Below are 137,939 nucleotides of genomic sequence, written 5' to 3' on the forward strand. Positions count from 1 at the left end.
GAGGTGGAAACCACGCAGAGAAACCCTACAGATGTGATTTCTCATCCCTCTCCATACAGCCTGAGCCTGGAGCCACAGTGACAGGCAGCTCTGCCCAGCACTCCCAGCCACATGGAGGCTGAGGTTAGGGAAAGGCAGGAGCTGTGCCATCTCCCTCTGTCCTGACACAAGCACAGGACCCTGTTTCAAAGACAGCAAGAGCTTTGGGATCCTTCAGGTCACTCTGGAAGTGGCATTTGCTTCCAGCCCAACTGGTCCCTGCTGCCTCAGTGATGGAGCACTGCAAGGTTTGTAGGGCACTTTCCCCTTGACAACCCAGACCTTCCTGTTCAGCTTCTCATGTCTTTCTGGAAGCTGTTCTGCCTTCACCCAAGCTGAGTTATAAAGGCACCAACACCACGAAAAACCCCAGGTTCCTATAGCATTCTTAATGATGTTCCTGGTCTAACAGAGCAGATTTACTCCAGAGAAGGCTACAGAAAACATTGCTGTTCCATGTCTGTCTGTCTGCTCTCCCTCTTGCCCACTAGCTGTGAACAGCTTGCAAGGGAAAACACACCTGAAAGCTCAGGTGTGCTCCTGACTTGTGGCTGTCCCTGTAAATCAGGGCTTTGCACAGCAGATCCTTCTGGCCCTTCTTCTTCTCCTGCAACAGCAGCAGAGGCTTGGTTGTTGCCGCATTTCTCTTCACAGAGAAAAGCAAGGCACAATTCTTCCCAAGAATATTTCTGGGATTCACATTCTCTGAACCTCAGAGAAAGAAAAAACCAATTCTTATTTCATTTGCTGTGTCTGTGTTTGTGTCAAAGTAGAATGCAATGTGGAGATTGTTTACCCAAAGTGATGGTGTTTTGTTTCCTTGGCCTGTCAGGGCCAGGTGTGTGTGTGTGTGTGTTGGGACTGTTGGGGGACAGTCACGAGATTCTGGGCAGTGTGTGCAGGGTTGAGTGCTTGGCAGATCCAGTTTAGATGTAATGTAACATAGTGTAATATAATTTAGAATAATATAGTACAATAAAGTAATTAATTAGCCTTCTGATAAGATGGAGTCAGATGCATCATTCCTCCCTGCCATGGGGGTCTCTGCAAATCCTATACTTGGTGTGAAGGCAGCAGACAGGAAATCCACATGGCACTCCCTGTGTTGTGTGAAGATTCACGGCTGTGTTCTCTGAAGGTCAGCTTCATCTGCTGCAGGCAATTAGGGATAATCTATGGCTCCTGCTGCTGCTCCAGCCCTGGCCGTATGCTCCCTGTCAGCACCAGACCATTGGTCAAACAAAAGTCACAACTGGTCAGTGTCCTGGAGAGATGCTGTGCCAAGAGCAGGAGCAGGGAGCTCCTCAGGGATGGGCTCCCAGGGATCTTGCTTCTCTGAACAGCTGGGGAGTGGCAGAGAGGGACAGCCACAGCACCCCACAGCTTCTGTCCCAGTGCTGTCCCCACAGAGCTCACAGGGCACCCTGTCTTGGTTTGGAAAGCCAGGTGTCTGCTAAGGAAGGCAGGAGCCTCCCCTGAAATGGAGAATGTAAACCCTCCCCACCCCTCTGAATTGCTGTAAATTTTAAATTAAGGGGCTCTCAGGCAAAAATATGGGAGCAGGAATAACAGGTCTTTATTAGGGAAGAAAATCAAAGGATAAAATAAACAATGCAGGACACTAGAACAACACTGCCAGAGTCAGAACCCAGCCTGACACCCTGTGGGTCAGGGTGCTGGCAGCAGTGCCATTGGAATTGTGGCTCAGCCCTCCTGCAGTGTCAGGGGTGGCTCTGCTGGAGCAGGGATCCTGTAGAGAAGGATGGATTCTGCCTCTGAAGATCCAGGGGAAGGAGAGGCAGCTGCTGTTCCTCTGGGGAATCCAGTGCAGAAGCTGTGCTGGTGTTCCAGAATCTCCAGATTATATCCAGGTAGGAATGCTTGCCTCCTCCCCCTGGGCTCACATCTGCCAATGGGATGCTGTAGCTCTTATCAGCCGTGCAGGGACATTCAATGGCTGTTATCAGCAGATGTCCCCTCCCCAGGGAGGAGTGATTGAAGGAAAGCTGCCCACTGAACAGAAGTCAGCTGCCACTCAGATGGCAAATAGAACACAATTTGCTTGGCAATCCAGAACACACCCGCAGCCCTTTGCTCTCTCCATTGCTCTCTTATCTCTCTTATCTCCTTTATCCTTGAGATTGCATCACTTGCTCACCTTCCCTGCCCTATTTGGAGCCCTGATGTCTTCCTCAGGGTAAGGACTCCTCTTCCTGTCTCTCTGCATCTGCTTTTTGGGGTATTTCTCTGTTTGCAGGCAGAGATGGATGTAGACCACGTGCTGATGCCTAATGGTTTTTTCCCTTTTTGTTTTTTTCTTTTATATATTCTCTATATTTTTTACACATATATTTTCAGCTCTGTAGCCTATTGTTGTATCTCTGGCTAGTTTTCCCAGTACTTTTTCCTAAGCAGAAAGACAAAACACATTCCAGAGCCCCTGTTTTCACCTACAAAGTTTAGTCCCATCTGAGGGGAAGGATTTAAAAGGGGCTTGAACTGGAAGGGGTGGAATTGCATCACCACTTGTGCTCTTAATTGGTGATTTTTGTCAATTATGCTAATTTGCTAAACTTACAAAACTGTATTCACACTGTGAGGGGGTTGGGCATTTAGTGGACATTTTCCATATCTGCCCCTGGAGGCCTCCAGTAAAAACCAACTTTTATATTATCTCCTATACTAATATAATCCTGAAAGTGTGTTGTTTAATTTCTAGGTTCTTCAAGGCCTCAATGCAATTCCCTCCTTTGCCCACTGGACTTGGAGGACCTCAGGGTTTGGGGATGGCAGGAGGCAAGGAAGGGCTGCTCTGAAGGGGAGACATGGGCAGGGAGATGTCCCAGATGCCTGACAGACCCCAGGGCCACCCTGAGTATGCTGAAACCTGGATTTAGGAAATAACTTTGAAATCTGAGCCTGAAACCCTTGACTTAAAGTTATTTTCTCATGGTTGCTCACTTGGTGGCATCTCTAAGCATGATCTCTGCAGTCTGCAGAAGGGGCCTGGGGATCCCACATCATTTATACCACTGAAACCAGCACCAGAGACAAGGCTACAACCCTGACTGCTGACCCACAGCTGGGACCAGAGTCTGAGAGTGCCCTTCCAGGGGCTTTGGGTTCTGGGATTGCAAAAATTACCACAAAACAGCATATCCTGCAAATGAAGCTCACATTAGATTTACAAGAGCTCTCTTAAGAAAGCAGCCCCAGGTGGTGCAGGCAGCTTTTCACCAGGGACTGCAGTGAGGCCAGTGAGGGGCAGTGGTAATGAGGTCCCTGCTGGGGTCACTGGCAGCAGGGGGAATGTCACTGTCATCTTTTCTGAAAAATCCTCTTTGCCCAGGATTTTCTTCTGGGAGGCTGAGAAGCCTCAGCTTCTCCTGTGTTTGCTGCTCTGGAATGTGGTCTGGAGATTGTTTATCCAAACATGTGAATTGTTTTAACTTCATGACCTATCACCATCAGCTCTGTCAAGGCTCTGAGGAGTCAGTCAGGAGTTTTTATTATTCATTCTTGTTAAGCCTTCTGTCTGTATCCTTCTCTTTCTTTAGTATAGTTTTAGTATAGCATAAAATAGCATAACATAATATGATATATTATAATATGATATAATGTGATGTGATTAATATAATATAATATAATATAAGCCTTCTGAGAACATGGGAGTCAGACTCCTCATCTCTCACCTCGTCCTGGGGACCCTCACAAACCCAGGGGAAGGATGAAGGGGTGGCAGATATGGCGACCTGGGCCATGCCCTAGGAGCTGGTTCCTCCTGCCAGGCCCAGCAGGGAACAGGAGCTGGGGCATTTTCTCCCTCTAAATTGTCTCTATGGGAGGAGGAGGTGGCTGAGTTTGCAGCCTCCCTGGCCCTGTCTCTCCCTGTTTGTGTGCTTTGGTTCTGAGCAGCCCTCAAGGCTGTGTTTTGGAGAGAGGGTTTCATCAGGCAAAGGAAAGGTACAAAGATGAGTTAATGAGAACGATTATTCAGTGACAGCTGCTGCCACTCACCTCCTAACGAGTGCAAGGCACAGCCTTGCAGAAACAAGCCTTTCTCTGATGATTATGTTCAGGAGATTAATTTAGGAAACTCTGCTTAAGACCCGTGGTGATCTTATTTGAAATCTAGTCAATGAACAGGCAAGTGTAGGGGAAAAACATCCCTTGTTTGAGGTTCAGTTGCTGGGAGCAGACAGATGCTGGGACATCTTTCTCTCTTTCTCTCTTCTCTTCTCTTCTCTTCTCTTCTCTTCTCTTCTCTTCTCTTCTCTTCTCTTCTCTTCTCTTCTCTTCTCTTCTCTTCTCTTCTCTTCTCTTCTCTTCTCTTCTCTTCTCTTTTTTCTTCCATCCTTCCTTTTCTTTCTTTCTCTTTTCTCTCTCTCTTTCTGGACTGTGGCTCACACAGGGATGTGCAGTCCTTGCTCTGCTGTCCCTGGGCTCTCCCCAGCACCCTGGGGCTGTGTGGTTCAGGAGCTCAGCCTGGCTGCAGAATTTCATTCCCTGATTGCTGCAGTCCACAGATCCAATCCCCTGCCTCAAGCCCATGGCTGGGGAAGGGCTGGACCACGAGCTCCTGCAGGGATCAGTGGCCCTGCTTGTCCTGCAGGGAGACTCCTCTGTACAGCCACAGTCAGGTCTGCTGATGGCCATCCCTGTGTCTGTGCCTGGGAGCTGCTCATCACACAGGCAGGAGATGCCCAAGCTCAGCACATGCTGCCTGCTATTTAATGTCCCCATCAAGGCACAGAGAAACCAAATGGACTGGAAAACTGGCCCAGGATCAGTGCTTTCCTTCCAAACTGGCACCCACGGAAGGCAGGACTCCTCTCCTGGCACGCCCAGCAGCCCCTGCCCAGCTGGGCACAGCCAGGGACAGCAGCACTGCCAGGGGCACTCTGCCCAAGCTGCAGAGGGTGGCACAGGGTGTCCCTGCTGTGCCCCAGGGTGTCCCTGCTGTGTCCCAGGGTGTCCCTGTGGCCTGGCACAGCTGACTGGGGGGACTGTCCCTGCTGCCCAGTGCAGGCACAAGGCTCAGCTCCTTTGGGGCTGGCATCAGAGCCCTGCCACCAGCTCAGACAGATGGAGAGCCAGCCCAGCTCCATCTCCTGGGGCTCTTTGGCCACTACAGAGAGCTGAATTGGGCTGGCAGGTGTCCAGACCCCAAATGCAAACATTTGGGCAGGAGTGGCTGTGAGCCCAGGGGATGAGACTGTTTCCCATCAAAGCCAGGGAGGGAGGTCTGCCCCACAGCAGCTCCTGGGATTTCCTCACCTGGAGACACCAAATCTGATGCTCAAGAGCCTTCACAGGCTCCTCCTCAGCTGCATTTTGGGCATCCACACTTTCTGCCAGGGCTGGTCTCACTCCCAGGGCAGTATCCCAAAGTATTGGCAGTAGAAATCTGCATTTCCCTTCTGGTCTCCCTTTGAAATCATTCTCTTTGACCTGTGGTTGTTCCCCCTCAGCTCCTCCTGCAGTGACCCCTGAGCTCCAGGGCCCTGCTGAGGTCTGTAGGGAGCAGACAGTGCAGTCAGCCCCTGGTTCTTTTCATAAAGTTCTGGGTATTTTCTGGTGTTTTCTAAGTGATGTTTTTCAATTCTACCCCTTCAGTGCCTCCTTCACACCCTCTCCATGGATGGAGGAGCACATGGAGGCTCTTGGAAGGGCTGCAGGGGTTTCACTGCTGTCTTTAATTCCCAATGCCCAGGAACTGAAACCAGTCTTTCCCTACACAAATCTGTAATATTCCTTGCACACAGCCTGTGCCTGTGGCAGTAAAACTCCCATCACTAATCCATACTACTCCCTTCCTAGAGAAAAGAAAGAAGTGGGGTTACCATGCTCTCAAGGGATGATGAAACCATTGTGGTCTTCTCTATATACCCAAAAGAAACCTTTATCAGCCTGTGGTTTGGGCCAGAGGTCTGCAAAAAGCCACGCTCTTAAAAATGAAATTAGAAGCCTTGAAGAATTTTTATTTGCTATCTCTGCTCATAGAAAATTAGAGGTGCAGGACATGAGGTCTGGTTTTATGTGGAGGCCTTTTCTTTCTTTCTTTCTTTCTTTCTTTCTTTCTTTCTTTCTTTCTTTCTTTCTTTCTTTCTTTCTTTCTTTCTTTCTTTCTTTCTTTCTTTCTTTCTTTCTTTCTTTCTTTTCTCTCTTTCTCTCTCTCTCTCTCTTTCTTTCTTTCTGTCTCTCATTTTCTTTCTGCCTCTCTCTCTTTCAGTTTGTTTTAATTGCAGTACCTCCTGTACCACAGAAATGTGTCTTGCATGACAACTAAAGGCAGAAAGAACATTCACTCCATAAAAAGTCTGATCAATACTGCTGGACAGCCAGAGCCAAAAACATGTCAAAAGTGAGCTGGGAATTCAAAGAAAGTCACAGCTGTCATTCAGAACCCCAGGCTGTGACAAAGGGCTGAGTCCTGCCCTGCCTGGCTGAGCAGCCCTGGCAGGATGGGGGCTCTGGGGCCAGGGAATCCCTGAGCTTTGGGCATCAGATGGAAAGCTGGGGGAGCAATGGAAACCACAGGGGAACTGCCCAGCCAGCACTGGGAGTGACCCTGCTGCAGGAGGAGGGGATACCAAGGGCACAACAGTCAATGGCACTGCAGGTGGGGACAGCAGGGGTGTCAGGGACCAGGGGGCAAGGGCAGCAGGGGGACAGCACTGTTGGGGAAGATGAAACAGGAAAGCCTTATAAATGTGATTGCCTGGCAAAAGATTTTCACAATATGGAAACTATGAGTGAGATTGAAATGAAAGCAAGCTTTGAGATCCCTCAGTTACTGAACAACTGGAAAACAATGGTGTGGCTGCTGAAGGTGATCCCCTTTTGATGGAACAACACCCTCTGCTTGCAGACAGGCCCAAGGGTCAGAGCAGACCCTGCCAGCTTGGCAGAAGGGGCCCAAAGAGGAGTTTGTAGGGTTTAAAATGTAACACAGTATGGTAATGTAATGATTCTTATAAACTGTATGTAAATGCTATAGGATTTGTATCTTGTGTTAGATTGGTTAGTGAGAATTGGAATATTCAACACAGAAGAAGATTTATAGTGTTGTGATGGGAACCTTGCTCTCTCTCATCCTCTTTACCACACTCTTCCCTTCTCTCTCTTTCCCACTCTCTTTACTTCTCTGGGGCCTGCTCTGAGCTGTGGCTGCAGCTCCCAGCAGGGCCCTGCACCCAGGCCCTTTGCAATAAATGCAATAACCCACAAGTTCCAGACCTGGCAGCAGAGATCTCTGTCTCTGTCCATCCTGACTGTCCTAGCCCTGCCACTCCTACACATCACCCAGTGCTGAGCCCAGGGTGGCCCCTGCTGGGGCAGAGCACTGAAAGGGGAGAGCAGGAGGATTTATGGGCACAGCCATAATGAGAGCCAGTTACCCATGACCATCCTAAATCTTGTCAGGGAGGGGATGAAGGGACGTCTCCAGTGGACAGGCTGGGAGATTTAACACCCCCATTCCACAGTGTAATCACAAAATGAGCCCCCGTGCTGGCAGGATGGGGACTGACTCCTCCCAGGGCTGAGCCACACCTCAGACAGGAGGGAGGGAGAGTAAATAATGCCAGAGGCACTGCAGAGAGGCCCAGAATCCCACCCTGACCCCAGGAAGGATCAGGAGGCTGCCAGCATCCCTCCCAGTGCCCAGGGAGGGTCAGGAGGCTGCCAGCATCTCTCCCACAGCCCAGGGAGGGTCAGGATGCTGCCAGCATCTCTCCCACAGCCCAGGGAGGGTCAGGAGGCTGCCAGCATCTCTCCTAAAGCCCAGGGAGGGTCAGGAGGCTGCCAGCATCTCTCCCAGTGCCCAGGGAGGGTCAGGATGCTGCCAGCTTGCTGCAGGTGCAGCAGGGGCTCATGGTGGCCCTGCCCAGTGGCACACACCAGCAGAGCCACACACCCATCCCCCCACTGCTTTTATTAATGACATTAATAAAACATTAATACACATTAATAAACATGTATTTATTACCACATTTCCAGCCCAGCTGCTGCAGTGCCCCTTGTCCCAGGCACAGGAAAGAGGAGCCAGCCCCACAGCAGCAGCCCAGGTGCTGAGGAGGTGCTTTCCTTCCCAGCAGTGCCTTGGGAAGGCTGACCTAGAACAGAGATTGGACAGAGTTAAAGAATAAAGTGAGGATTTATTAAGAGGCTTCAACAGATCCACCTTGGGCAGCACAACTCAAAATGGTCACAAAAATGCACAACTGGTCACGGGGTCTCTCACTTTTATAAGTTCTGCTCCATTTGCATCTTGCAGTTCATTTTCCAGTTAGAGCTCCAGCCCATGCAGCCCCATCCTTCTTTTCTCTCTTCAGCCCACGGTGTTTGTGCTCTTGGGCCTGAATTTGGATCATTTGTCCTTGGTCCCCAGCTGGAGCAGGAATTGTTTTGTCTCCCTGCTCTGTGCACAGAGCTCACCATCCCCTGATATGAAGCCCAGACCCACACATCAAAGCAGCACAGAATATGAAAAATGGAAAAGTTAAACCCTGAGGCATCACCAGGTGTGCAGAACTCTCAGAGCTGCTCCTGTGTGTGGCTCCCATTGCTCAGAGCCCGTGCTGGGGCACTCACACTGCTCTGCCTGCCCTCCACACGTGCCCTGCTCTCAGCCCAGCCCTCAGCTCCTGGCACAGCTCTCAGACCAGCAGCAATGCCCAGTGGGCTGAGCTTTCAGCAAGGCCTTGGGGAATGTGAACTCAGCCAGCAGCAGAGGGGCTGTCCCCCTGATTTTTAAAGATTTTCTAAGCCTTCTGATGTTCACATTCTTGTAACAAACTTCCTCACACACTTTCTGTAAATAACTTATTGGTTTGCTTTCTTTTATGGAGGAGGAGAAATTTGATGAACTGTTGGTTTGTCCAGTGTCATTGGAGAGGTGGCACTGTCACCCTCCAATCCACTGTCACTTTTGGAAATCTATAAATGCTGGAGTCAGAAATTAAAAATTCTCTTTTACCTTGGAAAGAGCAGCGTGTGCACATATTTTGTGTCCTATAGTGACATGGGGGCTCTCCCCAGCCTGGGGACATGGGTCACTGCCACCTCCCAGGGGACATGGGGGCACAGAGGACATGGGGAGAGCAGTGACAGCCCCTGCAGCCCCCACACCCACAGAGGGAGGCCACGGGAGCTGCCTGCCTCCCCCTCTGCAGCCTCCTCATGTGTCCCCACGAGAGAGGGAAATCAGGTAAGCGATGTCTACGAGCCCATATGGACGGGCTGGGATGCTGCCCAAGCTTCAGCTCGAAAAAAAAGTGCACATTTGATGGTATAAATATTTTGGTTTGCCTCCTCCTCGGCAGCCCACGGGCTGCAGCACAGGAAGCACAGCAGCAGAGCAGCCTGGCAAGAGGCTGATCCCCACAGCTCCCAATGTGTGCTGCAACAAAAGCCCACACACACTGACCTGCCTGCCCACGAGCCTCCCAGGCATTGCCACCAAGCAGAGAGGCTTCTGCCAGAGTGAAGTGGGGCTTTCTGGCCCTGCAAGGTGCTGCTTCCCAAAGAATCTCAGTGGCTGCCACATTTAGGACCAAGGAGATGCCTCATGAGACCATCCCGTTCTCATGGAGCTGTTTGGTACCTTTTGTTGCTCCCATGACAGAAAAGAGCTGATTCCCTTCCTGTTAGCAGCCTGAAATCACAGAATGGTTGGGGTTGGAAGGGACCTTAAAGTTAATTTCATTTCAACCCCTGCTGGATTGCCCAGGGACACACTGGGAGCAGCTCCCCACTGCTGGTTTGCTCTCAGACCCCCAGAGCAGGACAAGGAACCTGCAGCACTCACTCAGACAGTGCCTCCCTGTGTGTGTGTGTGCTCCTCAGAGCCAAAGCTGAGCCTGGGATCTGCACTTACCTGGGCAAACATTTGTTTTGTGCTCTATCAGCAAGGTGAGTGCGCTATTCCCCTGTGTAAACAGCAGCTCCTCAGACATAAGCACTTCTGAGCTGTGCTGCACTCCCCTCTTGAAACAGCCACTTTGCACATGAAATCTGCTGCACTCTCCTGTGTCAGCAGAGTCAGAGCTCCAGGCTGTGCTGGACTCCCCTGAAATGCCTCTTGTCTTGCATGGTATCTTGGTTTGGAAAGACAGGAGTCTGATAAGGAAGGCAGGAGCCTCCCCTGAAATGGAGAATGTAAACTCTCCCCCCTCTCTGAATTGCTGTAAATTTTAAATTAAGGGGCTCTCAGGCAAAAATACGGGAGCAGGAATAACAGTTCTTTAATAGGGAAGGAAAAAACCAAAAGGATAAAATAAACAATGCAGGACACTAGAACAACACTGACAGAGTCAGAACCCAGCCTGACACCCTGTGGGTCAGGGTGCTGGCAGCAGTGCCATTGGAATTGTGGCTCAGCCCTCCTGCAGTGTCAGGGGTGGCTCTGCTGGAGCAGGGATCCTGTAGAGAAGGATGGATTCTGCCTCTGAAGATCCAGGGGAAGGAGAGGCAGCTGCTGTTCCTCTGGGGAATCCAGTGCAGAAGCTGTGCTGGTGTTCCAGAATCTCCAGATTATATCCAGGTAGGAATGCTTGGCTCCTCCCCCTGGGCTCACATCTCCCAATGGGATGCTGTAGCTCTTATCAGCCATGCAGGGACATTCCATGGCTGTTATCAGCAGGTGTCCCCTCCCGAGGGAGGAGTGATTGTGGTCACTCAGAGAGAGAGATAAGGCAAACTGCCCACTTGACAAAGATAATCTGCCATAGGGATGGCAATTGAAAACACCTTGCCTTGCAATCTTCAACACGTGGGAACAGGCCCAGGGTGTTTGTTTATCCATTTGTAGGTGCACTCTGTTCCTTGTGCCATCCCAGTGGATGGGTCTGCAAGGCAGGAACAGGAAGAAAGGAGGATCAGCAGCATGGACACAGGAGAAAAAGGGTTAAACACTGGGTTTGTCCTGTCAGGCTAACATGGGACCTGTCTGAAAGAGAAAGGCAAAGGGATAAAGCAGTTTCCCCTCTCTGGCCTTAGTGCTGGAGCTCCCTGGGAGATGGTGGCCAAAGCAGGAATGTGTGGGGAGTGGGAGGACCTAAAAGCTGCCAAAAGTGGGTCCTGGACAGGGAAGAATGAGGCTGGAGGGAAGGTGCCAGCAGAGCTCCCTGCAGGAGAGGTTTGTGGCCCTCTCAAGGTCTCATCTGTGACCTGGTGCTGGTTTGGGAGCTGCTGTGGGACCAGGAGGGGCAGAGGGAGCTGCACAGCCCAGCAGCCAGCCTGGGACAGCCTGGAGCCTGCTGGGAGGGGAATGAAGTGCACAACCTGCAGGGCTCAGGAGCTTGGGGTTGGGAGCAGCTTCTTCCACTGCCCAGCCAGGGCTCACCCATGGGAAGGGCCAAGGAAGAAAATTGTCACAGACATCTTTTATGAAAAATCCTTTCCTTAGGATTTCTCTTCCTGGGAAGCTGAGAGGCCTCAGAATAAAATGTAACCAATGGTTATCTGCTGCTGTGGAATGCAACAGGTGCATCTGTGATTGGTCTCATGTGGTTGTTTCTAATTAATGGCCAATCACAGTCAGCTGGCTCAGGCTCTCTGTCTGAGCACAAGCCTTTGTTATCATTATTTCCTATTCTATTCTTAGCCAGCCTTCTGATGAAATCCTTTCTTTTATTCTTTTAGTATAGTTTTAATATAACATATATCATAAAATAATAAATCAAGCTTTCTGAAACATGGAGTCAGATCCTCATCTCTTCCCCTCTTCCTTGGACCCCTATGAACACGGTCACAGAAAATTATCTGAGCCAATGAGCCCGGGAAAGCTTTGATAAACCCTGAGTGTGACAGAACACCTGAGGAGAAAATGTCTGTGGGGTCCAAATGTCTCCTGAGACACTCAGGAAACCCCTTCAGCCTCAGCAGATGGTGGCACCACACAAGCCCCCAGCTGCTGTTGTTTTCACTGGAAAACACTTTTGTCATGACTTCTCCCCCTGGTTTGAGGCTCCTGTCAGGCCATGTTTGGTGATGTGGGGGTGAGCTATCCCCACCCAGCCCACTCTGGATGCTCAGCTGGGTTGCTTAGCTATTCTGAGCTGCCTGCAGTGGTCTGGGGCTGGTGGTCCCATATCTCTGCTGTTTATATTTCTGTTGAGATGGAAAGGCACAGAATACTGAAATGAGCCCACATTGAGGAGCTGGGCTGGGGAAGGGAAATCTCCTGTACCTCCTATAGCACCTAACCCACCCCATGCCACAGGATGGGACACTGTCTTTTCTCTATAGGTAGGGAAGCCAAGGCAAGAAAAGCAAAATTATTTGCCCAGGATCACTCATCAGAAGGCTGTGCACATTCAGGAGGGTTCAAAAGGAGCAGAGAAGGGCACCTGAGCGAGCTGGTGAATGGAGGACACATGGTATAAAAGCTCTGTAGAAGAACAGAGCTTGCTCAGCCTTGATAAAGCAAACTGGCAGTGATGTGATTTTTTTTCTCTATAAATACACCTGGAGGCCAAACATCAGGGAGGGGGGAGAAGCTATTTAAGCTGAAGGACGATAGTGGCACATGAAAACATCCATATTTATGCCTGAGGAAGTGAAAGAACAAGTTTGGGAAGAGAGAAGGGAGAAATGAATGGCCTGAAGGGTAGGCAGAGGAGATGCAGGCAGGGGCCAAGCAGGAGCTGCCTCTCCCAGAGGAGGATTCCTGTGGGATCAATGGCCCTGCAGAGCTCAGGGTCCTCACCCTTCCTGCAGGACTGGACAAGGCAGCAGGTGGGAGAAGGGAGGGGAAGCAGGAGCAGGGCTGTGGAGGAGAGGAAGAGATGTCCAGCCCCGTGTGGTGTTCAGGGAGCCCTGGGTGTGTGTTCTGTCCCCATCTGTCAGAGCTGGGGCAGTTCTCTGCTGTTCTTGGGCAGTTTTTTCTTCATCTCTCCCCCAGCCACTCCTCCCTGCAGGAGATCTCTGCTGTCCATGGCCACTGAGTGTCCCTGCAGGGCTGATCCAATTCCAGCATCCCATGGGGAGAGGCTGTGCCCAGGGGAGGAGCCAAGCATTCCTACCTGGATCCAATCTGAGCTTTGGCACAGCACAGCAGCCTTTGCCCAGTGCATTGCCAGAGGAGCAGCTTCTGCTGCCCTGCATGGCCAGAGGGAGCCCAGGCCCATCTCCAGCAGCCCTGGAGCTGCAGAGGAAAACTCCCCCCTTGTGCAGGATCCCTGCTCCAGCAGAGCCACAGCTGGCACTGCAGGAGGGCTGAGCCCCCATGGGATGGGGCTGTGCCACCCCCTGACACACAGGGGACAGGGACTGCTCTCACTCTGGCAGTTTGGGGTTTTTTTGGTTTGGTTTTTTTGTGTGTGTTTTTGGTTGGTTGGTTGGTTGGTTTTGGGTTTTATGTTTGACTTTTTTTGTTTGTTTTTTTATTTTTGTTGTTTTTTGGGGTTTTTTGTACTATTGCATTTGTATTTTTTTATTTTTCCTAGTAAAGAACTGTTATTCCTATTCCCATTTCTTTGCCTGAGAGCCCCTTAATTTCAAAATGATAATAATTCAGAGGAGGGGGGTTTGCATTTTCCATTTCAAGGGAGGCTCCTGCCTTCCTTAGCAGACACCTGGCTTTTCAAACCAAGACACTGGGGAAGAAGGTGATTGCCAAACTGCTCCTCAAGGTGAGCAGCAGGAAAACAGCTGCCTGGGCTCACAGGAGGAGCTGGTGCTTCATCCTCTCATCCCCCAGGCTTTCCACACACACGTGGCAGGTGCTGGCAGGAGTCCCTACATCCCCCAGGCCAGCAAGGGGTACAGCCCCCCCCAAATGTCACCACACAGCAGCCCCAGCACAGCCCCGTGCTCTGCTGTCCCCCTGGCTCAGAAGCAGAGCCAGACATTGCTTCCTCACCCCTGCTTCTAGGAGCAGGCTGGGATTTCCATAACCATTAAAAACAAGCCTTTGTTATTAGCCCTGTGAATTATTTATCCTGTCATAATTAATGCAGGACTGTGAAGGGCCGTGGCAGAGCTCCCCTGGCAGCAAACACCAGCCCTGCTCACCACTGGGGCATTAAATATGCATTGGGGCTGAGTAGATGGCTCCAGCTTCTGATCCCTGCCAGGCTGGCATCCAGCAAAGTGCCCTGGGCATGGACACTTCCCTTGGGAAGGGCTGGATGAGCTGGGGGTGGCAGGGGAGGGAGGCAGCACCAGGGAGGCCAGCTCAGCCCCCCTGCAGCTCACCTGTGAGCAGAGACACCTTCCTGGGGTGGGATCTGGGCCATCCTCAGACACATCCCTGCCCTCAGGCTCTGCATTCGTCCTGGCCCCTCTGTTTTCAGGCCAGGTTTGGGGAGGATGAGCCCCTGCACCACTCCTTGCTGTTCAGAGATGTCAGCTGGGCTGCAGGGCTCCAGGGACACTGAGCCCAGAGGGAGATGCCCACCCTGCCTGGGCTCCCAGGGCCCTGCAGAGAAGGGGTGGGATCCTCTGCCTTGGTGGCTTCACAGGTTTTAATCAATTGCCTGCAAAGGAGGGAGATGGGGAATAGCCTGCCTGATTAATAAAATAAGAGGAAATCAACAGCTGCTATGAAGCTGCTGAAGTCTTTTGCTCATTGCTCAGACCAGCCCTTAAGAAGCAAAGCAATTCCAGAGTCTGAGGTTTCTCAAACTCAGCAGGCTTTTAGGCAGAGAGCTGTGCTGGGAGCCTGGGGAGCAGATCCCATAGGCACAGGCATTACAGGACACCACAGGCACTCTGTAACAAACTCACTGCTCAGCAGGGTGGCAAAAAACAAACCAAATCCAGGCCTGGTGCAACAAGTCAAGGGATCAACACGTGGATGCTGATATTCCTTACCCCACCAAAAACCTCTCCCCTTAACTTCCCTCTGTCAGGCTGGATCCTCCAGGACACTCTCAGCACCCCAATCCCGCTTGGTTTACACTTTCTTTCCCACTTTTCCCTTTTAGTTTAGAAAAAAGTTTACACCTTTTTTTCCTTTTTTCCCAAAACTGGATGACAGTGGCAGGGTCCAGAGAAAAGCTGGTCCCAAGTACAGCTAAATTGATTTAAATCCAATATATGATACAGAGCACACAGATTTGATCAAGATATATATATGTCTGTGCTCAGACATATATAACTGTAAGAGCAGCAGTTTTGCAGCCTGGCCCCATAAAATTGCTGCAAGCAGCCTTTCCCAGGTGCCTGAGAAAGGATTATTTGAAAATATTCAATTAACTGACTCTGCCACACAGGTCTGAACCCACTGGCATGACTGGAGCTGCTCCCATCCCACCACTTAGGAGGTTTAAACCTAGGAGAGGAAAAAAGAAGTATTAAAACTTATTGTGTGGGCTAATCCTGGCCCAGCACTGAAGTGCACTTAAAATGACCCTTCTCTCATTTGATGTTTCTCTTATTCGAGGATCTTTCTGGCTCCAACATCCATTTCTCTGTCAACAGCCCTCAGTGCATCTCTCCTGCTATCTTTAGGCTCAGTTTATTGATCCCTCATTCCTATCTATCCATCTCATTCTTTTGTGCTCATTCCTGCCTGTCACTCCATTTACTGCAGGACGCCTGTCCTGGTTTACAATGTGCAGCTCTTTTCAGCCCCTTTTTTCCACATTTCCCCTTTCCTGGTGAGGAGATCCATGAGGCAGGGACCTGCTGGGCAGCCTGCAGTGCCCACCCAGCTGGGAGATGAGCAGACAGAGCTGTTTGGTTTTGTTTATTGTTTTCTGGGGGGTTTTTGTACTATTGCATTTGTATTTTTTTTTTATTTTTCCTAGTAAAGAACTGTGCAGGAGCAACCCACTTTGGCAGGGCTGGAACACCCCCTCGACCTCTCCTGGGAGGGAGTTAAATATAAACCAAGCACCAGAGCTGTGGTGTCAGACCTTCTGGCCTGCAACTCCTGCTGTGACACTCCTTATCTGAGGAGATTAGTCAGAACTCTGTCCTAAAGCTGCCTCTGAATCCCAAACACCAGCCATAGCCTTGGAGATAAGGGCATCAGTGTCAGCAGCCTCAGTGCTGGATCACAGCAGAGCAAGGAGCAGGGAAAGGCAGGGGAATGGAGGGCAGAAAAAGGCTGAGAAAAGGGGGAGGATGAAGGTGTGCCCTCAGAGCTGCTCTGGTTTTGTTTTCACCTTTCATGTCTGGAAAGGTGAACTGGGGAAAAGAGAGGCCAAGAACAAAGCCCTGTCACTTAGCCTGGCTGGTTAACTCATTATCCCTAATGTGTGCCACGCTGTGGCAGGCAGGACAAGGTGAAGGAGAAGGGTTTTATGTCTCAGAGCAGGGAAATGAAGTCCCTCCCTGCTCAGCAGACAGCCTCCTTTCAGAGGGTTTGAGCTGAGGGATGTCCAGACTGTGCAGAGACCCCTCCCCAGGGCTTGGCAGGGCTGAGACCCTCACAGAAGAAACCCAGCTTCCCTAAGGATGGTTTGTAACTGAAAAACACCCTGCTCTGCAAGCAGGGACACACACAGAGGGTGTGAAAACCAGCTGGGAGCCCAGTGCCTCAGTCTGAATGAGACTGAGGCCTCAGAAAATGTCAGGGAATCCCCAAATCCTGAAGTCACCAAGAGCACAACGTGGAGCAGTGAGAAGGGCTGAGGAGGAACAGGCAGCTCCATGAAAATGTGGCCATGAAAATAATGGAATTGCCAAACCTGACCCCCCTCTCAGTGGGAACAGGGCAATCATTACTGTGGAGAAGGATGAAAGTTTGACAAGAAAGTCTCACAGATATGTATGACTGGCAGAAAGATTTTTGAATGTAGAGTCTGATGAAGGAATAGAGATGGAAGCAAGTTTTGATATAGAAGAAAAGAATTGCTGAGCCAGTCTCACTGGATAACCAAGGAGCAAAGGGTGTGTTAGTTAGAAGGGGTTTTTATGGCTTAGAGCAAAGGATAAACCCACCCCAAACAAGAAGATGTTTTTACCAAGCAGGAAGAGAGCACAGGCAAACAAGGCAGCAAAGCTGCAGGTAGAAAAAGGTCTCAGAATTTTCCACTGCAAGAAAACTGAAAAACAACTTCTAGCTTAAACTGTAATGTACTGACTTTGAGTGATTGGAGAACAGTAACATGAATATGGTAATTATAGTAGTTATGATAGGCTGTAGATAATAGTTAAGGTATAGATTGGTTCTCTGTATTAAGATGCTCAGCAAAGAAAAGTATAAAATGCATTGTAACCTAAACCAAAGGGTGTCCAGGCCTGCCTGCAGCTGGAGCTGGCAGCTGTGGGCACAGCTCTGTCACCCACAACCCTGGATGCTGTAACATCTCAGATACAATAAACTGCATTTTGGAGAGCCCCTGGAGCCCCACATCCCTCGTTCAGGCTCTTACACATGTCCATCAGAGCTCAGGGGTTTGTTTGCACTGAGGACTGCCCTGTGGGATGTTATCCACCAGGGCACAGCACTGCAGGTGATCCTGAGTCCCAAAAGCTTTGTGCTGTACAAATCTCAGGGCTGAACCTCAGGGCCCAAAGCAGCTGAGGGGCAGAAAAGCTGCTCCCTCCATTTCTCTGCCTGAACCACCACATTGCCCCCGTTTGGGCAAGCAACATGGAAAGACACTGATGCAAAAACCAGCTTCTGTCCTCCTGAAAAAGCCACAAAAGAGAGAGATGAGGGAACAGCCATCCATGGCAGACAGACACTGAAGAAGATTCATGCCCCCAGTAAAACCTCTTTCCACATTGTAGTCCCAGCAATTCAAATGGAAATTGTTTTTTACAGGAAAAGGACAATAACAGGGAGGCTGCAAGGGCACATCCTTATTTAAGAAGTCCTGTTGGGTTCTGGGGAAGAGAAGGAAAAAGGGATGGGATGCTCTGGGTAAAACTGCAGTCCAGAGCTTCACAACCAGGAGTTCAGATTGCTCCCATGCTCTTGGCAAGCTGGTGGCATTTGAAGGTGCATACTTGTACTTCCCAAGCAGGAGTATCCCCTCAGTGTTGAGTTTGTGAGGTCCCCAGGACGAGGTGAGAGATGAGGAACTGACTACATGTTCTCAGAAGGCTGATATATTATATTATATTATATTATATTATATTATATTATATTATATTATATTATATTATATTATATTATATTATATTATATTTATTACATTATTATTTATTACATTATTATTTATTACATTATTATTTATTACATTATATTTTATTACATTATATTATTAAGAACACTATACTAAAACTATACTAAAGAAAGAGAAAGGATGCAGACAAGGCTTAACAAGAATGAATAATAAAAACTCCTGACTGACTCCTCAGAGTCTGGCACAGCTGATGGTGATTGGTCATTCAGTAAAAACAATTCACATGAAACCAATCAAACATTCACCTGTTGGGAAAAGGACCTCCAGACCACATTCCAAAGCAGCAAACACAGGAGCAGCAATCAGATAATTATTGTTTTCATTTCTCTCTGAGGTTTCTCAGCTTCCCAGGAGAAGAAATCCTGGCAAAGGGATTTTTCAGAGAATGTGACAGTGGCACCCCAGCCCTGCTTGGTGCTCTCTGACTGGCTCCCAGCCCCGAGGAACTGAGGCAGGGGGGTGACGGTGCCTGGGCCCAGTCCCTGTCCTGCAGGGATGCTCCAGCAGCCTGCACAGCCCTGGGCACCCTCCAGACCCCTCTCCCAGTGTCTCCCTGTCCCACCACCAGCAGCAGCACAGGGGAGAGGAGCCAGGTCCTGTCACAGACACATTTTCTGAAAAATCCTTTGGCCAGGATCTTTTCTCCTGAGAAGCTGGGAAGCTTCAGCTTCTCCATGTTTTGCTGCTTTGGAATTGGAGAATTGTTTACCCAGCATGTGAAATTGTTTCTACTTGATGACCAATGACAGGTCCAGCTGTGTTGGAACTCTGGTCAGTCACAAGATTTTATTATCATTTCATTCCTTTCCTTTCTAGCCTTCTGATGAAATCCTTTCTCTTTCTCTAGTGTAGTTTTAATATAATATATATCATAAAATAATAAATCAGCCTTCTGAAGCATGGAGTCAAGATTCTCATCTCTTCCCTCATCCTGGGACCCCTGTGAGCACCACCAGAAGATCCTGCCTGACTCTGCAGGCTCTGCTCCCTCCCCAGCCAGCACACAGCTCATTATTGCATTTCCCATTCCAAGCCTCTTGGCGCCTCCAGTGCTGCCATGGAAGGATCCACAGCCCCAGGAGTCTCACTTTCCCAGACATATGGGGGTTTTTGAAGGAGTTTTGAATGAGTTAGAGACAGGACCTCTGAGGTTTTTTGATGATGTGATTTATTTTCTTATCCTCTACATAGCCAGGAAGGTTTTTGTTGTTGTTGTTGTTTGTACTATTGCATTTGTATTTTTTTTAATTTTTCCTAGTAAAGAACTGTTATTCCTATTCCCATATCTTTGCCTGAGAGACCCTTAATTTCAAAATTATAATAATTTGGAGGGAGGGGGTTTTCATTTTCCATTTCAAGGGAAGCTCCTTTCCTTGGCAGGAGTGAGTTTGGCTCACATTGTTACAGCATGGTTCAGAAGGCCACAAGACCCTCAGTTACAAGACCTTTTAAGGAGTTATTGACTAATAAAGCACTGCTAACAAGGATATTTATGTTTTTAACCTAATCCTTAAATATTTTGTTTTATGGAGCCATGCTACAAGTGTAAGCTTTCTTAGCCAATCATGTTCTGACACACAAACCTACAGAACTGCATTCTGAACTCCTCTGTCACTTTTATTTTTTCTATATCTTAAACTCTAAAACTCTAAACTTTCCTTTACTTATCTTAACATGTCTCTGTTTGGAACTGTAAATCCACACTCTCACTTCTAGCACCTAAGTTTGGAAGACTTTTCCAAGGCTTCAGATCAAATCCTGTGTTTAAGTCCAAGGTTTGGCTTAAAAGTTCTGAGAGTTCCTTGCATTTCAGATTCCCACACAGCCCCAAAGTTCTGAGAGTTCCTTGCACTTTGGATTCCAACACAGACAGCTGTTTTGTGACCACCAGGAGACATGGGGATAGTCCTGAGGGGAAGGGAAGGGAAGGGAAGGGAAGGGAAGGGAAGGGAAGGGAAGGGAAGGGAAGGGAAGGGAAGGGAAGGGAAGGGAAGGGAAGGGAAGGGAAGGGAAGGGAAGGGAAGGGAAGGGAAGGGGACTCAGCCTTAATTCATCTGGTAATTTCTCTGAATTTACAGAGAACATTAGCAGCATCAATACAACTCATTTGCTGCACAGCACAGTCATGGGCTGCCATGGCAGGAGGCAGTGCAGAGCATCCTGTGCTGGAGCCAGAGGGTGAGTCCAGTGGGTCAGTGCACAGAGCTCCACCAGCCCCTGGGGCACTCCCCAGTCCAGGTCAGAGCTGAGTTTGGAGCTGGCAGCTGAGAAATTTTCTGTGCTCAGGAGACAGCCCCACCTGTGCTGGTGAGCAGGGGGAGCACCTCAGCCTGAGGGCTGCCAGCAGCAGAGCCCCACCGTGCTCCTGTCCAAGCCTGAGGCTGGAGAAGGGAACAGGAACAGCCTCCATGCAAACAGGTCTGTCAGGCTGAGCACCAGCTCTCTGTGTCTGACAGAAAGCAATCAAGCCAAGGCCAGCTTACAAGCAACCTTTGCCACTGCTTTGCAGTAGAAAGATTTCCATAAACTGCTGGTTTGGTTGTTCTTTTCATGAGCCATTTTGTCTCAATTTGTCTTTCCCTAAAGGTCATTCTCACAGACAGCAGCCCACTGGCACCCATCAGTCAGAGGCTCTGACAAGCCAGAGGATCTGTCAGACCACAGTTTGCCTCCCAGCTACATTCAAGGTTTTACATTCAACATTTTTAATTCCCCTAATGGAGCTTTCCCTCCAAGGCTAGCACACTATCAGAAGGCAGGGAGGCAGGAGCTGGCACAGGAGAACTCTTGAAATGCACATTACTGCCAGGGAAATGCAGGCTGCCACAGCAGCAGAGCTCAAAGAAGACATTGGGTAAGAGGGCACAGAACAGCCCCAAATTTGGGAGCATCCAGGTAAAGGTGAGATGCACAGGGATCCCAGCAGCTTGAAGAGGAGTCAGACTCTCTGTGTCCCAGGTGAGCAGGTTGGGAAAGCATCAGGAGATGGCAAAGCCTTGTCTGGAGCAGGACCTGTCTCTGTGTCACCTGCAGAGCTGGCAGAGCCCCTGCCACAGGGTGTGGGCTCCTCCTCCTGCCCTGAGAATGGTGAAGGAACTCCACAAGAGACCTGTCCTGCTCCTGCCAGTCCTTCTGGAGGGCAGCACCCCAGCAGGGGCTGCAGCTGGATGGCCAAAAACCACACACATGGCAGCACCTGCTCCAAGAAGAGCTGTGTCAGCACACAGCATTAAATGTAATCATCATTTCCACTCCCTTTTGGTGAGGTGCTGTGTGGTATTTGCAGGGGTCCCCAGGACGAGGTGAGAGCTGAGTGAATCTGACTCCATGTTCTTAGAAGGCTGATTAACATAACATAAACATAACATAACATATAGATTACATTACATTATAATTAGATTATATATTATATATTATGTATTATATATTATATATTATATATTATATATTATATATTATATATTATATATTATATATTATATATTTTATTATATTATGAATACTATACTAAAACTATACTATAGAATACAAAAACTATACTCTAGAATACAGAAAGGATACATACAGAAGGCTTAACAAGAATGATAATGAAAAGCTTGTCTCTCTCCAGAGACTCGACACAGCTGCCTGTGATTGGTCATTCAGTAAAAACAATTCACATGAAACCAATCAAACAATGACCAGTTGGTAAACAACCTCCAGACCACATTCCAAAGCAGCAAAACACAGGAGAAGCAATCCGATAATTATTGTTTTCATTTCTCTCTGAGGTGTCTCAGCTTCCCAGGAGAAGAAATCCTGGCAAAGGGATTTTTCAGAAAATATGCCAGTGACAATGCTGGAGGCAGGTGTGAGCCATGCCAGGGCTCAGGCAGCCCAGATTTATTTCACTGAGGGTGGGAAGGTGGCTCTGGGTACCTCAGGACAGCGACTTGGACCTGGTGGGAGGGACAATGGTCCCACAGTGGAGTTCAGCACATGCAGCTCAAAATCATGATATAAATAAATTATTTAAAAGCTGGGGTAGGGGGAACCCCCTAAGCCCTAGAAAAAGCTGCAGAGGCAGCATTGTGAGCTGAGTCTTGAAGATGTGGGCAGAGATGGCGTGGGACCCCCACATCTCAGGGATGGCCGTGCACACTTCTGAGCTGAGCAGAATTCAGGGTAACAGGAGCATGGGGCAGGAACTGTCCCCTGGATGTGGAGGGAACAGGTTCAGTCCTGTGGCATCTGAACCTGCAGATCAGTGAAGAGTGAGATGAGCACAAATCCTGTTGAAAAATACATCAAACCTGTCCCAAGTGGATTCCAGGAGGAAGAGGAAGCCCCCATGGTGAGTGACACAGTGCTCCTGGCAAAGAGCTGAGGAGGGGGATGGCTTCTGGTCTCTTCTGCACCCCAGGGCACCTGGGGGAGCCCAGTGCCAGGGGCACAGGGGAAATCCTGGCTCTGACTGCAGCACTGCTGCTGGCATTTGTTAGGCATTGATTGCACAATCAATGGGCTGTCAGTGTTAGTAGCATTTTAACTGGAATTATAATAACAACAACTGTTTATTGCATTCTTGGTTATATTGTTAAAACTTTTAATTAGACTAACAATGAATTTTGGGCTTGGCATAAGACAGTGTGTTTGGGCTAACACATCTCTGTGCTGCCCTGCCTCAGGGGGATGAGCTCAGGGTCTCTGGCTGCAAGGAAAAGCTCAGCCCCACACCCACCTGATGCAGGGTCCATCCCTGTCTGCTTCACCCCCTGCAGCCTTCCCCAGGCTGCTCCTGGGGACAGATGTGCCAGGCACCATCCTGAAAATGGGCACGAGCCTGACAGCCCCAAATTCTGCCCCAGTGTGGGGCTGCCCAGCCCTGGCAAAGCCCCTCTGAGTGCCCATGACAGCTTCACCTTCTCAGTCCAGAGGGTTTCCCAGCATGGAGACACACAGGAGATTGGCCAACCAGCACAGAGCTGCTGAGCCCCAGGTCCCTCATCTCAAGGGGAGACTTCATCCAGCTTCCCCCAGCAACCCAGATAAGCCAGGCATGTCTCTGTCTCCCAGATAATGCAGATATTTCTCCATCTCCCAAATAAGCCAAGCATTTTCCCCATTTCCCAAATAAACCAGGCATTTCCCCATTTCCCAAATAAACCAGGCATTTTCCCCATTCTCCCAAATAAGCCAGGCATTTCTCCATTTCCCAGATAATCCAGGCATTTCTCCATCTCCCAAATAATCCAGGCATTTCTCCATCTCCCAAATAAGCCAAGCATTTTCCCCATTTCCCAAATAAACCAGGCATTTTCCCATTTCCCAAATAAGCCAGGCATTTCTCCATCTCCCAAATAATCCAGGCATTTCTCCATCTCCCAAATAATCCAGGCATTTCTCCATCTCCCAGATAAACCAGGCATCTCTCCATTCTCCCAAATAAGCCAGGCATTTCTCTATATCCCATATAAACCAGGCATTTCTCCATCTCCCCTGCATGCCCTCCCTTGCCACTCCTCTGGTGCCCTGTCCCAGTGACTGGCAGCATCTCAGGGCTCCCAGGGTAAGAAGCAGCCCGTGCTCACAGCCCACCCAAGGGAACAGCTCACCACAGCGTGCTCCCTTTTAATTTGCTTGCCCAAGCAATAAAGCAGAAATGAGGAATGGCAGCTAATTAAAAGTATCGATCCATGTGGCATTCAAAGCACCCGGACCAAGCCAGGGTGGGGCAGGGAAGGAGGGATGAGGAGCCTGGAACAGAACAGGGCACAGCAGGGCTGCAGTCAGGTCTATCCTTGCTCCCTGGGATTTCCTACATGGGAAAACTCTGCTCTAACAACCCTCTCCTACAGGGCTCCATCCCTGAGACACTGAGCCTTTTCCTTACCAGAGTGTAGGACTGTATCCCCTGTTGATGGAGTGACAAAATTATCCTTTGTCTCCTCAAAAAGGAAAAGAGCCCAGAGGTTTATCTCCTCAATTAGGTGAAAAGACACCTCATAGCACCTGGGGGACTTCACCTCAAACTTAAGGATAGCCAATTGGACAGGAGCCAAAAAAGTCCCACCTCAGCAATTCACTAGAAAAAGAAGAGAACAAAGGAACTGATTGCCATGAGGTGTTTTACCAGGAGCAAAGACCTTTTGCACCTGGCTCGGTTTTTCTCTGTAAAGAGTTTTGTTATTTTGCCTTTTATTAAAACTTTTTGTTTCCAACACTACCACAGAAGCCATCCTGCTGATTTTATGCCTTCTAAGGTAGCTGAGCTATCTTGGGTGTGAAACAGATCTCCAAGAGCTTGTGAGACCTGGCTGGAGGAGACCCCTATTTCCCCAGAGGAATCTCCAAGGTTCCCACTCCCTCAGCTCCCTGTGCATCCTCATTTGACTTGCACCGTGTATTTTTAAGGCTGGCTGACAGCAGACCCAGAAATGGAGGGGGGACACAGTCAGGATGTGTTTCTGCAGCGAGGCTCTCAAAGGTCACTGCCTGCAGAGCCCTTCACATCAGGAGAGAGCACACAGGAGATGTTTGTCTCTGTGGCTCAGATACAGGCAGGACTCACAGCGTGCCTGAGGCCAGAAAATCCAGACAACTTCCAGCCCACCTGCTCTGCTCTGCTCACCATTGCACAAGGTGGTTTTTAAAACCAGTGTCTGTCACTCACATGGGAATGGGAGTGGGAAGATGGGGCCAGCACCAGGGTCTCAGGTGTCTGCTGTGCCCAGGTGTCTCTTAGCAGAGAGCTGGTGGGAATGGATTCAAACTGAGAGCAGGTTTAGATTAGCTATTAGCAAGAAACTTTTTCTGTGAGGGTGGTGAGGAACTGGCACCAGTGAAATTGTGGCTGCCCCATCCCTGGAAGTGCTCAAGTCCAGGCTGGATGGAGCTCTGAGCAACCTGGTCTAAGGGAAGGTGTCCCTGCTGGGTTGGAACCAGATAATCTTTAAGGTCAACCAGGCCATTCTACAGTTCTGTGAAGAGGAAGCTGCTGATGACAAGACAGGAGCTGGAGTTGCCTAAGCCTGGCCAGCCTGGGTCTGTCTGGAGGGGAAGGTGGCAGCTGAATCCTCACTTCCCAAAGAGTAAAAACTTTGCATCTCAAGAGATGAGCCAAGTGAGGAGCATCCAGAGAGTGCTGTGCCAGAGACAGAGCTGGGAACAGGCTCAGGAGCATCCACAGCCACTCTTGAGGCAAGAAACTGTCACTCTCTTCTTGCTCTGCATCACCCATCCCATTGTCTCCCCATCCCTCTGTGTGGGACAGCTACCAACAGCTCTGCTCATGGGATCATCAAAGAGCCAGAAACTCTGCCTGAAAGCTTGCTCCCTGTCCCTCTGACCTCACACAGCAAGCAGATGCCACCATGGTGTGGAAGATTGCAATGCAAGTTGTGTTCTATAGCCATCTCTATGGCAGATTATCTTTGTCAAGTGGGCAGTTTGCCTTATCTCTCTTTGAGTGACCACAATCACTCCTCCCTCAGGAGGGGACACCTGCTGATAACAGCCATTGAATGTCCCTGCATGGCTGATAAGAGCCACAGCATCCCATTGGGAGATGTGAGCCCAGGGGGAGGAGCCAAGCATTCCTACCTGGATATAATCTGGAGATTCTGGAACACCAGCACAGCTTCTGCACTGGATTCCCCAGAGGAACAGCAGCTGCCTCTCCTTCCCCTGGATCTTCAGAGGCAGAATCCATCCTTCTCTACAGGATCCCTGCTCCAGCAGAGCCACCCCTGGCACTGCAGGAGGGCTGAGCCACAATTCCAATGGCACTGCTGCCAGCACCCTGACCCACAGGGTGTCAGGCTGGGTTCTGACTCTGTCAGTGTTGTTCTAGTGTGCTGCATTGTTTATTTTATCCTTTTGGTTTTTTCCTTCCCTAATAAAGAACTGTTATTCCTGCTCCCATATTTTTGCTTGAGAGCCTCTTAATTTAAAATTTACAGCAATTCAGAGAGGGGGGAGGGTTTACATTCTCCATTTCAGGGGAGGCTCCTGCCTTCCTTAGCAGACTCCTGTCTTTCCAAACCAAGACACATGGCCTGGAGTGTGAGGGGAGCAGAGTCCCCAAGTGCATCATCCCCATCCCAAGACTTAGAAGCAAAGAGGAACCTGCAGGAAAGGACTCCTGCTCTGAATATGCTCCAAAAGCTTCTCAGAGAAATGACAAAGTACCTTCTCATTTTCAAAACTGCCCTGGCAGCCTCCTCGGTGAGGTTTGCACCCAGATTGTGGGCAGGGACCCTGGGGGGGTCTCCATTCCCTGCCTGTGGTGCTTTCAGTGCTCCCTCTGAGCTCTGGGGACAGCAGGCACAGGTCAGGCTCCTGCTCTGCTTCCTCTCCTGCATTCCCCAGCCAGCAGCCTGCTCTACCAGGCCATGGCACACCCTCCTGCCTTGCCAAGCACCCAGGCAGCTCTTCCCAGAGCACAGCTGTCACCCTGATTTTTTAAGATTTTCTAAGCCTTCTGATGTTTACATTCTTGTAACAAACTTCCTCACACACTTTCTGTAAATAACTCATTGTTTTGCTTTCTTTTATGGAGGAGGAGAAATGTGATGGACTGTTGGTTGTCCAGTGTCATTGGAGAGGTGGCACTGTCACCCTCCAATCCACTGTCACTTTTGGAAATCTATAAATGCTGGAGTCAGAAAATAAACTTCCCTTTTCTTCACCTTGAGAGCAGCAGTGTGTGCACTTGTGTTGTTTTGTGTCCTACAGTGACAGCCAGACACAGAGAGGGCCAGTGGCCACTGCACAGCTGCCTGCCCCCATCCCACCCCACACCTGGGCATCACAGCACTGCAGGAGATCAAAGATCCTGCTGAGGAACCCACCCAGGCAAGCAGGAGAGGGATTCACTCTCTGTGACAGGCTTTATCTGGCTCCCAGAAGGATAAACCTAAATCCTCTCCTGTGTTTCCCCTCCACTCTCCAGCCCAGAAGATGAAATGTGACATGTGGCCAAGACCAAAAGGCAACATTTAGGACCAGGCAGGGCTGGGCTGAGGAGAGCACCAGGGAGAGCTCCATGATGGGACAAGGAAACCTTCACCCTCAGGAGCCCCAGACTGGTGGGTCAGGGGGAGATGGGCTCTTGGGAAGGCACCCCAGGATCTTCCATGCCATCCCTCCAAGGGAGGTGGTTGAGATGGCTTCACCTCCTGCTCACCCATCACCCTGAGCTGCTGTCATGGCAACACATGCTTGGATTCAGGAAGGAACAGGTACTTCAGCTTGTTTACCCAAGAAGGAGGCAGCATCCTGGTATTCAGAGCAGGAGAGAAGGAGGGGAGTGAGCCAGCAGGGAGCTCACAGAGCTGGACCTGCTTGGTGTGCAGGCTGCAGCCTCCTGCCTCCCACAGGAGGGGTGCAGCTCCATCCACTCTGCTCCTGCTGCTCATGGCTGGCAGATATGCTCATGGGGGTGGTGGCAGTGCCCACACCTCACTGGGACCCCGCATGAACAGGGGCTGATAGAGGGTTTAACTGCACAGGACAAAACTGGGACGTGCTGGGCACTCAGCACCAGCCTTGCCCTCCAGAGGACATCACACCTCAGAAAGGTCCTTTAGTGCTCAAAGAAAGCCAGATTGCAGCCCCCCCAGGGCTCTGCAGGGGCTCCTGCTTCTCCAGGCATTCATTTCCCAAGAGCAGCCCCAGCACATGGCACATCCAGCACCACCCAAGGACCTCGAGAACAAGCTGAGGGCAGAGCCTTTCCTTTGGAGCCTCCCTCTCCCTGCAGGAGAAGCAGGCAGTGCTTTGATCTCAGAGCTCCTGAGCCCAGAGGAGCCTGAGCAGGATATTTCCCTTGCAGGAACCAGCTGCACGGGGGGCTGGTGACCACCTCCATGTGCCAGCCCCTTGGGAAGGGGTGGAATCTCACTTGCAGCAGCCTCTGCATTCAGAGCCTCGCTCCTGGGAGAGCAGCTCCAGCACCAGCAGCAGTCCTGGCTCCCCTGGGTGCAGAGGAGGCAGGAGCTGCAGGAAGAAGAGCTGTCTAGGAAGCTCTAAAAGAAGCCCATGCTGAGTTGCCTCCAAACTTTCCTGATTTTCAAGAGATTTGGGTCCAACCAGCCCATAGGAAAGCCACAGCATGGTCAGGATGACAGAGCAAGATGGGAGCTTACCCCTGAGCTTCACACCATCCCCCTGGCACACAGATCTTCTCACCAGGCTGGGCCTGCTGTGCTTCAGGCTTCAGGCCAGACCCTCTCTGCAATCCCCAAATCCACTGCTCCAGCCTGGTTTGCAGCTTGCTGACCTCACGGAGCTCTGGAGAAGGGGCAAAGCCAGATGGCCTCCGGTGCTGCAGCCCTGCTGCCCACAGCCTAAGCAGAGGCTATTGTGGGGTTTGCTCACTGTCACCAAGGGGCCTCCTCATGAACACCTTAAGAAGAACAACAAGCAGGCAGCTGGGAGGCAGCAGTTATCACTGTGGTGTCCTGGCAGGCTCCCTCCTTTTCCCCAGCTGTGAAATGGGCACCTGCACGCCCAGAGGGCAGCGAGAGCTTTTTCTGGTATCATCCAGTGACATCCATTTAATTCCTGGAAGTGATGCTCACCCCAGTGTGGCACAATGCAGTTATGGGTGATTCACCTGAGCATCCCAGGCCTTTTCCTGCAGCTCTGGTGCAGGCAGGCCAGCCTGAAGATGCATCCTTTGATAGGAAACATCTGCTGCAGATGTCAGGGGGTGGATGGGTGTCTGCCTGGTGAAGTACATGTTTTCCCCTGGCATGACCTCTCCCAAAGCCAATATATTTGCTCCATATTTGATGTCTCCCATCCACAACACACAGCTGAGAAACACCCCTACAACAGAAGCTGTCTTTGGAGAGAGCCAAAAGGAGGAAATTATTAATAATATATGGACAAGGCAGCTCAGAGCTCTGTGTCTCTGCAGGGAGCTGAGCAGACCCTTCCAGTGGGCTTTTCCTCCTGGATGCCTTTGCCAGCTCTCTGCTCCCCATCTCCAGGAGAGCCTTAGGGAAACCACCTGTAAAATGGGCAGCAGCCAAAGCTGGATCTCAAAGCTGAGCCCCATGTCTGCTCTGCTGGGAATTGAGGCAGCCTGCAAGTGCAGCTGTGCCACTGTGTGCTTCCCTCCAACATCTGCCTGTCCTGCTCACTGAAAAAAACCATGGAGCTGCTGCTAATTTCATTAGCAGGCCCGTCAAGCGGTTCATCAATCCATGATTTCCTGGCTTGCCGCCCTGAGGAAACAAGCGGGATCTGCTCTGAATTCACAAAGCCATCCCCTGGGGTCATTTGTCTGAAGGCTTAAAATTTCCCGAGTGCATTATTATCTCGGATTAAAACTGGGGGAGGGAGGGGCCTTGATTGGTTTTTCTGCCCATCCCCGGGGGTAAAGCAGAGCTCCCTCAGCCTCCAGCAGCTCCCGAGCCGCGGCAGGAGCTGCTCTGCTCCATCCGTGCCCCTGCTCCTACCCGGGCAGGGGTAAAGATGGGGCAGAGCCCAGGGGCAGGGGCATGGACGGGACAGAGCCCAGGGGCAGGGGCATGGACGGGACAGAGCCACTGGCGCAGGGCAGTGGAGGGGACATCGAGAAACAGCCGTAGTGGCATTGCCAAAGGCTTCGCTCTCCGCCCCCTGGCTCTCTGCGAGCCCGCACCGAGGGTCCCGCAGGCAGGGTCCCGCACAGGGCGTCCCCTCGCCCGCATGGAGCGTCCCGCCCGCAAGGACGGTCCCGCCTGGATGGTCCTGCTGCCCGCAAGGAGAGTCCCGCACAGAGTCCCCCCTCCCGCCCGGGGATGTCGCACTGAGGATGCCCCATCCTGCACGGGGATGTCGCACTGATGAGGGTCCCTTGTGTCGCACTGAAGGTTCCCTGTGTCGCACTGAGCGTCCCCCCATCCCACCCTGAGGATGTCGCACTGAGGGTCCCCTCTCTCGCACGGGGATGTCGCACGGAGAGTCCCCTCTGCGGCACTAAGGGTCCCCTCTCCCGCACGGGGATGTCGCATTGAGGGTCGCTCCTGCACGGGGATGTAGCACTGAGGGTCCCCCCTATCCCTCCCTGAGGATGTCGTACTGAGGGTCCCCCCGCTCCCGCACGAGGCTGTCTCACTCAGGGTCCCCTCTGTTGCACTGAGGATCCCCCCTATCCCGCCCGGCGATGTCGCGCTCAGTGTCCCCTCTGTCTCACTCCGTGTCCCCATCCCGCACGGTCGGGGCCCGGAGGTTCCCGCGCGGGCGCGGCGGTTCCGCGGCCCACAGCGCCCTCTGCCGCCCGCCCGCGGCACCGCAGCGCCGGCTGGGGAACGGGGAACGGAGAGCGGGGAACGGGAAACGGGAAACGGAGAGCGGGGAAGAACGGGGAACGGGAAACGGGGAACGGGAAACGGGGAACGGGCGGTGCCGGAGAGAACGGGCGGTGCGGGAGGGAACAGGTGGAGAGGGAGGGAGAACGGGCGGTGCGGGGTAAAGGGCGGGCGCTGCAAAGTTCCAGCTGCAAATCCATGACCGATCCTCCCAGGAAAGGGGAATTTGGGAGCCGTGGCTCGTGGCATTATAAGGAGTAGGAACTGCAACTACGCCGATTTCAGCCAAGAGCATCTTGATCATAAAAGGAAAAAAAAAACCAACAACAAACCCAGAAATGCTACAAATGCTACCGTTTAATTCAGAGATGATGAAAAACATTTATTCTTACCCCAACTTCTAATTTTGGTAATGTAACCATTCCTAATGCCACAATCCCAAAAAGGAAAGCTGGTTTTTTTTTTTTTTTAATGGAAAACATTAATATGAAATTCAGAGAGGCAGCTTTATATTGGAGGGAAAGAAAGAACAAAGGAAACACCCTCAGTTTTCCACTATGAACCCTTCTGGGTTGATATTTCCCTGTGTGTCGTCCCATCATTTTAACCAAACTCTTGGCTCAATTTGACCCAGAACATGAATTCCCTTCTGCACCAAACATTTCCCTGCTTGGAAACCAGCCCAAGCCCACTCCATGGGTGCAGTGCGCTCACAGGTCCATAACCAAGAAATGAGGTGTCATCCTCCAGTCCCAGCACTGCCCCATGCCCTGAGGCAGGGGTGACACTGCTGCTTGCACTGGTGCTGCTGCTGCTTGCAGGGGTTTGGGGCTGTTCTTGCACCATCTCCCTCTCCATCAATCTGCTCACACCATGGAGCACCCATGGCTGCAGCACAGCCTGGCAGAGCTTTGCTGGCTCTCACAGTGGTGCCACATTTCCACCCTCACACATGTCCCTGTGGCTCTGCCACTCATCTCTCCTCCAGAAGGCAGGGGCCTCTGCAGCCTGCAAAGCCCCAAAACTCCTACTGAGTACAAGAAAACCCCCTGCCTAAGAAAATAAATGTGTTCTGTGCTCTCTCTGAGCTACCCACAGCCAAGCAAATATGGGCACAGTTGGCTCCCACCATGGCTTTGTTCCTTAAAAACATGTCCTTTCAGTCAGACCTGTCCTGGCTGTCATTAGACAGAGAAGAGAGACACTCTCAGTCTGAGCCCTGCTCTCTGTGTGACTCTAGCACTGCCAGCACTGCTCCTCTGCATTGCACTCGTCATGCAAGGCACCCACAGCCCCAGTGGGACCCACACTGCTTCCACAGCAGGAGGCTTGGGAACGCTGTCTGCAGGCAGGTGCAGTACTCAGGGCACCAAACCACCTGCACCAGTGCCCCCTGGCAGCACCAAACAACAGAAGAGAGAGGCAGCAGCTGCAGGCCCTGCCAGCTCCATGACCAGGGCAGTGACAGTGACCCAGATGAGCCTCTCTGTCTGCAGATGTCAGAGGCACAGTTTGGCCCGTCTCAGCTGAGTTTGGGAACCTTGTGGGTAAAGTTTCTAGGCAGTGTTTGCAGACACTCACTGAGGACTGATGACCTGGAGTGAGTTATAAAGGCTGAACCCAAAAGGCAATGAAAAAAGTGACAGGACAGAGGCGGAGCTGGGACAATCCCCTGATTTGGAGCCACCTCAGGGGCTGACATCAAGGCAGTGCCACAGCAGCAGTGCTAAGGACCCGAGAAAAGGCGCTGGCAAGGCAGCCACAGGGTCTGCCTTGTGAAACAGCAAACACTGCCTCAGCACCAGGTCAGACATCATCCAGCTGATTCTGTTCCCCCTCACTGCATCCCACCACCAGGTGAAGCTTTCTCCTCATCCTCAAACAGACTGTCTGAGCTGTCAGAGAAGAAATCCTCCAGTTCCTCCTGCCTCATCCTGGACTCCAGAGCAGTGATGCGCTGCTTGAGCTTCATCTGGGCATCGTTGTACTCGGTCAGGAGCCGGCCAAAGCGGGTGTGCAGCGTGTCCAGGTTTGAGGCCACCCTGTCCAGCCTCTCCTCCACGCTCTTCCCTTCTGTGCTTTCCTCTGCAGCTGACTCATCCAGCAGCCCTTCCTTCATTAGGATCTCCCTGCCACGCTCCTCCAAGATCCTTTTGGCATCAGGGTACTCTGTGACTGCTTCCATGAGATCTTCCTTAGACAGGCAGAAGAGATCAGAGTAGCCCAAGCTGATGATGTTGGCCGTGCGCCTGTTGCCCATCTTGCTGCCTTTGATGTTGAGGATGCTGATCTCACCAAAGCAGCCCCCTGCAGTGAGCAGAGCATACTGTGTCGTGCCATCATCCCCCACCACAGCCAGCTTGCCCTCCTTGATGATGTACATCTCCTTCCCAATGTCCCCCTTCCGGCACACGAAATCCCCCGGGCTGAACACCTGAGGGCGAAGCTTCAGCACCAGCTCCACCAGCAGCCCCGCCTCACAATTCTGGAAAATCCTCACCTTCTTCAGCGTCTCCAGGTGAACATTGATGGCAATCTCTGCCCTTAACTTATCAGGGAGGTTCTTGAGGACCTCCCGTTCGTCCACCGCCTTCTTGTTGGTCCACAGGTAGTCGAACCACTTGATGACTTTGGTTTCCAGCTCTTTGCTCACCTTGCGGAACTGCATGTAGTGTTTGACGGCATCGATCCTGGCCTGGAACTCCGCCCTGGTGGCGTTCATGTTGGAGATCATGGAGCCCACATTGCCCACGATGGTGGCGAAGATGAGGACGCCGACGAGGAAGTCGAAGATCACAAAGAGGTACTCTTCATCCCTCACAGGAGGAGGGGTCTCCCCAATGGTGGTCAGCGTCAGCGTGGACCAGTAGAGACAGTAGACGTACTCCCGGGTCAGAGAGCCGTACTCAGGCTCTGTGACGTTGGGGTACACCCAGCTGTCCTCCCCGAAGCCAATGGCCTTGGAGATGGCGTAGTAAATGCAGGCGTTCCAGTGGATGATGACCAGGATGTAGAGAACCAGGTTGCTGATGCGGAAGATGTTGGGGTGGCTGGTTCTGGTCTCGGTCCTGTCGAAAAACTCGAACATGCGGGAGAAGCGCAGCAGCCTGTTGAAACGCAGCTCAGGGCAGTGCAACCCCACCCAAAAATAGGCCAGGTCTGTGGGCAGGCTGGAGAGAACATCCAGCTTGAACTGCAGCGTGGGGATGTAGTTATCCCGTAACTTCTTCAGGTCCTTGACCAGGAGGCCCTGTTCCAAGAACCCTAAAGAGAAGCAAATCACAGGATTATCTCGGTTGAAGTTTAATTTTTCTGCAGGTTTTGTGAGCACCTGAGCAATAGTATGCCATGGATTTGTATGCATAAATTCACAGGGTCACCCAAACATTACCAGTTCCTGCTCTACTCAGTTTGTTATCACTCAAGACCTTCATCTGGCAAAAGCCATCCAAAGATATGACTCAGGGATTTAGTCTCTTGCCACGAAGAAAAAGGAGCACAAAGGTTTTCATCCTCCAGATCATGAATTATTGCAGTTCTGACAGAAAACGTAGAGCCAAGTGCTGCCTTCCGAGAACATTAAATTCTACCATTTTTCCATGCAGATAATTCATTAGCTGAGCTGATGCAAAATCAGAGATACAGACCTTCAACTATGCCCGAATACTAATAGTAATGCAGGTAATTTTGTACAATTATTCAAAGGTGAAGTTGAAAGCTGGGAAGATTAATCTTTCATATTGAAACTTGCTCCATTTCTCAGATCTTCTAATTAGATTCTTTCTCTGGAGTCTGTTTCATACTAGTGAACACTGAGGTAGGCAAAACCCTCCTTCTAATGGAAGTGTGGGTTGGTGGATTGGGCCTGTCCCTTGCAGCTCATCTGCACTTGTAAGGGATTAAAGGAAAGCTCCTGCTCACCTGTGTGCAGGCGGATCACTGTGTCCCCGAGGTAGAGAGCATCTGAGATGTAATCCAACACCAGCCACAGCACAAAATAGGTCTGTTGCAGGTCAGTGAAGCAAGCCCTGGTGGAGAAAGGTCATCAAACAGGGTGTGAGACCACAAATCCCCACATCTTCTCTATTACAGCTGAATGTTGGCTGATCCTGAAGTGCCCAACTCTGCAGCAGAGCTTGGCCACTGGACACCCCTCTTTTAGGAATTAAAACTCCCTGCTCTGAAAAATCTGCCCTCCCTTGATGGAGGTAAAGCAGCATGTTGAAACCACCTCCCAAATGACCCTGAAACCAAGGCCCTTTCCAGCTGGGCCAGAATTGACAATGATGGGAAGAGTCTCTTTCCTTTCAGTGCCCAGCAGTGTCAGGTTGGTCCTGGTTGAGCCACAACCAGCAGGTGATCAGGAGGGTAAGAGGAGGCAGGAACCCTACAACCTCCCAGCTCACCTGGCCACGAGCAGGCACCAGTTGTAGAGGACAGGAACTGCAATCACAGCCAGCCAGTGGTAATAGCAGTCCCCCGCAGGGTCCACCACAAAGAACAGCCATTTCCTCCTGGAAATGTGGAAAACAGGGTAGGAACAAACCATGTGAGCCACGTCCTTCATCCCCTGCACCACACTGCCTCCAGCAGAGCTGCAGCTTGGGGGCCAGCCTGTGAGCCAGGACCAGTCCCAGCAGTGCCAAATCCCAGCACTGCTCAGGTTCCTTTATTCCTAAAACTGAGCTGAGAATGCAGCAGAAGAGGAGCCTGTGGGATGGTGAGGCAAAGCAGGGGGCCCACATGCCACAGCACCCCCGTGGCAGAGCCGGGAACAGATGTGTGGAAGGGGGGGATCAGAAAAGTTCTCCTGTTGTACATGACATTGCTTCTCCCAGGTGAGGCAGGGACCCGTGCCAGGCACATCTGAAGAGAAGAGTAATTGGAACAGGGAGCAAAGTGTGCTGCAGATCAGTGGCAGCACCAGGAGGGGCTGCCCAAGCCCCAGAGCAGTGGCCCCGGGGGCAGCTGGCACGGCAGGGCTGCTCCTGTGCCTCCTGCAGGCTGCACAGCCCGGCCTGCAGCCTTTGAACTGCTCCCAAGTGTTTGATCCTGCTCGCCCTGGGACTCTGAGATAAGGAGCGTGCGCTCCACTTGCCAGATTCACTGGAGAAGCTGGGGAAGAGAAACTCTGTGGCTGGGTTGATAGGTTTGTAGCAGCCTGGTGGGGCAAAACAGCCTCTCCCTCCTTCCCTCTCTCCCAGCTTTTGAACACAAAACTCCCTCCAGTGATAGGAAAAAAACTCAACCCACTTGCCAACAGATTCCCCATGCCCACCCCATTACTCTGGCAGCTTCAAAGGCAGAACCCTTGCTTGGAAGTCTCTTTTTCCTGGAGTACAGGCAGTGCCCAGAGTGTGGGCCCTGGCACTCAGCTCAAAGCCAGCCCCAGTCCCTCATGTTCACCCTCTGTGCACCCACAAACAAGTGGTGATCCAGCCTCCCCATTGAGAGGGCTTATTTTTAACCAGAAAGTGCAGCTTGAACATTTGCTTTTTGAGAAAGGGGCTCTGCTCCCTAGGACAGACAGCAGTGCCACAGGGGAAGGACTCACCTGCAGCCAGCACCCACAGCCACCAAAACCTCAGTAATGCTGTTCATGGTGTTGGTAATTTCAGCTTTAAATCACCAGTGCTGCCATGACAGGGGGCCAGAATCACTGACTCTAGGCAGCAGAGCCAGGACTGGAAAAACAGAGTTAACCCAGGAAGATGGAATAATCATCTGCCTCTCCCCAAAGGCTTTGGAGCCATGGAGCTGCCACAGCCATGAGCAGCTCATGTGTGGCATTACCAGACTTGGGGCTCTTCTTACCTGTGGAAATGAGGGCCTAGAAAACCCCAGCAGCTCCCACGGGGTCCCCAGAACCCAGTGGCACTGAGCAGCCCTTTCCCAGCACACCTCAGCTCCTTCTAGGCATGAACAAGCTCCCTTCAGCCTCACAGGGCAGAACAGCCTTTTCTTCCATTACTGGTAAAGACCCATATACAAGGCTCAGGTTATTTTTCTCCTACAGAAAACAATTATTTCTTGGTCTTTTAATTACCATGTATAATGGTAGGGTCCAGGGTAGTCTGTGAGCTTTGCCCTCTAATTAGCCAGCAGAAGAAAAGCCAGGTTATTGCTTCTCACCAGGAGTGTGAGCTGAGATGAAAGGGCTGGATTTGAAAGAGATTTTTCACAAAGCTGCTCTTTGTGGGGACACAGGGAGCAAACACACTGCCTTCATGCTGCAGATGATGAATGAGACTGGTAAATCCCAGGTTTGTGGCTCCTGGGTGGGATGCAGTGGCTGCTGGGTGGAGCCCAGCCCCTCACATGCACAAGGTGCATCTTATTACAGACCCAGGGCTGGCTCCAAAAACAACCCTAGTGTGGGACTAGTATGAATTGGGGAGGTCTGATGTGTTTCCCACCAGGGCATGGATGAGGAGAGAGAAGATCCCATGGCTGAAGGACAGGCCAGGTCTGAAATTTTCACAGGGACAGTCTGCCAGCTCCTGTGTGTCAGCAAAACAGCCCAGCAGAGCCAGGCTGGCTGCCAAGACAGGGACTGGAGAGGGCAGGAGGGACCCTTCCCACCACCCCACCCCAGATCCTTCTTTCCCACCCCCATGGGAGCCCCCGAGCTCCACACACAACTGATCCCCAGCCAAGGATGGCAGGGACCACAGCAAAGGGACCCTACTTTTTGTTTAACTTCTCAGTCTCCTCATCCTCAAGCTCATCAGCAGCTCCTGCAGGCACTGTCAGGAGCTCAGGGCCTTGGAAACGCTCCAGGAAGGGGTCTGGCCTCTGCTGCTCCTCGTGCAGGCTCTTGTTGGCCCAGTCCCTGAGCACCAGCACCAGCCGGACTATCCTGCACAGGGAGACAGGCACACCAGGGGTTAACACACAGCAAGGACAGAGAAAAGCTTCAACAGAGGCATCAGGGGAGCTGCAGCTGGGGAGAAAATGCTCACAGCTCCCTCTCAAGTGTGGTGCTGCTCACAGGGGTCCCAGGAAGAGGGAAGAGATGAGAATCTTGACTCCATGTTCCAGAAGGCTGATTTATTATTTTATGATATATATTATATTAAAATAAAATGATATACTAAAACTATACTAAAATGATAGAAGAAAGAATTTCATCAGAAGGCTAGCAAGGAATAGAAAAGAATAACAATAAAATCTTGTGACTGACCAGACAGTCTGAGACAGCTGACTGTGATTGGCCATTAATTAAAAACAACCACATGAGACCAATCCCAGATGCACCTGTTGCATCCCACAGCAGCAGATAACCATTGGTTACATTTCATTCCTGAGGCCTCTCAGCTTCTCAGGAGACAAAATCCTAACAAAAGGATTTTTCATAAAAGATGCCTGTGACACTCAAGCACTAGAATTTGTGGTTTATCCCTTTTAGTGATGATGTGGGACCAAAAATATACAAGCAATAGAGGCCACCCTGACAGAGTCCCACGACTTCTACCCCAGTCCTGCTGTCACTCCCACAGGAATATGAGGGATCTGTGGGGCACTGAGGCAGAAGGAGGCTGCCTGCAGGGACAGGAGCCTCTGAGCCCTGTGGGGGTGAAGCCATCCCACACCAAAACCCTCTCCAGGAGCACAAAGAGCAGCATTCACAGATGCTCATCCATGAATTCCAGACAGCAGAAGAGGATCCTCACCCCACAGAACAAAGGGCTGTGAACAAAGGGCTCACCCACCCCAGGGGCACACGCCAGTACCTGGCCAAGGCTCCCTGGCCCTGGAAAGCATGGTCAGCCCTCTGCTCCCCCCCATGCAGGCTGGCTCCTCTCTGCAGCTCCGAGCTGGTGCCATCCTGGGTTGAGCAGGTCCTGCTGTGGGGGAAAAGGGGATTATTGTACTAGTGAACCCCAGAATAATGAGTATTGACTCCATGATTGTGGAAGGCTGGGTAAATGTTTCATTAAGTTATACTATATGAACACTATACTATACCATAGAGAGAAAAACCCGTGACCCTTACAGACAGTCACGACACAGTTTTGACCTAATTGGTTAATAAATTAAAACAATCTCACTAATTAAGAAATCCCTTTTTAAATAATCTCCATAACACATTCCACATGTGTCAAACGACAGATGCAGCAAGTGAAGATAAGAATTGTTTTTCTTCTGAGTTTTCCCACATCCTTCCCCAGGAAATCCTGGTCAAGTCTGTGTCTCTCTCTCTGTTATGTGATCCCACAGGGGATCACACCCACTCTGTGCCACCACACACAGAGGCTCACTGGAGGAAACCAGCAGCAGAGATTGGGCACCACAGCCCTGCCCTGTGCAGGTGTTCACAGGGGTCCTAGGAGGAGGGAAGAGATGAGGATCTTGACTCCATGTTTCAAAAGGATGATATATTACATTATATTATAATTATATTATATTATACTATATTATATTATATATCATATTATATTATATATCATATTATATTATATATCATATCATATATTAAAACTATACTAAACGAATAGAAGAAAGGATTTCATCAGAAGGCTGGCAAGGAATAGAAAAGAATGATAATAAAATCTTGTGACTGACCAGAGAGTCTGAGCCAGCTGACTGTGATTGGCCATTAATTAGAAACAACCACATGAGCCCAATCCCAGATGCACCTGTTGCATTCCACAGCAGCAGATAACCATTGGTTACATTTCATTCCTGAGGCCTCTCAGCTTCTCAGGAGAAAAAATCCTAACAATAGGATTTTTCAGAGAATGTGTCTGTGCCAGTGCCCATGCCAGGCCTTTCCCTCCCCTCCCCAAAGCAGGGAGCAGCTGACCTGGTGCTGAGCCCTGTCCCCTCCGTGCCACCCTCGGGCTGGTGGTTGGCTGGGGAGCTGTGCACACCATTGCTCCTGGCTGACATCCTCAGGGAGAGGGCACCAGGGGCACACACGCTGCCCTAGGGACCTGCAACAAGCACAGAACAGCAACAGGAAACACATGCAGGACACATCACAGGTTTGAACACAGGAATCCAGCACAGAGTGGGAAGAGAGGGTCCCACACCATGTTCCCCAAGAGTCCTCCAAGCGATCCCACAGCTGCCTGGAGCCATGAGAGATGCTCTCCTCATCGTTCAGGCTCCTCATTCATTGCCAGAGGAACACCTCTGTTTCCTTCTCTTCCTTGGTTCTGCCACCTCTCCTTTGCCTTTCCTGCTCTCCTTGCCCTCTGTTACCTGGCCTTGCCTGCCCCTCCCCTTCCCATTCCTTGCCTTGTGTACTTCTTTTCCCTGCCCTGCCTGCCCCTCCTTTGCCTCGCCTTTCCCACTCCAACCCCTCCTTTTACCCTGCTTGCTTTCCCCTCCCTTGCCTTGCCTTTACTTGCCTTGTCCTTCCTACCCCTCCCAACCCAACCCTTGCTTTGGGTTGCCTTGCCTGGCTTCTCTATGCTTTGCCTTGTCTTGTCTTTCCTTTGTTTGTCTTGTCTCCTTTCCTTTCCTTGTCTTGTCTTGCCTTTCCTCTCCTTTCTCCTTGTCTACTTTCCTTGTCTCCTTTCCTTTCCCTTCCCTAGGGCACCAGTGCCACCACCACCATCCACTTATGAGCCTGGTGTCCCCCGGAGCCTGGAGCTCTGCCTCAGGCGGGCTGGCAGGGCTGGCTGGGTCACATCCCTGCCCGAGGAGCTCCCTCGGGCTTTTCAGACACGAAGGCAGAGCAGGAGCAGGAGAGCTATGGGCACGGTGACAGGGGGACAGTGCCCACCCCGTGTGGCTGTCACCGCCCCGCAGCAGCCCCCGTGCCCTGAGCAGCAAGGCACACTCTGAGGAGCTGGCAGCCGTGTCTGGGGATGGAAGGGGAGGAGGGAAATGTGCTGCTCGGGGATGTTCCATTTCCCTATGCACGTGTTCCCCTCTCCCCCCAGCCATCACCTCCTGAGGGCTGGAGGGATCCCGACAACTCCAGGACAGTGCCCACTGGAGATCCAGCCATGCTGAGCTGCTCTGTGGGTCTGGAGATCCCAGCCATGCTGAGCTGCTCTGTGTCCCAGAGATCCCAGCCATGCTGAGCTGCTCTGTGGGTCTGGACATCCCAGCCATGCTGAGCTGCTCTGTGTCCTGGAGATCCCAGCTATGCTGAGCTGCTCTGTGTCCCAGAGATCCCAGCCATGCTGAGCTGCTCTGTGTCCTGGGTCTCAGTGCAGCCAGGGACAGGCACAGGCAGCAGCCCCAGCTGGGCTCAGGTGCTGCCACACCAGGGGATGCACCCAGATTGCTGCCCAGGGTTCTGCCCCCACTCCCCTCCCAGCCCCTGCCCTGGGGAAGAGCAAAATGCTGATTCTATCCCTGCTTCAGAGGTGTGCCACAGCTGCTGCTAGGATGGAAAACTGGGAAAAGCAGACATATTTAACACACTCACACCCACTTACCTCTTCGCCTGCTGGCAGAGCAGGGGACCAAAATGCTGCTCTGGAGTCCCAGCAAAGAGCTGCTGAGTTTGAAGGTGATCATGAACTGCACCTTTCACCAATTTCTGCCCTCTTACTTTGCTCAGGAAGTCATTCTAGTGCCCAGTTAGCAAAAAATCTGCATCCCCAAGGCAGTCAGGAAGAGGTCAGCTTTTCTCCTCTCTCTCAGGATGTAACCATTAGCAGTGGCTGAAGATCCATCCCTGACAGGCACACGGAGTCCTGCACCTTGTGCAGGGCTGATCTGAAAGCACCAGCACCTGGAGTCTCTTTTATCTTTGCTATCAAAGGTTTACCTTTTCCTTTCCCCTTCAAAGCCTTGAATTCCACTTGTTCTGATCTCCCTGAGCACCCACGCAGCAGGCAGTCCAAAGGAACAAACAGAATTTCCCAGCCTTGGCTGGGGCTCCTGGGCGAGCACCCAGCAGCACAGGATGTCACCCCGCTCTTGTCCCCACATCACAGGCTCCAGGTGACAGCCCACCAGGAGCACTGGCAGCAACGTGCCTCTATTCCAATTCTCTTTTTGCTCCCTGCCTGCAGCTGCCTCCAAAAGGAACCTGGGAGCTCCAGAGCTGCTCCCTCGAGCACCATCGTGCACAAAGCACTTTATTTGCTGTGCAGTTGTCGTGGCAGTGGCCCTTGGGGACAGCCAGCCCTGCCACGTGTGCTGCCTTGGGACAAAGCAGCCAGGAGGAGGAGGAAAGGAAGAGAAAAAAAGGAAATAAAAGCATCACTCTCCAACAGGGACAGCATTAACCAGAAGCTTTTCTACTCAAGACTCCCCCTCAGCCAGGGCAGCTGAGACACCCATGAGCAGGTGACAGTCCTGCTGCCAAGGGAATAAACCTTACCTGTTCCCACTGACTGGGACATCAGCACCAGACTCCACAGAAAATAAACATATCCGGAACACAAAGAGTTTATTAAAATATGCATTTTGGGGTCAGTGTTTCCAGAATTACACCAGCATTTATGCCTTACATAGAAGTCATATTTTCCCACAACCTGCCCATGAGAACACATCCAGTTTGGCCACCTCTCCTCCAAACACCTTCCAGCCACACTTTGAAGGTGGTGTGCCTTCCCAAAGTCATCCCTCCCCAGCCCAAAATAAACCCCAAACGCAAGCTTCCTCCACAACACATTAACACCTCTCAAAGGAGAGAAAACAGACAATTCACCCCATTTCCTGGCCCCACTCACACCCCCTTACACAGAACAGCTGTGCAAGGTCCTCCTGCCACAGGAGCCACCCACCCTGCACATCCCCCTGCCACAGCAGAGCACCCAGCACACCACCCTGGCTCTGGTGTGCAGTGAATGCCAGCACTGTCCTGTCCTCAGCTCAGCAATCAGCCCCAGGTTCAGAGCTGCCATTTCTTGGGGACAGATGTTCATCAGTCCCTGCCAGATTCACAGTCACGGCCGCTTGGTGCGGTGTCAAGCAGAAAACACCTGAGCACTGATGTCTGTAAATAAGCTATTGGGACATCTGGATGACATGGAGATCCAGCTATAATTAGGTACAGGTGACACAGAGAGGTCTTGTTAAGCCTTGCCAAAACCTGCCCCCAGGGCCTGCGTGCACAACTCCAGCAGATGTGCTGGATGAACCACCAAAAACATCTCAAAGTCACCTCAGAACCAAGTGTTAATAAACTCTGGAGAAGGAAACAAACAGGAAAGCTGTTAAACTGAGCTTCTTCACAGCTAAAGAGCATCTGGGGCAGGAATTTCCCTCACCATGTTCTTCCATCATGACTGAAGTTGCAGGTTGGCAGCAGGACCTGGGAGAGACACTCCTCCACTCCCCTCTGCCATGGAAGCCTAACAAATATCTATTTTCTCTGCCCTGTTTGGTGCTGCTATTGCTGTTTGCTCTGAGGTTTTATAATCCAGAGAGTCACCATGGGCAGGTTTCCCATGTAAATCTCTCTGGGAAAGAGCCAAGCCCCTGGATAAGCCCAGATGTCAGCAAGGCTCTCACATGTGAACATCTGCAAACCTGCAGTGGCTGCAGGGATGGGAGCTCCTGGCCCCTCCACTCCACCTCCACCAACCAGCAGTTGCACAAGGAAGAAAAGAAAACCCAGCAGAAGTTTAGAAACCCTCAGTCACTCCACAGAGGGTGAGGACTAGACCACAGCAGTTAGCTGAGAACTTTTATGGGGTCAGGGTTGAGATCCCCAAGGTGGGACATGGCCAGGCTGTGACTGTAACTGGACTCCACACCCACAAACACCCAGCTCCTCAGGTTTGCATCTCCTCTGGCAGCCTGAGGGCAACTGCACAGGGCAGACACCTCCTGTGCCAGCCACCAGCTCTTCAGAGACCTCAGCTCTTCACAGCAGCTTCTCACACCCTCACTGTCACCAAGGCCTGAAGGACACACATTCTTGAGGGCCCACAGTGCAGAAAGCAGTCCTAAGCAAGAAAAATGAGTTTCACTGCTGGCAAAGTACACGAGAAATGCTCCTCTGCCTGCCCTCACCCACCCTGCCAGGTGAGCAGGAGAGGTTGGGCATGGGCTGTCATCTTCTGAGCCAGAGCCAGGTGTTGATGAGGCAAGCAGAGATCATCACAGAGTACACCAGGGCCTCCTTCTGCCTCCAGGCGTGGCACTGCTCCTCCAGCACACGCAGCCTCCCCGAGATCCTGGCCAGCTGCAAGGGAAGCAGAGGGCACTGTCAGCACCCAGAGGGGCACTGTCACCTCCCGTGGCACAGCAAGGGAGGCACAGGTGGAGCTCTGCTCCTTCAGTGTAGGAGTGGCAGGGGTAGGACGGTCAGGATGGACAGAGACAGAGATCTCTGAAGCCAGGGCTTGGAATTTGGGGTTTATTGCAAAGGGCCTGGGGACAGGGCCCTGCTGGGAGCTGCCAGGCACAGCTGAGAGCAGATCCCAAAGAGGGAGAGAGGTAAAGAGAGTGGGAAAGAGAAAGAAGGCAGGAGCGTGGTAAAGAGGATGAGAGAGAGCAAAAGAGTAAAAGAGAGAGAAGTTCTCATTCCAAAACCATAAATCTTCTTCTGTGTTGAATATTCCAATTCTCACTAACCAATCTAGTACAATATACAAATCCTATAGCATTTCCATACAGCCTATAAGAATCATTACATTACCATACTGTGTTACATTTTAAACCCTACAAACTCCTCTTTGGGCCCCTTCTGCCAAGCTGGCAGGGTCTGCTCTGACCCTTGGAGCTGTCTGCAAGCAGAGGGTGTTGTTCCATCAAAAGGGGATCACCTTCAGCCAGCCACACCATTGTTTTTTCCAGGTGTTCAATAGCTGAGGTATCTCAAAGCTTGCTTTCATTTCAATCTCACTCATAGTTTCCATATTCTCAAAATCTTTTGCCAGGCAATCATATCTATAAGGCTTTCCTCTTTCATCTTCCCCAACACTTCAGGTCCTCCTTCTCTAAAGCAGAAGCTCCCTTTGTGTGGGAGGAGAGGCAGCAGCACCTCGGGTCTGCAGCAGATGCTTCAGGAGGATTCTTCCCCATCAGAGAGCATCTGAGCCCCTCTCAGTGCCACCAGATGGGTCTGGCTGGGTCCTGCAGCCCCTCGGGGTAGGAGCTCCATGGATAACACACATGTAAGCTTTCTCCTGAAGGCAGGACCAGTCTGACAGCAGCAGCCCACGAGGACTGAGCAGCTGCCCCAGCAGCCTCCTCACCCATCCCCTGTGGCTTTCCCAGCAAGCATTTGCAGCCCTTTCCCCCATCTCACCTGCCTTCTCATTGCTGCCACCTCTGTCACCCCCGCCTCCTCCGAGGTGCTCTCTGCAGCTGGGACAGGCTCCTGGGAGCTGGGAAGGAAAGCAGAGATGCAGGGGGGCCAGAACTGCTCGTGGGGTGCAGCTGACCCCCACAAATGCAGTGCTGCCACAGGAAGCTGAGCCATGCAGTGTCACTGTGATATTTTCTGAAAAATCCCTTTGCCAGGATTTCTTCTCCTGGGAAGCTGAGAGGCCTCAGAAAAGAATGAAAACAATAATTATCTGATTGCTTGGGAATGTGGTCTGGAGATCATTTCCCAGCAGGTGCATTTTCAATTAATTCCATGTGAATTGTTTTTAATTAAGACCAATCACAGCCAGCTGTGTCAGACTCTGAGGAGTCAGTCACGAGCTTTCATTACCATTCTTTTCTAACCTTCTGATGTATCTTTTTCTCTTTCTTTAGTATAGTTTTAGTATATAATTTCTAATACAATAAATAATATAATATAATATAATATAACATAATATAATGATATAATAAATTATATAGTATAAGAATATAATAAATAATATATTATAATATATGATATAATAATATAATATAATGAATAGTATAATAAATATATAATAATGAATATAATATCATATCATATATCAGCCTTCTGAGAACTTGGAGTCAAATTCTCATCTCTCACCTCACAACACCACAATGCAGGGAGTGTGTGCCCAGGCTGGGCTGCACCAGGGGAAGGCAAACAGCCCCTGCACAGCATGCACCCATCTCTCCTGAACCCCCCCATGCACATTGGTACCCCTCCAGCATGCACCCAAAGGGGCCAGACTGACAGACAGACAGACAGCACGTGCCAGGACAGGTAACAGGAAACACAGGTTTGTATTTCTTTAGAGGTGCAACAGAGAGAGAACATTTCTACTAAGCATCCATCCTCTGTAGTGCCAGGAGTTCACTGGGGGCTGGATAAAACATCCTTAGAGCCAGCCAGGTAAGGAGGTGTGACAGGACAGTGCTGAAATGGAGGGGTGATCCTGTCTGCATCAGCAGGTGAGGAAGCTGCCATCAGCTGGAGGGAACTACCACTTTTTGCTCTTGTAGCACATTTTACCTGCAAATTGAAATATAAACAAGCAACCCAAATGTTCAGCACTTTCTTCCCTCCCTGGAAACACAGGGGCCCCCACTGGAATGAGCTGCTGCACTGGCAGAGGCAGCACAGACCACTGATTTCCAGGGCAGCCCCTGGAGGCACAGCCTCACTCCAGGGTCCACACCACTGATCCATAAAATAAAGCAGATCCACAGTGAGAAAAATATAAATTCCTGTCATCCTAGGCTAGTCAAAATGACAGGAAGTCAGCTATTCTATCACCAAAACTCCCTTGTGCACACCAATAACTCACACAGGCACTCAGTGATCCCCTAGGGGTTACCAAGCCCCTAACCCCACTCCTTGGAGCCCTGGGGAGGGAAGGGTGTTTATCTCTGCAACATGATGCTGATCTCACTGAAGACAAGCCAGAAGAGCATGTGGAGATTCACTGAATCCCTGTCTGAAACTCCATTTGTGAGATAATACCTGCACAAAATGTAGCTGCAGTGTAAAATGACAGTCACAACAGAAAGAAAATGCAATTTTCCCCAGTAGAGAACCATGAAAAAAGGACACATCCTGCAGCTTTTCACTCAAAATCTCAGTTGATACAGGTAGACACCCTTTAAAGTAGAGACTAGAAATTGCCTTCTGGTGACTCATACCCTTCAAGAGGTCACTGTCAGCCAGATATTCCAGCTCTGTCTGAGACCAGACTTTGCTAAAATTTCAGGACAAACAAGTCAGCAGAGTCTTGTTGGTTTTTTTACTGGTGCACAGGGGTACAAAGCTGTCATACTGAAGGGATGTAAAGCACTAAGAAGAGGTGTTTGAGGGTGGCTGCTTTCAAAGGGAGATCAGTGCCCGGGGAGAAGCCCCAGAGTGACCCCACTGCATCACAGCAGCTCTGCAGGCCACCATGGCCTGCATGCCCTCCACTGCCACAGGGAGGAGGGAAAAGGTCTTTTGCAGCCACCAACCAGATCTCTTGGCCATTAAGAAATTAAAATGATGTTTGAAGACAACCTCAGCCTCCAGTTTTGAAGAGCAGACACATCACTTGGGATGCTCAGCAAGCAGCAGGGGAGGGAAGGCAGGATGTGGCCCCGATGATGGATGTGATGATGGATGCTGCTTCTCCTCCCTTTCTGCCTGGAGGCTTTGCTCAAGGAGAATGAGGAGTATTTAGATGTTCCTCCAGGTGCTCAGCAGCCTTAGAGCAGTGGGGACACCTTAAGGCTGCAAGGATGTCTTTGAGCAAAGAGAATTCACTGCAGCAGCACAGATGAGGGTGGTGGAGATGGTTCCTCCAGCACATCTGCAGGGACTGAGGCCACTGCACACCTGCTCCAGGGAGCACAGAGGGACACCACAGCCTAGCCAGGGCACTGGCTGGGGGATGAGTGCAGCCAGTTCAGGGAAAGGCTAATTAAGAGTGACCAAGACACAGCCAAAGGTGTGTCTTGTCTCAGGGACAGCACCTGGGTCAGGCCATCTGCTCTGGGTTTTCATTCCCTTCACACACCCCTCTCCAACAAGCCATAAAAGCACACAGAAAAATCAGTCCTTGCTTAGCAGCAACCCCCCAGCAATGCCAGAGCAGCACAGGGCACTCAGGGTGCCCAGGGACTGGTGTTAAGCTGAGCAGCAGAGTCAAGGCTGGGTTAGTGAGGCTCACCAAGGCCTGGCACCCAAGGCAGTCCAGGGCAGCCATGCAGGAGCATCCTGCAGCCCAGAGCTTACAGAGCTCGTGCCCCAGCAAGGCCCAGGCCAGTCCTTGCAGGGTGACACAGAGCTGGCTCAGGACACGTCACCTGCACGGCGCTGGGTCCCGCAGAGAGTCCTGGACACGCTGGAGGAGCACCTGGCCCAGCAGGTACATGGTCTGGAAGATGTTCTGCATGGAGTAGATCCTGCCTGCCTCTGTGAAGAGGGGCAGTGGGGCACTGGGAGCAGGCAGGGGACAGGAGCCTGGCCTGGGTGCACACAGAATCGTTGCTGTTACTCCCTGTCTCACACAGCAGGGCACAGCCTGGCACGAGGCACTGCCCCTCGTCCCTTCAGCAGCTCTGGGCCATGCCACTGGCACCCAGATGGCATCAGCTGGGAGAACCCTCTCCAGCAGCCCTCAGGCTCAGAGGGACACTGGATCCCTCCAAAGCCAAGCACAGCTGTGTGCCTGCCATGCTGCTCTCCTGCCACCCAGGGCAGCTCTGGGCTTCAAGGGGGACAGCAGTCCCTGCTCCAGCACTAGCTCAGAGACAAATTCCCCACTGCAGAGACGCATGAGCAGAGGCCTGGGGAGCAACACAGCTGCCTTCAAAGCTGCCCAGCACAAACATCTCTGGCAGCAAAGACCACATTCCTCTCATGGATGAGCAGCACCTGCCAGGCACTGCATTGCTCTGATTTGGATCCCCCCAGCCCCTCCCAGAACACCAAAACAGCTCCAAAACAGCCCAGTGAGAGGAGATGCTGCTCCCCACCCACCCTGGGTGCTCTGGGCCCGTGCTCACCCCTCGTGGTGCTGTCCTGGGCTGTGCAAGGCCAGCTGGGCACTGTCACTCGGGGTCCTGTCCCTCCGTGCCCTGCTGCTGTGGTGGCCCTGTGGGAATGGAACAGAACCACATCAGCACAGGGCTGAGCCCAGCCTGGAGCCCCCATCAGCACGGGGAGAGCACTCAGGGGGAGCTCTGCAGGAGCCCCAGCCTGGTGATGCCACTGCAGGTAGGGAGATGTGCCCAGAGCAGACAGAGGGTCCCCAGCAGGAGCCTGCTGAGCTGAACTCTAGCCAGATCCAAACCCCTGAACCTAACCCACCCAGGATCAGCTCTCCAGATTCAGGGAGGGTGAAGCACTTGAGGAGGCAGAACAGCAGCTCCAGCAGCCAAATAAATCAAGTCTTTGCCTGTCCATGCCTGGGACTTCTCTTTGAAAGGTTCTCACACAAGGTTAAAATCTGCTTTTGGCTCTGACCCCAGAACCCTTTACACTGCTGTAATGATCCAGCTCTGTCACATACTTCATCAAGGAGGAAAACAGGACTTAAAAAGCAGCAGCCAGTGGTGGGACTGCAGCTACCTTAGCCTGCCCCCGCCCACAAAATGCAGCAGGAGATGTGGCTGGATCAAGGCCCCAGCACACAGGTGTGCACTGGCTCTGGGTCAGAAAGAGACCACACCATCCCTACCCCCTCACTCCTAGGGCCTCCTGGAAGATGAATCCTGCCTTGGGGTGATAACAGCTATCTGGAGAACCCCGAATTTGGGATTGCTCCCCTTCCCCACCCCAGCAGCCCGGCCCTGCCCACACGGTACCGCTCGCTTGCGTCGCTGGGCGCTGGCTCTGCTGGCTGGGGGCAGGAAAGGGACGTCCCCAGAGGGCTCTGGGGACACGTGCACCACCACAGAGGGCACCTTCCTTGGCTGGGCCAGCAGCACTGGCCTCAAACCGGTGTCTGGTATCTCTGCAGGAAGGAGAGAGGGAAGAATTAAGCCAACGTGAATGGCCTCAGGAGAGGGAAGAGAGATGCACCCAGTGGAGAGTCAAGCCTGTGTTTAGTGCCAGATGAACACCATGCCCTGGGGTTTTTGGGCAGCCCAGAGAGGAAGAGCCACTGCTTCAGGACAGCGAGGTTTCAGAGCTGTTTGTCAAAGACAGGGCCAAACACCCTGCATCCCAAAGCAGGGACCCTACCAAAGGCCAAGAGAGAACTGCAAGGGACATGGAGGGAGATGCCTCCACATTTTGCTCCTCACCTACTGGAATTAAGGTGTAGGGGGATAGAATATAAGTAAATAAAGGTAGTAAAGAAAGTAATCTTACCCCCTAAAGAGTTGCAGCTGGGTTAATTACTAAAGATTAGGAGCAGGCCTGATTTTAATAGGCCACAGCTGTAGCCAATAGGAAGAGTGTTAAAAAAGAGTGGGTTGGTTGGCTGAGGGGAACTGGAGTCAGTTGGTTACTGTGAGGACAAGGAAGAGGCAGTGCCTAGAGGAGCTGCCTACAAGAAACATCAAGGAGGTGTAAAACTCCAATAATATGGAACCCTTGCAGTGTAATGACAATAGAACTCTTGCACTATAATGACAACATTAAGTCCCCTCCAGACTTCTGCTGGTGACCTTTTCCCACCTCTTCCCAAGCCATCCACCATCCTGCCCTGCATTCCTGAAGGGAACTGCCTGCATTATCTGCCCCCATCCTCTCCTTTAGCAAAGCACACGAAAAGGGGGGGTTATAAAAGGCTTCTACTCCCTAAGATGTTGTGCCCCACCCCAAAAGACAACCCAGGGCTTTACCTGCCAGAGAAATCCTCTCAGGGATGTGCATCCTAAAGGAGGCAGGGACATCCTCTGCCTCCTCTGCCACTGTCCCCCTGTCCCCAGGGCTGCAGCTCTCTGCCACCTTCAGCCTGCTGGGAACCTGCATCCTCTGGTTGATGGCCTCTGTGAAGAGCAGGTCACAGCGCGCCCGGTTCAGGTCCAGTCCCCAAAGTGGCCACATCTGGGGGTGAAGAGGGAGGGATTACAAGGGACTGCACCCCTGGAAAGTCACAGCTGGGCTAATTACCAAAGAACAGCCTTGCCCTGAATGGGTCACAGCTGTGACTAATGAAGATAAGGGTGATAAAAGGGGTGGGCTGGCTGGTCAGGGAGAGCCTGGAGCAAGAGGACCTTGAGGAAGAAGGAATAATCCAGAGAGATGCCAAGAAATAAAAAAAAGGAAGAGAGCTGCTGCTACAAAAGATCTGCTGTGAGGTCAGTCTGGGTTTCATAAAATTAGAGCTTGCAGTCACAGTCAAACCAGGTAAAAGCCTCTGGTCATACCAAGGAAACATTTGCAGTCATATTCCAGCAGGAACAGCCAGCAGAGTCTGTCAGAGAAGCCAGCAGCAGGAGTTTGCTGTAGTCACTCAGGATGGCTATGCTGTGAAGAATAATAAAAAAGGACCCTTTTCATGTTTTTAAATGAGAGTCTGTGCCTTGGCTCATTTCTACCCCTAAGGAGAGCTCTGCTCCATCACACATCTTTGGAGATGTCCTCAGGTGTCCTGGGGGGTTCACAGAGAGGCAAAGAAAGCTGCAAAGTGGCAACAGGAGCAGCACTTCCAAAAGTGACAACAGGGACAGCCCTACCTGCACAGGGACAACACAACATGCTGTAAGACAGCTAAAACACAGGCAGACACAAGCCAAAAGACAGACACAAGCCAAAAGACAGACCCTGCAGGAGTGGCCTGGGACAAGGGGATGTCCCACAGTGCCCAGCTGGCAGGACAAGGTGTCCTGGGAGCCATGGATGAGCTTAGCACCCACTGCCTCAACTGAGAGCAAGGAAAGGGCTCAGCACACAGTTCAGTGCTAGTGGAAAAAATTATTTTCCATCCAGAAGTAACGTTTTCTGGAGGGCTGGGGTCATATTTTTGTGTTCATACACACCTTTGAGGAAAAGTGAGGTTTTCTAAAAGCAAAACACACTTTTTTCATGATGGGCTTCCAGTTACCACAGGAAAGGCTTTGGTGCTCAGTTTTTCTCCACACACACGTTCACTGCAGTATCCCCAGGGCCATTCCCCCCAACCCAGCACTCCTTGGGTAACTCACATCCAGCAAGGATGGACTGTGCCCTGAGCAGAGCTGCCAGATGCTGAACCACCCTCCCAGAGGGGAAGGAAAACCACACATCCCCTTCCTCAGCATGGAGCAGAGCCCCCAAACTTGGCTTTCTTCCAGATGGGGAACAGCACCAAGGAGAGACACAGCCCCCAGATCTCCTGGGAGCAGCTGACAGCAGGACCAGGACATGGGATGTTGGATTATAATTTTTTTTTAATTAGAGATGGGGCAACTGAGAGGCATTAAAAAAAAACCCTTTTATTCTGTTTCTAGTCTCACGTGAAGGGTGAGACAATACAGATATTATAATTTATTCTATTATAATCAGAAGTTAACTATTTCTTAACTACAATACACTGTAAGTTTTTCTTGTATGATGGGTAAATCTTTTTTCTCTCTGTTTTCTCTTGATGGTTTTTTAACACTAGATGTTATCACAGTGAGCTTTAAGAATTTCCTATAAATCCACTTCCCACATTGGGACATGGACACCACCTGGGGCATTGCAGCTCTCTGTACACACAGTGGCCCCATGCCTCAGTTTCCCTTTTGCCAAGTCCCAGGGTTTTGAGAAGTGCTCTGGGGCCACAATGTCCCAACACTTTCACCAAACCACACAAGCAGAGGGCAATCAATGCACATTTTTGGGAGAGGATCCCCAGATTTCACCTTCCTGGCTCCCAGCATATGCACTCTTTATTCTTTCCCAAAAAGCTGCAGCTGAGGAGAAAACCCCAACAAGCAAAGGGGGCTGAGGCTGGAAGAGCCCAGCCTAAATCCCAGTGCTGCCCAGGCACTCCAAACATGCATGCACAGCATCCTGCACCCTCCTTGCTGGCACCTTTTGATCTCAGTGTGCCCAAAAAGGTCCTTTTTTGCTTCTAGAAAAAATTCTCCACTGTAAGAAGGGCCAGCAGCAGTCAGGGCAGCCCATCACACCCCTCACTGCTGCTCCTCAGGGCCCTTTGGACCCCCTGCAACCCTTTAGGAAATCCCTGGGGAAGGACCATGGGATGTGTCCCCTGCAGCTGCCAGGCTTTGAGCTCTGGGTACAGGAGGGTGGCAGAACCAGCTCTGCACTGCCACAACCAGCACTTCCAGTGATCACTCACCTCCTCCTCTGCCATTAAAAACCTTTTAATTACACAGGCATTTGCCCAGAACCAGCAGTGGTGATTCCCTGCTTGCAGACAGAATCCCTGTCCTGCACTGGGTCTGTCCTGGGGACACAGTGGGGGCACCACACCATCCCCACCACCCTGGCCAGCCCCAACCCATGGGTCTCATCACACACACACTCCCAAAACCCCAAAGAAACTGTTTTTTTCTTCTCCCAAAACCCCAAAGAAACTGGATTTTTGCAGGCACCCCCTAGTCAGAAACAGGAGAGTAATTCCTGGGATGGTCCCAGGATGTGTCAGCCCCACAGGAGAAACCTGCCTCAGACCCCAGGGCAGGGTACAGAGCCATGGAGAGCACCAGGATTCTCCTTCCCATCTGTGGTGCTGCAGAGGAGCCTGTGCTGCATTCCCAGCCTATTCTCTGGGAAACCAGCTTATATTAATAACAGTAAATCTGGAGAAGGCAGAGCTGTTCATTTTCTAATCACCTGTGAAACCACTGCAGCTCCCAATGAACAGAGGGATGGGAGGGGGTGAGAAGCAGGATCTGAGACTAAGCTATTAAGAAAGGAAAAAAAAAATCAGCTGTCTAAACTCATAAGAACAAAATGCTTAAGTGGCTGGATTTCCTCCTTTAACTTTCTTTAGGGCTTTTTCAAGCTCTTGCCAAGCACCCCCCACTCGCCTGGAGAGGCTCAGCCTCTGCTTTGGCACTTCTCCTTGGATTTGCAGCGACAGGGAATTTCCGGCTCACTAAACCAGAGTGGCTTTAAGTCCTGCGAGCCAGGAAAACCTGCCCTGAGGAGGGAAACCCCACAACCTCCCTCTCTCTGTCCCTCTCCAGCCCAGGACACCCCAAACCAGGCAGGCCTGGTGCAGCACACCCCGTTGGGGTGGGGAGCTGGAGGGGGCAGGGGGTTTGCTCCCAGCTCTGCCCTGCGGCTCGGGGGCACCCCTGTGTCCCAGACATCTTTTATGAAAAATCCTTCCCTTAGGATTTTTCCTCCTGAGAAGCTGAGAGGCCTCAGGAACAAAATGTAAACATTGATTATCTGCTGCTGTGGAATGCAACAGGTGCCTCTGGGATTGGCTCATGGGGTTGTTTCTAATTAATGGCCAAGCACAGTCAGCTGGCTTGGGCTCTCTGTCTGAGACACAAGCTTTTGTTATTCATTCTTTCTTTTTCTATTCTTAGCTAGCCTTCTGATGAGATCATTTCTTCTATTCTTTTAGTATAGTTTCAATATAATATATATCATAAAATAATAAATCAAGCTTTCTGAAACATGGAGTCAAATCCTCATCTCTTCCCTCATCCTAAAACCCCTGTGAACACGGACACACCCTTGTCCCAGCAGAGAGGGACACGGCAGGACAAATCAGCCGGCTCGGGTCTCACCCTGTCCCGGCAGAGAGGGACACGGGCACGGCAGGGCTCTCACCCGGCTCGGGGTGAGCCCTCTGCCCCGGCACGGCTCCGGGGACACACGGCACAGGGGACACACGGCACGGGGGGGGGGGGGTCCCTCGCCCTCCCGGCCCTGGGGACATCCCGGCCCTGGCCCGGGGTCGCTGCAGCGGCCCGCAGAGCTCCGTGCGAGCGGACAAGGGGACACTGCGGGCCGGGGAGGGACACGGGACACTTACTGTGTGTCGCAGACCGACGCAACTTGTCGGACCTGTAAACAGCCGGGACGGGCCGGGGCGGGGACGGCAGGGGCAGCCCGGCCCCCCCGGTAATGAGCCCAGGCTCCGGTATCCAACCCGGACCCTCTCGGTAATGAGCCCCGCCCCCGGTAATGAGCCCGGCCCCCCACTAATGAGCCCAGGCTCCGGTATCCAACCCGGCCCCTCCCGGTAATGAGCCCGGCCCCCCAGTAATGAGCCCAGGTTCCGGTATCCAACCCGGACCCTCTCGGTAATAAGCCCCGCCCCCGGTAATGAGCCCGGCCTCCCGTAATGAGCCCGGCCCCCCCGGTATCCAGCCCGGCCCCCGGTGTCCATCCCTGCCCCCGGTAATGAGCCCGGCCCCCGGTGTCCAGCCCTGTCCCCCCGGTCAGGCCGCTCCCTCCTCGCTTAAAGCCGCAGCCGGTGATTAACACGTTGCGACTCATTGTGGTGCCACGTCCCCCGGGAGCCCTGCTGTCCCCAGCCCTGCTCAGCCGCGTGGTAGAACACAGGCATTGCTGTCGCCAGGGGCAGAAGCAAACCCGGGACCTTCGCCGTGTCCCAGCCCCGCTCCCTGCAGCCCCCGGCCCAGCACAGCCCCGGGCCGCCCTGTGCCCGAGCTAATCTCTGCCCTCCGCAGCGCTCAATGATCCCCTCGGGATTAACGGCAGTTCTAAACACTTCTGAATGGGGACAGGGTCCAAGACCTGACCGTAAAATCTGGGTTTGAAAGGACTTAAAATAAATCCCCCGCTGCCCTAGTCTTGCTATTTAAAGGGGATTATCTAAGGGGTTTAGGAGCGCACAGAGGGCGACAGGACAACCTGTGCACCTCAATCCCTTCAAAGACCCTCAGAAAACCTTTCTGCACCTCACCTGCCGGCAGCTCGGGGCTCACAGGACAGACACCCTTCAGGTTTCTCAGAGGGTGGACCACATGGCCAGGTGAAGTTCAGGGCTCCAGTTGGATGTTTGGGGTTCACTCCTGAACACTCCCATCCTCACTGGGCACAGTCCAGCAACCGTGGCAGGGGTTATTGGTGTCACTGTCCCCCACAACACCCTTTGTGGGAAAAAGCCACCTTGTGCCACTCAGACAGTGAGGGTTTTTTAATAAATACCTTTTTTTTTTTTTTTTTTTTTTTTTTTTTTTTTTTTGCACAGAAATATACCAAGTTTTACAGAATACAAACTGCAGGGATAATGACCGAGCATCAAAGACAGAGGATGCAGAGCACCCTTGTGTCTCCCTCTGCTGTTCTCTAGCTCTGGCCCTGAGCTGTCAGCTCTCCCCATAACCCCACCCTGCTAAGGCTGGGGAGGGGACAGATGAGGTGCCAGCATGTCCTGCCCCAGGAGCAGCCAGGCTGGGCAAGCCCCAGCTCTGGGCTGAGGGCACCAGCTGGAGGGCATCACTGGGGCCAGGCAGGATGCAGGCCACTGATGGATGGACAATAGCCTTTTGGTGCTGGTGGAGAGGCTGCTGCTGGGTGAACAGTGGGTGGTGGCAGTGCTGGGAGCTTCTGGGCTGCTTCTGGGGGGTTGGAGCACAACCCTTGGATTAATCCATCAGACATGACTGGGGAAGGACAGCCCCGTTGCCTGGACCCTACAGGCAGCTGCCCAGGGAAAGGGGACACTGATCCCACAGCAAAGCACCCTGCTCTGCCCTGCCCTGGCAACACAACCACCTGAGCAGGGCTTGGCCCTGCTCCTGACTGTCAAGGCATGGTCTTGTGGCTCCTGCCCCTGTGAGCAGGACTTCCAGGCCACAGCCCTGGACACTCAGCCCACCTGAGAGGTCAGGAGGAGAGTGGGGTCCCTCATTCCACCGTACCTGCTCTGGAGGACAAAGAGCCCCAAAGAGAGGGGCCAGGCAGGGCAGAGAGGTTTGGGGCAGGGAGAGGAGGTTTGGCCTGTCTGCAGGCTCTCACCTCTGGGGCAGACACCAGACAGGCCACGCTCCAGGAGAGAGTTGAATCCCCATCACTAAAAGACATGAGACCACAGTTGGCTCGGGGTCAGAGAGGACCCCCTTGGCCAGCTCTGCAGCAGCCACACCTCCAGCTGCTCAGCACCCACAGGGGAGAGCAGAGAGCATCAGGAAAAGGCCCTGCTACTCCGAAGTCGCTTACCTCAAGTACAAGACCACCATGAGCCCTTTCTCCCTTTCCAAAGAGATCCAGGAGATCAGAGAGCACCTTCAAGCTGCTCCTCCCTGATCTCCACACAGCAAATATCCCTACAGGCACCACAGTGTGGCCCGGGCTCCCCACTCCCACTCGGCAACAAATCCACATGGGGGAATCACCATCTCCCCACAGAGCTGGCCCCACCAACTGCAGGGATGGACAAAAATTTGCCACACCAATCCTGCATCTCCATTACCTAATCAGAGCCCTGAGCAGAAGATCAGGGCCCAGAACATGGGGTGAGGCTGAGCAGCAGCCCAGGGAGGCAGCAAGGCTGCTCTAAACATGGGAAATGTTATGTCTGTTTGAGGGGGAAGTGAGGAAATCCAATGCACCATGGGGAGAGCCCCACATTGAGCCAGGAACAAGCTGCTGCTCTGCTCTGGCTGCTGCAGCACTTACGTGAGTGGGGAGTGAGGGGCAGGAGACGGCTCCAGAGCCATCCCACAGCCAGCCCTGCCTCACCCCACCTGGGGACAGCCATTTTTGGTTAGGAGGGTAAGGCTATTGTGTGATGGCACCAGATTGTACAAGTGAGATGGGGGCCTGACGAACACCTGAAGGGGGTGCCAGGCACGGCGAAGGGAGGGTGGCTGGGTGAGTGTGAGAGTGTGCAGAGGCAGCAGGGAGGCACACCCGCTATTTGCCCGCGGCGGGGGCCGTGGCCACGATCTCCTCGTACTTGGGCGGGGGCTCATTGTAGGAGACGCTGGTCTCCTCGCCGCTGCTGCTGCTCTCCGGGTGGCCCGTCACCTCCTCGTAGGAGGGCGGGGGTGTGGCGCTGGACAGTCTGGAGAGGACGGAGACGGAATGCTCGGGCGGGCACAGGGCGCCGTCAGCCTGGGCGGTGCCCCCGGCCCGGGCATCCCCAGCCCCGCGGCTGCTGGCTTCCCGCTGGTACTGGGTCTCCCCCTGGCTCTGCGAGCGCTCCCGGTACACCATGACCCTGGGCAGGCTGCGGCCCGTCCGGCTGGCCAGGTAGCGGTTCTGGGCGTAGGAGGGGCGGTGGCGGGTGGCCTTCTGCAGCTGGCACCTCCAGATGATGAAGAGGGCGATGACTATGAGGAGAGCCACTCCCAAGAGGGGCACCACCACGTACATAGCGTCAGAGCGCTCCGTGCTGTGCCCGGGGTCCTTGACAGAGTACACAGAGCTGGTGTAGCCTTTCCAGAACTCCATCTGTGACGGGAACAGAGAAACAACCATCACGTGCTGCAGGTGGGAGAAGGACCCCAGCCGCCACCAGCAATAACCACTGCTTTCCCCAGGCCCACAGAAGGGGCAGCATTTTGGATGTCCCCCACCCTTTCCACCTGAGGTGCTGTGGGACCAACACAGAAGGTCCTGGGAACATCCCTCAATATCCCACAGCAAGCAGGGAAAAATTTATTCCACTCCAAGCCCAGCCTAGAGAATCATGGACAACAGCAGAGATTTGCCACACGTGCCGTGGGAATACCAGCTCAACCTGCAGCTGTGGGCAGGGAGTCCTGGCAAAAGCAATGCCTGGGAAGGGAAAGTCATGCTGGGAAGTGAGGCCACAACATGCTGCCTGCAGCCAGAAGAGGACAAAAGGGACAGGAGAGGCTGTTCCCCTTGTGCTTTCCCTCTGTCTCCAGCCTGCTGAGTGTGAGCCCTCCCACATGCCCTGGGACACACATGCAGGACACACGCACCGTCTTCTCCTTGTTCTCAAACACCTCCTTGACCTCCTCATAGCTGCAGACCTCCTCGATGCACTCCCGCTCGATGGTGCCCTGCCGGATCTCCTCCAGGAAGCCATTGGCTCTGGGAAAGCGTTTCAGGAGCGAGTGGGCATTCCTGGCCCCCAAGAACACTGCAACACACAAGGCACAGACATTCTGAGCAGGGACAGGTACCCATACCCCATCGCTGGCCTCTGCCCAGCCAAGCTTTCCAACCCAGCTTCCTGACACCACACGCATCCCCAGCACCAAAAACCCAGGGCTACAATCAGGTAGGACAGCAGGTAGGAGAGCCAGAGGGCCACAGGACTCTTGGGGTCTGCCCAGAGACATGGCACCAGGACCCATCCTGTCAGGGCTGAGGTGCTAGAGACACGACAAGCAGCAGCTGCAGCCACACAGAGCAACTGAGGAAGAGACAAAAGGCTCCAAAAATATTTCTTTCCAACCTTCTGCCCCAATGGATTTCATCTTTCTGCCCCTTTGTTGCATGGCAAGGGAGATCCCACCAGGAGAGCAAGACCCCACAGGGCTGGGACACAGAGCTCTGCCAGGACATGGGGCCAGCACTGAGAGGGACTCAGAGGCCACAGTTCACCACGACAGCCTGCTGGGAGCTGGTGTCCCTGCTGCCAGCTGCTCAGGGTCGTGCAAGCTCAGGTGGCATCAAGGACTCTGTTCAGACCCCAGAGAAACCACTGTCTTCTCCCAGGCCCAGGACAACAAGTGCAATCATCCCCACAACACAGGGACAGCACAGGGGGATATGAGTCAGGGGCCTGAGCAGCCTCTCCTCACACAGCAGCACATTCTTATCCCCACTGTGTTTTGATGCAGAGGCCTCACAAACTTTCCTCTGCTCCCAAAACCTGGGAGACTCCTCAAGTCTTCTCACAGCACTCCTGGAGCCAGGAGCAGGAACAGCACCTTCCTGCCTGCAGGAGAGACATCAAAGCCTCTCTCCATATCCTGCAGGAGGGACACCTCCAGGGGGTGCAGGAGGCCAGCACCTGCAGCAGCACAGGAGGCAAAGCTGTTTGCTCAGAGAGCAGGAACTTCACACAGAACATGATCCTTCCAGGATCCAAACACGCATTTCATGACTGAGTGTTTCCACAAGGCAGTTCAACACACTCAGCTCTAGGCTGCTTCCAGCTCTTCCCACCAAGCCACAAAATCCTGCTGCTTCCCTTGGGAAGATGAATCAGTTCAGCTGGGTGATCCACAGGAACCTATTTACCTCCTTCACCATCAGGCTGTTTTCCACTGGATCAGCAAGGTGAACCCATTCACACAGCAGCAGGAGTATCAGAGGAGGCAGGGGGACACAATCTCCCATCTGACCAGCTTGGTGCTAACAAAATACTGGCTTCACAAGCAAAACAGTCAGTGAAAAGCCACCAACTTCTTTCCTTAGGAGCCTTTTGCCAGGGAGAAAGGCAAGATTCCTTCTGCTTTACCTTCTGTGTATCCTGCTGCTGAAACAATACAGCAAGGTATTTGTGGGAGTATTTGGAAATATCAACAGGGACAAGATCATGGTGTAAGAAACAACCACTACTGTGCTACACCAGCCTGGGCTTGGAGGCACTGAGCTGCTTTTGTGCTGTGTAGGTGCATTTCCCCCTCGTGATTTATTAATGCCTTGCTTCTGTGAGAGTTTGCAGAGGGCTGAACCACTGAGGTGTGAATGAAGAGCAGCATGAATGATGTGAGTCACAGATCTTCCCTCAGAATCGACTTTATTATGCAAACCATTTTTTTTTTTACAAGGACAACCGAAAAAGCATTTTCAAGAGGCACAGAAGGCATCTTGCAGAAGGGCAGGGATCAGCTTGCCTTGGCTTTCACAGTTGTGGAGGGCTATGCTGGCTGGAGAGGAACAGGCTGGCAGGCTGACCTTGTCTTGAGCCTTTCCAGAAGGAGATGAAATTTTACAAAGACAACATTCACTCTGCAAATGTCCTGTACTTTGCTGGAGAAGTCTGGCCTCACCTCCTTTGCCTCCCACCTTGATCAGGCCGTGGTATAAACTCTCCCCTCCTTGGCACTTGAGCCTGAGACTTGGATTTCAACTTCCTCAGCATATCTTAGAGCAACAGGCTTGGCTGCAGATCTCACTGTCAGGGTTTTCCATCCCTGCAGAAAGCAGTCACTGGACCCCTTCCCTGCTTTGCCATGCTGAGCTGGCCACTAAGGTAGGAAATAAAAACAGACAGACAGGCAGGCAGGTATCAAAAGCACTGTCCCAACTGCAAGCATACTGTGACAGAGGTGTGTGTTTTTCCCCACATTCAATTTCCCTCAGGGACATAGAAATGGTAGGAGAGCAGAAACTGAGTCACTGCTCCCTTCCCTTGAAAGTGCAAAGTGGCTCAGGACCAGAGCAGGAAAAGCAGTGGCCCTCAGGAAACGAGCCTGTCATCTCTACTGGATCCCCAGCTGACATGAAGAGCAGCCAGCCAGGCAGGTGCTGTCCCCAAACCAGGGGGCTGAGGGGACCTGACAATGCCCAGCAGGCTCAGTGCTGATCCCCTGTGCCTCTCCAAGCCTCCCCACACCAGCTGGAGAACCGGTGCTCAGGAAAGATCAGAGCTTTTAGGCAGGGGAAGCAGGAGCAAGGGCTGGGTTCACCTCAGCCCTGTTGGCTTTCCTGAGGTGCTGCTGGCCCCTGGTGGACACCACCCCATGTCTCAGCTGCCCTGCTCGGGGGGCTGCTTCTCTGGGGAAGGACTATGGCTGTGCCTGCAGGGCACATGCCTCCTTGCCTCCAGGGATGGCAGGGAGCTTGTGGTGGAGAACCTGCCCATCACCACATCCACCCCCTGGACATCAGGGTCACCGTGAAGGGGACACTGCCACCACAGGGGACACCTTCCACCACCAGGACATGCTGGTGAGCCAGCACCTGAGCTCTGGGAAGGAGAAAAGGCGGCAGTGGAGGAAGGCAGGGACCCAGCTGGGCACCCTCCTCATTAACTGAAGATTAAAGCAGCCTTTTAAAAACACTGCCTGCAGATCTCTGCTCCCTCCCGCACCAGCACAGCACAGATCATGAAAGAAGGCATACCTGTCATCCCTGGGGTCCTCCTCCCCAGCGTGGCTACTGCCTCCACCTTCACAGCTGGCTCTGGTGGCACTCCGAGCAAATCCTGAGATCCCAGTCAGATCTCTCCATCTCCCCTTCACCACTGCTGTCCTCCTTATGCTCCCATCACACCAGGGCACGCAGCCTTCGTGCAGGCTGCCCAGGAGAGCCAGAGGGAGGCTTGAGCCCAGCTCTGGACAGGCCACACGCCTCTCTGCAGCCTTGCCAGGCTCAGCCCATCTTTAGTGCTGGCCCAGCAGTGCTCTGGGTGTGGCACAGCGAGCTTGGGGTGGGGCTGAGCTCGGCAGCGTGCACAGAACGCAGAGCCCCGGTGCCACCAGGCACACAGGGCAGTGTGGCCCCCAGGGTGGGCATGGGCATGAGGAGCACTGCTGATGAGAGATGTCAGAGCAGACAGGCAGCCCAGAGAGCCCTGGGGAGGCCTGTCCTGCACAGCAAGCAGCACACAGAGACAGAAATGCTGCAGAGGTCAGACCTTCAGCACCTCCTCTCGACTCCCACCTTGCAGAGGGGAGAGAGAAGCACAAGTCAGGCCAGACCTCAGACCTCACCCAGGGCCAACAGCTGATGGCAGCTGCTCCCCAGAGAGGATAACACCCCCCAAAATGCACAGGCACCCCTTTGTTGAGAGGTGGCTGTCAAACATCCCCCTTCTCTCCAGCACCACCGGCACCTCTCCGCCTTGCCTGGGACCACTTACTTGCCATGCTGCCTCACTCGGCCAAGGGGGGCTCCTGCCTACCTGCAGGGAAGAAAACAGAGAGTCACTGACAGCTTAAATTTCCAACCCAGTTTCAAAGCCCAAGCCTCCATCACCCAGGTTCAGATTCATGCAGAAAGCATAGTGCTGAGTGGTGGACCCACCACAGATCCCAGCCCAGCAGTGCCCCTGCAGAGAGCCAAACACTCCAGCTGCCTCCCTGCTCCTCACCTGCCTGGGGTGGCTGGAGGGGCTCAGGGCACCCTCAGCTCCTAGGGAGAAGCAGGGCCCTTGCAGACTGGATGAAGGAAAAACTGGATGAGGGATAGGCTCCATTTCTCACCAGCAGATGAGATGACCTGCATGTCACAGACTGCTGGGAGCAGCCTGGTGCTCTTCCCTTCCACAAGAGATTGATGGATACAGGTGAAGCAATCATCTTATTTTAGAGCAACTTCACAGACGTGCCAGTTCTCACTTCTGCAACTCCTACCCACAATCTGGTTGTTGGGCCAAGCTAAGGGCAGCAGCAAGAGTGACAGAGCTGCCTGCACACCCAGGACAACAGCTCTCCAGCTGGACAAGCAATTTTTGTGCTTCAAAAGCAAGACTGAACTAAACAAAATCCCACAGAAGTTACATGAAGCCCTGCAGAAGCAGAGGATACCTGCTTGTTTTCCATGCTTTGTCTTCTCCCTGTGCTCAATGCCCCACAGATCAGAGTGCCCTGGCTGACTATTGCTGTGACACTTGCTGTGGCAAAGCCACAACTCTGTCAGGAGTCAGAGCGGACAGGACTGCCCAGCTCCTGCAGGGATTTATTGCAGGTGAAGGAGAGGCATGGTTAGAAACAGCAGGAACTAAACCACATGCTGGTCTCAGGCCCAGGACTTCAGATATCCAGTTATCCCCAAAGCACTTGGATCTGCTCTGCTGGAGTGAGGTGAGGGACAGCACAGAGCTGTTCTCAGGGTCAGCAGGGCTGGATACACACTTCTCCTTTCACGTGAAAGGCAGGCACCCAGAAGGGCTGATGCTGCACGCCAGCACACCTCACAACAGCCACCTTCCAGTAAATGCAGCACCTGTCCCTGCCAGCATCAGGTTTGCTGTGCTTTCCAAGGCTCCTACACCTCCAAGTGCCAAGAGGGCATGCAAGCCTGGAGCTGTGTCCAGAGAGAGAAAGCAGCTTCTTCCCAACACTTTGGGAAGCTCAGATTGCAAACCTCAATGTGGAGTGGAAGCAGGAGTGAGGGAAAGCAGCAGAGTACCAGAAGGGAGGGATCTGCTGCCTCCAGTGCCCCACAGCCCAACCCCACTTCTCTGAGCCCTTCTGGGGGATGTGAGAGGCCTCTGGATCCTTGAATTCCCCCACAGGCTCTGAGCAGGGACCACCTGACCCACTTCTGCTGTCATCAGTTTTTACAAAAAGACCCAAAGCCCCAGGATAAAAGAAGGCACAGCACAGAGCACATGCCACAGTTTCCACACAAACCCTCCTTGTTACAGGCATCCTCCCCCTCTGATGGACAGGAGAACAAAGACACAGAAAGAAGGATATTCTCACGTCACACATCAGACAACAAATTTAATGCCATTTCATTTAATTTACACTCTTTTACTTTCTTCCACGTATCTGTGTCAATGCACCCAATGCCACAATCAGGGAGCTGCACACAAACCTCCAAGCACAAACAATGCCGGTAAGAAGGGCAGACGTCCCAGCCGCTTATTTTTATTTCCACATGCAAATTCCTGGCCACCTCCCCTGGCTCCAGCGAGCAGGAAAAGCTGGAGCAGCGCACACACTGACGCCAAGGGGAGCAGCATCCCTCCTGCCCCCACGCAAGCCGAGAGAAGCCTGAAGCTGGAGGCTGACCTAGCAGACGCCCACCCATTCCCGATGCCCCCCCTCCGGCTTCCCATCCTCTATAAATACCCCATCGATAGGAGGTTGCTAAGGCAACCGTGAGGAGGCGCGAGGGATGCAGCCATGGGAGTGAGGATGCTGCAGTCGCACATTTGTGTCTCCCCCAGGCTCCCCCCATCTCCGCCCCCGCTCCCGTCACTGCTGCCAAAGGAGGAAATCGTGCCGGGAAAACACGGAGCGTGCCTGGAGCCGGCTCCCCGCGGACCCCGAGGGGACACGGGGGTCCACACTGGGAGGTGGCACCTCCTCGACAGCCTGGGGGTGGCCCAGTCCCCCCGAGCCCCCCGTGCCGCGCCACGGCGCGCAGGGAGGGTGCTGACTGTGGCAGCATCACGTAGCCGCGGTGCCAGCTGGATGCCAGCAATATTGGGGCTGTTCCGTGCCAAGATCCACGGCGAGGAGAAGAGGCTACGCTTGACAGGGCAGGAAGCCTCGCCCTCCCAAAACAGCCGTCACACCCCACCCTGCTCCCTGGCTGCTGTCACGCTGCCCTGGCAGTGCCACTCCGGCCCCTCTGTGCCCAAACCCAGCTCCCAATGATCCCCACTGCGCTCGGCTCCCAGAGCCACCCCACGGCCGAGACCCCCAGCTCACCTGTCACCCTGCAGTAGGGACCCCCAGCCCACCTGTCCAGGTGTGCAGGGGCTTTCCAGTCCCCCCTCAGCCTTCGGTGCCACCCCACAGCAGAGCCCTCAAGCCTAAGTGTCACCCCACAGCTGAGATCCCCAGCTGACCTGTGACCCCACAACAGGGACCCTCAGTTTACCTGCCACCCCATGGCAGAGCCCCTCTGCCTACCTGTCACACCACAGCGGGGTCCCCCTCCTTCCTCACCTGTCACCCCATAGCGGGGCTCCCTAGCTCACCTGCCACCCCATAGCAGGGTCCCCTTCCTCACCTGTCAGCCTGTAGCAGGGCTCCCTAGCTCACCTGCCACCCCATAGCGGGGTCCCATAGCTCACCTGTCACCCCATAGCGGGGTCCCCTAGCTCACCTGCCATCCCATGGTGGGGCTCCCTAGTTCAGCCGGCACCCCATAGTGGGGTCCCCTTCCTCACCTGCCACCCTATAGCGGGGTCCCCTAGCTCACCTGTCACCCTACAACAGGGACCCCCATGTCCCCTGTCACCCCACAGCGGGGTCCTCCAGCCCCACCCTCCGCCCCACCGACACGTCCTCCTCGTCTCCGCCGCTCTCTGTTCGCCGCGCGCCCAGACACGCCGCGCCAGTCCCAGCGCTCCCGGCTCCCCTCTCCGCGGCACCAGCCCCTTCATCCCCGCTCCAGCCCCGCAGCCGCGGTCCCAGGGCTCAGCTGTCCTCCCCCCAGCCCCGCGGCCGCACCCCGCGCCCCGCCGGTACCTCATGGCGGCCCCGCGCCCGCCGCAGCCGCTCCCTCCCGCCGACGGGCAGGGGAGGGGAGGCCCCGCCCCCGACACGCCCCCTCCCGCCCCTCGGCCAATCGCGTCCTTCCGCGGCCCGCGCGCGCCGCCTTCCTCTTGCAATGGGGATGCGGGGCGGAGGGTGGGCGGGGCCACGCGCTCCTCCCTCTGCTCGGGACGGATCGGCAGCCAATCAGAGCGGGCTTCAGCTGCCGGGCGGTGCCGCGATGGTCGCTGGGAGCTGTAGTCCTGAGCCCCGCCGTGGTTCCGCGGAGAGCGGGCGCGGCCCGGGGGCGGCCCCGGGGGTTGGCCGGGGCTCCGGGCGGGTATGGCCCCGCTGCCGCACGCAGCGCTGTCTGCCTTCCCCTGCCTGTTGCCTCACGCCGGCCTGCTGGGGTCGGGGCTGCCAGCATTCCGCGGGTGCCCCGCGGTCATATCCCCTGCCGCCTCCTCCTCTTCATCATCCCTCTCTTCTTCTTCCTCCTCCTCCTCATCCTCCTCCTCGCTGCCCGAGTCCTCATAAAAGAAGAGGGTGGCCTGCACCGGGAAGTTCTCCAGCAGCTTCTCCCCCACGCTGTACAGGTGGTCAAAGGCCTTGGACTTGGGCCAGAGGAGCCTGTGTGGGGAGAGCCGGAGTGAGCCCCCGCCCGCCGCGCCCCCGCGCCCGCCCGCGGCCCCGGGGCCAGGGCACGTACCTGACCGGGTGCTGGAAGAACGCCAGCGCTTTGCTGGGACCGCCGTGCCCCTCCGCTGCCCGAGCCTGGGGAGACACAGCCGGGTGGTACCGGGCTCCCGCTGCCCGGGCTGGCACCGGGGTGCCACACACACAGCGACTCCCCCCTCCCCTGCCCCCGAGCTGAGGCGCTCGCAGCACCGCAGGGAAGCTGGCATCTACCCCCACACCCTCCTGACGGGCTTTTTGCCAGTGTAATCTCTGCCCCGTGCTCCAGAGCGGGTGCCCAGGCATGCCGCTAACGCCCTGAGGAATGCCCGCCCGGCTGGGAACAGGCGGCCCCCTCAGGGCTGCTGTGGCCGTGTCCCCTCAGAGGCTCCGCCTGGCCCGGCCGGTGCTCCAGGGGAGCTGGGCACGGCACGGCCCTGGGACAAAGGACTCCGCGGGACAAAGTGACTGAGAGGGTGGTTGTGTGCCAGCAGGGACCCCACGGGCATGGGGACAGTGCCAAACTCACAGCGTCCATCTCTTCCCGCCGTGGCGCGGGTCCCTCCTGGGCTCGGGGCAGCCACGGTCTCCAGAGAGGAAGGGCTCTAGGGGAGAGACAGAGAAAGCAGCTTCAGTGCCACAGCCACCCACCCTGGCCCGCTCCCTTTGCCTTGCTCGGGGGAGGCAGCCCCACAGCATCACCCGCCCAGCCAGCCCTGCCCGGGTGCCAGCACCTCTGTGCCACCCACGGCCACTGGCATCAGAGTGTCCCCAGCACCCTCTGTGCCACCCACAGCCGCTGGCATCAGAGTGTCCCCAGCTCCGCAGCCTTCACCCAAACCCAGCTGGAGCTTTCCCATCCCACTTTCCTCACCCTCCTGCCCGCCCCATTCCCCCCAGTACCTTGCCCCTTGCTCCAGCCCCGGGGGTGGGCAGGCACTGGGCACCGGCACCCGGAGCCCATGGGCAGTCAGGCAACAGGCAGCAGCTTGCATGGTAGCAGGAGATGCTGTTCCTTGTGACACTGCAGACCCTCGGTGGGGACACATTTATAGCTCTGCCTCGGCCGGTGACTCACAAATTCTTTGGGGCTGTGGGGACAGCGGTGTGAAATTCGTCCCAGTTGTGTAAACAGAGGGCCGAGGGGAGGCTGGGGGCGGAGGGGCTGCGATCTCTGGTGGAAAAGCAAAACACAAAAGGGAAAATTTGGACACCATTTGTGAGAAAATCCCCGGGGGGGAACAGGGGAGGGTAGAGACAATTAACAAGGATGATTAAGTGCTCTTTGTAGCCATTTGCATAAGGGAGGCAAGGGAGATGGGAAAGGGATGGGAAATGGTGGGGCAGATGGGTATGGGATTGGGACAGTGCAGTGGGCATGGGATGGGACTGTGTGTTGGGCATACCATGAGCACAGTGTGCTGGGCTTGTGTTGGGGACAGCACAAAGGGCATCACGACAGTGGTGGGCTACTGTGGTGGCAAGCACAGAGACACCAGGAGGCAGCTGATGGCTTGAGAGAGGCTCAAGAGCAGACAGGGAGGGAGGACACATGGCAGGGATGGACCCCAGGCACTATCAGGGCAATGGTCTTGCTCAGGCACCCATGGCCCATCACCTCAGGGAGCTGCCAGATCCCATTTCCACAGATGGGAGAGCAAGCACTTGCCAGTGTTCCCTGCCCTCTCCTTTGAGTTTTTGAGATGTGGGCCACAGCAGGAGGGACAGAAAAGCTCCTCAATGTGAGGGTGCAAGGCTGATGCAGCCCCTGGCCCCAGCAGGGCCACTCATCCTGTCCCTGCCCACTGCTCCTGCCCAAGCACTTAAAGTGCCACTGGCAGCTCCTAGGAGAGTTTCAGTTTGGGACAAGGAAAGAAAATAGCAAATGGTCCCGGCTGTAGCTCTGCTATCAGCATCCAAACACCGCTGTCCAAACGCCGGCCGGACCCTGCTCAGCTCTGAGCACAATTTGTCACCAGAGGCCCTGCCTGCCCCTCTCCATCTGTGGCAGCCGGTGAGCAGGAGGGGGCACGGGGCCAGCACAGCTCTCATTACCTTCTCCATTTGCTCCTCATTTGGGCCAGCAGTCTTACAACAACAAACCCCGTGGAGGACAAGCAGGGCCAGGAAGAGTAAACCAAAAGTTCAGGCTGGCTCTGAGGTGTGGGGAGCTCAACCTGCTGGTGTTTCACTGCCCCTCGAACCCCAATACAGGCAGCACAGCCCAGAGTGGACACAGGGATGGTGGCACAGTCACCTGCCAGCCACTAAGGCTGTCCAGAAGGATGACAGCAAGCCTCAAACCTGAACCCATTAGGTGAACCTACCCCAATAATTCATAGACAACCAGCAAAGCATTGGGCATCCCAGCTCCCCAGTCCTTCCCGACACCCAAAGGGTTTAATTCTGATCTGCAATAAGCCTCTGATCCAGGAGATTTGCAGGTGGATTGTGCAAAGCTGTAGCTGAACAACTGCAGCCCCTGATCCCCTGGGCTGGGGCCCTGGCTGCTCACCCTGCCCCGAGCCGCCGCCTCCAGTCCTGGGTGACCCCCGGCTGCAGCCACCCTGGGTCCCACCCTGCACCTCCAGCCACCTGTGTAAGTACCTCAGAACCCCCTCCCTCACCTTCTGCCAGCACCCTGAGCACCCAGGTTTTTCTTCTCTAGGTGTGGGAGGTCTTGGTGAGAGCACAGGAGAGCAGACAGAAAGCTGGCAAACTTTGGTGCCGAGCATTTGAGGTGGCAGCGGGGGGGACAGGAGCAGGGGCAGGCCCCAGGTGGTGGCAGCACGCTCAGCCAGGAGCGCTCCCAGGGGGAGCGAGGCCACTGGCCGAGGTGCCGGGCTCAGCCCGGTTTCGCAAGGCACCACAGAAGGAGGAATTTTTAAACAAAGCAGAGGGAAAACAAACCAACCCTCTGCACCACCTCTGCCAACCTCCCCCGGCCTGTGTACAGGGCTGTGGGCGGGAGGTGGCACTGACTCAAAATCCCAGAGGAGCTGCACCCCGAACTGCTCACCCCTCCACAGGACAGGTCACCCCTCCACAGGACAGGTCACTCTGCTTGGCTGGCATGCTTCCACAAAGCATCCCAAAGGAGATGCCAGCCCTGATGTAATTCTGCCCTCTGCGGGCCTCCAGGCTCTCCTGGGGATGCAGGTGTCACTGTCACATTCATCCCTCTCCATCCTTGTCCCCAGCAGCACAGAAAGGCTGATATCCACAGTTCAATCTCAGATGGCCGTGTCCCTTTGTGCCAAAGGAGCCTCAGCTGCTCTGGGTGGGTCGTGGGTGGCTGCAGATGCCTCGGGTGAGCCCCATGCAGATGGGGACAAGATGCCATCCCCTTTTTTTCAGCTGGGGGAGCTTTGGCTTCACCACCTGCAGTCACCTCCATCAGGTCCCAAATAGCATGGTGCAGCCGTAGCTTTTTGGCTTCCTCAGCTCGAGGCGTCACAGAAGACAAGGGACCTGGAGGAAGGCAGTGGGCTCTTTCCCCACAGCAGCAGCTGGCTCTCCATCCCTGCCCGCGGCGTCAGTGCAGGGGAGGGCTTTGGCGTCCGTCCTGGGCAGCGCTGCTCTGCCTCTGGAGCCTGCCTGGGGAGATAGCGGGGGTGAAAGGGCGCCTGGCGCTCCTCCACGGGCTCGGGTCAATCGTTAATCGGGAGGGATTGCTTTCCGCTCCCGCAGGTAACTCCCCGCGGCTCCCACCCCGCACAAAACCGGCACCCCCGGCAGCGGGGTGGAGCTGCAGAGCTGCGAGCGGAGCCTCTCGCCGGGCCATGGGAACGTGAGCAAACGGGAGGGACCTGGGCGACAAGCTGCGAGCCTCGGCCAGCGACAGAGGTGACAAGCAGCCCCCACCATGGTGTCCATGGGGCTCCAGCTGCTGGGCTACACCGTGGCCTTCCTGGGCTACATCGGCACGCTGACGACCACGCTGCTGCCCAGCTGGAAAACCAGCTCCTACATCGGCTCCAGCATCGTGACAGCCATCAGCTTCACCAAGGGGCTGTGGATGGAGTGCGCCACGTACAGCACGGGCATCACCCAGTGCGACATCTACAGCTCCCTGCTCAACCTGCCCGCCGACATCCAGGCGGCCCAGGCGCTCATGGTGAGCTCCTGCGCCGTGTCCTCGCTGGCCTGCCTGCTCTCCGTCTTCGGCATGAGGTGCACCGTGTTCAGCCAGGGCTCGCCGGGCAAGGACCGCTTGGCGGTGGTGGGCGGCGTGGTCTTCGTCCTCGGGGGGCTGCTGTGCTTCATCCCGCTGGTGTGGAACATCCACGTGGTGCTGCGGGATTTCCACAACCCCGTCATCCCCGACAGCATGAAGTTCGAGCTCGGGGAGGCTCTTTACCTCGGCATCATCTCCTCCCTCCTCTCCCTCGTCGGCGGCTTCATCCTCTGCACCTCCTGCCCTGCCCGGGGCACCACCACCGCCTACTCCAGCGCCTACCAGCCCCAGCTGCTGGCGAGCAAGAGCCCCCAGTCCTCTGCCAGCCAGGTGCAGAAGACCAAGAGTGAAGTCAATTCCTACAACCTGACAGGATACGTGTAGTGGCTGCAGGGGGAACCAGGCTGGCACCTCTCCCGGCTCCCAGGGCGTCCGGGCTGGCACCGAGGGGGCGCGGTAAGAGCAGAGGGCACGGGCATGGCCGTGTGCTTGGGGGGGCTGACCCCGCTCTCTCCTCGGCATTCTGAGAGCCTTGTGACTGCTCGGACATCCCAGCTGGTGGCTTACACTGCTGAAGAACCCTGAATCCGGCTCCTGTTCTTTACTCCGTGCAGCTCCTGGCGCGGCGGGAGCCCAGCCCGCAGCCCCAATGAACCTGCCTGCAAAGGGGAGAGGGCTTGTGGCCGCAGGGAGCGGCCCGCTGGCCATGGAGGCATCGCAGCAGGGTCAAGGGCATGTGCGTGGGTCTGGAGGTGCTGCTGGGGGTGGGGGGGTGAGTGCTGGTTGCAAACCGATGTCGCAATAAATACGTCTTTCTAGCCACACTGTATCCGAGCTTTTCTCCGGCACCGAGGGGCTGCGAAGGGGGCCAAGATGTGAAAGGTGCCCCTGGCCCTTGCTCTGGCCTGCCTCCCCCAGCCCACAGCTGATGGCTCTGTCACCCGGGAGCCCCGGCATGTGGGAGCCCTGCTGAGGGGGAGGAGGGCCACTCCCTGGCACAGTTTGTCCCTGGGCACCACGCTGGGGCGTTGCCATGCACCACTACTGCCAAGGTGCCAGCAGCGACATGCAGAGCTCCCTGTGGGATAATAGCAGGCAGCACCTTCCCTCTGTCCCCCCAGCCCTTCTTGCCCCTGGGAGTGCAGGTGTGATAAGGCTGGGGTGCCCACAGGGGGATTCATTGCCCCTGTGTGTGGCACACCCCAGTCCACAGGAGGTGGGCAGCCCTGGCATTCCCACATCCCCATCCCAGTGAGCACTGGCACCCTGGGCAAACACGGTCCCAAGGACCAGGGGCAGCTCCTGGCTATGGTGGAGTCTGAGCAGCCCAGCTCAGCTACAGAGAGGCCTCACAGGCAGGTCCTGAGCCCCAAGGTCCTTGGAGGGTCTGTTTTGGGAGAAAATGCCACCAGTGAGACACTGGAAAGCTGCAAGGGATGGGCAGGCAGGAGCTAAGGGTGTGGAGGGACAGGCTGTGTGCTGCAGGCCTGCACAGGAACATCCACACAGGCTGCTGGTGGCACCGGGGGTGCTGGCACATGCCAGGCCATGGCAGGAGAGGAGGGGCAGGCAGCCCAACCCCACCAGGGAGCAAGAGCATTTGAATCCATCTGCTGTACCACTGCCCCAGGTGAGAGAACCCCTGCTCTGCTGTGCCACTGCACAGGGCCACCCAGAGACCACCCCAGGGAGCAGCAGGCCTTGGTCTACCTGCTGACCCCTCATAAAGCAATTTAGATTAGGCCATGGAGAGGAGGGGACCATGTTCTGCACTCGAACGTCACCACCGTCACCCTTGCACCAGTGAAATTGTGTTTGCTGTGGGGTTAGCACGCTCCTGATAACGTTGGGTCACGCTTTCTCCCCTCCTCAGAGGGCAAGGAGCTACACAGGGACCCATCCCAGGGTGACACTCACTGAAGGGACCAAGGTGGATCTCCAGGCAAAGGCCAGTGACCCCGTTTCCATGGCCAAGGGACAAAGCACAAAGCACAGCATCAGCCCTGGAGCAGCTGAGTTATTTATTCCTGCCCTGGGGAAAAGAGTGCCCTGGGGCATGCAAGAGGCTTAACCTGCTGCTGCAGCCCCCCAGGAGATGCTGCAAGTTCTGAGGGTCCTTTGGCCATAAATGGTTTTTTTCTGGGCAGCTGGTGGAGAGAGTGGGAGAGAAAATAGTTGGCATAAAATGTCACACCTTAAAGAGGAGGAATTCCTGGGCACTGGGTCCTTGCCCCTCGCCTCCCACCCCTGTCTGCAGGCAGAGGCTGTGCTAATTAAACAAAGGGGCATTTGAAACACTCAGAGCTTGATTGGTGCTGGGCTTATTAATGCTTTAATTCAAGGAGCAGAAGGGAAGCTTCCCCCAGAAGGAGAAAGGCAGCTGGCACAGGCAGAGTTCAGAGCTGGGGTACAGAAACACCATCACACTGCAACAGGGACCAGTTCCCCAGGCCCCTGGGCCACCACCCTGCCACAGGGGAGCCCCTGCATTAAGCACTGGGTGGGTTCAGGGAAGGGAACGTTTTTCCCCTCCAGCTTTCCTGGCCTTCAATGTGAATGAACCCAAAGATGTGAAACCTGGCTACAGGGCAAGGCAGGGTGACACAGATTTTCCACCTGGGAAGGAGGATAGGGAAGGGGAGGGGAGGACACTGGGTGCACAGCTGTGGTGGCAATGGTTATCTCTGCATCATGCAATAGCCATGTTCTCATTATTGATAAAGCAGGTTCTTGAGGGCAGTCTGGATGTGGCCCAGCCTAGGGACAGGGAGAACAGGAGCCCAGACTGCCCCAGGGGCAGCTCTGCTGATGGACAGTGTGAGGGAAGGGATGGAGCCCAGCCAGCCAGCACAGAACCAGCCCCTCAGAAGGCTCCTGCCCCTCACCAGCTCCGTGGCAAAAGCTGAGGGTGCTCCAGAATTCCTGCAGGAAAGGCCCAGGGGAGCACAGCCAAGTTCAGGACAAGATGGGGGAAGCAGGGCTGGGCAGAGGGCTGGGTGGGGAAGGGCTCTCTCCATCTCAAGCCCACACCTCACAGGCTGGTGTGGTGGAGTGGGGAGCCTTGCAGCCCTCTCTGGAGGGCCAGGCTGCAGTGACTAATCCCCTGCCATAAGGAAATTAGTCCTTTCCCTCTTTTCCATCTGGATGATGCCTCGATGGAAGGAATGGGGCAATAAAATAATGTGCCCTTATCTTCAAAAGTGATAGAGGCACTATAAACACCCAGGATCAGGGACTGCAACCTCATCAGCTGGTCATGACAAATGTGCAGAAAGTCACAACTTCTTCCAAAGAGGGAGCAACCCAGCCCATCTGCAAGGGCCCTGCATCCAGCCCTTGCCCACCAAGCACTGCCCCAGGGGCAAGCAGAGCCTCTTCTCATGCAGAGCACTGGGCAGGGATGCCCAGGTGAAAAAGGGCACAGGTTTGCCCTAGAGCCACCAGGATCACACACCTCCTGCCTCCCTGGAGCCCTCCAGGCAGGCAGAGCTCCTTCTGGCGTTCTCAACCTGCTGCTCATCTCTGCCTGGCACAGCTGACCTGGAGCAGCAGCAAATAATCCACACAAGCTCTCTGGGGAATATCAGGCCACGTGCTGGGAGGGCCCATCTCTGCCCACAGCCCCCAGGAATTGCTCAGATAGGAGGGAAGGGAGGGGGAAGGAGGTTCAGGCCAGGTTCCTGATGGGCTGAGGCACTTGGAAAGGACCAGCACATTCCTCCACCCTCTGCCCAGCCACAGCACACTCCCAGCTGCCTCCCACACCGTGTCAGAGCCCTCCTGGCCCCTCAGCAAGCCAGGGTTGGTGTGGAACATTGCCCATGGCTCTGCAGCAGCCTCTCAGGAGCAGCAGAGGATACACAGCTGAAAGGGGCTGCCCTGGACACCCCAAATCCTGACTGCCAGGCTGGGCTCAAGTCACACACTGGCAGGAGTGGGAGAGGCATTCCCTGCCCCAGCCATGCTCCTGAGCCCAGGAAAGAGCCTCATGGGTTCACCTCTGCTATCTGTGGTGCTCAGCTGGCAACTGCACTCACATTTCACCTCCTGGGGCCGTGGGGATGGCCCTGTCTGGAGTCAGGGCACACAGCACGGGCTGTTGGTGCCCAGCTCTTCTGTCCTGCTTGCACTGGAGGTGAGGAACAAGCCCCTCTTTGGAAAACACCTCCTATCAGGGGAAAAACTGCTGCACAAATTCATGGCTGTCCACAGCCTCCTAGGTGAGACCTGTTTAAAGGCACCTTAAAGGATCTTTTGGTCTTGAAGGAAAGATATGAGGGCAGAATGAACTCCATGACACTGCAGGGGACAGAGGCCTTTGGAGATTGCTAGAAAGCACCTTCCTGTTTGAACAACAGCTCAGAAATCTATCAAGAGGGTTATAAAAGGTGTTTATCTCAGAAAAGCTGATACCCATGGAGAGGACACGGATGTTTGATCTTCCAGGCGTTACATTAACATCACAATCAGATTGTTCCATAATAATTGGAGTCCAATCTCTACTGGAGGAGCTTCAATTAGTGATCTCAGCAAGCCTCATGTACCTGCAATCTGTAGCAGCAAAAAAAAAAGGCTTTGTAGTAGAACCCAAACCAATTCAGTGAGCAAGGCATACTTTTATAGTGGTAAAACGTAAGGTCTTCCACAGATTTTAAAGTATTGGGAAAAACATACTCCATCTCCAAAATCTGCCAAAATCTGATTTGGAGAACTGGTTTAGAGAATTGCAGATAAATTGTGACGGACAGAGAGAGGAAGACCAGAGGATCCCAAACGCCTTTGCATGAACAAACAGAGCTGCAACCACCTTAGCAAGTCTAGAGAGTCACCCCAAGCAATCCCTGCCATCCTGGCACCTCCAAGCCTGAGGGCACCAACATTTTGGCAGCTGCTAACAAAGGTTCATGCCTAGAAGATGCTCAAACCCCAGGCACAGCTGAGCCCCTCCAGGCTCCCTGCTAAGCACCACGAGTCTGGAAGGAACAGATCTTCCCATAAGCAGAGAAACCGGTCAGCTTTGGGGCTGCCTTCTATCTCCACTCAGGATATCAGGGTGTGCTTTGAATGAAGTTTTTCCCTCACTGGCAAGCTAATCTTTCCCCAAGTCAGGTGTCTTTTTTCACAGAACTTACAACACCCACTATTTCTGGGACGTCCAGCCTGCTAAAAAGGGCTGAGAGCAGAACAAGACTCACGTCAGAAGCAGCATGATTGCCTTGAACTTGCTTTCCCAGAAAAGCTGTCTCTCTAGGTTTCTCAGGTCACTGGAGCAAAGTCCCACAGCACCAGCTCTACCTGGCAGGTGCTCCCAAGATTTCTCCAACAGATGCATTTTCATTACCCAAATTTTTAGCCTTTTCCTTTTGAGGTTGTGGGCACAATTTCAGCCTTCAGTATTTTTCAGGGCATAGAAAAGCCCAGAGACTCTGCAGACATTCCAGAGCTACAGGCTGACCTCAGCTATCCCTGGATGCACCACTGTGATGCTGACATGCCCTCTGAACAATTCCAGCCCACTTTTACAGGAATGAGGGCGCTGCTCTTTGTCTCTGGTTCTTCCCCACTGCCACAGGAGCCAGGCACACATCTTACCAACCACTGGAGCCTCTGATCCTCCCATGACTGAGCACCTCCTCCTCAGCCTTCTGCCCTTCCCAAACACCCTTTATTTTAATGTTTCCAGGTGGTGAGCTGGCAGGATGTCTCATGCCAGGCCTGGCTGCTGGCTGGGGCAAGGCTCACTCCACCTCCATGCTGCTGGGGAGGTGGCAGGGGAGAGATATCACAGAGAAAAACAATTAGCTCCTTGTTTCAAGGCAAGGAGAGCAGGCTTTGGGTCCAGGGATATCCTTGGCAAGGGAAAGGACCCCCCTGTTGCAAGGCAAAGCCCCTGGAAGTGGCTCCCAGAGCAAAGTCCCCATAGGCCAGCCAGGGAGCTGCCAGGATCCTGCTAGCACACAATAAATTTCCACCTACCTCGGCAGCCCTGTGCCTGTAGCTGACACCCCAGGGCCTGCTCACAAACAAGGGTCTTGCTGGGGGTTATGGCCTCCTTCCCAAAGCTCAGGGAGCCCCATCTCCCTGCTGTGCTGGGTGACCAGAGTGCCAAGGGCTTATTCCTGCCTTGGGGTTCTGCAGCTCAAAACTGTTTTACCTCACAGTCACAGGTGCAGCTAATCCACCCAACTTCAGTACTGAGTAAAATCCTCATGGGGAATAAGCAGTGCAAAACACAGTGTAAAGGCAGCCCAGTCCTATGTGAGGAGACAAGTTTACCCTCAGCTGTCCCTGAGTGCAGCTGCCCTTTCCCATGGAAGATCTTTGCAAAGCAGAGGGAGGCTGCCCAAGAAATGCAGGACTAAAGCTCCCAGCTCAGTGAGGGGATAAAGAGAGCCACAGTGCCTTCAGCAGAGTGAGTTGAGGAGAAACACACCACTGCTCTTCCCTGGCTCCTTGCACCCCTGCCTGCTCTTGCACACCCCCATGCAATGCTGGGACCAAGGGCAGGACAGGCTGGGTCCCTCCAAGCCCTGCCAGGGCTGCTGGGTGCAGCCACAGGAATTCATGGGGCACAGCACGGTGCTGGCACAGTGGGCACTGGGAGGAGAAGGCTTTACGAATCATCCTTATCTCTGAAGATGCCTTTCTGACCTCCTCACCTCCAATATGTGTTTATCTCCACTACATAACTTAATCCCCCAAACTACTCTGGCAGCAACTCCTGGCACAGGCATCCTCAAGAGAGTTTTGAAAGACGCAGAAGAGAAGTGCCAAGTTTCAAACCCAGCTACTCTGATACCAGCTTATCCAAGGAAAATTAATAGCTGCAGCTTGCCAAGCTACATCCATTTAGGAAACGCTCTATCACAGAACTACTTTGTGTGTTATTTCCTCACACTGGGGAAAACAAATCAGCTCAAGAAATGCCAAAAGACCCATGTATTGCTGTAAGGAGCATATATTTTTATCTTGCTGCTGATGTCAGACACAGAGAGGTGAGAATATGAAGCCTGCTAGCTGTTCACAGGCTGCTGAACGCTTCCGTAGGCTCACGGCTCTCTGCCGATGGATGCTTGCATCAAAGCTGCCCTTTGCTCACCACCTCCTCAGTCAGTACAGCCCATTCCTCTCACTAACTCCTCAGTGTCTGTTTTCTGCACATCACCGTGCTGGGCTTGGCTGGTCACACTGAATTTCCTTCACAGCAGCTGCTGTGGGGCTGGGTTTGGCTTTGTGCTGATAACCCAGGGGTGTTTGAGCTCTCCCTGAGCAGGGATTGCACACAGCCAGGGCCTGTCCTGCTCCTCACCCTCAGCAGTGAGGAGCTGGGGGGCACAGCCAGGGACACCCCAGACCTTATGGCATCACCCTCAGCACACAAAGCTGGGGGAGAAGGAGGAAGGGGGGACATTCTGGGTTTGTCTTCCCAAGTAATCGATGGAGCCCTGCCTTCCTGGAGCACCTGCCTGCCATGGGAGGCAGTGCATGAATTCCTTGTTTTGCTTTGCTTGCATACACGACTTTTGCTTTAGTTATTAAACTGTCTTTATCTCAACCCACAGGTTTTCTCACTTTTACTTTCCCAATTCTCTCCCTCATCCCACCGGCGGGGAGGGAGTGAGTGGCTGTGTGGGGCTGAGTTGCCAGCTGGGGTTAAACCATGACAATCACTCAGCCATGTTCTCCTTTCCCTGGGTGGCAGGAATAAACCAGGAGACAAGTTTTAGCCCAAGGGCTTGACACACGCCATGAAAAACTCTGGGGATGTCTGTGAATAATCTGCTGAAAAATAAGGTCAAGTATGTTAGGGATAAAGTTCAGATCACAGAGCTACTTAAATGGGAGGGAATAAAAAAAGATGCAAAGAGGAGGAGCAGCAGCAGCTAAGATTACGCATATGTGCCGTGAAGAACATTGAGATCAAGTCTGAAGGAGGTGTGGACATTTCCTGCTTTAGAAGCAGCTCTGGAGAAGAAAATAAAGGTCTGTCTTTTCACCCACCCAGGGTAGATGCCTCAAAGCATGATTGGCTTTGGGGATAAAACTTCCCAGAATGGTCAGAAGCATGGATGCTCCCAAGATCATTGGCTATTTTGTACTTCAGAAAATATATTTCATGCAACCATAAAAACTGGTGGAAGCATCCCAAACACTGCTAAAGTAAAACTTCAGCTCATTGCAATATCCTAGTACAGATTCAATCTTCTCAACAGCTCTACTGAAAATTGAATATGATTGAAGTGTGGGCCTGTGGTTTGAGGACTGGCTGGAGAGATGTCAGAAGCAAAACACCAAACAATGAATGAAGGTAAGAAATGCTGCTTTCAAACCATGAACAGAGGGAGAAAAGGGGCACACCTTCAATCCCAAGTGTTCCCACCTGCAGCACTGACCTGGAAACACAGTAAACAACACAATCTGAAAAAGTCAAGAGAGGTCACAGAAACAGCTCTGAAATCTCAAAAGATGACCTGGAAACTAAACAGGATTCAACCAAGCAGGAGATCAGGAATGGTAGAGACAGACACAGGTCCTACAGACTGCAAAAAACCCCACAGCTTTATAGACATGTCCTTTCTGCCTGCAATAGCAACAGAGAAAGTCCCTTCTGGTGAGTTGTAAGAAGTTATAAATGCAGCCCTTTCCAGGAGGAAATGATGTGGCACAACCCTCACCATGCAGGATGGGGATCTCTGTCCACAGCACTGTGTTGCTCAACTCTGACTCTCAGGCAATGCACACAGCACACGTTTGGTGATATCACCTGAGCACTGCTTTCTGTCACATGGCCTCATGCCTTCCCAGGTAAAATGAAGAGTTTCAGTCAAAGGAGGGATGCTGGGCTGGCCACCCACGCACCCTCTCCCCCACACCCACGGCCTGGGTGAGAGAATGCACTTCAGGAGGGACAGGGAATGTGTGACTGCAAGGGTGGGCTCTCCTCAGCTCCTTGGAGCCAGTCATTTTAAGGTGTGAAGGAGGAAATCAGGTTTCAAGATGCTTCTGCACTAGAAACCACCTCAGGCTTGAACAGTATTGAACTATTTGCACTTGCCCTTGTTTTCTTCCCATAAACCATATACTGCAGGCAGCACAGGGACATGCAGCATCTTTTGAGTGCAGCCTCTCCCCTTTGTCACATCTGGCTGCTCCCAAACCCCTCATCTTCCTCAAACAACCCATCATCCTCGACATTTCCAAGTTTAAAGTACAGCCATGTGTCACCATGATATTTTATGAAAAATCCCTTTGCCAGGATTTTGTCTCCTGGCAAGATGAGGAGCCTCAGCTTCTCCATGTTTTGCACCTCTGGAATGTGATTTGGAGAATTGTTTACCCCATGAGTTTACCCATGTGAATTGTTTTTAATTAATGGCCAATCACAGCCAGCCGTGTCAGACTCCCTGGGTCTGTTATGGGTTTTTATTATTCATTCTTGTCAAGCTTTGTGATGTATCCTTCTCTTTCTTTAGTATAGTTTTAGTATATAATTTTCTTTGATATACTAAATGTGATTTGGTATACTGCTCCTCTGGAATGTGATTTGGAGAATTGTTTACCCAGCATGTGAATTGTTTTTAATTAATGGCCAATCACAGCCAGTTGTGTAAGACTCTCTGAGTCTGTCACAAGTTTTTATTATTCATTCTTGTCTAGCCTTCTGATGTCTCCTTTCTCTTTCTGTAGTATAGTTTTAGTATAATTTTAATTCTGTAGTATAGTTTTAGTATAATTTTAATATAATATAGTATGATATAATATAATATAATATAATATAATATAATATAATATAATATAATATAATATAATATAATATAATATAATATAATATAATATAATATAAATATATCAGCCTTCTGAGAACTTGAGTCAATTCTCATCTCTCACCTCGTCCTGGGGACCCTCACAACACCACAACAATTGGTGACCACAGCCATGCTGCTGGCTGAAGACGAGTAAGAAGAGTTTAAGAAGACAAGGCTAAACAAGGGAAGCTGCCAGGCAGGACAGCATCAGCTGGAGATGGAGGGAGCAGGGCTCAGGCAGGCTCCCCCAGAGCTTCCTTGCAGCAGATCTGAGGCAAGCCCGGCTCAGCACCCGCCGGCTGTTCCCATGGCTACCCGGGAAGATAAATTGAGTTCAAGGAACCTCGTGTCGCTACATTATTTAACAAACAGACTGTCACGCTCGGAGGAAAACACAGGCGGGACCCAGTTTAGCAGCTGCGTGGGCTGGTCAGACCGATGGATGCCCTGACGGCGTGGAAAGGCCAAAATCCAGCTCAGGCCGAGCCTGGCAGGGTGTCAGCCACAAGGAGAGTCCAGTGTGGCCACAGCAGAGCCATGCTGGTCCTGCAGGCCACAGCTGTTTGTCCAGAAACACAGCCAGACCCTGCACCTGACACAGCCCTGGATGCCTGAGCCGTTTATGAAAGAATCCAAAGCCTGACTTCAGGAAAGGAAAGGCCTCCCCACCTCCAGTCTGTGCTCTGGCCCAGCAGAGCTGCTCAAAGGCAGCCCTGGGCAAAGAGCAAAGGGATGTGGGCACAAAGGAAAGCACAGGAGGAAAAAAGGTCATGGAGGAGTATTGCAATGCTGTGATGGCCCCAAGGAGGGGAGAGAATGATGCATCTGACTCCATGGATATCAGAAGGCTAATTAATTACTTTATTATACTATATTATTCTATACATCTAAAACTGGATCTGCCAAGCACTCAACCCTGCACACACTGCCCAGAAACTCGTGACTGTCACTCAACAGTCCTGACACACACATACAGACACACCTGGGCCTGACAGGCCAAGGAAACAAAACACCATCACTGTGGGTAAACAATCTCCACATTGCATTCTACTTTGGCACAAACACAGGCACAGCAAATGATAAGAATTGTGTTTTCTTTCTCTGAGGTTCAGAGAATGTGAATCCCAGAAATATTCTTGGGAAGAATCGTGCCTTGCTTTTCTCTGGGAAGAAAAATGTGGAGCTACAGAGGAGTTATAGGGGTGCTGGGAGAGATGAGCAGGCTTTGAGGGAAAAGGTATTGATGGAGCTGGTGTTGGAAAAGTGGCCCAGCATGGCAGCAGCGAGGAGAAACAAGAGGGGTCTGGGGGGGAGCTGAGGCAGGGAAAACAGGAGCAACAGGAGGGGTTTGACCCCATGAGTGTCCCGAGGCAGCGAGGGATGAGCAGGATGAGCAGCACTGTTCTCACCACACCATGTGTTCAGTGCTGGCGTAACCCAGCCTTTCCCCTTCCCCAAAATCCGGCAGGGAGGAGCAGAAGGTGACCCAGATCTCTCTGTGATTCACCAGCCAGCTGCACAGGGCCACGATGCTGGCGTTCTGTGAGATGCCAGGGTCCACCGGGCCATTCTGAGGACCCTTCGTGGGCAGGCAGGGGACACGTGCGGGACAGAGGCAGGCCAGCAGTGCCACCGTGTGGGAGCGGGTCACCTCCCTCTGCAGGACACGGGCAGCGAGCTCTGCAGCGTGAGAGAGAGCAGTGGGAAACACACACACACACACGCCTATAAATAAACTCAGCTCTCACCCTCCCCCCGTCCCGAAACTTGAAAAGAATGAGAGGCTTATCCAGAGAAATTTTCTCAGCCAGAAGCCTGCTCCTTGCTGGAAGCCAAAAGACTGTGTTGTCTCTCAAGTGATTTTCAATAATGCCCAGAAAAATAACTCTTTCACCAGGCACTGGAGTGAGACTGACAGGACTGTAAATACCAGGGTCTTCCTTCTTGCTCATCTGGAAAACTAGGACTTTGGCCAGCTTCCAGTGTGCAGGGACCTCTCCAGGCTCCCAAGACTTGAAGAATAAGGGAGAGAGATGCTGTGATGACAGCCCAAGCATTTTCATTTCACCCTGGGATGAACCCCATCGTGCCCCATAGACTTGTGTGCATCCAGCTAGAGCAGCAAGCCTCAAACACGTTCAATTTTGGCTGGGAGTTTATCCTGCCCCTAATCACAGCTCCAGGGGTCTCAGGGCCCATCTGATGTTAATGACAGACGTGAAGAAGGCATTAAACATCTCTGCTTTGTCCATGTCCCTGTTTGCGAGGTGTCTGACCTCATCAGTGCAGACTGATGTGATCTCTGAGCCTCCTTTTGCTGTTAGCATGTTTTAACAAGTCCTTTTTACTGTCTTTCACAGCACTGGCAAACTTGAACACTAATCAAGCTCTGGCCACATGAACTGTTGAACAGCATCTCCCTCATTTTCCTGTGTAACCTGTCCTTCCTTCCAATGTCCATACACTGGGCCTTCTGTTCCCCCAGAAATGAGTGCTTATGACAATAAACTGTCTTTTTTCTCTCCACAGGAGTGATTCTGATATGGAATGCAGGTCAACTTGACCTTGTTGGTGCTTCCAACCTCAATGGAGCATAGTCCTCAGCACTGGTTCCACTTGCAGAGCCTGGTATCTCTGACCCAAGGGCACCTGAGAAGGTGGGGTAATCTCAGAGGAGCACACAGAGAAATGCAGTTTAACCCCTGTGTGCAGCACAGAGCACTGGGAACAGCTGATTCCAGGGGAAGGCACCAGCACAGTCAGGAGTGACAAGGAAACAGTGTTAGGAGAAGTTCTCTCTAGGCACCACTGTCCATTTGTGTTGGTGTCTGGAAGCACAAGGCGAAAATCTGGCATGTAGGGGTTTAGAATAGAAATGTAATTATCATTTTTCTGGCAGCCACAAGTTGAACTGCACAGGTGTTTTCACTGAACTTTCCAACACATTCATAGGTCTCCATCCTCAGAGAGCTGCTGACATTGCTTCCTTCTGTTGAAAAGCTCCTTTATTATCTGGTTTCTGAATTATAAAAATTTACTTCTTGGGCTCCGGAGCCAAGAATAATTTCTACTTAATGATAAAGGCTATCTTATCTGGCTTTATGGAATGCTGAACTTCAACAGCTAACAGCCATTGAGCCATATGAACTGGTTGCACCCTGGAATTTGTTGATCAGAGAAAATAATTTTCCTTCAGTAACATCCAGATACTTGTCCAAACTCTAGCAGTTCTTCCCACTTAGCATTAAGCTGAAATTTTTGGTAAGGAAGCAAAACTTCTTGTTCTGCAACAGGTCAGGAGTTCTCCACAGGAAATTAATTTTTCTATTGATGTTTTGCCATTGGAATGTGACTCAATCAGCACATTGAACTAAAACCCACCCAATTCTCTAGAAATGATCTCATTGAAATGGATGGATTCCTCTGGAATGAAAGGCTGTTATTTTAAACAGGAAAAAAGAGGTCAGGCAGTGATCAAAGAAAGCAGGCACTGAAAAAAGTTCCTGATTTAATGTCGCCTGTGCGAATGAGAGGCAGATACTGGCACGTACGTGTTCCTATCCCGCAATTCCAGCCTGGTGTCCCCTGTCGCTCACCCCGACCCAGTGTCCCGTGTCCCTCACTCCGGTCCTGCTGTCCCCTACTCCCGCACTCCTGACCCGCACCCCGGTCCATTTTTCCCCAGTCCCTCGCTCCGCTCCCGCAGCCGCGTCCCTCATCCCCACAGCAACGCCGACACGCCCCGCCCCTCACGCCCCGACAGCCAATCGGAAACGACATCCCGCGAGTGGCGGCCGCGCTGACCAATGGCCGCGTAGAGCGGGAAGGCGCGGGGGCGGGCCGGGCGGGGCGCGGTGACGCCATCGCCCCGCGCGCGGGCCCCGTGCCGGGGGTGCTGCCGGAGCTCGGCTCGTGTTGTTGCCGCCGCCGCCAGGCCATGAGCCAGTTCAGCTTCGGAGCGCCTGCGCCCGGCGGTGCCTTCGGCCTGGGCGCGCCCCGAGCCGCCGCCGCCACCACGGCCAGCAGCGGCTTCTCCTTCTCCGCGCCGGCGCCCGCCTCCACCGGCTTCAGCTTCGGCAGCGCGGCGCCGGCGGCGGGCGGCAGCCAGCCCGCCGGGCTCTTCTCCTTCAGCAGGCCGGGCACGGCCGCGCAGCCCTCCGGCTTCAGCTTCGGCTCGGCCAGCGCGGCCCCCGCCGCCCCGGCAGCCGCCGCCTTCCCGCTGGGGTGAGACCCGGGGCCGGGCGGGGACGGACACAGGGACAGAGGGACGGACACAGGGACAGAGGGACGGAGGGAGCGGGGTCCTGTGGGTGCTGGGCGAGGGCTCTGCGGGGAAAGCTGCTCGGAGCGAGCCCTGGCCCTTGTGCCGGCTCTTCCCAGCGCCCCGCAGGGCTCGGCGAGCCCCGGCCCCGGTCGCGGTCCGTTCGCACGGGAGCCCCCGCAGCGTGGGGAAGGAGATGTTCCGCGATCCCGGCTGGAAGCGGGCTGGAGACGCGAGCACGCAGAAATGCTGAGGCTCTGCTGCCCGATATCAAACGTCTCGTTCTCTCTGACCCGGATCCGGAGTGCTCGGAATGTTTTCCCGGCACTTTGGGAGGGATTTGCCGATCAGGAAAGGCGGCGAGTTCTGGAGCGGTTCTGCAGAGCTGCTGCTGGCAAAGCTTGCCAGATGGGAGCTGTGGGAAGGGAGCTCAAATGGGGACGAGCAGGAAAAAACGAGCCTTGTGTAAAGGGAAATGGAAATGGTGAGTTGAGAGAAGGAGCAGCTTCACGTGTGCTGCCATAAAATGCTCAGTGGTACCTGGGTGGGTGGAGGTAATGAAGGGACAGGCAGTGGAATGAGCCCTGAGGGGGGATGGCAGGTGACAGCAGCTTGATGGAGGCTGTTATCAGAACTGAGACACAGCCTGGCCAGCTGTGCATCTCTTTGAAAGGTGGTTTCTGCTGTCAGCAAATGGTCAGGGAGAAAGCCAGCTGTGCACTTGGGTGGATGTGTGTCTCAAGCAGAATGGCTTCCTTTCTTTTCTTTTCTTGCCTAGGGCAAACACCCCAAAAGTGACCTTTGGAGCCAGCACTGCCACTCCAGCTCCTGCAGTCACGGGGGGCTTTTCCTTTGGTGCCCCTGCAGCAACCAGCACCCCCTCGAGTCAGGCAGCAGCCCCGTCTGGCTTTGCCTTTGGCTCTGCTGCCAACAGCAGCAGCAGCAGCAGCACAGCTCCCTCTGGGACACCAGGAGGCTTCACCTTCTCCAGTGGCACCACGAGCCAGGCGGGCACGGCCGGGTTCAGCATCGGCACCGTGGCTGCGCCGGCCACGTCGGCAGGGCTGAGCTTTGGCACGGCCCCTGCGGCTGCTGCCAGCACCAGCACGGCCACCCTGGCAGCTGCCACCCCAACAGCAGCGCCCTTCAGCCTCGGGGGGCAGCCCACAGGTGGGTGAGCAGCCTGGGGCTCGTGGAGAGACACACTGGGACGGGGGAACACAGTTTGGGGTCACTGGGATGGGCTGTGCTGTGTGCACATAGTTTGGGGTCACTGGGATGGGGTGTGCTGTGTGCACACAGTTTAGGGTCACTGGGATGGGGCTGTGCTGTGTGCACACAGTTTGGGGTCACTGGGATGGGGCTGTGCTGCAAGCACAGTTTGGGGTCACTGGGATGGGGCTGTGCTGTAGGCACAGTTTGGGGTCACTGGGATGGGGCTGTGCTGTGGGCACAGTTTGGGGTCACTGGGATGGGGCTGTGCTGTGGGCACAGTTTGGGGTCACTGGGATGGGGCTGTGCTGTGTGCACACAGTTTGGGGTCACTGGGATGGGGCTGTACTGCAGGCACAGTTTGGGGTCACTGGGATGGGGCTGTGCTGTGTGCACACAGTTTGGGGTCACTGGGATGGGGCTGTGCTGTAGGCACAGTTTGGGGTCACTGGGATGGGCTGGCCCAGCCTCATCCCCAGTGGGCACAGCTGTGAGCAGCAGGTGAGCAGCACTGGCAGCAATGAGCCATGGAGTGCCCAGGTGTGCTGAGCAACCACCAAAGGGAGCACAGGGCACACAGGGGCAGTGCATCAACATGAGGGGGGTAAAGGGTTGGGCTAAAGAACAAGAAGGGCAGATGCTTGCAGCCTTCTGCAGTGGTTTGGTGTTTCTCCGTGTGGGTTGAAGCTTTCTGTGTTTGTATGATGGTTCTGTGTGTGTCCTGGCTGTCTCAGCTGTGCCCTGTGCTATGACACAGCCTCGGGGGCAGCTGCAGCCTGGGAGCCTTTGCCATGGGGGTGTCTGAGGGTGCAGTGGGGGTTTGGCTCTGCAGCCTCTGGCTTGTGCTGGGGCAGAGAGCAGCGAGGGGCTGGGGCCAGAGGTGTTTCTGACAGGCCTGTCCAGGGGCTGCAGTGCTGGGGAGCAGTTGCTCTTTAGCCTGGAAGAAGGAATTCCATGTTTTCCTTTTGCTCCTGCTTCCAGGTCTGACCTTTGGGGTTCAGCCTTCCACAGCATCCACCAGTACAAGCACAGCAACACTGACCACAAGCACCAGCCAGGCCCCCACCCTGAGCTTTGGAACCAAGCTGGGAGGTAGGAAGCTGTTCTAGAAAACAATTCCCCAAGGCTTTGGGGACTCTTCTCTCCTCCTGGCTATAGTTGCCTGTTGGAAGCAGACAAATCTCTTATACTGGAGTGTGGGGAGGGGCCACAAGTGTTTGTTCCTGTGGGTTTGCCCTGGCAGTGGGGATCTGTGACAGCTCCCAGAGCCATTGCACAGTGTGTACTGTGGTTCTGATTGTGTCCCAAATGCCAGATTCTGTTCTGTGCTTGTTTGGGAAGCACAGGGGAAGGTAGGCACAATCTTAAATGGGCAGATTGTGAAAGACAGGGAGTGGAGGGAGAATAAGAGGGAAAGGAAGTTAAAATGCTGACATGGCCAAGAACGAGGTGTGGCTGGGCAGTTGGTGTCACCCTCCCAGCAGGGTTGTTGGGCAGGGGGTGGGAGCTCAGTGTGCTCTGCTTGTACAGCTGGAGCTGTTTGTCCCTGCAGTCACATCCACAGCTGCCAGCACGGCCTCCACCACCAGCACCACCTCAATGCTGGGCTCCACGGGGCCCTCCTTGTTTGCATCTGTGGCAACTTCTTCAGGCCCAGCCTCCTCCAGCACCACGGGCCTCTCACGTGAGTCTCTGCAGGCAGCTTTGTCCCTGGGGCAATGAAGGGGCAGCCAGGCTGCTGCTGCTCCCTTGGGGCTGCGGCTGCTGCTGCTCCCTTGGGGCTGCTGCTGCTGCTGCTGCTGCTCCCCTGGGGCTGCTGCTGCTGCTGCTCCCCTGGGGCTGCTGCTGCTGCTGCAGGGGGAGTGGAGCAGCCTGGGCACAGCTTCTCCAAGGGCCCTGCATTCCCTGGCTCATGCAGCCTGCTAATGGTGTCTTCTCTTCACAGTGGGTGCCACCTCCACTGGTTCCACTGGGACAGGCAGTCTGGGAACACTTGGCTTTGGATTAAAGGTTCCTGGAACCACAGCTGCCACCACAAGCACTGCCACTGGTAGGAACAGCATGCTGGAAGGCACTGAAGAGAAGGGAGACTGAATTCAGTGCTATGTACAGGTGTAAAGGGCCATGTTAGAGTAGGAGCAGAGAAGCTGTGATTTGTAAAGCCCTCAAGTGAGTGAAAACAGCACGGTCTGTCTTTCTCTGATCCTTTTCCATCTCTTTGTGAAAACACAGATGTTCCCTCATCCACTGCCGAGGTGCAGGGGAGGAGCTGGGTGTGCTGGCAGTTCTTGGTTCTAGCAGTAAAACATGGGGCTATTGACAAGGGGCTGGGCTGGGGATGTTATCATTCCCTCCTTGACAGATGTGGGATTTGCTGTTGTTCCCTTCAGAGGGATCTGCTGCAGCTCCTCCAGCCATGGGCACCCTGCAGCTGCTCTGTGTTTGAGAGGTGCCAGCTGTGTCCCCTTCTGCTGCCTGACTTGAGTCTCTTCCTGCAGGGACAACCTCTGCTTCTGGCTTTCCCTTGAACCTGAAGCCATTGACTACCACTGGTGCCATTGGAGCTGTGACCTCCACAGCTGCCACAACCACCACAGCCAGGTGGGAGTTTGCTGCCATTGACCCTTTGCTGCCTGGTCAGGAGCAGCTGCAGGGCTCAGGCTGGGCTCTGCAGGAGGAAGGGGAGATCAGTGAGAGTTGTGGTGTTTGTCTGCCCTGACCTCGTGTCCTGTGCTGCCCTGACTCCTCTCAGTGCCCCCCCAGTGATGACTTATGCCCAGCTGGAGAGTTTGATCAACAAGTGGAGCCTGGAGCTGGAGGACCAAGAGAAGCACTTCCTGCATCAGGCCACACAAGTCAATGCCTGGGACCGCATGCTGATCGAGAATGGGGAGAAGGTGAGGAGGCCTCCAGAGCAACCTCATTCTGCTTGCTTGGCTCCTGCAAGGGCTCTGTCACAGGTGCAACAGGCATCTAGAACATGGTACAAATAGCTGTGAGCTCCCCCTGGGTGCTTCTCACAGTCTCTGGGTGTCTGCTCTGGCCTTTAGGCCTTGGAGTCTTTTCTGTGCCTTTGCTCTGTGATACCAGGTTCTCCTAGGGGGGATCATTCCAAGTTTATTCCATCATTGGGGTGGAACAGGGAGGAGGAATAAGGGAGGATCATGCCTCCCTTATTCCATCTTGGGTCTGTAGATCTTTATGTGGCCATCTCTTGTTTCCAGCAGAACTTGAACAGTACTGCTCTCTCCCTCCCACCTCTTTTCTTTGCAGCGCTGACTTCTTGGTTTTCAAGGTGTAATGAAATGTCTTCTGTTTCCAGATTACTTCACTACACAGAGAAGTAGAGAAGGTGAAGGTTGACCAGAAGAGGTAGGAGACCATGAGCACTTGAAATGATTTTATTTCTTCTCTGCATGGTCCTGCCTGGCTGTGGGACAGCTCTGCAATGTCTGCAACATGAAAGGGAAGCAGTTGGCATTTCTCTTTGCAGACTGGATCAGGAACTGGACTTCATTCTGTCCCAGCAGAAGGAGCTGGAGGACTTGCTGACCCCTCTGGAGGAGTCTGTGAAGGAGCAGAGCGGGACCATCTACCTGCAGCACGCGGATGAGGAACGGGAGAGGACGTGAGGCACCGACTGCTGGGGATGGGGATGGGCACTGTGCTGGGCTCACAGCAGCCAGCAGCACATGGGGCTGGGATGGGGGACAGGATTGAACAAGCAGTGCTTGCTGTCACATATTTAATCCTGTTCTATGCATGGCAACTTAGATTTTACTCTTTAGAAACTAGAATAGTAAGTGGAAGCCCTTGAATCAGCATGAAAAGCTCTTTGGGTGTTGGTGTAATCAGCTGTCTGGGAAGAGGTTACTAATTTTGGCATAATTTCCGATAGTTAATGGTTCCTCAGTGCCAGCAGTGGTGAGAGCAGTGAACTATGTGTGGCACAGGCTCCCTCGTAAGGCTTTAGTGATGCATCATGGCTGGGTAATTAAAGGCAGTGTTTGTCTGGTTCAAGTGATAAGGAATCCTGAATCCAGGCTTGCTCCTTTCCTCAGTCCACACAAAGCCTTGCAGGACATCCTCCACTCTCCTGCTTGTCTGTAGATCAAGGGAGACAGGGGTTGGGAGTCCCTTCATGTGGGTTTGGAGCCTCTCTGGCTGCTGTTCCAGGTCTCTGCTGCTCTTTGCTGCAGATGTGGGAGCTCATTCTGATTGCCCACAGTTGCTGCGACTGCAAGCAGCTCTTCAGAGTTTTCTTTAACCATTCTGATCTTGTTTCCTGCGTGCTCTGCAGCTACAAACTGGCTGAAAACATCGATGCTCAGCTGAAGCGCATGGCACAGGATCTGAAGGACATCACTGAGCACCTGAACACATCAAGGGGCCCAGCAGACACAAGTGACCCTGTAAGTGCAAGCTTCTTTTTTTATTATTTACATTAAATTGATCTTAATACTTCTTATGGCTGTACTCAGCAGCTTTTTATTTCAGTAAATGTTTTGCTTCAGTATTGCAGACTGAGTTTTTCCACATTCATTTTGTATTTTGCCACCTCAAGCCTGAGGTGAGGAATGTTCTGCTGGTTCCTAGGTCTAAATGAAAATAAGCCAAAGCCACAGACATGTCCTCTAAACTGTGCAGTTTTCTTGCTGGTATGGAGGAGCAAAGGAGCAGCATTGCTGCACACACTTCCCTGGCCAAGTGGCTGCTGCCTTAGGGAACCTGGGAAAGAAGAAACTTGCTTTTGACTCCTCTTGCTGTTTATGCACTCTCACAACTGACTTGCACCTTCTCTCTCTGCTCAGCTTCAGCAGATCTGTAAAATTTTGAATGCACACATGGATTCCTTGCAGTGGATTGACCAGAATTCAGGTGAGCTTTGTCCTGCAGCCTTTTGGGACTGTGAACGGGAAGCAGGAGCCTGTGTGTGAGTGTTTGTTCATCCTTGAATTCCTGAGGATGCCTGAGGAGTGTTCCTCCTCACCTTCAGTGGCACTCTCCCTTCTGGCCTTGAATTCTCCTGCTGTGCCTGATTAGAGACCTCTGCTCAGAAGTTACTCCTGACAACTGCTGCTGTTTTACCAAAAAAGCCTTCCTAAAATGTTTTTCTTTGTCCTGCAAGCAAAACTGTGCAGGGTTGTGTTCCGGGGTGACTGTGACATTAATCCCTTGTTTCTGCCACAGCTGTGCTGCAGAGGAAGGTGGAAGAGGTGACCAAGGTTTGTGAGAGTCGCCGCAAGGAGCAGGAGCGCAGCTTTAGGATCACCTTTGATTGAAACACTCCCCTGTTCAAATGATGGACATAAACACCTCTCTTTTCTGTGCAGGTTTTGAAATCCAAAATGATGACCTGGCTTTTGTTTCCTTTTCTTGCAATAAAATGTGTTGTTTGTTCCCAAAGGTGATCTTTCTTGTGTTGGACAGGAGTAGCTACCTGAAGTTTGTGGGGGAAGTTTGGTCTCTGTGCTTTAACTGTGCCTGCAGACTGCTGAGATACACAAATGCTGCTTTGGAGGGCTTGGGGCAGTCTCTGGCCCCATGGGATCCAGCAGAGCTGGGAGGCTCCCAGGAGTGAGGTGTGTACACAGCCCTGCAGCAGCAGCAGAGTGCAGCACACTTGGCCCTAGAAGACTTTGGACTATAAACATCAAGAAGCACACACTAAGGAAATACCATAATCAGTGCATTTATTTACCTGGCCTCTTCCCTCCCTCCTTGCCACAATGTGTGTGGGCACTGCCCAGCTCTCAAGCAGAGCCCAGGCCCCAGCTCTCCTTTCCCCATACTGAGACTGCTGGTCCTGCACTGTCCCTGGTTCAGCCACAGCTTTCCCACAACTCACTGAACTCCACAAGGCTGCTGGTTCTCCATCCCTCACGTGGCAGGAAGGTTCTCTGCAGCAGAGGAGCTGGGGGTGGCAGAGTCAGCCTCTGGCAAGTGCTTCCTGCTTTTCCCAAAGGCGATGACCAGGGGCTTCCCCTGCAGCTTGTACCCGTTCAGCAGCTGCAGGGCTCTCTGGGCTGACTCTGTGTCTGCAAAGAGAGGGGGACACAGGGTCATCCTATGGGTGTTCCCATCTGCTGGCCACTCAGCCTGCTCTGACATGCTGAATGAACACTGCACATGACAGACTGCATCGCTTCTGCCCTGGTAAATCCCTTCCAACCCAGGGAAAGGACCATGGCACTGTTTCTCCTTGGAAAGCAGGCTTGGCAGCAGCACTGTGCCCTGCAGGAGGACGTGACACCTTTGGGAGTCAGGGAAGAACAGAGACACAAGGCAGCAACTCACCAGGGAAGGTGATGAAGGCCTGATCCCTCATGCGGCCGCTCAAGAGGCGGAACTGGATCAGGGGGCTGTCCTCCCTCTGGAACCGGGCAAACAGGGACACCAGGTCCCTCACTGTCACTCGGGGGCCCAGGTTCTTCAAATACAGCACCTGGAACAGGGACACACTGGGTCAGCCAGCCTTTGCCATGCAAACATACCTTCCAGCCTGTACAGCTCAAGGTGTGAATTAGCTCAGCCCTCACACCCACGTGCTAATGATGGCATTTAGAGCACAGGTGGGTGTACAGAGAAAGGCAGCTCTGAACTCAAGGCACCACCCTGCTTGCCTGCATCAAGAGCTGACAGCTTCAGTTTATTATAAAACAGTTCAGTTTATCTAGTTCAGTTTATTTATAAAACAGTTTATTCAGTTCATTCTGTTTATTTATAAAATGCAATTATCTCCAGCTACTAGACAGGAACAGTCTGAATAAAGTGACAGCAGGACTCAGCCAGGCCCAAACAGAGCACATCTTGACAGGTGACCTGCTGGAGCCAGGGAGGGCTGGGCTCACAGGTACAGCTCTTTGCCAGACTGGTGCCTCCCCACCAGAGCCCAAGGTCCCTTTTCCCTTTTCCCCCCACAGTGGAGGCTCCTCTCCCCCCTGGCCTGCAGGATCACCCCAGCAACTTCAAGGGAACAGCAAAGAGGAGCCTTTGCCTACTGACACAGCTTCAGGGCATCCTGCTGAGCAGGGGTAAATCCTGGTTCATGTCAGCTTACCCTGCTGGGCTCCCCTGGATGGTAGGATGAGAACCTGGGGATTTTCCGGAGTTCTTCCTCTGAGAGGCGGTTCCTGAGGATCTCCTCTTCTGGGACAAACTCAACTGGCTCTTTGATAACCACAGGCCTTGGAGGGGACTGCTGGGGCTCTGCTGCAGACACACTGGGACTTGCTGCCTGCTCTGCTTGCTCCTCCTGGTCTGGAAGTGATGACTCCTCAGTCCTAGACCCCTCTGGGGTGGGGGACGAGCAGGGGTCACTTGCAGCAGACTGGACTTTTTCAGGGCACTTCTTGCTCAGCAGCTCTTGGTAAACACTCTCCAGATGAACCATGGGGTCCTTTTCATCTGTTCCCCTCTTCTGAGTGTCATCTAATTCATAACAGAGATACGTGGTAACTATCACCAATAGCCTGGAAAACACACAGACTGCAAGAAGAGACACAGAAAGGAGAAACCCTGTTTCACCCCAGCCTCTGTGCCCAGGCCCTGCAGGTTGTTTAAAACAAGAAGTCCCAGCAAGTGCTGGTTCCTCAACTCAGGATGAACCTGCAGAGAGCAGCAGCTCCACCTGTGCTACATCAGAGCTCTTTCCAGAGATGCCCTCACTTGCCTATCTGCAGCCACATTTCAGCACTTTCTAGTGACTCCTTCAACACACCTTCCTCCTCTGCATGTGCAGCAAGGAAGGGCCATGCTGCCTTCTTGTACCGCTACCTGGAATAGGAACATTTGGCTTTCAAGGACATCAGATAAGGCTCCTGGGTTTAAAAAGGTCCATGACATGATGACATGGACTCATCAATGATCTCTTTCAATTCTCTTTAATGGAAATGAGGACAAATGTGAGAGCAGCATCTCCCAGCCTTCAACTGGACCCAATTCCCCTTCAGGGATGAGGCTTTAACAAGTCATTCCTCCTCTTACCTGCTCTGTGCCTTTGCTTCCTTCACCCCCTGCAGATAAGGAACAATCTCCAGTCCCACCCAGGCACTTTGCTTAACTCAGACCTCCAGGCTCCACCAAAGCATCACCCCAGCTCCTCTCCCACACCCCGAGCTGCTCTGCACTACATGCAACACCTCAAGGAGACCCAGAAATGCACTTTTGTGACGGTGGTCACAGGGGTCTTATGTTGAAGGAAGAGATAAGGATTTGACTCCATATTTCAGAAGGCTTGATTTATTATTTTATGATATATATTACATTAAAACTATACTAAAAGAATAGAAGGAAAGGTTCTCAGAAGGCTAGCTAAGCTAAGAATAGAAAGGAATGAATTAACAAAGGTCTGTGGCTCAGACAGAGAGCTGAGCTAGCTGGGTTGCGATTGGCCATTAATTATAAACATTTACTGGGCCAATCACAGATGCACCTGTTGCATTCCACAGCAGCAGATAACTATTGTTTACATTTTGTTCCTGAAGCTTCTTAGCTTCTCAGCAGGAAAAAATCTTAATGAAAGGATTTTCATGAAAAGATGTCTGTGACACACTTTAAAAGCAGGCACTTTGCTTAACTCAGGCACTTTGCTTAACTCAGACCTCCAGGCTCCACCAAAGCATCACCCCAGCTCCCCTCTCACACCCCAAGCTGCTCTGCACTACATGCAACACCTCAAGGAGACCCAGAAATGCACTCTAAAAACCTCTAAGTTCTCATAAAAGAGAACCAACTCTGCCTGCTCCCGTAAGAGAGGAAAATATCCCCTCCCACACAGCGCCAAGGCAGAACCACATCCTCGGGGACAGAAGGCCAGACAGAAACGTGTGGGGCTGGCTGTGTGTGCAGGAGGAGCCCTGGGTGGAGGCAGCACCTTGGTGGTAGAGGGCCCTGAGGAAGGAGTGGCGGTCGGTGCCCTGGAACAGGGCCTGCTCGATCTCCATCTCCCGCCGGCTCAGCTGCTTGCTGCCCGCGAAGCGCTGCGGCAGCGCCAGGATGCGGCGCCGCTCCTCCAGCTTCTCCCGGATGGCATCCAGCCGCCTCTGCGTGGCCTCGGGGGCTGCCCCCAGCCCCGAGCCCTGCAAAACAGCACAGCTGGGATCAGCAACAGCACGGGCTCCTCCCCAGAGCCAGCCAAAGGGCACAGCCCCAACCCTGCAAAACAACACAGCTGCGATCAGCAACTCCGCTATTTTCTGAGACCCCCGTCGTTGGAAGGAATGAATGAATCTGAGTCCATGTTCTTAGAAGACTAATTTATTATTTTATGACTTGTTATAGGGTGTTTTTAGGCTTTATAATTATTGGAACCTGTGACCGTGTTCACAGGGGTCCCAGGATGAGGGAAGAGATGAGGATCCCTGGGCAAACAAACCTGACTGCAGGGGCCATTTCGTGCTGCCAAAGCACACCCCAGCTGCTGGAAGGGCATTTCTGCTCCATCAGAACACGCTTCCATGGGGCTGGGGCTGCCTTTTCTGTTCTCAAACTCACTTTGAGAATTACTGTGGCAGATCCTTCTGCCTCGGGCAACAAACCAGGCTTTCTCCCTGCACTGAGCACAGCCTAACAGAGCTTCCCATGGTACCTCTGCCCCACATCTGCACAGCTTCTGCCATTCACCGTTTCACAGCTTCCCCCAGGCACAAAAGGCTGTTTATACGGAAAAGCAATTCCTGGAAATAATTTGTTGTACTTTGTTTTCAAAAAAGCTGCCACTTAGCAGCTGAAAATAACAGAAATCTGCACTCACTACTTTGCCAGGAGCTCCCCAGGCAATCTGAAGTTCTGTCTCAGCTGACATTATTCATCACTCATGGTGGAATCTTTCCTCCACCTCCAAAGCTGCACATCACTACCTGACTTAGGCTTTCTCCATAAATATTCTCCTCTCAGAACCTGTAGAAGACATAGCCTGATGTCACCTTTTTTTTTTTTTCTGTCAGAGGAGTGTTTTCCATACAAATAATTTTTTCTGAACGTCCCAGAATACATTTCATACTAAATATAACAGCTGGTACTGACGACATTGATTTTCATTCTTAAATTAACACCACTCCTCTCTGCACCAAGCTTTAATCAGGCCACACCAGGGCTGGATTTGCATTTAAACACCAAAGCAAGTAATGACTTCAGCTGAAAAGAGGCAAGCCCTTGATTACCACAGACAACTCTCTCCTGCACACAGCTATCACTCAGGAAGAGGATGCAAAGGGAAGCCAAGGATCAGCCCAAGTCCTGGTTTGCATTTTCTAGTTTGGCAAATTAAGAGCAGGATGCTCCAGTGCACCTGACATAGGACAACCACAAAAGCCTCGTCTCTGGAACGTGAAAAAATAAGGGTGAGGGTGGGGGAAGGGGAAAAACCTGCTGGAAGAAACCCAAGGAGGAGCCAAGGCAGTGCCACCACACTCGGTCTGAGAGCTCTGCACTATTTCATGTGGCTGTCCCAGGGCCCCTGAAGGACCTGCAAGCCCCTAAGGAGAGCACTCCCTACAAACAGCCATCCCAAATCAGCAATGGGATCCAGGGATCTATCAGGATACTCAAAGCAGGATGTTGAGGTGCTTTGAAGTATTTTCTCCTTCTCTTCTAGCATTTAAATCCTTAACACACAGGTATAAACAGGTGAAATGATTTGTTTGAGATCAAGGCAGAAGCAGAAATATCCTCACATCCTACTGTGTTCCAAAGACCCACTCCTGTCTCCACCACACCTTTTAACACTGATCATTCCACCAAAGAAAAGAGGCCAGAAAAAATGTGGGATAGTGCTGGGTTACAGGAGTGGCCATTCTTTACCAATGGCTTACAAAGGACTGGAATTTTCTACCAGAGTGCCACAGGGCCAGAGGAAGCTGACCACCCCCAGGTGAGAGCAGAGCATGCCCACTTCTCACTGTCACATTCTCTGAAAAATCCTTTCACCAGGATTTCTTCTCCTGGGAAGCTGAGAAGCCTCAGAGAGAAATGAAAACAATAATTATCTGATTGCTTCTCATGTGTTTGCTGCTTTGGAATGTGGTCTGGAGATTGTTTACCCACTGGTCATTGTTTGATTCGTTTCATGTGAATTGTTTTTACTGAATGACCAATCACCATCAGCTGTGCCAGACTCTGAGGAGTCAGTCAGGAGTTTTTCATTATGATTTTGGTTAAGCCTTCTGTCTGTATCCTTTCTCTTTCTTTAGTATAGTTTTAGTATAGCATTATTATATTATATTATATTATATTATATTATATTATATTATATTATATTATATTATATTATATTATATTATATTATATTATATTTAGTGACCATGTTCACAGGGGTCCAAGGATGAGGGAAGAGAGGAGGATCTGACTCCATGTTTCAGAAGGCTTGATTTATTATTTTATTATATATATTATATTAAAACTATACTAAAAGAATAGAAGAAAGGATTTCATCAGAAGGCTGGCTAAGAATAGAAAAAAAAAAAAACAAAGCTTGTGGCTTGGACAAAGAGTCTGAGCCAGCTGACTGTGATTGGCCATTATTTAAAAACAATCTATGAAACCAATCACAGATCCACTTGTTACATTCCACAGCAGCAGATAACTATTGTTTACATTTTGTTCTTGAAGCCTCTCAGCTTCTCAATAAGAAAAAATCTAAAGAAAAAAAATTTTCATAAAAGATGTCTGAAAAAATATAATATAATATAATATAATATAATATAATATAATATAATATAATATAATATAATATAATATAATATAATTAATATATAATAGCCTTCTGAGAACATGGAGTCAGATTCTCAATTCCTCCTTTCTGGGGACCCCAGCAAACACCAGACCCACCTTCCTTGCTGAATCCTGGTTCTTCCAGAGCAGGATCTCCGAGTCAGAGAGCCCCAGCTCCCGGAGAGAGGAAGTTTCCTTGTCACTCTCCTGCAGGGCCTGGAACTGTGACAGGCTCAAAGCCCCCGCAGCCTCTTCCCCAAAGGGTTTGTAAAAAGCTGCAGGGGCAAAGCATCTCCGCTTGGACTTGCACCTGTGAGCCAAAGGAACACAGTAGCACAAACAGCTCAGCACTGAGGAACGGAGGCAGAACGGGGCTGCTCCCTCCCAAAGCACACCAGATCAGGACTTACTGCTCGATGGAGACACTGGTGTCCAGCTGGTGGTGGAGGAGGCTCTTCAGCTGCCTCTCCCCTTCTGTCTCCAGGTCCTCCAGGAGGAGCTCATCGCTGGACAGGCTGCTGTTCACCCTGGGGCACACAAACACAGCACAGCCATGGGCAATGGGGGAAACACTGCTCAAAACGCATCCCTGCCACAGCTCCTCCACCTCTTGGGCTGATTTTACGGCATTTAAAAAAACAAGGAACCAAAACTACTTGACTAAAACTCCCTTTAACATTACTAGAAAAGTCAACAGATTTGGGATTCCTTTGAGAACATTAAAGTACCCCAATTAGTCTTCGGGTGTTTTTGTATTGGTGGAGAGGTTGTTTGTTCACTTTAAAATCGCATGCCATCATTTTTATTGACCAAAATCATCTAGCACATAGGTGCAAGATGATGCATAACTTCCATCCAAACACAGGATCTGGCATCTAGCGCTGTCTGGCTAGTTTCAAATGAGTCAGGCAAGAAAGAAGCGAAACCGCGACGCCGAAGCGAAACCGAGAATTTCAGCAGCGCTTTTCCCTTTCCGGGGTCACCCGCTCCGGAGCAGAGAGTCCCGAAACCCACCCCAGAGCCAGACCCAGCCCAGCCCAGCCCGGACCGTGCCGTGCTCCCGCTCCCGTTCCCCCCGCTCCGGGCCCGGCGCCGCTCCGGCCGGAGCACCGGGGCTGGCACCGTGCCCCGCAGCCCGTGGGGGCTCTCTGGGCACCCGGGAGCCGTGGCTGCCCCGCTCACCGGCGCATGGCCCCGCCGCTCCGCACCGCCAGCGCCTGAGGGGAGCACCGGGAGCCGCCCCGGAAGGAGCGGCCGGACCGGGGCAGCGGCACCGAGCGGGGCCGGGCACGGAGCGGAGCCCCGGGGCTGCTGCAGCGAGCGGTGCCCGCCGTGGGGTGAGCGGGGACAGGGGACAGGCACACCCCAGAAACACCCGCACCCCTCTGCAGCTGAGCGGAGGAGGGAACGTGGAAGGCAGGGCTGAGAGAAGCACCGGAAGAGATCGCTCTCGTCAGATGTCGTCACGGGCGAAACGGGCCGAACGAGATGGGGGAAACGCCAAGCGCTTGGTTTTGAAATTTTAAAAGTTTAATGGTAATAAAGCGGTTATAAAAATAGCGATATAATTGGAGTAATAGTAATTTTGGACAATTTGAATTAGGACAATGGGAAACAGTAGAAACAAAGAGTTACGGACAGTCCGGGTACCTCTTTCTAGGCAAAATAAGCCCGAAAAAGAACACACGTTAACAGAGAATTAACCCTTAAAAGCAATAGCCTGCTGCATATTCATACATCTCATACATGATGCATAAATTCCATTCAAACACAGGATTCTGTCTGGTCAGTGTCAAGTTCTTCCTCTGAATCCTGACAGCATCGTTAAACCACAGCGAGGCAGGAAGAAGTTCGTTTCTCCTGATAAGGGAGCAATAAATTCTTTTTCTCGGAAAGATTGAGGTGTTCTCTGGCTGGCATCTCGGTGTGAGTCCTTTCTTTAAAAAAAAGTATCTCCCACAGCATAGTTTCTATTTTAACACTTTGTTATAACCTAAAACTATATTTAACACACTACTCAAGGAAATTAATACAGCACAACTTTCTGACATAACGCATATAATATTCATTTTAATATTTGCAAAAAGCCAATCATAAAATACGCATTTTTCACAGTAGAGATATTAAATATAAGTTTATTGCTAACCAAAGCAGAGAAGGATAAGGGAAAGACAAATCAGCCCTTAGAAACACCTTCCCCCCACCTGTCCCTCCTGCCCCAGCAGTGCAGGGAGATGGGGATGGGGTTATGGTCAGTTCACAGGGAGATGGGAATGGGGGTCATGGTCAGTTCAGCACCCCAGGTTTGGGGTCCCTCCCACAGGAGACTTCTGTGAACATCTCTGATGTGAGTCCATCTCACGGGCAACAGCCCCCCTCAGACTGCTGCAGTGTGGGTCCCTCTGCCATGGAGTCCTTCCAGGACAGGCTGCTGCAGCCTGGGAGCAGAGCACCTCAGCCACAGGCTCACAGTGTCTTCTCAGGCATGCCCCTGCTCTGCCCTGAGGCCCCTCCATGGGCTGCAGGTGGATCTCTGCATCCCCATGGGCTGCAGGGGCACAGCTGCTTCACCATGGTCCTCACCCCAGGCTGCAGAGCAATCTCAGCCCTGGTGCCTGGAACATCTCTTCCCCTCCTTCCATTGGTGGCTGCAGAGTTGTTCCCCTCACAGGTTTTCACCCCACTCTTCTCTGGCCACAATTACAACTGAGCCACAAATTAGTTTTTCTTTCTTCTTAAATCTGTTTCACAGAGGCATTACCACCCTATCTAACTGGCCCAGTCCTGGCCAGCAACTCATCCAGGGACTGGCTCTGCTGGACATGGTGGAACCTTCTGGCAGCTTCTCACAGAAGCCACCCCTGCAGCCTCCTCCCAAAACCAGGCCGTGGAAAACCACACAGAGCCCTCCAAGGCAGCATTTCTGTTATCTCACCAATCTGCAGGCAGAGCTAAAGCACAAAGAGCACACACTTCATCCAGTTTCTGATGGGAGCAGGTGAAATCCTGTCCAACACCACAGACTGGCTTTGAACAAACAACATATTTTATTGTAAAAAAGGAAACAAAAGCCAGGTCATCGTTTCAGTCCTTAGCTCCCAAACACCTGTGTTTTCTGTGGAAGTTTTATGTCCATCCTTTGAACTTGGGAATGTTTCAATCAAAAGTGATCCTAAAGCTGCGCTCCTGCTCCTTGCGGCGACTCTCACAAACCTTGGTCACCTCTTCCACCTTCCTCTGCAGCACAGCTGTGGCAGAAACAAGGGATTAATGTCACAGTCACCCCGGAACAAAACCCTGCACAGTTTTGCCTGCAGAATGAAAAATATTTTCTTGTTGACAGCCACTCAGATTTGACAGTGGACAAAGCAGGAGGAAAGCACAACCCAAAGCACTGCCAATAAGAAAACTTCTTCATTACTGACTGGCAGAGGAAAAAATGGGTCTCCTTTCTAGGAAAATTTAAAGGAAACAGATAGCTATTTTCACACACATTCTGTAAAGCATTCAGGTGGCACAGGAGCTATACCAGATTTCCTAAAAAAGGCATGTTTGGAATGTGGAGCTTAGCAGAAGTGTTTTGAAAGAAAACACCTAATAAGACGCTGACCTAAGCCAATAATTCTGTGTGAACACGGAGAACAGCAGGCCTGCTTTCACACAGGCAGTTACCCCAGGTGTGAGCATTTCTCAGCACTGCAGCCAGGCAGTGCACTCGGGCTGCTGAGAGGAGAGCTGCTTTATTCTGCCGTGCCCCCGTGTGGCTGCTAGCAGTTAAAATCCAAACGGCACAGAATTCCAGAATCCCTCACCAGGAGGCACTCTCCCAGGGAGAAAAACTCCTTTTTTCTGTCTTTAGTAAGACTCCACTGTCAAATGTTCACCACTGAGTGCATCTCTCTGTGCACTGGATCTCAGACTATTGAGGCTGTGAAATTCCCACATTATTCCTCCAGTTACCCCACCTGCAGATCAAGGCAGGCTGCTCCATCTTACCTGGATGTGGCTTCCCATTTTCAGATTCAAGGGATGATAGCACTCAACACACACACTTCCCCTCACCAATTTTCCTTCATCACAGGCAAACCACACACTCTTTTAGATGTTGAACTATTTAACATTAGTTTGACAGAATGAATAAGGTTTTTAAGTTCTCTGCTTTGCAGTGACACATTTCAAGGAAAGCTTTTGGGGTAAAAAACAACAGTTCCCAGGAGTAACTTCTGAGCAGAGGCCCAGAAGGGACAGTGCCACTGAAGGTGAGGAGGAACACTCCTCAGGCATCCTCAGGAATTCAAGGATGAACAAACACTCACACACAGGCTCCTGCTTCCCATTCACATTCCCAAAGGGCTGCAGGACAAAGCTCACCTGAATTCTGGTCAATCCACTGCAGGGAATCCATGTGTGCATTCAAAATTTTACAGATCTGCTGAAGCTGAGCAGAGAGAGAAGGTGCAAGTCAGTTGTGAGAGTGCATAAACAGCAAGAGGAGTCAAAAGCAAGTTTCTCCTTGCCCAGCTTCCCCTAAGGCAGCAGCCACTTGGCCAGGGAAGTGTGTGCAGCAATGCTGCTCCTTTGCTCCTCCATACCAGCAAGAAAACTGCACAGTTTAGAGGACATGTCTGTGGCTTTGGCTTATTTTCATTTAGACCTAGGAACCAGCAGAACATTCCTCACCTCAGGCTTGAGGTGGCAAAATTCAAAATGAATGTGGAAAAACTCAGTCTGCAATACTGAAAGGAAATTTTGACTGAGAGCCTTTTTTTAATAAAGCTATAAGGAGCATCAAAATCAATTTAGAGGTATCAGAAGGAGCTGGTTATTCAGATCTTGTTTTATGAGGATATTAAAAACAGCATAAAGTAAGAGTGGAGTATCCACAGGGGGACAAATGAAGAGTTAGAGCTATTTCAATATTCATTGCCTCTTCAGCAGTATAAAATAAAAGCTTGCACTTACAGGGTCACTCGTGTCTGCTGGGCCTCCTGATGTGTTCAAGTGATCAATGATGTCCTTCAGATCCTGTGCCATGCGCTTCAGCTGAGCATCGATGTTTTCAGCCAGTTTGTAGCTGCAGAGCACACAGGAAACAAGATCAGAATGGTTAAAGAAAACTCTGAAGAGCTGCTTGCAGTCACAGCAACTGTGGGCAATCAGAATGAGCTCCCACATCTGCAGCAAAGAGCAGCAGAGACCTGGAACAGCAGCCAGAGAGGCTCCAAACCCACATGAAGGGACTCCCAGCCCGTCTCCCTTGATCTACACATGGGGACAGACAAGCAAGGGAGTGGAGGACTATGAGCAAAATCTAAGTTGCCATGCATAGAACAGGATTAAATATGTGACAGCAGGCACTGCTTGTTCAATCCTGTCCCCCATCCCAGCCCCATGTGCTGCTGGCTGCTGTGAGCCCAGCACAGTGCCCATCCCCATCCCCAGCAGTCGGTGCCTCACGTCCTCTCCCGTTCCTCATCCGCGTGCTGCAGGTAGATGGTCCCGCTCTGCTCCTTCACAGACTCCTCCAGAGGGGTCAGCAAGTCCTCCAGCTCCTTCTGCTGGGACAGAATGAAGTCCAGTTCCTGATCCAGTCTGCAAAGAGAAATGCCAACTGCTTCCCTTTCATGTGGCAGACATTGCAGAGCTGTCCCACAGCCAGGCAGGACCATGCAGAGAAGAAATAAAATCATTTCAAGTGCTCATGGTCTCCTACCTCTTCTGGTCAACCTTCACCTTCTCTACTTCTCTGTGTAGTGAAGTAATCTGGAAACAGAAGACATTTCATTACACCTTGAAAACCAAGGCAGCACAATCCAAGTTCTGGTAGAAACAAGAGATGGTCACAAAGATCTACAGACCCAAGATGGAGTAAGGGAGGCATGATCCTCCCTTATTCCTCCTCCCTGTTCCACCCCAATGATGGAATAAACTTGGAATGATCCCCCCTAGGAGAACCTGGTATCACAGAGCAAAGGCACAGAACAGACTCCAAGGCCTAAAGGCCAGAGCAGACACCCAGAGACTGTGAGAAGCACCCAGGGGGAGCTCACAGCTATTTGTACCGTGTTCTAGATGCCTGTTGCACCTGTGACAGAGCCCTTGCAGGAGCCAAGCAAGCAGAATGAGGTTGCTCTGGAGGCCTCCTCACCTTCTCCCCATTCTCGATCAGCATGCGGTCCCAGGCATTGACTTGTGTGGCCTGATGCAGGAAGTGCTTCTCTTGGTCCTCCAGCTCCAGGCTCCACTTGTTGATCAAACTCTCCAGCTGGGCATAAGTCATCACTGGGGGGGCACTGAGAGGAGTCAGGGCAGCACAGGACACAAGGTCAGGGCAGACAAACACCACAACTCTCACTGATCTCCCCTTCCTCCTGCAGAGCCCAGCCTGAGCCCTGCAGCTGCTCCTGACCAGGCAGCAAAGGGTCAATGGCAGCAAACTCCCACCTGGCTGTGGTGGTTGTGGTTGTGGCAGCTGTGGAGGTCACAGCTCCAATGGCACCAGTGGTAGTCAATGGCTTCAGGTTCAAGGGAAAGCCAGAAGCAGAGGTTGTCCCTGCAGGAAGAGACTCAAGTCAGGCAGCAGAAGGGGACACAGCTGGCACCTCTCAAACACAGAGCAGCTCCAGGGTGCCCATGGCTGGAGGAGCTGCAGCAGATCCCTCTGAAGGGAACAACAGCAAATCCCACATCTGTCAAGGAGGGAATGAAAACATCCCCAGCCCAGCCCCTTGTCAATAGCCCCATGCTTTACTGCTAGAACCAAGAACTGCCAGCACACCCAGCTCCTCCCCTGCACCTCGGCAGTGGATGAGGGAACATCTGTGTTTTCACAAAGAGATGGAAAAGGGTCAGAGAAAGACAGACCGTGCTGTTTTCAGTCACTTGAGGGCTTTACAAATCACAGCTGCTCTGCTCCTACTCTAACATGGCCCTTTACACCTGTACATAGCACTGAATTCAGTCTCCCTTCTCTTCAGTGCCTTCCAGCATGCTGTTCCTACCAGTGGCAGTGCTTGTGGTGGCAGCTGTGGTTCCAGGAACCTTTAATCCAAAGCCAAGTGTTCCCAGACTGCCTGTCCCAGTGGAACCAGTGGAGGTGGCACCCACTGTGAAGAGAAGACACCATTAGCAGGCTGCATGAGCCAGGGAATGCAGGGCCCTTGGAGAAGCTGTGCCCAGGCTGCTCCACTCCCCCTGCAGCAGCAGCAGCAGCCCCAGGGGAGCAGCAGCAGCAGCAGCCCCAGGGGAGCAGCAGCAGCAGCAGCCCCAGGGGAGCAGCAGCAGCAGCAGCCCCAGGGGAGCAGCAGCAGCCTGGCTGCTCCTTCATTGCCCCAGGGACAAAGCTGCCTGCAGAGACTCACGTGAGAGGCCCGTGGTGCTGGAGGAGGCTGGGGCTGAAGAAGTTGCCACAGATGCAAACAAGGAGGGCCCCGTGGAGCCCAGCATTGAGGTGGTGCTGGTGGTGGAGGCCGTGCTGGCAGCTGTGGATGTGACTGCAGGGACAAACAGCTCCAGCTGTACAAGCAGAGCACACTGAGCTCCCACCCCCTGCCCAACAACCCTGCTGGGAGGGTGACACCAACTGCCCAGCCACACCTCGTTCTTGGCCATGTCAGCATTTTAACTTCCTTTCCCTCTTATTCTCCCTCCACTCCCTGTCTTTCACAATCTGCCCATTTAAGATTGTGCCTCCCTTCCCCTGTGCTCCCCAAACAAGCACAGAACAGAATCTGGCATTTGGGACACAATCAGAACCACAGTACACACTGTGCAATGGCTCTGGGAGCTGTCACAGATCCCCACTGCCAGGGCAAACCCACAGGAACAAACACTTGTGGCCCCTCCCCACACTCCAGTATAAGAGATTTGTCTGCTTCCAACAGGCAACTATAGCCAGGAGGAGAGAAGAGTCCCCAAAGCCTTGGGGAATTGTTTTCTAGAACAGCTTCTTACCTCCCAGCTTGGTTCCAAAGCTCAGGGTGGGTGCCTGGCTGGTGCTTGTGGTCAGTGTTGCTGTGCTTGTACTGGTGGCTGCTGTTGAAGGCTGAGCCCCAAAGGTCAGACCTGGAAGCAGGAGCAAAAGGAAAACATGGAATTCCTTCTTCCAGGCTAAAGAGCAACTGCTCCCCAGCACTGCAGCCCCTGGACAGGCCTGTCAGAAACACCTCTGGCCCCAGCCCCTCGCTGCTCTCTGCCCCAGCACAAGCCAGAGGCTGCAGAGCCAAACCCCCACTGCACCCTCAGACACCCCCATGGCAAAGGCTCCCAGGCTGCAGCTGCCCCCGAGGCTGTGTCACAGCACAGGGCACAGCTGAGACAGCCAGGACACACACAGAACCATCATACAAACACAGAAAGCTTCAACCCACACGGAGAAACACCAAACCACTGCAGAAGGCTGCAAGCATCTGCCCTTCTTGTTCTTTAGCCCAACCCTTTACCCCCCTCATGTTGATGCACTGCCCCTGTGTGCCCTCTGCTCCCTTTGGTGGTTGCTCAGCACACCTGGGCACTCCATGGCTCATTGCTGCCAGTGCTGCTCACCTGCTGCTCCCAGCTGTGCCCACTGGGGATGAGGCTGGGCCAGCCCATCCCAGTGACCCCAAACTGTGCCTACAGCACAGCCCCATCCCAGTGACCCCAAACTGTGTGCCCACAGCACAGCCCCATCCCAGTGACCCCAAACTGTGCACACAGCACAGCCCCATCCCAGTGACCCCAAACTGTGTGCACACAGCACAGCCCCATCTCAGTGACCCCAAACTGTGTGCACACAGCACAGCCCCATCCCAGTGACCCCAAACTGTGCCGGCAGCTCAGCCCCATCCCAGTGACCCCAAACTGTGTTCCCCCATCCCAGTGTGTCTCTCCACAAGCCCCAGGCTGCTCACCCACCTGTGGGCTGCCCCCCGAGGCTGAAGGGCGCTGCTGTTGGGGTGGCAGCTGCCAGGGTGGCCGTGCTGGTGCTGGCAGCAGCCACCGGGGCCGTGCCAAAGCTCAGCCCTGCCGACGTGGCCGGCGCGGCCGCGGTGCCGATGCTGAACCCGGCCGTGCCCGCCTGGCTCGTGGTGCCACTGGAGAAGGTGAAGCCTCCTGGTGTCCCAGAGGGAGCTGTGCTGCTGCTGCTGCTGTTGGCAGCAGAGCCAAAGGCAAAGCCAGACGGGGCTGCTGCCTGACTCGAGGGGGTGCTGGTTGCCGCAGGGGCACCAAAGGAAAAGCCCCCCGTGACTGCAGGAGCTGGAGTGGCAGTGCTGGCTCCAAAGGTCACTTTTGGGGTGTTTGCCCTAGGCAAGAAAAGAAAAGAAAGGAAGCCATTCTGCTTGAGACACACATCCACCCAAGTGCACAGCTGGCTTTCTCCCTGACCATTTGCTGACAGCAGAAACCGCCTTTCAAAGAGATGCACAGCTGGCCAGGCTGTGTCTCAGTTCTGATAACAGCCTCCATCAAGCTGCTGTCACCTGCCATCCCCCCTCAGGGCTCATTCCACTGCCTGTCCCTTCATTACCTCTACCCACCCAGGTACCACTGGGCATTTTATGGCAGCACACGTGAAGCTGCTCCTTCTCTCAGCTCACCATTTCCATTTCCCTTTACACAAGGCTGGTTTTTTCCTGCTCGTCCCCATTTGAGCTCCCTTCCCACAGCTCCCATCTGGCAAGCTTTGCCAGCAGCAGCTCTGCAGAACCGCTCCAGAACTCGCCGCCTTTCCTGATCGGCAAATCCCTCCCAAAGTGCCGGGAAGACATTCCGAGCACTCCGGATCCGGGTCAGAGAGAACGAGACGTTTGATACCGGGCAGCAGAGCCTCAGCATTTCTGCGTGCTCGCGTCTCCAGCCCGCTTCCAGCCGGGATCGCGGAACATCTCCTTCCCCACGCTGCGGGGGCTCCCGTGCGAACGGACCGGGACCGGGGCCGGGGCTCGCCGAGCCCTGCGGGGCGCTGGGAAGAGCCGGCACAAGGGCCAGGGCTCGCTCCGAGCAGCTTTCCCCGCAGAGCCCTCGCCCAGCACCCACAGGACCCCGCTCCCTCCGTCCCTCTGTCCCTGTGTCCGTCCCTCTGTCCCTGTGTCCGTCCCCGCCCGGCCCCGGGTCTCACCCCAGCGGGAAGGCGGCGGCTGCCGGGGCGGCGGGGGCCGCGCTGGCCGAGCCGAAGCTGAAGCCGGAGGGCTGCGCGGCCGTGCCCGGCCTGCTGAAGGAGAAGAGCCCGGCGGGCTGGCTGCCGCCCGCCGCCGGCGCCGCGCTGCCGAAGCTGAAGCCGGTGGAGGCGGAGGCGGGCGCCGGCGCGGAGAAGGAGAAGCCGCTGCTGGCCGTGGTGGCGGCGGCGGCGGCTCGGGGCGCGCCCAGGCCGAAGGCGCCGCCGGGCGCAGGCGCTCCGAAGCTGAACTGGCTCATGGCCTGGCGGCGGCGGCAACAACACGAGCCGAGCTCCGGCAGCACCCCCGGCACGGGGCCCGCGCGCGGGGCGATGGCGTCACCGCGCCCCGCCCGGCCCGCCCCCGCGCCTTCCCGCTCTACGCGGCCATTGGTCAGCGCGGCCGCCACTCGCGGGATGTCGTTTCCGATTGGCTGTCGGGGCCTGAGGGGCGGGGCGTGTCGGCGTTGCTGTGGGGATGAGGGACGCGGCTGCGGGAGCGGAGCGAGGGACAGGGGACAGACTGGAGCGTAGTGAGGGACAGGGCACACCGGGACCCGAGGGAGAAGCGGGAGCTCCCTCAGAGGATGTTTAGGTTGGTATCTGCTATGGTTGTTCCCCCAGAGGTGGTCGGGCACGGGAACAGGGTCCCAGGGAGTGGTCACAGCCCCGGGGCTGTAAAGAGCATTTGGACAGTGCTCCCAGGTATCGTAGTGTTATTATTTTTTGCCCCCGAAGAGGGGAGAGAATGATGCATCTGTCTCCATCTTATCAGGTGGCAAATTAATTACTTTATTATACAATATTTTTCTATATTATATTACGCCATGTTACATTACATCTAAACTGAATCTGCCAAGCACTCAACCCTGCACACACTGCACAGAATCTCGTGACTGTCCCCCAATAGTCTTGACACACACACACACCTGACCCTGACAGGCCAAGGGAACAAAACACCATCACTTTGGGTAAACAATCTCCATATTGCATTCTACTTTGGCACAACACAGGCACAGCCATTGAGATAAAAATTGTTTTTCCTTTCTCTGAGGTTCAGAGAATGAGACCCAGAAATATTCTTAGGAGGAATTGTGCCTTGCTTTTCTCTGTGAAGAGAAATGTGGTGACACCCAGGCACATGCTGGGGCTCAGGCTGTCCTGCACAGGGCCAGGAGCTGGACTCACCCATCCTGATGAGTCACACTCAGCATATTCTTTGATTTTATGTTCCATTTTACATGCTTTGTCATCACACACACAGGAACTTGGCTAAACTTTTCCTTCCCAAATGCATAGCAGGAAAACTGTGCTCTACAGGCTGTTCCAAGCACATTTAGCTCCTGCTTCATCTGCCACTTGTTTTCCCTGCCCAGGTGAGCAGTGGCTATGGATTTGGACAGCGTGTTCTCGGGCTCTTCTCTGCAGAGCCTCGCCAAACTGCTGCGTGATGCTCCAGAGGAGGATGATGATGGTGATGATGATGATGTGGTGAGTTTTCATGGGAGTTGCTGCTTCTTTTACATATTGTACCATAGCCTTATATTGTTAATCAAGGAGTAGCAAATCTCTTTTTCTCCAGAGTGAGTAAAAGCAGAATGAAAACTGTGGTGGTGTTCACACGGGTCCCAGGTCGAGGGAAGAGATGAGAATCTTGACTCCATGGTTCAGAAGGCTGATTTATTATTTTATGATATATATTGTATTAAAACTATACTAAAAGAATAGAAGAAAGGATTTCATCAGAAGGCTGGCTAAGAATAGAAAGGGATGGAATGATAATAACATCTTGTGACTGACCAGAGAGTCCGAGACAGCCGGACTGGGATTGGCCATTAATTAAAAACAACCACATGAGACTAATCACAGATGCTCCTGTTGCATTCCACAGCAGCAGGTAATCATTGTTTACATTTCATTTCTGAGGCCTCTCAGCTTCTCAGGAGAAAAAATCCTAAGGAAAGGATTTTTCATAAAATATGTCTGTGACAGAAAACCTTAGAAGGTTTTGGTCTGACTGAAACAGCTTGAGGACCCTTTCAGAGTAAGAAGCTCTTGAGAATGAGCAAGATGCCCCAGGACAACAAGGAGACACTGTGAGCACAACATATGAGGGAGGTTTAGTTTTTCAGCCTGAAGGAAAAGAGAACATGGACTTGAAAGAGCTTCAGATACTTCAGGCTTCCCCTACTTTCCCCTGAACTCTGCTGGAGATGAAGGCAATTGCAGCCAGATATGAGGGGAAAAATTTGCTGCTCAGCTTCTGAGTAAGGACCAAAATATCCAGAGGCAACTGAGTGTTTTAATTGCATATGTCAGACATTGAAGAACTGCAGAGATAACTGATCACTAAATTACAATAGGTATTTGGTGGTTGTAAAATAGGGGCAGGGGAAAAATCATTCTAAGGTGCATAATCTGGATGAATAATGAGAGAAATATCTGAATGTGTTCTTCTGTATCAATTCCTCTCAGGAGCAGATGAAAATAACAGTGTTTGGAGAACATGCATTATTCCTGCAACATGCAACACCTGATTTTATCCAGGCCTGCCTGTGTGCTGGGAAGAAATATTCCCAGGAGCCCCAAAGGTGCCAACAATGTAGAAGGCCTCTGTGAAGGCTCAAAACTTTGCCAAGTACCTCAGAATTTTGAACAGATCATATTATGACATGAATAACAGAAAAAAAACCAAACAAACAAACAAAAAAAACCCCAAAAACAAAAACCAAACAAATACAAAAAACCAAACAAAAACAAAACAAAAAACCAACCCAAGACCCCAAAAAACAAACAAAAAATCCAAACAAACAAAAAACCCAAACAAACAAAAAAACCCCAGATAACAAAAAAAAAAAAACAACCAAAACCAGATAACAAAAATGGCAAATGCCTGAGTGTTCCTCCAAATCATTCCTCAACAAAGAGCTGACCAGCCCCAGTAGTGTGATATTTGGGATAGAAGGGGTGCAAGACCCTTGAAGTTTTATTTCAGAGGGTTACAGATGTGGTCCTTCACACCCCAACTATCCTCCAGCTCTTTAATGCCTGCCTTTTAAACCCTGCATTATTGCTGTACATCTCTGCAGTAAACATCCTGATTTTAAAAGGAATTTGTTTACATCTTATTAATAAAATGAATGACACTTCAGAGACAGAAATGGAAAGTTGCCACAAGAGATGTCAATTAAGTCTGAGTCAATCTGGGTAAATTGAAATCTTTATTTTGATTTAATTTAATGCTCTGTGCATATGAGGCACTTTTATTGAACCAAGGAATCTTCATATATAGAGAAATGCCTCACATTGGCCTATTAGCACTAAATTGATTCATAATTAGAAGAAAATGTTCTTGCCTCATGATCTCTACAGTAAAAAGCAATCCAAATGCTGTAATGGGGCTTTCATGTAGCACCCTTGGTTTCCTGTAATATTTTCATGGCAGGCAAAGCATGGAAATTCTGCCAAAATGCCATGGAAACCAAAACTCACAAAGCACATCTGTCTGTATGGATGGGCTTCTGTCAGTCCTGCTTAAACCCAGTGTGTCAAGGTCACTTTCTGCTCTGTCAGAGTGAAGAAAAGAGATTTTTCAGTGGTTCACTCATGAAACTGTGGGATAATGTGTTTTCAATTCTATCAGGGATTTGTTTGACCTTAGATGATGTGTTGTATTTACTGACATCATGGTTGTAACCAAGCTTGGCTCTATAAAAATTGATTTAAGATGCTCTTGCCTTTCTTTGCAGCCACGCTGTTCTGTTGCTGCCATGACTCCTGGGAGTGTTGGACCAGTCAAGAAGGAGACCACCAGTAAGGAGGAGTATTTGTGTGTTTTGGCATTGTCTCATGTACTGTTCAGCTTTTTTTAAAATTTTAATTTAAAATTTAAATTTTAAATTCTGCTGAATTTACAATTCAGTTACAGCAAACTGTAACAGCTATAAAAGAGGGGTCACTGATGTTTGAGATGGGCATAGCATGACATTCCTTACAATTACACTGTAAAATCATTCCTTTCCTGAAAGCTTAACTCTAAAACATGCAAAGAGGAGCAGAAAGGGTAATGCCAGATCAGCTTCCAGTGGAGGTGATAATAGTTCAGAGCACAGCCTGGTCAGGGGCTGCAGGGATCATAACTGAGCAGCAAAAGCTCCATGTAAGAACTCAGGAAAGACAGGAAGGCAGTTTTGGTAGAGACTTGGCAAAGTTAGTGTTAAGTTTTTTTGGAGCTGAGGCTGTCACATTATTGAGCCCTAAGAAAGGCCCACAAGGGCCAGGGTGAGTTTTGCAGGAAAGGAACTGTGGCAAATATAATAGATTATTTTTGCTTTTATTGCTATCCAACAATAACCAGAGATTCTACTCTAAAATCCTCAAGTTTCACATTTACCAGCTTACTAAAAGAATGTTTTTCCATGCAGGACAGACATAAACCATACTATTCTGCCCAAAAACTTTCACGTGTCTTCAGCACCTTGTCTGGGCTGTGCCCAATAATTAATGGGAAGAGCTGGATTTCTGTGTGAGGAGGTGATCCTCTTGTGAATGACTCTGCTCACTGAAAATCTCATGTCAGGGGGCTTGTGGAAGATTAGTATTTCATCCCTCTACACTTTACTGATTTTGAAGTGCTAGATATTATATGCCAGAAAGGAGGATTTCCAGGAAATAAAGGTTGGGTAAAGAAGATTTAAGTGAAAGGAAAACATCCTCCCTCTGCAAATCCTCATTCATAAGAGAGTAAGGTGACGAAGACTGTAATCATTACCTAGAATGCTTTTAATGCAAAGATTTTTCTAAAGCCTAGAAATACTTTTCCAGGCTTTAGAAAAGGCTTTTCTTCCTTTTTTTTTTTTTCATTCTTGAAAAATATTCTAAGCTTTCAGCAACACTTGAGGAACAGAGACATTTCAAAATGTGTCAGTGAGATTTTTCTCCTCACTTACAGGTACTTTTCAAGTGAAATCTGAAAACAAGAAAACCATTTGGAATACAGAGGAGGTCCCAGAAGGATCTGAATTTGATGATACATGGGACCCTAGAGAAAAGCCAGAGTAAGAAAGCTGAGACTGCCTGTGTGGGCTTCACATAGCATTAATGGAAATGAGAGTTAAACAGCATCTGCAGCCAGCTGAAAAGATTGTGTTGTGCAAGAAGAAAGGAGAGATATCAGTGTTGCATCTAAAGCAATATGTGAAGAATGGTTTTAACCCCTCTCTTGAAATCTTCTGATCTCAGAACAGAAACTTAGTGTTGGTTTTCCAGCATAAGTTTATGTGCAGTGTCAGTTACTTGTATAAAGTGGGATTAGGAGGGGAAGTAGGTCAGAAAAATGATTTATTAACTTTAAAATATGCCATTTGTGTGAAATACCTGCTTTTTCCTGCTGCAACTGAGATGCATCCATTTTTCCATACTCATAAATTCATAAAGTACTCCAATGTATATTTGCATTTCAAAGATTTAAGCTCTTTAGAGACAAATAGTACTGCAGAAGAAAAGCTGTGTGCAGGCAATTTTGAGCTCTTAAATCTTGTCATTCAATCTTAGTCTGTCAAAGCACAACTTGAAACCAGAGCTTTTTCCCTTGCTCATAGAAAAACAGTAGCAAAAAATATTCTTGAAAGCAGGCATGTGATTTGGAGTTTGTGGAGGTCAGAAAGCCCTGAAGGTCAGTCCATAAAGCAGCTTTTGCATTTCCAGTCATTGTTTCAATGCCATGTCCTGAAGTGTTCTAGGCTGTAGCCCACGAAGCTGCACATTGTGCACCAGAATCTTCACTTTTTCTTGCATGTAGGTCAGGACATGAGGAGTCCAATTTCCCAGTTAAACACAGGACCTGAGACCCACCTTTCTGAAAATGGGGTTTCCAATTTCCCAGTTAAACACAGGACCTGAGACCCACCTTTCTGAAAATGGGGTTTTCAATTTCCCAGCTAAACACAGGACCTGAGACCCACCTGAGCAGCGACTCAGCCTTTCTGAAGATAATTTGGAATTCACCCTCACGCACAGTTGTCCCTGAAATGGTCACCTGTCAGGTACAGAACGTGCTGTCTGTATTGTAGGCACAGAGGAGATTTTCTTGTGCTGTTCTTTAACCATTCCCCTCTGCAGTGCTTCTCCAGCCTCAAGCACTTCTGACCCTTGTTGCACAAATGAAGAGAGAGAATATAACTCTTTGCAATAGTTCATCAAATGAAGCAAAGAAAATGTGCTAAAAGGAAAACAGATGGCTACAGAGGTGCATCCAGAGCTATTAGACACATTTGTCACTGACTTAGGAATTATTACATATGCAGATGCACACTGGAGATGTGAAAGATTTTCTAACAGCTTAGACAAGTGATCCACCCCAGTAATTTTGCTGAACTTAGTAGGAGTAGCATATGTTATAAATACAAATTCAGTTTTCCTTTCCTCATTCATTAATTACCAAAAGCAAGGGAATACGTGATTCCACATTTTGTAGAAGTGAAGGAGAAGAAAATTAAAGTTAGCTGAATGCAAAACTACGGTCTGGCTTAAGAGTGTTATGCTCAGGCTGCAAGAATATGCTAAAGGACAGAACAGAACACATGTTATTGTGGCATCCCCCTTTTCAAATCAATTCCCAGGAGTTTGTGGTGTTTGACTTGCTGATAGGCATTAAGAAGCATTTCCTGGTCCTGCCAAGGCTGGTTAGGGGAGCAGAGGCAGCATGGTGAGAGCTTTGGGAGGTGGAAGAAAGGATTTTAACCTGTCTTCCAGCTGTCCCAGTCATGGCTCTGAACAGAAACCCAGTGCAAATGGATTGGAGCCTTGAAGGGAGACTGCAAAGGAGAAGAGGCAGTGTGAGGAGGATTTAGAGTCCTCTGAGGATCACAGTCTCCTTCAGCCTCCTGCTCCAGTATTCCTAGGCAATGGCTTCTCTTTGGCAGGTATGAGATTTCCTTCAAGCAGCACGTGGGAACAGAGGATGTCTTCTTTGGGATGACTGGGAAAGATCCCTCCACTGCCTGCTGTGAAGATATAGTGGTGAGCTGAGCCTGGAGCTCTGGTCCCTTCTCTGTGCTCTTTCTCTGCCTTTCCCACCTCCCCATCTTTCTGAGGGGCAGAATGTAAACACAAAGCTCCACTGCTGCCTTTGATTGACCTCCTGTAGCATTTTCTTGCGGTTCTCCAAGCATTTTTAGGTCACATTTACACTTGCTAACCTGAGGAACTTGTGTATCTCCTCAAGGACCAAGTGTGCTCAAGGCAATCTCTGCAAATGCATATGCCCCATATAAACTTAAAGGGAATAAAATGTAGCTCTGAGATGAAGTTTCATCTTGGACACACTTTTGGAGAAGAGAGGGGCTGGGAAGGAGATTTTTTTTCATCTTCCTGCATTTTTTACAAGCATTTTGCTAGTGTGGGCTAGCAAAATGCTACAATGCTGACAGCCTTTAAAGTTCCAGCTATCAGATCCTGCCTCATCATTATATAATCAAAGACCTCCCTGGTTTCTGAGCTCCAGGACAGGTAGAACTGCTGTGTTATCTTTCTAGCAGAAGCAAACTGTCCCTGCAATGCACAAAGCCTGAGGCTTTGCTGAGTGTTGAACACCTGTCAAGCACATTAGCAGCTCAGGAACTGGAAGAGAATAGGATATCAATACACATCACTAAGCTATTGAAAGCAGTCATTATCACTGTCGGATTTGCTCTGATACAAATTACCTACTCAAAACGTTGCTCTTTGATACTAGCATTGAAATATTCATGAAAATGAGCTCTTTTATGGCTTTTAGGGCAACATATGTAATCACAGCTTTACCTCTGCCCATCGTTTCAGATTAAAATCAAGCTGCCAGAGACAAAGTACTCAGACATCGCATTAGACATCCAGGACAAGGTTCTTGACCTTCGAACTCCCAAAAAGTAAGTGCAGCACAATTGATAGAAGTCCAGTTAATATCCTGTTTGAAATGGGGTTTAGCCAAGCTTTAAACTGCAATCTGTGTGGAAAGCAAAGCTAAAGATTGTACTATTAATAATTGCTTGTGAAAAATAAGTACAGAAAAACCACTCATAGTCCATCCATAGGTGCTCAATCTGCTGGCTTTGAATCTGTGATACTGTCCAGTAAAAAGCTTTGGGACACATTTTGGCTACTTAAACAGCAAGTATCAGGGACTCAAAACACCTGGCAAAAAGCTGCCCAAGGTCTTGAAAGACTTAGTCTAGTATTCCTAAGCACTAATTTGTACAAATATGTATGACCAAAGATGGTAAAAAAAGTGCAGATAAATTTTCGGTAGCTGAAAACCGAATTATGAACATATCCAAGCACAAATGCAGAGATGGAAATGTTACAAGGTTTTCTAAAGAGATTTCCTTTGATTTTTTTAATAGGACTATTTCAAGCCTACAAAGATAACTGATAATACACTCTTGGATTTCTCACTCTTCCTCCATCTCTCCCTCAGTGTGCAATTCCTCTGCCTGAGATTTCCTGATAATTCCCATGTCTGTTTTGCTCAAAGTCCTTCTTCACAAAGACTGCTTTTATAAGAAACCTTAATCCTCTCTGGGCTGACTTGCTGCACTGAATGGGGTGTGGGAAGATTTATATGAGAACAGCTTTCTGCAGATAAATTCCAGGTGCAGGCCATGGATTAAGGCCTAAATAAGTCCCCAGAAGACTAACTACAGAAAAGCCATTTTTCTCTGCCAAAAACCAGGCAAAATCAGTTACCCTGTGTTTGATTTTAACCCAAGGATGCAACAGGAGTGGAAGAAGGTTTGGGAATGTTAGTTTTGAAACTGGAAAATTGGGAGGAATAATTGCTCAGCTAATGACTTGCTGAACCTATGGGCAGTAAAAGAAGTAGCTTAATGCAATGCTGCAGATGTAGAAAACCTCAGCATCCTTTTCCTTTTGCAATTCTATTTTTTTGGTGACTCAGATCTGCCATTATCTTCTCAGCACCCAGCTGTCTCTAGTCACAAGCCTAGCAAATAAAAAGTTCACCATAAATCTGATGGTTGCTTGGGTACAGCCTGAACCAGTGCTGCTTTCACAAATATAAGTGCAAGTCTTCTCAGTATGAAGGAAACAATCAAGATGTCAAGTTCTACATGCTGAAAAACTTTGTTCTCCCACAGATGGGTAAAAAGATTCCAAGCAACTGCTTCCAGCTCTGTGGTTCTGGGGTTGCTTCTAAGCCAGGCTGCTTTTAAGTGACAGAGATATTTCAATATTTCTATTAATATCCAGTCTTGCTGTGCATGAGGTGTTGCAGGAACCCCACCACCCATCACAACAAGGAGATCTATTGGGATAACATTTCCTGGCATACTGACTGAGGAATTGCAGGAGTAATTTGCAATGATACCTCAACTGCTCACCTGGTCTGAGACACTGACATCCCCTGTGTCCTCTTTTACAGCAAGCTGCTGCTGCACCTCCCCTACCCTGTGAACAGCAAGGAGGGCAGAGCTCGTTTTCTCTCTGAAGAGGAGATCTTGGAAGTCACCTTGAGACTATCAAGGAAGTTGGATTTCATCAATTTTTCTGATGGGTAGAAAGATAGAGAAAATTTGCAAAAACTAAATGTTCTAGTTTGAACTTGTTCTGAAATAGTAAATGGCTTCCCTTGAGCAGTCCAGGGGAAAGTCTCTGGAGAAATGAGTCAGGAGGAGCACAGCACCCACAGGTTCTAGCAGCTGATGCTGTCTGACCCTTCCACTGCTCTGGTCCACTTTCTGCTTCCTGCAGTCTGAAACAGCCCCTGTGAGTCAGAAAGTGGGAGATTTCAGTTCAAAAGCCACAGGAAGCCTTTTGTGTGGTCATGGCTGAGGTAGCACAGTGAGGCTCTGGGCAATGTCTGCTGCTTTGGTACCATTTCAAGCCTTGCAAGTGCTACTGTCCTTGCTTGGTCTCCAGTGCTGGGACTGGGGCCAGTTCAGGATCTTCTCTTGCCTATTTCTTGGTGAGAAGATCATTCTGCAGGGATCCATATCCACACCTGAGGCTTCTTTACACTGGCAGAACAAGTTAACCAGCTATAGTTGGGTTGCTGAACATCTCAGCTCTTTTGAACAGGTTTTTGACAATTTATGGTTCAGTGTTGTCTAGTCATCTGCTGTCCTTCCACCTATTTTTCTGATCTTTCTTGATTAATAAAATAATAGGTTCTAAGGAACAGTTCCAGTTATCTTTGAGTCTGCCTTCTCTATATTATGCTCTGAGAGACCTCATAAAAGTTGAGATAAGAGGAATTTTGCATAACAAAGCTTCTCTCAAAGGGCTGAAATGCTGCAAAATCTGTTCTTTGGCCTTCAGGTCCAATCTGGAGGTAGAGAGTTGCGTAACCAGGCTGTTTCTCTCAGTAGCTGCTGGGCAAATATATTAATTTAACATTGTTGGTCCGGCAGGAAGCAAAGGTACTTGCTCAATGATCAAAGTGGAGAGGACAAGCAGGCCCTGGCATGTTAATGGCACACTTAACCAAAAGCCTGTGAGTACTTTCAGAGTCAAATGGCTTTGAGTCCTGCATTCTTCTGGGGGTAGAAGTAGAGGAAAATAATTGACCAGCTAGGCTGCAGACAGCACCCATGCAGCTAAACTTGAGGCAGGCTGTAATGAGAAGATGGATGCTCCATGATGGACTGCAGACACTGACAGTGAGTTCAAAGGTGCAGTCACTCTATGTTTGTAATCCCCTGCATTATAACTCCAGGACAAATTAGGCTGATGTCTGGACATTTCAACCCCTTCCCTGAAAAGTGAACCATTGCTTGGGTCAGAATAATCCTAATCAACTTCTGCTTTAGCCTTAATGCACTGGAAAGCAGATATTTCATTTATGATTCATCACAAGCTATGAAATATGCTGATAACACTCAGGGGCTACTCCAATTGGTATCTGCTTAAGCTTCCATAAATTAGATCTGAGTGTCTCTTATTCCAAAGCTGTGGTTGAGCAGGACAATGTGGATGTATGAGAAAAGGCTGACATCATTCCTCCTGACTCAGTTTTTCCCTCCTGTGCTTGCCAAACAAGCTGTTTCTTGGAAAAAGGTTGTCTTTGTGGTCCCTAGACAATATGCTGCTTCATTTTTGCATTTCTTATACACATTAAAAGAAAAGTGGAAGATTGACCAGTATTGATGTGCATGTGAAGGTAACATTTGTCCAAATTAATTCAGAATATCCATGGCAGGGTGCAACTCTTCTGAGCCCTACTCCAGTGCTCTATCCACAAGGTTACATTGCCTTTATATTTGGCAGTAGTAATTTACTAAGCCTTAAATCATCAAGCTCTGCTTAATTTAATGTCAGTGTTTGATACTGAAAATAGTGATGAGTCTGGCTCATTGTGCCTCCCTCCAGTGTTAGTTTCTTATGGAAATGAGCATATGCCACACTGGTATCCATACCATAATTTATCTCCAAATGTTTTTTAACCTGAGGGCATTTTATCAGCATTCAGAAGACAAAAACCTGAGGTAAGTATGTTCTGTAAGAAATAGAAAAGGGAAATACAAATTTGTACTGCTTAAGAGAGAGGTTATAATGTGATTTCTTGTACCTGCTGGACACTCTCTCTGTGCATCCCCCTCCAGGCTCCTGTAGGTCACCCATGATGGGGAGCTGGTGACACTGTAGGAAAAGGGTGATATCCTGGCAGGGGGAAGCTGAAATCACAGAGTGAGGATAAAGGAACACAGGGGACAAACTCATAACCAGGCTTTGTGTGTTCCACTCAGGATAAGCTCTGCTGCCCTTTTCACTGGAGCAGGGACACTGCTCTGGGGGTGGGCAGTTTGCTGGGCTGCTTGGATCCCCTGCCTGAAAGCAGCACCATCACCTGGAGAGGAGCTTCTCACATCTTCACTTCCTTCCTATCAAGGACACAGAGGCTGCCCTAGGCAAAAGTTTGAGTTTTGGGGTTTGGATTTTTCCATATCTCCTCCCAAAACGACTTGCAGATTGTCAGAATTCCCAGAAATCTGGAGGCTACTGCCAGCTACAAGGGTTGACTTTTGCATGGGTTTGAGGGCAGCTTTGCTTTGCTGAAGTAGCACTGGCAGAAATCCTCCAGGAGGGGAACCCCCTTTGCCTCTGAACATCAACTCTGATGTGGAAGTGCCTCTCCAACACCTGCAAGCATCTTAATTAATCAAAATTATGAGCCCAGTTAAACAACCCAGCCATTAAGCATCATCAAGCTTTATTTGGTTCCCATAAGAAGCAGCTTGATTAAATGTATTGCAGTTAAGTGGAGGGTACTGCAGATGTGGAACTGAGATAGAGGCTTGTCTGCAGCAGCATCCCAATAAACTGCAGGTTCTCATCTCACCTTGTTCACATATTCTGTCCTCCAGTTGTGGTTGCAGAGCCACCATCCCCATTTTGACTTGTTCCTGCCTTCTCTCAGAATGATGGTGGTGTGTTAAAATACACAGCCCAACTCACTGTCTGAATTTCACCTCTCTTCATATTCCCCTTTGTCCACTTACTGCCCTGGGGCCAAGACACTTGCCTTCTTCTATTGCTGGAGGAAGAGAAAACCCATGTGAGTTGCTCCATGTAAACACCTGAGACAGCACAAGAACTTAAATTTAGATTCTTCCCTTAAACCTGCAGGCTCTCATTCTCATCTTCCTCCAGGTCTGCTGTTCATCATATACCCCTTCTGTTTGTCTTAAAAGACTGCTTCATTTTTCTGCTGTTCAGATTGAAGTTTGTATCCAAACTCTGTGTACTTCTTGCACTGTGTGAAACACTGCTTTATCAGTTTATCCTTCCCTCCAGACCGAGTTTATCTAAAATGACTGAGCTGTACCTACGTGTACAGACACATCTGTCTCCCTCCTGCTGCAGCAGCTCCTTTTCAACCTGCCACTGTTGCTGTGGACTTTCACCCTCTGCTCTGCAGCACCTGCAGCTTGGATTGCTCCTTGTTCCCTGGGATCCCCTTCAGGAGCTGCTGCCACAGACAGAGGCATTGTCTGCCCGTGGTCCTGGCTCCAGGGAAGGTGCCTGGAATATGCTGGGGGCTGGTTTGTTTTTTTCCTGTGATCTTCACAAACAGGAGATGATTTTTCTCTTGGTGTCTGTCTTGGTGTCTCTCTTCATTCTGTTTTCTCCTTCGGGCAAAATTCACTTTCAGGTTGTGATGAATTCATCAGAGGATGCTGAGCAGCATCTCTGTTTTTCCCTTCCCATCACGATTGTTTGTTCTGTGCTCTTTTCAGGAGACTCTGATCTCTTCTCTCCTTTCCTAAGTGCTTTATCTCCCCTGATTGTTCTCACATTAGGACATTTCTCACCAGAGCCTCCTGGCAGATTGCAGTTGGCATATCTGACCCTTGCTGGATGTTCCTAATGTGGGTGAAGGGTGTGATTCATTTCCCCTCACTCAGATCAGAGCTGGGTGAAGAGCTCTGTCCTCCCTTGATGTGTGTCCTGTCTGAAGGGGACACAAGCAGCAGCACCACAGCAGAACCTGGAGGGTGTTAAGGCACTCCTAGTGAAGGACCATGGCACAAAAGCAGCAGATGCTGCAGGCTGTGAGGAGTGTTGACAGAATTGAGAGGCCTCTTGAGCGCTTGCTTCAAAGGTAGCCACACATCCCCAGTGAGTCTCGTTATAAAGAAATGCACCAATTCAGAAAAAGTCAGAATCATTCAGAATTTCAGCCTTCCCCAAGGCCTGAAAAGTTTCTCTCTGCTTCCTGATGTGTGTCCCCACATCCCAGGTGAATGCTTAAAGAAGGTTTTGAAATCTACTCCGGGGCAACAGTGACACAGGCAACAGAGGAATGCCTTTGGTTCTGGAGTACTTCTCTCAATCCATGGGAATCTTTGATCATTTGGGGCTTTCTCATCTCAAGGCCTCCCTTTCATCTTTTTTTCTCTGCCTCCACACACTCATTTCTGAAGAGAAGATCATAGGAAGCTGCCAGAATGACAGCAGCTACTGTCCACCTCCAGTCCTTAGAGACCATCTCTCTTTAATTGGGTGCCTCCTTTGTGCAGCTCAGCAGCCTGGAAACTCACTTCTGATGCTGATCAATATTTTTTTTTAACCATGCCATTTTAACTTGATGGTATCACAACCCAGCAAACACTTCCAAGAGTGCTATGTTGTATTTACTGAAACAATTCTCTGATTCTATTTGGCAACCTGTCTCCTGCAGCTGCTGAGCAGAGAGAAAAAGAGCCACACACCTCTTCTGGAAAACTCTTGTCATGTCAGAAAGCTGTGTAAGAAGGAACAGGATAGGAATGGAGATGGACGCAGCTGATTTTGTTAACTCATCAGGTGATGTGGGCAAGGCAGACATTTGCCAAACAGGGACAGATTAGGAAATGTAAGCACCAATACTTGAGTTAAATACTGTGAGATCTGGGTGGGTTCCACCCCTCACAGGGGCCCAGGTAATGAGAGTTTAACACCCCTGGCATTTCTGTGACTGGGATCTCCTGACCCAGATTCCTGTACTTATGTCCCCAAAGCTGCTCTTGGGGGGCACTGGGGCAAGCTGACAAATATATAGAGGAGGATGAGGGATTGACTTCATCTGGGATAGTCAGCCATGCCTTTTCTCACCTGAGCTGAGCCCTAGGGAGCCAGAGAATTCCATCCAGGATGAGGTAAATGGAGAGGAGCAGCACTGTGAGAAACTGGATGAGCCTTAAACTGTGTTTAGGGCAAACTAAATGGTGGGTGTGGATTGAGATGCTGAAAGTGAGGGAGTGATGTGAACTGGGCAAAAGCACAAGTGGGAGAAGAAAGACATGATCAAAGTTTCTTTAAAGCTGCTGTGTTGAAAGGGAAGTTCAGAGCAGCCAGCCACCCTGAGCTCAGGGCTGATGAGATACCTTTGTTAGAATGTCACCAGCACTGAAATTCCTGTGCCAAAGGAAGCTGTGGGAAGGGGACTGTGCCTGGAATAGCTATGAGGTCTCCAAGAGGGCCTGAGCACTTGAGTCATGGAGATTTATTGGGCTGGGAACCTTGTCTCACTCTGGGAGTCAGACTAAGGTGGCCCATTGCAATTACTTTTATCAACAGCAGATGAAAGGGGAATTGGTGTTGGGAGTTCATGAACCCTCTCAAGTGCTCCCAACAGCCTGAGTCTCTGTGCTGTCCTTGCAGCACCTATTTCTGGGTAAGCAGAGCTGTGTGTGCAGTGTGCCTAGGTGACAGATTGCTGTGCCCTGACCTGGAACAGGGGATGTCACATCTACTTTTAGGCCTACATGCATATGCATGCTTGCCTCCATCCTTTTCCCTATTTAAAGCAACCCATGTTTATTTTTAAAACATAAAAAATAAAAACAAGAAAACAAACACCCACAAAAATAAACACAAATAAATACCACAAGGTTCTGCTCAAGATCAGTAGGTAAATAGATAAATGAGGGCATTAGAATTGTTCTTATTCTGGAGCCAGGTGCTGCCTTCAGACCAGGGGTGGGGCATCCCTCAGATGAAGGGAAAAGTTTCAGAAAGATTCTGCAAGGTTGTCTTGAACCAGTGCTTGGATAAGAGAGCTGAAGGTGATTAACTGCTTGCTGTAATACAGATGCTGAATGAAGAGAATGCCTGAAGTAATAGAAAATCCCATTTCTGTTCTCTTGCATCATGAGTTCCCAAGTTTATGCTTGGTGAGTTTATTTAAATTGGACCACTGCTTCTATTTGGAACTAATATTCTTGTTTTCTTGAATGAAATGTGTTTTCCAATGTTGTTGCCTTTCCCCAAACCACAGCCAAGCAACATCTCAGCCTACTTTCTTAAATCAAGAGAATTGTTTATGTCCTTGGGAGCTGGCATAATAACATCTGAAGGAAGCCATGAGAAACTACAGGAATTCATTCATAAGTTAATGAAAGCTGTGCAGTGCAGCATAAGGATGATCAGGGCAGGTCTTGGGCAGCATTTGTCAAACTAAAATCCTTTCTGTTGAAATTGTTTTCCTTGGAAGGAGCATGGACCAGCTTAAATACTGCTTCTATACAGGTTTGTTATATAGTATTTTTTGGTATAAAAATGTGTAATAGAACAGAGTACAGCACAGAAAAAGAAGAAAGTTGGTATGGATCAAAAAAGAAAGAGAAAATTGCTTAAATGCCCACCAAAGGGTGGGGGAAACCCATCTGGGTAGTGTGGCATATTGTCCATGGAATTTGTCACCTGGAAGCAGAATGTTTTGGTACTCACTGGAGGGAAATGGAGATGGGGCTGATGCCAAACAGCTGATAAAACCAAAGCACACAGAGCCTGAAGCCATCTGAAGAAGCTCTGAAAGAGCTGGATTGGATGAGTTTGTGTGCAGGATCTTAACTAGAAGACGAGCTGCTGTGGTGAGCAAGGTCAACTCTCCCCCTTGATTTGGGATTGCTCTTGTGGTGGGAAAATGAGGTCCTAGAGTAAATATGGCCTTGAATGCTAAAGCTGTGTCTCAGTGCTCAGAGCAGGTGGACAGAGCAGGCCAGTGGTGCAATATCACAGCATCTCCTGGGCTGTGAGTCAGAGCAGACTCGTCACCATCACGCGGCTCTCCCGTCACAAGGACGTGTTTGTCCCCTTGCATTGCCCGGTGCCTTCAAGGAAAAGGAGCCCCTGCTCAGCTCTGTGCCTTACTCCGTAGTAAACTCCACAGATTTAGGAAAAGCACCATGGAGGATATGAACAATAGGAATGCTGAAACAGCAAAAGAAAATTCCTGTTTTCCTGTCCTCCACCCCTTAACCTATCTCTGTAACCCTATAAGGCAATGTCATGTTAACCCCTTACCCATTGGTCAAGCTTGGATCCTTTCCAACCCTATAAAAGAAGCATACTGTACCCCATTAGGGGAGAAAGAAGAAGAGCAGAGACCCTTCATGGACCTCCCCAAATAAAGCCATCTCCATGGAACAGCCTGTGCCTTCTCCTTCTCCTCTCTCTCCGTCTGCTGCAGCCTCCAGCCCAGGGCACCACTACCTAGCAAGCAGAGCTGAAATCCTGAGAGCTTGCAATCACTATAGAGCTGATAATCACCATGCTTGCTAGATGGCAGCCCTGCGGCCTTGGCATGAGCGAGCTAGCTTCGGGCACCCGGTCCCTGCCCAGGGACTGAGCTCCTGAGCCCTAGTGCTCTGCTTTATAATAACGCCATTAAGAGGCTTTATTATTACTCTGCCACAGGTCTGCAGCAGGACACTGTGCCCAAAGGAACTGACCTGCTTCTGCTTCCCCTTGCTGCAAATCCAAGTGGGAGTATGGGAATGGAGATGGCCATGGCTGTACTGGGCACTGGTGAGGGCACACCCTGAGTGCTGTGTCCAGCTCTGGCCCCTCAGCTTGGGAAGGACCTTGGGACACTGAGCACGTCCAGAGGGGACAACGAGGCTGGAGAGGGGCTGGGAACACAAACCCTGAGAGGATCCACTGAGGGAGCTGGGGGTGCTCAGCCTGGAGCAAAGGAGACTCAGGGCTGCCCCCATCACTGCACAGCTCCTGAAAGGGGCCTGTGCTCAGCTGGGGCTGGGCTCTTTCTCCAGCAGCACTGACACAACCAGAGCACACAGCCTCGAGCTGCACCAGGGGAATACAGGTTGGATATTAGGAAAAGGCTTTTACAGAAAGGGTGATAAAGTTCTGGAATGGCTGCCTGGGGAGGTGGTGGAGTCCCCATCCCTGGGTGTGTTTAACAAAGCCTGGATGTGGCACTGGGTGCCAGGGTTTGGTTGAGGGGTTGGGGCTGGGGTGGACTCAGTGATCTTGAAGGTCTCTTCCAACATCATTATTCTGTGATTCTGTGAAGGTCTCTTCCAACCCAGTCATTCTGTGAATTCTGTGAAAATGCCCTCCTGAGGCATGGGCTGGAAGAAAAGCTGGGGGTGTTAGCCCTCTCCTACATGGAGGTGGTCTCGTGCTTTTCCTGTCTGGGAAAAGTTAAACAGAGTCAATTTTGCTTGTATGAACAACCTCTGTCAAATGAGAGCAAGGTGCTGAGCTACCAAAGGCTGTTTTCCATGGATCTGTGCCTCAGTGCACACAGGAGGATCTAAGAGGGCCCTCAGTGATCAGAGCTCTGTTGCAGAGCAGGATGTGCCTGTCATCCATGTGGATTGAGATGCCTGAATCAGCACACTCATTTCCCCAACAGTGGGAGCATCAGTAGGTTTATTTTCCATCTAGATGCTTGTTGACATGCATGGTGTAAACCCATCATTCCAGCTAACACTGACAGAGGCAGAGAGGTCTCATAGTCATTAACCACCAAGCTCAGATGTTGCTGAGAGTGGGAGGGGAGAGGAGCTGCAAACAGCATACTGGCATCAGCTGCCTCTTTCTTAAAAAAAAAAATAAAATCTGCCAAACAAGTTTAAATTGCTTAGAAAGCTTTGGGAGTAGGAAATTAAAAAAAAAAATTAAAATTAAAGAACCCAACTGCAGTTGCTCTGGGGAAGGAAGAGAGTGGCAGATTTGTGGTACTCTAACAAAGCTGCCAAGAGCCTAGCTCAGAATAGCTAGAGAAGATGAGAAGATAGACATCATGCTTGCAGTGACTTCTCAGACTGGAAAGGGTTAACCAAGCTGTTAATTTTTCCATTCCCAGCACCTCAGGCTACCAGATAAAGTTGAATTCCTAGGAAAGACCCCATCCCCAAATATTGGCAAGCTGTGAGCCACAGCTGGGGTTTGGCTGACACTAATCCTTGAAAGCCCAACTGCCTGTGTTCCCCAAGGCTGCTCATCAGCCTGAGAGCAAAGGAATGGTGTGCCCAGCAGGAGCAGGGAGGCAGGGAGCTCATCCTGCCCCTGTCCCTGGCACTGTGAGGGCACACCCTGAGTGCTGTGCCCAGCTCTGGCCCCTCAGCTTGGGAAGGACCTTGGGACACTGAGCACATCCAGAGGGGACAACGAGGCTGGAGAGGGGCTGGGAACACAAACCCTGTGAGGAACCCCTGAGGGAGCTGGGGGTGCTCAGCCTGGAGCAAAGGAGACTCAGGGGTGCCCCCATCACTGCACAGCTCCTGAAAGGGGCCTGTGCTCAGCTGGGGCTGGGCTCTGTCTCCAGCAGCACTGACACAACCAGAGCACACAGCCTCGAGCTGCACCAAGGGAAATACAGGTTGGAGAGCAGGGAAAAGGCTTTTACAGAAAGGGTGATAAAGTTCTGGCATGGCTGCCTGGGGAGGTGGTGGAGTCCCCATCCCTGGGGGTGTTTAACAAAGCCTGGATGTGGCACTGGGTGCCAGGGTTTAGCTGAGGGGCTGGGGCTGGGTTGGACTCACTGATCTTGAAGGTCTCTTCCAACCTGGTGATTCTGTGAATTGTGTGAAAGACCCACATGCAGCACCTGCAGCCCCTGTACTCACAGGTAAATGGAGGCAGCTTTTTCATTTGCTGCAATGCTGCTTCTGCTTTGTAGGGAAAGAAGAGTTAGTGGGCAGTGGAGCAGCCACTCCTCAAAGTGGGCTCCAGTGCAAGTGGGGGTGTCAGGGGTGGAATTTACCTGCCCCAGAGCCGCTCCCTGCTCTGAGCAATCTCAGGCTGCAGCTACACCAGCACGAGTGAGGCAGCCCCAAATCGCTGGTTTATTTTCCTGTCTCTGCTTTATCTCACCGAGATCTGTCTGCTGCCTCCTGGCCTGAGCTCTGCAGGCTGGTTCAGTTGCCAAGGGAAGCAGACATTCCTCCCCAGGTCTCAGCACTTGCTGCTGCTGTCTGAGCTCGCTGGAGATCAGGGGCTCTGTGGTCAGGGACACGGCTGCCCTCTTGCTGATGCAATGCCAAGCAGGCTGGGAGCTTTCAATAAAAAGTAATTAATGGTAAAGCAGACTCCTGCAGTCCTGCAGTCTCTTCTATTTCTGTTACTTAGGCTTTTAAAGGCAACGGGATCACAGTGGTTTGACTTCCTTCTCTGGCCAAAAAAAGGAAGCACACTTAATCTGGTGACCTCACATCCATCTCCTGCCCTTTATTAGCACCATCTGTCTCCTTCTGCCTGCTGAAAGGAGACTCTGCCTATCCTCATGGCTGGGACAATACAAATATTGCTCAATTACAGCCATGCTCCAAATGCAATTACTCAATTGCAGTGTTAATTGAATTATTTGAGTTTAATTATTCCATTAGGACTTTTGTCAGTAAAGCTAAGCTGCTTGCTTTCTCTCTGGGCTAGCATCACAATACAGCATCTGGCTGCACAGGGGAGGACTGATTTCACTCACTCAGACCCAGTGAGGCTGAAGGAAGTCTGGCACTGTGCAGAAATGGTGCTCTCAGGTTCAAGGAGAGGTGTCTTGGCTGCAGGGACCTTCTTTTCTCTAGTCCAAGCACAATGATTGCAAGCAGAGAGCAGGGACTATTTATGCAGAAATAATTTTGTCTGAAGAGTCAGTGACAAAAACACCTGTGAGGGTTTTGGAAGTGAAGGGATCAGTCCTAAAAGATGCTGGGCAGAAATCAAAAGGAGCAGTTGCACAACATGAGCCTGTGATAGAGCAATATATACTCAGTGAGACAGCTGCTAAGGGTTCCTTACAGCCCACAGAGAGGGGCTGAGGTGGGGCTGCAGTGGCAACTTCTCCAGTTCTTGTGGTAAATTCACCCAGGCAAACAGACAAACTGCTTGGAATTTATTTGTGATTCCTATCCCAATATCCTGCCGCTATCACCAAATCACAGAGTTGTTAGGGTGGGAAGGCACCTCTGGAGATCATCTAATCCAACCCTACTTGGGTTTTCCTCACTCTTACTATCATGCAGGACCCTGTCCCCTGCCAGCCCCTGTGCCCCTGCTTGGTGGCTTTGCCATAAATCCATCCCTGGTTACATCACAGGCAGCCCCAGCCAAGCCCAGGGGCATTGGAAAGCAGCCTCTGGATTTGTAATTTTGTTCTTTTTTGACTCCAATGCCTCATTTAATATTTCACAGCCCCAGCAGTGCATTCCTGTGCCAGAGACAAAGGCTGGCTGGAGGTTCAGCCACTGACATTTACATTATTAGGCTGGGGCTCCAGAGCTTGCGCTCAGCGAGGTGAGCAGGGTTCTTCCTGTACTCCTAGCTGGAAATACAGGGTTGGCAAAAACTTTTGGCACTTGACTTTTAGTGCTGATCCAGCTGATGGTTATGGATGGTGGAGAATAATCGAGATAACATTGCTTTTGGAAACTTTGCCCCAAGCTTGCTTTAAATGTGAAGTCTGGACTAGGATGAAGCCATCAAGAACAGTGTTGGGCCCACACAATCCCAAGTCAGAAGCTGTTTCCAGTGCTCCTGCTCTGAACAGCTTCCAGACCCTCTAAACACCCAGGTTTAAATAATTGCCCTTCAGTCTGGAAATATTGGCTCTTCTCTTGTATCAAATAACACCTAATGTCATTGTTGCTGAAGGCAACCAGGATGAAATTGCCTACCTTATTTTTCCCAGTGTGTTGGCTTTATGCACTTGGCAGCATTTGGAGTCAAATCAATCTTGCTTTCCTCTCCTGGACAGGTACTTAGTTTTGCTGATGTCAGGGTCCAGCTTTAGTGCAGAGGAGGGAGAGGAGGCAGGGCATGGCTGAGAGCACAGGGACTTGGCTTGCAAAGCCCAAGGAAGGATTGAGGCTACTGCATTAAATCATAAAATGATTGGGTTGGGAGGGATCTCAAAAACCACCTCACTCCAGCCCCCTGCCATGGCAGGGACACCTTCCCCTATCCCAGACTGCTCCAAGCCCCATCCAGCCTGGCCTTGGACATTTCCATGGATGAGGCAGCCACAGCTGCTCTGGGCACCCTGTGCCAGGGCCTCACCCTCACTGTGAACCATTTTTTCCTTATGTCTAATCTAAACCTGCCTTCTGTCAGTTTAAAGCCATTCCCCCTTTCCTATCACTCAATGCACTTGTTAAAGTCCCTCTCCAGCTCTCTTGGAGCTCCTTTAGATACTGGAAGGGCATTCTCCACATTGAAGAGGTTCTCCAGGCTGAGCAATCCAAATTTTCTCAGCCTGCCTCAACAGGAGAGATGCTACAATCTGAGTTTCCCTGGCCTAGTGCTTCTACCTTGTGCAGAAAAGGGCTGGCAGAGGTTTGGAGAGCTCAGCTGGGGATTTGGGATGCTTGGGGATTTGTACCTGCTGCAGCCCAGGAGGTGTTCCTTGGCCTGCACCAGGAGCTCCTCCTGTGGCAAAGCTGCCTTTCAGATAAAGGGCATTGGATGCTCTGAAGAGGAGTTTCAAGGGACAGTGAAGTACCCCAGGACCTGTGGGGACTCCTGACCAGTGGATGGGTGGCAAATCAGCTTTGGGAGGAGCTCAGGGGATGTGCTTTGCTGTACACTGAACATGTACAGCTTCCCCTGGGCTGTGAGCACCCAACTGGCTCACAGAGCCAGACCTTCTCTTCCCTTCCCTTCCCTTCCCTTCCCTTCCCTTCCCTTCCCTTCCCTTCCCTTCCCTTCCCTTCCCTTCCCTTCCCAGTGCTGTCTCTTCTCTCCATCTCTGCACATTATTCCTTTCATCCTCTTCAACAGGCCTCCTACTGTCTTAAATCTCTTTTTTCACCTTGTTTAGACACTGCAGCCCAGTCCAGGACCTGAAAAGGCTGAGCATGACCAAGATGATGGCTCTCCCTGTGGGGTGCCCATGGGCAGCCTGGTGGCAGCTGGACAGAGCACTGCCACGGGTGCTTGAGATGGCCAGGGGTGGCCTCCCTGGGCACACAGATCTTTAGGAGGTTTGAGCTTTAGGATCTTTGCTGGTTTGAGCCTTTCACTTTGTTAAACTGCCTTCATCTTGACCCAGGAGTGGTTTTTCCACCTGCTTTTGTCCTCCCACCCCATCCCATTCCCTCTCCTGCTGAGGAGGGGAGGGATAGAGCAGCCTGGTGGGCACCTGGCATCCAACCAAGGTCAGCTCACCACAGGAGTGCAATCTTCCTTGCTTGCTTTATTTGTGCTGTGACTGCTTTGGGCTAGTTACCTTTAATTACTGGCTCTGCTGAGGCTGGTTGAGTCTTTTCCAGTGAATGGTTTGGAGGTCCTTGCTCCCAAACAATGAAACCACTTACCATCACTTATCTTTTAAATCAGAGTTTATATTTAGCTGGTGCCTTCCATCCAGGCTGCCTCTCCACAGCTGCACAGAGGAAAGCCCTGCAGTCCTGCTGTTCACAGGAGGATTGCAATGCTCTCCCCAGCCCTGCTGCCCAGCTGAGATGTGATCTCCAGGAGAACATCAGGCCCCACACTGCTTGCCTTGATGTCGAGCTCAGTTTTGGCAATTCCTTCACTTTGATCATCATTATAGAGTGGAAAACTCTTCTAGGTGTGTACAAAGACATTAAAGCTCTCACAGCCACCACCCAGAGGAGAGAGCAGCTGAGAGTCCCCTGACTGTGTGAGAGCAGCTCTGCTTCTCTTTCCTGGGGGTGGGAGCAGAGCTCAGTGAGGGGACCAAGCATCTGCTCTGGATCCCAAAGGGCTCGAGACTTCTGAACGTGAGTGTTGTAAACCAGGAGATGGGAGGGTTTGTCCTGAAATAACTTGTGTTTAATGCAGGCTGAAGGGAGCTGGGAGCAGCCTCAGCATTCCCCAGCCTGTTGTTTCCCTTTACACACAGCCCCAGGAGCAGAAACTGCTGCAAGGATTTCCTTCAGCAAGCACAGACTGCACCAGCAAGAGCTGTGCTCCCACCAGCCCTGCAGAAATGGGGCAGTGGGCAGGGAAACTGTCCTTCCACTCATCCCACCCACTGATCATGGCTTTGGGACAGCTCTCTGGGGAGACTCTTTGGAGGACACAGTGCTTTAAACACCATGGGATCCTTTTGGTCACCCACACCCAGCAGCCAAACCCAGCTGTGTGGTGTCCCTGGGAGCGTCTGGGTGTGCAAACTCCCTCTAGGATCCCCTGATGGGGACACCCCTAAATAGTTCTGTGCCAGGATTGAGAAACAAACAGACTTTTGGTTTTTTCAGTCTTCAGGTTGTTGTTTATTTTTCTCTCATCAACAGTTCAGCACAGGGTCTGCATGTCAGACTTAGAGTACAAAGGGAAAGGCACCAAAAGTCACAAGACACACAGGTTCAAGGTCTTTTAAAACTATTTTGTCCGATTAACTCTTGGAATGTATTTTATTTCTATCTTTCTACCAATTAACTAATTATTTGTCTGTTCACACAACATCTGCGTTGGGGCTCTTTCTAACCAATCACCCCGTGCCACCAACACTGCAGAAAATGGAGCAGATGAAGAGCAGGAAGGAGATCAGACAACACCAAAACCCTCCATCTTGTCTCCTATCCACCTCCAAACTAAAAACCCCAAACTCTGAGTTTTTCACCCTGTGATAAACTATATGTTCTGGTTTGAAAGCAGTGAGAGACTCCAAGTCAGAAATACAATTTATTAGGAAAAGAAAAACCACTGACAGAGTCAGAACCCAGTCTGACACCCTGTGGGTCAGGGTGTTGGCAGCAGAACCATTGGAATTGTGGCTCAGCCCTCCTGCAGTGTCAGGGGTGGTTCTGTGGGAGCAGGGATCCTGTAGAAGGGTGGAGTCTCTTCCTCTGAAGATCCGGTGGAAAAGGCAACTGTTCCTCTGGGAATCCAGTGGAAAGACTGACTGTTCTGTCCCAAATCCCGGATTATATCCAGGTGGGGATGCTTAGCTCCTCCCCCTGGGTGGAGCATCTCACAGTGGGCTGATATCATTCTCTGATTTATGTGATCCATTGTGGTCCAATGTGGTCCATTAAACAGAAATGGCTCCTGGAGGGAATTATCTCTGAGTTGTGGGGAAAGGCATTGATGGGCCTATTAACAGGAGATAAGGAAAAAAACTATGCCCCTCCTGGTTTCAGCAGCTCTTGAGGATGGGAATAGAGTATATCTTTATATTGTAACCTAGGACACTACCACTATCTATTTAACACTCTTCCTAGATTCCAGTTCAGCCCAAAGCCTTGGAACTTTCTCCGTGTGTGAAGGTTAAAAGCAGTGTTCTCCTGGGGGTCAGGACATCTCAGGACAGGCAGAGAAACATTCCCTGTGCTCTGGGTTTCAATACCTGGGGGCTGTCCCCCCCGTTTCCCAGGATGGAGGGGTGTTTGGGCTGAGGCTGTGAGCTCAGAGGATGCTGTGCCCAGCCCCACACGCCCTGCTGGCTGCCTGAGCCTGTTCCACACAGGACAAGATGCCAATGAGAGGGCAAAGAGCCCTCATCTAATTATTGTGCTATATTTGTACATGAGAGAAGGGAACTGAGCAAGAGCCATGCTGCTGCTGGGAACTTGATGGCTTTAGGTGAATTGAGAGACAGGGCACTCCAATTAAGGCTTTTTCTTTCCTTTTTGCACACAATTCCTCCTTTTTCCTCTGCCTGCCTGGGAGGCTGGACTGCCTGCAGTGCTTCCCATGGCAGGAGGTGGCTGCAGGGGGGTTAAATTGTGCATCCCTGGGAGGATGCAGAGGGGTGCAGGGACAGTCAGGAGCATCAGGGGACAGCCTGTCCCACCAAGGGGTTGTGACAACACCCTCCTGGCGCTGGCCATGCACAGAGGGAAATGAAATGCACCACTCTCTTGACGGTGTTTCAAAATGCCATTAAGGGATCAGAGCATGCTCCAGCCCGGGTGCTGGCAGCAGGCAGGGGAGTGAAAGGATTGATTGGCTTCTCCCTGTGATCCAAAAGGGTTCCGATGTCAGGCCATTCATTGTGGTGGCTGGAATGCTAACACCATCCACAGGAGCCAATGGGTGACTGTGCTAATGGCTAATCCGGGCTGATGGATGGCCTGGGGAAGATGCTGCTGCTGCTGCTGCTGAGTAAGGGGGAGGCAGCAAGGGGAGAGGGAGGCAGCAATAGGCTGGGACCCAGCAGGCACTTTCCCAGTGTGAAAAACACCAATCACTTGGTTTTAAAATTTTAAAAGTTCAATAATAATAAAATGGTTATAAAATAGTAATATAATTAGAGTAATATTAATTTGGACAATTTGGATTAGGACAATACAAGACAATAAGAATTGAGAGTTATGAACATCCGGGTACCTCTTTCTGGGCAAAATAAGCCTGAAAAAGGACCCACGTTAACAGAGGATTAACCCTTAAAAGCAATAGCCTGTTGCATATTCATACATCTCATACATGATGCATAAATTCCATTCAAACACAGGATTCTGTCTGGGCAGTGTCAGCTGCTTCCTCTGAATCCTGACGGGGTCTTCAGGCCTGAGCAAGGTGGGAAGAAGTTCATTTCTTCTGATAATGGAGCAATAAATTCTCTTTCTCTGAAAGATTCAGGTGTCCTGTGGCTGCTATCTCCATGTGAGTACCTCATTCCTTCCTTTAAAAAAGCATCCCACATACATAGTTTCTATTTTAACTTTTTGTTATAACCTAAAACTATATTTAACACACTACTTAAGAAAATTAATACAGCATAACTTTCTAACATAACACATATAATATTCATTTTAATATTTGCAAAAAGCCAGTCATAAAATAGGCATTTTTCACAGCAGCCACTGTGGGAGCTGGAAGGGGGAGGCGGTGGGCAGGCAGCTCAGGCAAGTACCCATGTCCTGGCCCCCCCTGCTCAGGGTGCTCACACAAGAGGTAACATCTGAATTTAGCCACTTGGCTTTTGCCAGGTCTGAACTACAGAGTAACAAAGAGATGGCAAAAGCCTTCTCTGTGTCCTCTCTGCAGCCCTTTTAAAAACTCAGATATATATCTTTATTTTGAATTAGAACTGCACTGGCGTTGCCAGCATCTTCAGATAAGATGAATGCAAAAGAGAGGGCGGTAGGAAATAATAAGATTAGCAATCCCATGGAGGGCAGTCGTGCTAATTAGCAGCAGACAGGGGATGATGTGTCCCCTGCACACCAGCCCAAGCTTCCTGTGGCTCTAGGGACAGGTCCTGCCTCCCCAGGCACATCTCTGTGTTGAGGGAGCTCCTGGTTTGCACTGGGGTCAGGAGGAGCAGAGCTGGTGCCTGTGGTCCCCCTGCCCTGAAGGGGGAGGGTCCACTGCGGAAGGTTCAACTGCATCCCACCCCTGTGGGGGGATAGAATGTAAGAAAATAAAGATAGTGCAGGAGGCAGTCTCACCCCTGAGGAGTTGCAGCTGGGCTAATCCCCAAAGATTAGGAACAGGGCACAGCTGTCTCCAGTGAGGATGAGTGCTATAAAACAGTGGGGTAGCTGGGTGAGAAGGGAGCTGGAGTTTGTTGGCTGTGCTGTGAAGAAGGAGTCAGTGTGGTGAGGAGCTGCCCATGAGAAATCACCAAGAAGGTATGGGACTTTTGCAATACGATGACAGCAGCACCCCAAACCATGGCTTGTGCTGAGCTTTCAGTTCATGGCCAGGCTGGTGGCTCACAGGGGGAGGGCTGGGGCTTGCCAGACCCCTGGTTCCATCTGCACAAAGGGGACCATGCTGGGCTCTCCCACAGCACCTTTCCTCCAAAACACAGCTTCCATACCTGTGTGCAAGGGAATAGATTGACTTCAAATGGTTGCAGCCCAAGGAGCCTCTCTTGGTGTTATTGATCACCTACTGATTACTCTAGCACTTGGTATTCAGCTTGTAAATAAGAGTACAGGGTAAATCTAAAATGGAAGCAGAGGGATGATAAAATTCTGCTCATTTACAATAAACTCAAAGAACTTTCCCCCTTCTGCCCCCCCTCCAGCTTTATTATGAAGTCCAATAAAATACCCTGGGGACAAGGAGGAAGAGAGAGTAGCAATTCAAAGGCAACATCAAAAGGCATCTCTATTTATTTCAGTGTGTCAACAGGCACAGAGAGATGCTCCCAGCCAAATGTGGCAGCTGCTCCAAGTGCAGCAGCCCAGCCCCTTCCCTGCCATGCCCAGCCAGCTCTGCTCAGCCCAGGGCTGTGCAGGAAAGACAGGCCCAATCCCATCCATTGCCCTCAGATAAGTTTCTATTTTGATAGCAAGCACTTCAGGTGTTAGATGGGGAGCTCAGTGCCATGGACTCTTCTCACTGCTTCCAGCCCATCTCTGCAAAAGAGAAAAAAAACAAACCAAATGTTCTGTGGCTAAAAATAGCTATTCCTCTTCTCTCTCTGTGCTCTGCAGGGCTGTCCTTTGGGCTCCCAGCAGTGCCAGGTGCCCTGCACCTACCACAACCAGCTGAAGGAGACTGTGATTTGATGGCAGGATGTTCAAGAGCTATGCCCACCTTTGCCAGCCTTGCAAACATCAGTTTGTGATATCCCATGGTTGAAGTAAGCCCCAGCTGCTGGGGTCATGGAATTAATGAGGATTTTCAATCCTGGGAGAAGCCCAGTCTCTCATTGACAGCCATGGGAGGTTTCTCCCATCCTCTGAGGGCAGGGGAAGCCTCTCCCTGCTCTGACACCTTCACAGGGACCTGTGCAGGCACTGCCCAAAAGGCAAGGCTTCTCTGCACCTCCTTTATGGAAAAAGCAGCCTTGGGCCCACCACTGAAGCCTATCCATAAGTATTAATAATATTTAATGTATGGGTTTTGTCATTGTTCTTATGTTAATAATGGTCTAATTTGACTAGACAGTATTTGGTAAATCAGCTGTTTTCCGCTCAGTTTAGAGGAATAATGTTAATCCAGTCTTTCTTTGATTAAAATACTGACTAGAATTGGTCAGAAAATATCAGAAAAGCAAGTCTAAAACTAAAATAATTGTTTCCATAAAGGAGAAAGTAAGACAGCATTGGGTAGATGTGTATGGCAAGTTGTATTCCTTTGGAAAGTACATTGATGCTAAGTAAGGAAAATGCTACTTTTTGTCAGTAGCAAATTATACTTCTAGTGTTTTCTCACACTAGGTAGAAGGATTTTGGACATTGGCTAAACTATGATCAAGAGAGGTTTGTTTTCTTTCTACTGCTTCAAGCCAGGGAAAAAAATCTCCTGGAGTTACTTGAGGCCCTGACACCCTTCAGGTGCTCCAAGGCTCAGGAGGATGGGCTGTCCTGCCTTTCCCCTCTGGGGTCTTTAGGAGACTTGGGAACATTTTGTCTAAACTGTGCTTTTCCTCAGGAACATTTGAGGTGGCAAACCCTCAGCAGGGACTGTGCCAAGTTATTACCCCAGTGCCATGCCAGGGGAAGCTGCAGCCCCATCCCCTGGGAAGACCTGGGCTCCCTGGTGCTGAGGACAGGTTGTGTCCTTGCTGCTGGTGTGGGGCACCAGCACTGCTCCCCTCCAAGGGTGTCACACTCAGTGCCAGCACTGAGGACAGAGTGCTTTTGTGGCAGTGTTCCCTCAAGAATGAGGCTTTTAAATATAGCAGGATTGACTCAAAATCCCAGATTAATTCACTTCTAAATACCAGCTCTTGGATTCTCATCCTCTGCTTCTAGGTGCATATCCCCAAGCCTCAGTGGGTGTTTATGAGATCTTGAAATTTAATCCTCGAAGAATACATTAAAACTTCAATTCCTTGTGCAGTCCAGTGATTTTGGAGGCTGAGGCCTGGAGGAACAAATAAACATTCTGAGACAATCAGGACCCAGCAGTGTTTTGTGCTGATCCCCTTGGGGCAGTGACAGCCCTGCACAGCCTGAGGCATTTATCAGGTGGATTGAATGAGGGTTTTCACAGCCTTTGGGTAGCTACCGAGTTCCCCCTTTTCCTGTGTTAAGAGAAGGCAAAACCCTTCCCTTAACTTCCTTCAGGGCAAAGGCTTCTGCTTGTGATCCACAGAGCCTGAGTGTCCATTATTTCTTGGGGTAAGGAAAAAGATGAAGTGTTTGAAGCCTCTAAGTGCAAGGGTAAATGTCCAGAGGGGGTTGTGCCCCCTGGAGAAATTTCAGTGGCATCTACAAAGCCTTTCATATGCAGTTTCTGGCTGCCAAGGGATGGGGCAGCCCCTGAGCTGTGGAATCATTGGCATGAAGCTTCCAGATATTTGCAAGCCCAGCTGAAAGTCCCCTCAATTTATATTTTCAAGCTCACAGCCTCACCAAGATGCTGGGGGAATATTCAGGTTTTCAGCAGGAAAAAAAACCCCAGCACCCAAGGAACACCTATCCCGCCCCACAGCCTCTGCTGCTGGGCTGGGGAGAAAAGCCTGGAGCCTCATTTCCCCAGCAAGAAGAGACCTCTCCAGCCTTCAATGCACCACAAGAACTCACAGCCACACTGAGGGCAGAGGAAAAAAAAAAAGCTTTCTCCTATCTGAAAAGAGAGGACAAAGTTAAAAGCAACTCCACAAATGACTGCTGAGAATAGAAATACCCTGTGTAACCATGGCTTCCTCACCACATGCATGCCTGAAACGCAGGTGCCTGATGCTGGCCCTGCTGTGCTGCAGGTACAGCCTGGGAAATGGCCCAGGCAAATGCTGCACTGCTGGCTGTGGGTGATGCTGGGGACAGCGATGGCCTCGGCCCAGGGTGGGGGTCCCTATGCTGGAAGTGCCTGAGCAGGGGGCAGAGAAGCAGAAGCACCAATGACTCCTTGTCCCAGAGGTGCCTGAAGGAGCTCAGGCCTGTCCTGCCAGAGCCAGCCCCAGTGGAGGGGCTTTGCTGGCTGTGTGACACCCAGCCTGCCCTTGGGAGCACAGCTGAATCCTCCTGGGACAGGCCAAGGCCACTCTGCCCTGCACAGCCTTGCTTTCAGCCTCTTGGGTGCCTTTTGATCCTCACTGGCAGAGAGCAGCCAACACTTGTGTTGTCATCTTATCACAGGGGTTCCATGCTGTTATCACCTTGTCACAAGAGTTTCACACCTGCTTGGTGTTTCTCATGGGCAGCTCCTCAGAGCACTGACTCTTTCTTCTTCTCAAAGCAGCCAAGTGACTCCAGCTCCCTTCTCAACCCCACCCCACTCTTTTATAGCATCTTCTTCTCACTGGTTACAGCTGTGACCTGTTAAAGTCAGGCCTG

General features: G+C 51.7%; 8 protein-coding genes and 1 pseudogene across 12 annotated transcripts; 3 read left to right on the forward strand and 6 right to left on the reverse strand.

Annotated features, from left to right (window-relative positions):
- Window positions 1-32,160: 32,160 nt before the first annotated feature.
- CNGA2 (cyclic nucleotide gated channel subunit alpha 2) lies at window positions 32,161-39,337 on the reverse strand. The gene is made up of 6 exons (XM_066559311.1): window positions 39,216-39,337; window positions 38,143-38,256; window positions 37,098-37,268; window positions 34,816-34,923; window positions 34,331-34,437; window positions 32,161-33,673 (listed from the first exon to the last, which is right to left on the reverse strand). The coding sequence occupies exons 1-6, from the start codon at window positions 39,299-39,301 to the stop codon at window positions 32,247-32,249; spliced, it is 2,013 nt and encodes a 670-aa protein (XP_066415408.1). The 5' UTR covers window positions 39,302-39,337; the 3' UTR covers window positions 32,161-32,246.
- Window positions 39,338-41,732: 2,395 nt separating this feature from the next.
- On the reverse strand, window positions 41,733-53,970 carry LOC136562778 (mitochondrial fission factor homolog A-like; annotated as a pseudogene).
- A 522-nt stretch (window positions 53,971-54,492) lies between these two features.
- On the reverse strand, window positions 54,493-65,150 carry PRRG3 (proline rich and Gla domain 3). 5 transcript variants are annotated; one of them, XM_066559312.1, is made up of 6 exons: window positions 65,084-65,150; window positions 61,795-61,836; window positions 61,056-61,595; window positions 59,997-60,178; window positions 57,956-58,116; window positions 54,493-57,458 (listed from the first exon to the last, which is right to left on the reverse strand). In XM_066559312.1, the coding sequence occupies exons 4-6, from the start codon at window positions 60,070-60,072 to the stop codon at window positions 56,919-56,921; spliced, it is 777 nt and encodes a 258-aa protein (XP_066415409.1). In that variant the 5' UTR covers window positions 60,073-60,178; window positions 61,056-61,595; window positions 61,795-61,836; window positions 65,084-65,150; the 3' UTR covers window positions 54,493-56,918. The 5 variants fall into 5 exon arrangements, 3 of the variants coding, with proteins under 3 accessions (XP_066415409.1, XP_066415410.1, XP_066415411.1); XM_066559313.1 differs by having other exon boundaries at window positions 61,056-61,836; window positions 65,084-65,145; XR_010784521.1 differs by lacking the exons at window positions 54,493-57,458; window positions 57,956-58,116 and adding an exon at window positions 59,711-59,897.
- Window positions 65,151-65,481: 331 nt separating this feature from the next.
- On the reverse strand, window positions 65,482-66,759 carry RIPPLY1 (ripply transcriptional repressor 1). The gene is made up of 4 exons (XM_066559785.1): window positions 66,668-66,759; window positions 66,294-66,369; window positions 65,799-65,863; window positions 65,482-65,719 (listed from the first exon to the last, which is right to left on the reverse strand). The coding sequence occupies exons 1-4, from the start codon at window positions 66,757-66,759 to the stop codon at window positions 65,482-65,484; spliced, it is 471 nt and encodes a 156-aa protein (XP_066415882.1).
- A 2,870-nt stretch (window positions 66,760-69,629) lies between these two features.
- On the forward strand, window positions 69,630-70,370 carry CLDN2 (claudin 2). The gene has a single exon (XM_066559736.1). It carries the CDS (start codon window positions 69,630-69,632, stop codon window positions 70,323-70,325), a length of 696 nt encoding a protein of 231 aa, XP_066415833.1. The 3' UTR covers window positions 70,326-70,370.
- Window positions 70,371-83,684: 13,314 nt separating this feature from the next.
- On the forward strand, window positions 83,685-90,626 carry LOC136562521 (nuclear pore glycoprotein p62-like). The gene is made up of 12 exons (XM_066559403.1): window positions 83,685-83,971; window positions 84,787-85,178; window positions 86,202-86,312; window positions 86,773-86,904; window positions 87,166-87,270; window positions 87,719-87,821; window positions 87,973-88,117; window positions 88,543-88,592; window positions 88,714-88,848; window positions 89,521-89,632; window positions 90,032-90,098; window positions 90,411-90,626. Exons 1-12 carry the CDS (start codon window positions 83,685-83,687, stop codon window positions 90,500-90,502), a joined length of 1,731 nt encoding a protein of 576 aa, XP_066415500.1. The 3' UTR covers window positions 90,503-90,626.
- A 270-nt stretch (window positions 90,627-90,896) lies between these two features.
- Window positions 90,897-98,389, reverse strand: RBM41 (RNA binding motif protein 41). The gene is made up of 7 exons (XM_066559449.1): window positions 98,115-98,389; window positions 97,343-97,459; window positions 97,050-97,242; window positions 94,096-94,300; window positions 92,281-92,651; window positions 91,518-91,665; window positions 90,897-91,258 (listed from the first exon to the last, which is right to left on the reverse strand). Exons 1-7 carry the CDS (start codon window positions 98,120-98,122, stop codon window positions 91,101-91,103), a joined length of 1,200 nt encoding a protein of 399 aa, XP_066415546.1. The 5' UTR covers window positions 98,123-98,389; the 3' UTR covers window positions 90,897-91,100.
- Window positions 98,390-99,956: 1,567 nt separating this feature from the next.
- LOC136562550 (nuclear pore glycoprotein p62-like) lies at window positions 99,957-107,327 on the reverse strand. Its single transcript, XM_066559448.1, has 12 exons — window positions 107,032-107,327; window positions 105,828-106,216; window positions 104,886-104,996; window positions 104,294-104,425; window positions 103,934-104,038; window positions 103,377-103,485; window positions 103,081-103,225; window positions 102,646-102,695; window positions 102,390-102,524; window positions 101,895-102,006; window positions 101,304-101,370; window positions 99,957-100,180 (listed from the first exon to the last, which is right to left on the reverse strand). Exons 1-12 carry the CDS (start codon window positions 107,325-107,327, stop codon window positions 100,089-100,091), a joined length of 1,743 nt encoding a protein of 580 aa, XP_066415545.1. The 3' UTR covers window positions 99,957-100,088.
- Window positions 107,328-107,551: 224 nt separating this feature from the next.
- Window positions 107,552-118,205, forward strand: DNAAF6 (dynein axonemal assembly factor 6). The gene is made up of 7 exons (XM_066559565.1): window positions 107,552-107,662; window positions 108,444-108,558; window positions 110,817-110,880; window positions 112,019-112,124; window positions 113,991-114,087; window positions 114,889-114,974; window positions 116,486-118,205. Exons 2-7 carry the CDS (start codon window positions 108,457-108,459, stop codon window positions 116,619-116,621), a joined length of 591 nt encoding a protein of 196 aa, XP_066415662.1. The 5' UTR covers window positions 107,552-107,662; window positions 108,444-108,456; the 3' UTR covers window positions 116,622-118,205.
- The last annotated feature ends 19,734 nt before the right edge of the window (window positions 118,206-137,939 follow it).

This window comes from Molothrus aeneus, chromosome 14 (assembly GCF_037042795.1).
Source record: "Molothrus aeneus isolate 106 chromosome 14, BPBGC_Maene_1.0, whole genome shotgun sequence".
Lineage (NCBI taxonomy): Eukaryota > Metazoa > Chordata > Aves > Passeriformes > Icteridae > Molothrus > Molothrus aeneus.

Bases quoted from the DNA above. Each gene is read 5' to 3' on its own strand.
- CLDN2 (XM_066559736.1), top strand. From the start codon at position 69,630: ATGGTGTCCATGGGGCTCCAGCTGCTGGGCTACACCGTGGCCTTCCTG.
- PRRG3 (XM_066559312.1), bottom strand. From the start codon at position 60,072: ATGCTGAGGAAGTTGAAATCCAAGTCTCAGGCTCAAGTGCCAAGGAGG. The intron at 58,117-59,996 runs GTGGGAGGCAAA...TGTGTGTTGCAG, and splicing joins TATACCACGGCCTGATCAAG to TGTTCTTGGGGGCCAGGAAT. The intron at 57,459-57,955 runs GTGCGTGTGTCC...TTCCCGTCACAG, and splicing joins TTGAGAACAAGGAGAAGACG to ATGGAGTTCTGGAAAGGCTA.
- DNAAF6 (XM_066559565.1), top strand. From the start codon at position 108,457: ATGGATTTGGACAGCGTGTTCTCGGGCTCTTCTCTGCAGAGCCTCGCC. The intron at 108,559-110,816 runs GTGAGTTTTCAT...CTTTCTTTGCAG, and splicing joins ATGGTGATGATGATGATGTG to CCACGCTGTTCTGTTGCTGC. The intron at 114,975-116,485 runs GTAAGTGCAGCA...CCTCTTTTACAG, and splicing joins GACCTTCGAACTCCCAAAAA to CAAGCTGCTGCTGCACCTCC.
- RBM41 (XM_066559449.1), bottom strand. The intron at 91,666-92,280 runs GTAAGCTGACAT...TCCCTGTTCCAG, and splicing joins ATCCAGGGGAGCCCAGCAGG to GTGCTGTATTTGAAGAACCT. The intron at 91,259-91,517 runs GTGAGTTGCTGC...CTCTCTTTGCAG, and splicing joins GGCCTTCATCACCTTCCCTG to ACACAGAGTCAGCCCAGAGA.
- LOC136562550 (XM_066559448.1), bottom strand. From the start codon at position 107,327: ATGAGCCAGTTCAGCTTCGGAGCGCCTGCGCCCGGCGGCGCCTTCGGC. The intron at 102,696-103,080 runs GTGAGGAGGCCT...TTCTGTTTCCAG, and splicing joins TGATCGAGAATGGGGAGAAG to ATTACTTCACTACACAGAGA. The intron at 102,007-102,389 runs GTGAGGCACCGA...TGTGCTCTGCAG, and splicing joins GATGAGGAACGGGAGAGGAC to CTACAAACTGGCTGAAAACA.
- CNGA2 (XM_066559311.1), bottom strand. From the start codon at position 39,301: ATGTCAGCCAGGAGCAATGGTGTGCACAGCTCCCCAGCCAACCACCAG. The intron at 37,269-38,142 runs GTACTGGCGTGT...CTCCCTGTGCAG, and splicing joins GGCCAGGGAGCCTTGGCCAG to GATAGTCCGGCTGGTGCTGG. The intron at 34,924-37,097 runs GTAGGGTCCCTT...CCACATTTCCAG, and splicing joins ACTGAGAAGTTAAACAAAAA to GAGGAAATGGCTGTTCTTTG.
- RIPPLY1 (XM_066559785.1), bottom strand. From the start codon at position 66,759: ATGCAAGCTGCTGCCTGTTGCCTGACTGCCCATGGGCTCCGGGTGCCG. The intron at 66,370-66,667 runs GTACTGGGGGGA...TCTCTCCCCTAG, and splicing joins GGGCTGGAGCAAGGGGCAAG to AGCCCTTCCTCTCTGGAGAC. The intron at 65,720-65,798 runs GTACGTGCCCTG...CTCCCCACACAG, and splicing joins TTCTTCCAGCACCCGGTCAG to GCTCCTCTGGCCCAAGTCCA.
- LOC136562521 (XM_066559403.1), top strand. From the start codon at position 83,685: ATGAGCCAGTTCAGCTTCGGAGCGCCTGCGCCCGGCGGTGCCTTCGGC. The intron at 83,972-84,786 runs GTGAGACCCGGG...TTTCTTGCCTAG, and splicing joins GCCGCCGCCTTCCCGCTGGG to GGCAAACACCCCAAAAGTGA. The intron at 89,633-90,031 runs GTAAGTGCAAGC...CTCTCTGCTCAG, and splicing joins CAGCAGACACAAGTGACCCT to CTTCAGCAGATCTGTAAAAT.